The sequence below is a fragment of the Monodelphis domestica genome, chromosome 2 (genome assembly GCF_027887165.1).
Source record: "Monodelphis domestica isolate mMonDom1 chromosome 2, mMonDom1.pri, whole genome shotgun sequence".
NCBI lineage: Eukaryota > Metazoa > Chordata > Mammalia > Didelphimorphia > Didelphidae > Monodelphis > Monodelphis domestica.
In genome coordinates this window covers 61,255,366-61,399,544 of record NC_077228.1, presented here as the reverse complement: position 1 = coordinate 61,399,544, position 144,179 = coordinate 61,255,366, and the positions used below count along the sequence as shown (strand labels likewise).

Below are 144,179 nucleotides of genomic sequence, written 5' to 3'. Positions count from 1 at the left end.
CCATATTTTTATCTGGTTATTTTGTTCTTCCCCTTTTTTTCATCTCATTTGAGTCGAATCTCCCTGTCTTCCCTTTCAACTTTTTTTGTTCATTACAACATTTGAAGTCTCAACATTTTTGTTCCAGAAAGTCTATCTCTCCTTCATTCTCTTTATTGTCCACCATCCTTTTCTGTCTATTCTAGAATCCATTTTATATTCATGGTGCCTATACTCATTAAGTACAACTTTATTATCTAGATTCCATATGGAATCAAAATTTCCAATATATTAATTCTGGGCCTTCCCATATGAAGAGTCACTCCCTTATAGAGCTTTCCCCTACTTCTGTATTTTAAAATATGTATCACTCTCAGGAAAATTCCAATTCCTGTAGGGCAACATTAACAATCCTGATAGAGGACATGGCAGAATCCCCCAATGCCTACATTTTAAATTATGCAGCCTCCCATAATATCCACTAAAAAACTTCTTAAAAATTTTGTAGATCAGTGTTATGTCTGATAGTTTGTTATTATTGTTGTTAATAATTATTACTAGTTACCTCATTATTTTTTAAGCCCTTACCCTCTGTCTTGGAATCAATATTATGTATTGGTTCCAAGGCAGAATTGCTGTAAGAGCTAGGCAATGGGGGTTAAGTGACTTGCCCAGGGTCACACAGATGGGAAGTGTCTGAATCCAGATTTGAACCTAGGACCTCCCACCTCTAGGCCTGACTCTCAATCCACTGAGCAACCCAGCTGTCCCCACCTCATTCTTTTTTTTTTTAATGGAGTTCAAATAGATACAGTTTTGGGACTAACCACTCTTCTCTGATTCTTTTATATTTAATGCTGCACATTATTGCCCAGATGTACCAAAGGTATAATTTTTGCACTCGGATAAAAGAAACAATATGAAAGGCTCACTAAAAGCACATTTAGGTAAACTCTAGTTGCAGATGGAATGATAGATAATACGGATCTCATCTTGTTGCCATATGATTTTGATTTCTTTTTCTAAGTCTCTATATTTGGAAAGCTTTTCATTCCATGTAATTTTGGAGATAATGAAAATTTGGTACAACGACCTGTACTAAAAACATCTCCTTTAAATTTTTATGGATTATAATTATGTTTAAGTTGCTGTACAGAACAGATCTGACTGGGATACTGTTCTGCTGGGAATACAGTCGATTTTTCTTTGAACCCTCAAGGATATTTTAAAGTCTATATTTAGAATATGGAGATTTGTATTGCTAATTGTTAAATACAGTGAGCTTCTTGATGTAATCTCTTAAATGTCAGAATTCCTAATCACTCTGTGGTTTTAAAGACTAGGACTTTACATATATCTATGGAAACTGAAAGGATTCAATGCTTGCTTTGAAATTTGAGTGCATGAAGGATACACATTGCTAGAGGGACTTCTGAACATGGTTCCAATGATCTTCCCAACTCCAGTGTCCTTATTTTCAGCACCAACAGTCATTTTTTCAGCCAGTCAATTTTCTTTCATTTCTTTGTGCAGCCTTCATTATTGGTGAGCTTAGACACCATTAGAACATCCAGTGTATAATTTTTTAATAGAGATGACTTGATAATGAATCAAGTTCCATGTGCCCTGCTCTGTCAATGAAGAAATCTTTGTAACTTGAGCATTTGTTCAACACTATATTATTGACATATTTTTAGTTGAGTCCCTATGATAAGAGTTCATGTAACTCAACCTACGTCATGGACTTTATTTAAAGGTAAAATACTTTGTTGCATTTAATAATAAATCCAATAGGAGGGGTCTACTGTTATCCTTTAATATTATTTACTATTATCCTTTACTACTATTATTACTACTATACTATTATTTGGTTAAGGGATGTTGCTGTTCCAAAAGCATTTCTATAAGATTTGAACCTAATTATTATTTGCACTGACAATGTCTCCCAAACTCATCATCTTCCTTGATGAGAAAGTGCATAGTTGTCTTAGAATAAAGATACTAATGTTTCATTTGTATCAGACAAGTTTTAGTTAGAAAACTTTCCAAATCTATCATGCTTCACTTTACAAATAAAAGTGTGTTTTAAGACTTCTATTGCATGAATGTTGATTATTTTTTAATGAGTTCTTCACATTAATCTTTAATTTTAGGATGCCAGGAATTTACTTGACATATAAGCCCAAGTTGTCTTGTCAGGTTACCGTGGTATTTGAAATTATTGATTTCATCCACAGGCTCAATTTGGTCTCTATTCAAGGCCAAAGCCTTCAGTCTCTATTTCTCCTTTTTGTCCATTAAGATTTTTATATTTTTCAAAAAAGAAAGATTTCTGGGCTTTTTTGATTCAATCAAATTTTGGTATGAGCCTAGAAAGAACCCATAAGATGGAAAAGTTATTAAGTTTAATATTTTTCAGTGGCACTATATACATTAACTGATTATTACATAATGATTCCTACTGAATTAAAAGTTTCTCTGTTGAATCTCTTTGAAAACAAAATGTCCCTACCACTATCTTTCCTGATCCCTCTAACAGCTAGTGTCTTTCTAGCAAGTTATCTTATATTTAAATATTCATTCTGTACATGTTTTATACATATCAAATGTTTCTTCCAATAAAGCATGTGTTTTTTGAGAAAAGGAATTTTTGTTGATGTTTTGGAGTCCACTATGCCTGGAAAGTGATAGATATTTAATAAATATTTGATTGATTATTGCTTTCTCCTTAATTCAACAGTCATTTCCTTTTTTCTTCCCATTGTTACTCCAAATGTCAAATGCATTTTTCTTGAATATACTCATTTAAAATACACATTCCTTATTCTGGGGAAAAAACTCAACTTACCTTAAAGGAAAATGTACATACTTTTATTCATCTATGACAGGAAAATTAACTAAATACAAATTTGCAGAGAAATTCAGCTCTAATTCTCACACTAACATAGCACATTCATGTAGAGAAGACATAAACAGTAGGGAGATAGAAAAGGTTGGTATTCCTACTTGCACTCATTTTCCATCTGTTTTGGCAGCCTTTATTCATGGGAATGGATGATGTGTGTGGCCTTTCACTGGCCATGTTATTTTGTTTATCTTTTCTCTTTCTTCTGTGTCACAAGCCTATGAAACTTAGAACTGCTGAAATATTCATTGTTGAATTCTGGGAAAGACCTGTGGTATGTCAACATGTTTACATTGCTAGATGCAATAGGTCAAAGATAAAAAAACCCCCAACACCCTACATTCTTCAAATGATGTTCTGCAGAAACTTAGGATTCCATGAAGTAGTTGAAGGGATTTAAAAAAATCATGTTGAAAGGATGAATAAGCATATGTAGCAAACATAACTGCTTTGTTCTTTGTCTCAGCTGGGTACAATGTGTGTATAGAGTCAATGGAGAGAGAACCACTGGAGATGTGTTGAAATTGATGTTATGATTAAAAAGTTGACTCCTTCCTTTTGACAGTAAGAGTATATGATGCAACGATCACTTGTCTGACTTGCAGAGCACATCTAAAATAAGAAATGTTCCTTTGTATTAGGTTTTTCTTTTTCACCATAAATAATTTTCTCTGAATGCCTACTGGGGTTGATTGTGTTAAATTAGAAAATTCAAAGAGGCAATAAATCAATACTATTACTATCAAGGGCAGTTAGGTGGCATGCTAGATGGTGCAGTGCATGGGGTGCTTGGATTGGAGTCAGGAAGACCTGAGTTCAAATTTAACCTCAGACACTTACCAACTGTGTGATCTTGGACAAGTCTTTTATTCCTATTTGTCTCAGTTTCCTCATTGGTAAAGTGAACTGGAGAAGGAAATGGCAAACTGCTCCAGTATCTTTGCCTAACAGCCCCTAATGGGTTCACAGAGTCAGATATGATTGAAATGACTGAACAACAAATATCCAAGACTGCTGATAGAGAAAACACAGGATCATAAGATTTGAAAATTAAGTCATCAAGTGCACATCTTCATTTTACAAATGCAGAAATTAATGTCCTGAAATCAAGGGACTTGTCTAAGATCTGAGAACTAGTAAGTGGTAACACAGGTCACTTATTCTGAATTCAGAGATCTTCCCCCTAAAGAGTAGCTTTCTCTAGGTCTGGAATAAAATTGCTCTGAAAGAGTAAGATTTAAAGAAAATTCTTCCTTACATTACTGGGTACTCTTCAGGAAGTTTATGAAAAATAATTTAAAATATAATTGCAAGTATTCTACAAAGAGTTTCAGAATAACTTCTCTAGATGCAAGCAGTGTGTGTTTGTGTCTATGGGAAAAGGTTCTTTTTAACTCTTGAGAAATATTAGGGTATATAATCTAAATATAGAAGTTCTTTGAAGTCTAGGGATCTGTGATAATTCACAAGATGGGAATATTATTTCAGAGACCTAGAAACCTGGAATTCATGGAAAATTTGGACAATGGGCACACCAAATAACTCATTTAAGAAAACTTCTTTTCTTTGGAATAGACTCTACTGGGATCTCTATAATACCAGGTGACAGAAAGAATAAGGAAGGAAAAATTTCAATCAAGACCCATCTGTGACTTTTGCCCTCTCAATGTCCAACACATTTATCAAATCTCTCCAGTGCATCAGTAGGAATAGTGAGGAAAGAAGTAAATGGAAGAATCTGGGATATGAAGACCCAGAGGAATGATGACTTCTGGCCACACAGAAAGGATCCTCCATTTCTCAAGTCATCTCACCTTGACAAGTTATACTGACCAAAGCTGTGCAGATTAGTACCAAGGAAGGTTCAGAGCTGACAATTTTGGAAGGTCAGAAACAGAACTTCTCACTGTGCAGCTTTTAGAAAGGGTAAGGAGGTAAATTACTTCCAGTGATGGGTACATATGCTTCAAGTAGATTCCTGATGAAATTTTGGCCCAAATTATTAACATTATTTATAAGCACTTAGAAAGGGGAGAGGTAATCTCTATGCTCCAGCCGCAGTTCATAAAGAATAAATCAGAAGGGCAGCTAGGAGACTTGGTGGACCAAGTAACAGGTCTGAAGCCCTGGGTTCAAATGTGGCCTCAGATACTTCCTAACCATGTGACCCTGGGCAAGTCACTAATGATCAAACAGGAAGGTCTCCTGTAGTAGAACACAGGACTTTGTCTGGCCCTTATTTACCATTTTTATTCATTTGGGTAAAGACATAATGGTCATAGCTATTGTTTAGTCTGGAAGATATTTACTTTGTATCTAGCTCCTCAGACAAAAGTGTCAAAGTTTGGGATAATGAAACAAAAACTTGTGTTTGTGGCTTTTTTTTTAAACCATCAGGACCCAGTTTTGGGGGAGTGAAATGCAAATGGATCCAAAATTGTGTCTGTTGGAGATGACCAAGAAATTCATGTCTACGATTGTCCAACTTAATTGCAATCCAAATCGGGTAGGCTTCTGCTGGGAGGTGGTGTGTGTGTGTGTGTGTGTGTGTGTGTGTGTGTGTGTGTATGTGTGTGTGTAAGAATATGGAGAAGGATGGACCACACCATTCACCACCTTTGTACATGTTAACAGGTGGAGATATGGAACACTGCATTGTGCAAAAATGTTAATTTTTTGAATTTTTTGATAAGTACATACATACATACATACATGTACTTGTCATTTTCTTTGCCTGGAAGTGATTTTTCATTCTTTTAATAAAGAATGCTATATTGTCTGCACAAGTTAAAAATAAAACAGTGCAACAAATGCATGAAGTCATGAAAGTTAAAGGGTAAATATTGATGATTGACTATATATACTTATATATGCATTTATTGTCACCTCTTTTAGAATGTAAGCTCCTCATGGGAAGATGCTATTTTGTTTTTGTACCCTTGTCTCTTAACATAGTGTCAAGTGAGCAGTTAGTACTTGATTAATGTTCATTTAATTCATCAATGAAATTATAATAAAAAGTTATTTTCCCCTTAAAAAATAAAATAGTGCAAGTGAAGACCATCCAGAACTAGGTATTCTTAACCTGGTGTCTGAGAACTATTTTTTCAATTTTTAATAACAGTATTTCATTAAATTGGTTCCCTTTGCAGTCTTATGCATTTTACTTTTGCATTTTAAAACATGATTTTGAGAAGCAGTATATATGCTTTACTAAACTACCAAAGGAGTCCTTCATGCAAAAAGAGTTAGGGATCCCTGACTAAGGAACAATAGTATATTACAAACTCAGTCCCAGTGGACAATATGATATGACTGCCTCTAAAGCTAATGCCATCATCTACAGTAATAGAAGTCAGGTATTCAGGACTAGAGGGAGTGACAGTTGCGCTATAGTTTGTTCTGAACATACTACTTATGGAATATTTTGTTTTATTCTGGCCTCCTATTTTGGAAAGGATTTGACAGATTGGACAACATAGAAGTGACAAATTGATGGTCTTTAGGTTTGGAAACCATGACACATGAGAGTGAACTTGGAGGCATTAAGGCCTTTTTAGTCTGGACAAAAGATCTAACATAGGACATAATAATTACCTTCAAACATTTGAAGGTCTGTCATGTGGAAGAAAGAAAAACTTGTCCTGCTTGGTTTCATGGGGTTAAAATAAGCATAATAAGTAGAAGTTCCAGGGAGGCAAATTTCTGCCTCTTGAAATGATTAATGAAAAGATTTTTTAAAAAAAGTTTTGTAATAATTATAGATATCCTACTGTAGAATGGGCTGATGTTGATGCTAAGTTCTCCACCATTATTAAGCCACTCATGTGGGCCATAAGACCTCAGATGTGATTGATGAGATTATTTTCATACTGGTTGGCCTGGACAAGTGTTGAGGTTCTTTCCATCTCAGGGACTGATTCTACAGCTGCTGGGTAGAAGGGTCCATGGGAGGTCCCAGATAGAAAGGGGAAAGTTACTGCCAAGACCAGGTCTCAAGGAAGGAAAGTGAAACCCTCCGGAGAGAAGATCAGGAATTGTTCTTTCCCTGGAATATGATGATGGAGTTGGCCAGTTGTTTCTAGAGAGAGGAGCATTGTAATTAATATTACAGCATTTATATAGTACTTTACAAAGCACCACCTGGTCTCATTCCACCCTCAAAATAATAATTAACATTTATCTAATACTTTAAAGTTTGCAAAAATGCTTTAAATATGATTTTATTTAATATATATTAACTGAGAGCCTCTCTATGAGATAGAAAAGGTATATGTAAAATGAGAAAAAAGAAGAAAATGACATGCATAAGGTCATGTGATCAGTAATTGACAAAGCCAGGACATGAATTCTGATCATCTGGACTCTTCCCACTATACCAGGTGTCCTGCTTTTTACAGGGGGGCTTTATTCTAGGAAGGACATTATTCTAGGAAGGAGAGGAAAATGTGGCCTCTCATAAGAGGAGAGATTGATGATTAATATCCAATTAAAGGGTTGGGCATTTTTATGAGTATTTTCCTACAAGAGTGAGCCAGTCTGCTAGCTTGGTATAAAGTTCTAGGAACCATAGAAAGGGCTCAGTTCACTGTCACATTACATGCTGATGTTTTTCCTGATTATCTTAGAAGTATTGAATTCCCCATACACCCTCACTGTTCCTGAAATTCTCTAGCTTATTATCCTTGGGATTCAGAAGTATTGAGGGCAGGTCAGTTCCCACAAGGCTCTCTTCTTTTCATTTACTCATTTTCCAAGCCTTTATCAGTTCTTCAGGGGATGTCATTGCACAAAGTACATCTATGACTTTGGTGATCCTGACTGATACAAATCCAAGGAAGCTTTTGTTTGGGCTGAGATATTTTCCCTTCTGTATTTTTGTTTTAGGGAAATCACAACCTAACTAACTTGCAAGGTTGTTGGGACAAGGAGGTGGTTAATGTTCTGGGAAAACCTATTTTTATCTATGCCTGGAAATAACAGTGACCTTTGTAAGGACATCCTCAAACATTCAAGTTATCAGTGCATGCTTCATTAGGTTTATATTAGGTATAAATATATATATATATACAAAATATGAATATTACAAGCACATATAACTGTATTGGTATGTTTAATATTTATATTCTGTGCTACTGGGGTACATCTCCAGTTGAGCCTAATCATTTGCTTTCTCTCTCTAAGACCAGAGACAGACTCACATGGATAGGCTTTTTTTTTTCCCCTTTAATCTTAACTTTTAGTCTAAGGATGTCATAGCCTCATGCAAATTTAGGCCTGGGAAAGACCAATACACTAGACAAGGATTCTCAGAGAAGCATTAATTAGTCCTTATTCCATCCCATTCCACAGGATCTCCTTTCTAAAACTGAAAAATGTCTTACTTTAAAATTATTATGGAAGTGGAATTGCTTGTTGGCTCTGGGAAGGGGGAGGTAAGAGGGAAGGAAAAGAAAATGAATCATGTAAATGTGGGAAAATATTTTTTAAATAAAAATTAAAAAATCATAAAATAAAATAAAATTATTGGGGGGAATATCTTTTGTTTCTAAATCATTTTAATTTCACAATGCATCCTCTACCCAGAGCACTGTCCTTTAAAACAAAGATGAAAGGAAAAAGAAAATAGTAGTTCAGTTAAATTAATTAACATACCAATCAAATCCTGCAGTAAATCCCATGTCCTATATTTCTATTTCCCATCTGCAAAGAAAGGAAGTGCATGCTCCTGACTCCTCTTAACAGTGAAGCTTAGTCATTTTTAATCACATAGTGTTCAATTTCTATTTTTTGTTATTATTGTTTGTGTTTTTTTGAAAGTGAAAATTTTCAAATGATGGAGCATGGTGATAAATAACTTTTCCAATAAATATTAAGTGTCTCTGTTATGGTGCCAGGTCCTGGAGATGGACTAATAAAATCATAATCCCTAACTTCAAGGAGTTTACATCTATTGAGAGGAAAGAATGTCTGCTCAGATAAGTAAGTACAAAGTACTGTATATACGGTGGGGCAGAGAGAACATTTAACCACTGGCAGGACTGCCAATTGGATGTCTTGACTTGAATGTGAATTGAATTTAAGTGAGGCAGAGTTGTACAAAGTCATCAGTCTCACTCTCCTTTCCAGAATCATTGAAGTCCATTGCCAAGACAAAAGGCAAGATGATTGACAAGATCTTAACCATCAAGGGACTCTAAGAACCAGAGATGAGGAGGAGGAATATTCTAAGCATGGAAGACAGTCTTTGCATAGTCATGGAGGCAGGAGAGAGAATATCTTAAGTGAGAAGCAACAAGTCAATCATTTTTTTTTAGTAAAATGAAATTAGTTTAGAAAAATTAGTTAAAGCCAGCTGATAAAAAAATGACATTTCTTTAACAGGGTTCTGACCTGTTATTTAGTAATATCAATTTTACAACACAATAAGAATAATGGCAAATACTTTTCAGTTGTTTTTTTTAAAGCCACATCACAGCATAGTTTTGTGAAATTATCACTGTCTTTGGAACTGGAGATTATAAGACTTAGGTTTACATCTCAGCTACTCATTAACTATGCATCCTTGGGAAAATCAGTTTCCCTCTCCCAAACGTAATGTACAAACTTATACTAATGTACATATTGTATGCCATTTCCTAAAGTTTTCTTCGAGGGGAGGAATTGTTTCCTTTTTTGGTATCTCCAGAACCGAACACAGTGCTAGGCATAGTTAGAGTTTAACCAATACTTAAAAAAAAAAAATTCCCTAGAGACGGGAGGTCCTAGGTTCAAATCTGGCCTCAGACACTTCCCAGCTGTGGGACCCTGGGCAAGTCACTTGACCCCCATTGCCTAGCCCTTACCACTCTTCTGAGACGGAAGGTAAGGGTTTAAAATTTTTTTTCCCATGGTTACATGATTCTGGTTGTCTCCCTCCCCTCTCCTGGAGTTGACAAGCATTTTCACTGGGTTATACATACATATATATATATATATATATATATATACACACATATACATATATACTCAGAACCTATTTTCAAATTATTCATTTTTGTAATAGAGTCATCTTTTAAAATCAAAACCCCAAATCATATATCTATATGAACAAGTGATAAATCATATGTTTTATTCTGGAGTTCTATTCCCGTAGTTCTTTTGCTAAATGTTAACCAATACTTCTTGACTGATTGGGCTTTAGTTTCTGGAATCAGATTAGATCTCCAACATCCCTTGAAATTCTAACATTATACAACTTGTTTCTTTCCTTTTGTGCCAGCTTTTGCTAACTAAATTATGCTAAAAAGTAAGTGCTTGCTTGGAAAAATTTTCTAGATCAGAGATCCACAAATTATGGCTCAGAGGCCAAATACCCCCATCACCCCCACCTTTTTTTTTATTGACTGCAAGCTTGTTCTAAACACATCTTTCTTATCTTCTTTTCTTTTTTAATTGGTTCTTATATCTCTCCATCTCCTTTATTTTGTCTCTCTCTTCTTTTAATAACCTGGTCACTACACACTAAAAGTAACCACAAAATAAGGAAGCCTTCAGATGAATTGTCCTTTCAGGGTCATGGGTGACTGATACATTTCTGAAAGGAGTTAGACCTCCTGGTTTTCAGGAGAGTTGTCAAACAGTGGACTTGAAATTGTAAACCAAAAACAAATCCTCTATTTTCTAAATTCAGCTCAGATATCTGTATAGGAAAGCTGTTAATCCTGACAAAGCTATTTTATTTTATTTTATCATATTTTTTGAAATTTTTATTTAATAGTCAATTTAGAACATTATTCCTTGGTTACAAGAATCCCATTCTTTCCCTCACCTCCCCCACCCCTTCCCATAGTCAACGTGCAGTTCCACTGGGTTTTACATGTGTCCTTGATCAGAACCTATTTCCATGTTGTTGATGTTTGCACTAGGGTGATCATTTAGAGTCTATATCCCCAACCATATCCCCTTGACCCATATAATCAAGCAGTTGTTTTTCTTCGGTGTTTCTACTTCCACAGTTTTTCCTCTGAATGTGGATAGTGTTCTTTCTCATAGATCCCTATGGGTTGTTCAGGATCACTGCATTGCCATTAATGGAGAAGTCCATTACATTCAATTGTACCACAGTGTATCAGGCTCTGTGTATAATGTTCTCCTGGTTCTGCTCCTCTCACTCTGCATTAATTCTTGGAGGTCATTCCAGTTCCCTTGGAATTCCTCCAATTCATTGTTCTGTTGAGGACAAGTATTCTATCACCAACATATACCACAATTTGTTCATCCATTCTCCAATTGATGGGCATCCCCTCGTTTTCCAATTTTTGGCCACCACAAAGAGTGCAGCTATGAATATTCTTGTACAAGTCTTTTTCCTTATTATTTCTTTGGGGTACAAACACAGCAGTGCTATGGCTGGGTCAAAAGGTAGACAGTCTTTTATCACCCTTTGGGCATAGTTCCAAATTGCCCTCCAGAATGGTTGGATCAATTCACAACTCCACCAGCAATTCATTAATGACCCAACAACAAAGCTATTTTAGAAGAAATTTTAAATGACCTATTTGAAGAATGTCATTCTCCCACAAAATCATTATCATCTAGATGATAAAATATTGGACTTGGAACCAGAAAGACTTGTGGGTTCCAAATCCAGCCCTGACATTGCTTAGTCATATAACCACAGATGAGTAATTTAATTGCTCTAGATCTCAGTTTCCTTACGTGTAAAATGGGAAGAATCCTACTTCTAATCCCTCACTCACATAGTTGTTATGAGGTTTAACCAGGATAATATAGGTCACTATTTAAATGTCAGCTATTATTATAATTATCATCCAATTCAGCCCTTTATATTCTTGGTTTTAGCCTGTGGAAGAAAACAGGTTAAATTCCATTTGAAATCAAGAGAGGAATCTACTTGGTCTTCTCTTTGGAGAAATATTCTTTTCACTTTTTCCTTGACAGATGAATTTGTTAATCACTTACTATATGATATACATTGCCCTAAGTTCACAAATACAAAATCTGAGTCTATCCCTGCCCTCAAAGACCTTACATTCTATTAGAGAGAGAAAGCGTTCATGTGGGTGACAGCTGGCCAGTGAAGGGAATCATGGTTTGGAGAGTGGCTAGAGGAGAGACAATTAACAACCCTTTCCCAGAAGTAATGGTAATATTCATTTGATTACTATTCCCAAAGCAAGAGGTAGAAAGGAAGGAGTGGGCTTCTTGAGGACGTTTTAAATTGCTTCTTTTTTAAAACCCTTTCCTTAGCATAAATTATCCTTAGTATTGATTCCAAGACAGAAGAGCAGTAAAGACTAGGTGGCTGGAGTTAATTGATTTGCCCAGGGTCACACAGCTTTGGAATGGTTTCAAGACACTCCAGATGATTTGTCTAGTAAAGTGATTACTCCCCACCCCACCTGCTCAAAAGGTATAGAACACTCATTATCATTCTATATTTGACTAGCAGCAAACATATGAATGGCATTGTATCTTTCATGGGTTCTATATAGTATAGGCTCACAGTATGTTAGGACTGGAGGTACTCTGGGAATTTATCCACTTTAGTTTTTTTACTTTATAGAAGAGTAAACTAAGGTCAAGAGAGAGATGAAGTGGCTACCCAAAACCTATGGCTAATTAATGACAGAGTCCAATAGAACCCCATTTTCTGAATCTTTATCCAATGTTCTTACCATTCTGCATGTGTTAAAACTACAACCTCAGTAAGTGGCTAGTGAGCTTTGCCAGAGACAGCATCGTTTTCATGAAGTATTGCTTGCCATTAATAAATAAGTCCCCAGTACACTGTTCCAAAGCCATGTCCCCATACCAGTCAGTCATCTTGGAAATGTTTACCCACTGTTTGCCAAGAATGGCATCCAACAAGAAAGTAAATGAAAATCCATCAATAATATTATGGAAAAAATGATTCACAGAACAGAACCAGCTGGTGACGGATGATTGCTAGTGTCGTCTTCACATAGAAGACTGACAATAATAATATCAATTATAATCATAGTTAGCAATTATCAAGCACTTTAAGATTTGTAAAACACTTCACCAATATTTTCTCATTTTATCCTCACAACCCTAAGATTTAGGTGCTATTATTGTCCTCATTTTCTAGATGAGGAAACTGAGGCTGGTTAAAGTGATTTGCTCCAGGGTCACACACTTAATTAGTGTCTGAGGCTAGATTTAAACTCAGATTTTTCAAACTCCAGGTCTACTGCTTTGTCCAGTGGATCACACCTAGCTGTGATCACACCTAGCTAAGGATCACACCTTAGATAATCTACTTATGCCATATTGTCATGGTGCTCACACCAACTGAGTTAACAAGTCAAATACCAGGTTTAACAAATTATTTTCCTCTGGCTAACTGAACCACAAGTGTAAAATAATTTGTACAGGGAAGTCAGGAAGCCTGGGTTTGAATTCCAGGTCTACTGGTTTGTACTCAAAGAGGACAACATTACTAGTGATGTCTTGGCTTAAGTGTGAATTGGATTTAAGTAAGGCAGAGTTGCACCAGGTTGCCAGCCTTACTCTCTCTCCCAGAGTCCCTGAATTCCAGTGGCAAGACAAAAGTGAAGATGCTTTGTATTGTCTCAGGATGCAGTGGATGACCTTGGTCTCTTCAATATCTAACTAAGCTCTAAGTGCTTTAGAGCACCTGTGTCAGCTGCCTTCATGGCCATAGGAAAAAAACTGCTCTCATCTTCCCTTTTTGCTGGGGTAACTCTTCCCATTACCGGGGTAGAGAGCCCTTAGTTCACCAGGGTCTGTCAGTTACACTCAACCAGGTTTAGCCCATCTGCTGAGACGGTTTTACCATGCTGTGGCTGCGTGCATTCTACAGCTTCTTGGAGCCACAGGTAAAAGTTGAGTGACGGGGAGACACCAAAGGGTGAGCAGCCCTGTGTTAGCTGTGTGATTTGTGCCAAGCTACTTTATTTTCTGGGCCTCAGTTCCCTCCTATGTAAAATGAGAGAATTGGACCAGACCTTTTAAGTCCCTTCTATTTCTCGAACCTATGGTCCTATTTTAAATAACCATAAGGGGGGGGGGGATCCATAAGAAACTTCTCCAGCCATTGTTTATCAGACTATTTGTCCTAGCCAGGATTGTCTCTGGCCAACTTTGGATATGGTCCCATTTACTGGGCTTACTGTTCCTCATGACAAAGCCTCCATCTTATTTCTATGACTTTGCACTAGCTGTGTGCCATAACTGAAATGCATTCATTTCTCCTTCCATCTCTTAAAATCCTTTGGGTTATTTTTCAGAATTTAACTCTATCACTACCTTCTGGGTGAAGTCTTTTCTGATCCTTCCAGCTGTTTGAGTCCTTCCCCACAGTTATCTTGTACTATTCTCATATATTCTTATCTATGTGAGGCTGTCTTCCTGAGTTATTCTGTAAGCTTCTCAAGGGCAGCCACCGTTTTGTTTTCATATTTTCATCTCAAGTGACTTACAAAGTACCTGATATGTATCAGGCTCTGAATACCTTTGCTGATTAATTATGATGATGATAAATAATTGTTGAGCTAAAACATCAGTCATCTAGACTGGTAATGTCAAACTCAAATAGAAATGGACTACTCTGTAGTTAGGTAGTACAGTGGCTAGAGCACTGGGTTTGGAATCAGGAAGTCTCACCTTCTTGAGTTCAAATCCAGCCTTGGAAATTTATAGGGGCTGCTGGATAACTCAGTGGATTGAGAACCAGGTCTAGAGATGGGAGGTCCTGGGTTCAAATGTGACCTCAGACACTTCCTAGCTATTTGACCCTGAGTAAGTCACTTAACCCCCATTGCCTAGCTCTGACAGCAATTCTGCCTTGGAACCAATACACAGTATTGATTCCAAGATGGAAGGTAAGGATTAAAAAAAGAAATGGACTCCATTAAGCCACACATAAAGATCCCCAAAGGATACATATTGACTTTATAAAACCACATAGGCACATTGACTTAGAAAACACAAACTTCAAATATGTTTCACTGTATTTTTATTTTTGTTAAATACTTTAATTTGGTTTGGGCAGCACTTGGGAATGTTATGGGCTGCATGCAGACTATAGGTTACATTTTTGATGCCTCTGACCCAAACTGTCTTGGAAAGAGAAACACACATGGCAGTAATGTTGCCCCTAATTTAAGAACCTTTCCTGGAAGGAAATTCCAGCCCTCAAACTCTAACATTCTAAAATACAGCCAGAAAATTTGTCCTGATATGTCACCTTTAACTCCCTTGAAGTAGATTAGACATCTAGGAATGTAGGACCCAGACTTTGAAACACAAGAAGATGAGAACATCTTGGTTAAATGTCTTGGGGATAATTACACTTTCCCAACCTGTTAACTGGCTTCTATAATTTGCTTTCTTTCTCCAGTGGTCAGCAGCTTGGCAGTGCTGTCAAAACATGTTCCCATGAAGCTTCCAAAGGATAAACTGGAAGAGCCTGGATTTATAGGGAAAAGTCTTCAGATCTTGGACCTAATAACAAAGGCTTCTATAATTACAAAGGACCCTTTCATCCAGATGAGCTCTGAGTATTTTATAAAGAAATGAAGTATTTGATTCCAAGGTGCTAAATGTTATATTTTTCCATTATATACCTTTGGAGCCCACTGGGGTAACCAATGTGTCAAGACCAAGGCCATACAAGTCTTATCAGTTCTTGAGCCTCACACTGGTATAGCATCCTCCCTACCCTTTCCATATTAGTGCTCCAGCCAAAGTGGACCACTCTGCATTCCATGGAACCTGACCAAGATTTTCCTACCAACAGGCTTTTGGGTTTATTTCCTTCCCTTTGTCCTTTCCCCACAACTCCATCCACTAAAATCTTCACTGGTAACCAAAGTGACCTCATCCATATGCTTTTCTTTTATCTTCTCAGCCAAAAGTGATTCCTCTCTCTCTAAACTCTCAATGCATGTGCTCAGTCTACTTAATACTATATAGGTGTTTCAATATTCTTAGCATAGTTCTAAAACTGTTCAAAGACTTTTGGAAGCCCTTTTACAAATATTCTCATTTGATCCATTTTACAATTGAGAAAATGGAAGTGAGCAAAAGTTAAGTGACTTTCCCAGTGTCACATAGCAAATAAACACCTGAGAATGGATTTGACCTCAGGTCTTCTTGACTCCAAGCCCAATACTTTATCTACTGCATCACCACAGAAAGGGGGAAGAGAGACAGACACAGACAGAGACACAGAGACAGAGGGATCTGAAGAGAAGGGAAGGGAAGGGAGAAAAAAGAAGGGAAGGGAAGGGAGGAAAGAGAAGGGAAGGGAAGGGAGGAAAGAGAAGGGAAGGGAAGGGAGGAAAGAGAAGGAAAAGCAAGGGAAAGGAAGGGAAGGGAATGGAAGGGAAGGAAAGAGAAGGGAAAGAAGAAGGAGAGGAGAGGTGGGAGGAGAAGGGAAGAGAAGGGAAGGGAAGAGAAGGGAAGAGAAGAGGAGAGGAGAAGAGAGGAGAGGAGAGGAGAGGAGAGGAGAGGAAAGGAGAAGATAGGGTCATCAGGGTATGAATTTTTAAAAAATGGAGCCAAAAGAACAGAAAAAAGGGTAGACAAGCAGGGAATCTTTGAAAGCGATAAACTGATCTTATTATATACTTAAAAGAAAAACAAGCTGGGCATAAAGGAAGTCTAGCTCCACATGCAATCTTTTTTTTCCTGCTTTTACCATGTATGTGCAAACATGCATTCTATTTGCTATTTGTTAAAATAAAAAAAATTATAAATAACAGAAAAATGGATTTACAAATATTGGCTACATTAACAGTACAAAAATTAATCATTTCTATTTTATCATCTTAGTCACATCTATAACACTGGGCTAAGGAAGGCAACTCTGATGGTCTCGCTAGACCTCTGTGAAATGAAAGCTGTTTCAGAATTTTGGGTGGGACCTAATTAAGTATGACCTAAATAATTCAGTCATGCTAATAGTCATTCACCGGCTCTGGGCATCAGTTTAGGCTATTATGAAGAATATGGATTTCATTTATTTTACTGTTGCCCTATCTCTCTGGGGAAGGAACGAGATGCGGGTGGGGTTCCCCTTATTTGCAAAGCTATATATAGTAAAGACAGTGTGATTCCTCTGGTGTTTTCCCAATAAGGACTTACTCATTTTTTTCCTGAAAAAGTTGACTGGAAAAACATTGCTATCAATTCTGAAAATAGAAATAAAATAAAAAGGAGCTAACCTTATAAAAATACAGTATTTGTTTCCGGTTTACTTCATTTTCACAAATTCAGTTGGCAAACATTTTCTGAGACTTAATCCATGAAAGAAAAGTGCATTATGTTAGGCCTATAGATAGAAATACAGATGTAGCTCAGCCCCTGTCCTCAAAAAGCTTACTATCTAGTTAGAAGGTTAAAAGTCATACAAATAAATCTAAGACAAATTAGAACAGTAATAAGGAGAGGTTAAGAAGAACTTGCATGATTCAAAGAGCCTTCTCTTCTAGCAGGGAGCATTAGGACAAGTTTAGTCATGGAAAATGCAGCAAATGAGCTGGTCAGCAAAGAAGGAAAAAATGTGCCAATGAGTGATATATGTATGTACGTGCCTTCTATTATTATTATTATTATTGAAGAAAGTAGAGAATGACTAACAAAACTCAAACAAGGTTGCCAAGTCCATGCTCTCCTACATGGTAGAGGAAGTGAGAGCTGTACAGTCTTTAGAAGTATTATAGAGCATTCTTGCCATAGAAAATAGAAAAGGGGTTCACTGATCGGCACACAAGAGCTCCTGTGGGCTGCATATTCAGTTTTAAAACTGTAATATTATCTGTGTTTTATCATATTTTCATTTATTTTATTAAATATTTCCCAATCACACTTTAATCTAGTTCAGACCCACTTGAAAATGCTGCATGTTTTGACTTTTTCAAACCCTTACTTTTGACTTAGAATCAAAACTATATATTGGTCCTAGGCAGAAGTGCAGTGAGGGCTAGGTATAATGGGGTTAAAGTGTCTTGCCCAGGGTCATACAGCTAGGAAGTGTCTGAGGTTGGATTTGAACCCAGGACCTCCCATCTCTACATCTGGTTTTCAATCTACTGAGCCACCTAGGCTGCTCCCAGAATGCTGTGTATTTGACACCTCTTATAGAGGAGACAAGTAAAGTCCTCCAAGAAGTAGTAAGATTAGCCCCAAGGTCATAACTAGTTAGAGGGAGAGGTGGGACTAGAACTCAGATGTCTCCTAATTTAGTACTCCTAAATCACAAAGTCTCTGTTGCTGTTCAGCCATTTCAATCATGTCCAACTCCCTGTGATCTCATTTTGGGTTTTCTTAGCAGAAGTACTGGAGCATTTTTCCATTTTCTTCTCCAGCTAATTTTTTATAGATGAGGAAACTGAGGTAAATTGACTTGTCCAGGGTCACATAGTATCTGAGGCTAGATTTGAACTCAGATCTTCTTATCTCCAAGCCTACTGCTGCCTGGACCCAGCTGCTCCTCATAAGGTCTCTAGAAACCCCTATGGGATGTGTGTACTAATGCAGGTTCAAAGATTCTTGTACTATGATTCCAGGGAAATCAGATCTCAAGAGGAATGAGGCACACTCTCTACCTCCTTGTTGAGAGGACAAAGGGAACTCTTCTGATGGGAGGATAGAATGGTAAACTCTGTCAGTAAGTTCCACCCTTTCCCTTGGTCTTCCTCTCTGGGTTAGAGCTTTCCCTTGGGTTCTAAGACTGATGGTAGCCAGTGGAAGGAAGAGATTTGTCCTTTTCTTCACTGCTCTCCAAGGAACAGAAAAGAGTAACTTGCAGGAGAAACCCACATCCAGCAGCCTGTGCATGCTCAGGTGAACTTCAGAGGATGATTTCTAGGACCTCTGGTTTCTGGGGGGCCTTCTTTTCCCCTTTCCTTTATCTGAATCGGGTTGGACTGAGATGGGAATTTCTCTGAGTCACATATGGCTAAGGCTGCTCCACCCACCTACACTCTCAATGACTCTGGCTGTGATCCTGGCACCTGACCTCTTCCTTACTCTTTGGCTCATGCACCAACCCCAGCATCTCATGGATCTTCTCATGTGGTTCATTCCTGAGTCTACTACAAAGGTACTTAAAGCACATGGACATTGCTTAGGTGACAACTCCTTTTACCCATGACTTAATGCGCCAGACAGAGAAAGGTCACTGCCAGCATACATGAAGAGATATGGAAATAGAAAACATTCAAGTAGTCCATTTGGCTCATTAGCTTTTCATTAGATCATAAGCTCCTCAAGGGATTATATTTTTATTGATTATATTCCTAGCACTTAGCACAGTTCCTGGCACATAGTAGACACCTAATAAATGTCTCTCATATTAGATTGGATGCTTTGTGGAACTGTCATTTCCTCCTCTTGAACTGTGCAAGCAACTTGAAGCAATATTGTGGAGGACTGGCAAGGTCCAAAGTCTTCCAGTCTCTTATGATGTGGCTATAGTGATTCAGCTTCAACAAAATTCTCTCTGGAGGATCCTCTTCTCTAAGAAACATGCTATTAAGGAATCTTACTTTCTGAGGTCATTGTCCAACTCTTAAGAACTCCAGCTTCTGGGAACTCTAAACTCAGGATGACCCATGAGCTAACTTTCAAGATTTCCATTTCAAATATCCATTCTATTAGGTCACTCTTCTCTGACTTGTGCTCAGAAAAGGAAACAGAAAGGCAAAAAGAGCCAGGAATAGACAGATGAGAAACTCCTCCCTCAGGCTTACTTGGGCTATTTGCCATGTGCCTCTCTTGCATGTCGTTCTTTTGTGATAGATGGAGAAAGGAGAAAAGTCCCTTACTTCAGAGCATTTTGGTCCAAGAGAGATGTAGAGGTGGGTAGGAAAAGGATGAGATATTTAATTGTTTGCTTTTAGAGTCTACAAAAGAGTCAGATTCTCCAACCACAGTCCAACTCCCCTGGCTCAGTCTTTAATTATCTTGGATGTAGTACTAGCCACTGGGGATCAAAGAAGCACCCTGTGTCCCCCTCAATAAAGGCTAATTATTCCTGTCAAACTTGAGGGGAGGCAACCATCTGACAAAGGTTTATCTTCTGTAATTTTATCAAGTTAACTTTGAGGTACTCATAAAATTGAACAGGGGCTCACCTGATCAAACCCCCTCTTTATATTTGGGAGTTCAAGAATTCCCAAGAGATTGAGAGTTATGGAGTTTAATTTTTTGGGCACCAGTCTCCTTAACAAAGAAGATTTCCTCAGCAGCTGCTTTAAAAAAATAACTTAATTTTTACCAATTACATGTAATAACAAATTTCCACATAAGTTTTCCAAAGTTATATGATCTAAATTGCCGCCCTCCCTTTTTCCCTCCTCCATCCCATTCAATCTGGGATATACACGTATTATCACACAAACCATACTTCCATACCATTCATTTTTATAAGTGAATAATCTTAGAAAACCCAAACCCCAAAAGGTTGCCCAAATAAACAAGTGAAAAATCATATGCTTTCATCTGCATTCCTACTCCAACACTTCTTTCTCTGGAGGTAGATAGCATTCTCTGTCAAAAGTCCCTCAGAATTGTCCTGGATCATTGTACTGAACAGCTGTTTTTTTGGAGCAGGAAGAGAAGACCTAACACAGAAATCCTCCAGCTGAATAACTGAAGTCATAGCTAGATGTCTGGATTTTGCCAACTCTACTATTATCATGAGCTGCTTATTTGGTACAAGTCTGAGGTAAATAAAGAATATTTGTTCAGTAGTCTCCCAAAGCATCTTTACTTTCTGGGGAGGAGTCTAATGGGCTTTTAGAATGATTTATGGTTCTCTATTTGTTCATAGCTCCCACAAGTCCTTCGTATAATGTGTGTGTGTTATAAAATTTGTTCTGTATCCGGTACCCATATTGCCTATTGTAGGATATATTTTGAGTATACAAATTTTGGGAGGAATGGGCCATATCCAAAATTTCAGGATATTTCCCCAGTAGCAAAACTCCAGAATAGGGGCAAAGAGAGACAAGTAGAGATAATCAACTACCTGATATTTAAACCCAAGGTTCAAACCCAGGATGTGTAAGCCCAGAGAGCCTATGGAGTAGGGGAATGGTCCTGAAATTTTAAACAGCTTTAGGGATGAGAAAATGTCCCTGGGACACTTCACTAGAGACCTCCTGCTCAACCAATACTCCACCATAAAGTATTTTTTGAGACTGGCCATTCAATCCATTTGAAACAATTATCACGGCATTATCGTTTATTCCATAGAACACCATCTTCTCAATAAGAATTGTTTAATATTCCTTGTCAAATGCTTTGCTGAAATCCAGGTAAACTGTTAAAAAAAAAGTGAACATGAATGTTAAGTCCAACATGATTTGTTTGTAATTAAGCCATGACAGAGGTCCTTGGTTCTTTGTCCACACCACTTTTTCTTTCTAGATGGCCATTGACTATCTTTTTAGTGGTGTGAATTCTAGGATTTTCCCAAGAATCAAAATCAAACTTATATAATTTAAAAACTCTTCTCTCCTCCTTTTCCACAAACCTACATATGTGTTTAGTTACCTGGTAACTCTCTAATTCTTCCTGATTCCTTCAGGTATCACTGACAGTGATTCACTTATCTCATCCACCAGGTCTTTTTAGCATATAGCTCATCTGGGCCAAAAGATTTAACTTTGTCAAGGGCAGCTAAAGATTCTTTTGTAATCTCCTTATTCATCTTATATTCCTTACTAGTCATTTTTGTTCTGTCATGTCTGGTGCAAAGATCATTCTCCTTTTTTAGAGAAAACAGGAGCAAACCAAGGATGAAGCAGCCTTACCTTCTCTTCATCATCAATTTTTATTATATCATCCATCCCACCCCAAGAAGTACTCCAATCTCTTCTTTGATCTTCCACCTATCTCTAGTATAACTAGAAAAAAAAAACACCCCGCAAATCCCTCTTTTTGTTGTCCTTAGCTCCCCTGAATTTTAGTGTTCTTTCTCAGCCTTCTGGATTCCTGGAGAAGTGAGATATTTTCCTGGGTAGAGTCCCAATCTACATCTCTTTGTCTTCAGCTCAAAACTACTGTCTTGGTAATTGTCTACCCCACCAATCTGAGCAATGTGCATCTCCAACTCCTCCTACTCTTTATGGTCACAAGAAATCTGTGACTCCTCCTTCTATCAGCTAAGGACATTCAGCTCATACACATCTTGATTAAAAATTTATGTTCCCTTTCTGTCTCCTTTTCTGTTTGCTTTTAAGTATTTTTCCAATGAGCCATTTCCCTAGCTTGTCTATTCCACTTGGAAGCTAGCTTAACTAAAATACCTCCTTAATTTGTCAAAATTCTACAATCTGCCCTATTATTCCCTCCCCTCATCCCTCAAATCATTAGCCCATTGGGGTAAAATTAGAGGTCATTTGCTACATATAGAATTTACCATGTCCTCATGAAAGGAATTCAGTAATTGAAATATAAGTGAACATCTTTAAAAATAAACAAGCAAAAAGCTACCACCTAGCCTTGGAAAATATCCTTGTCTTCCATTAAGGGATTTCAAGATCTTTTTTCCCTTTGAAGGGGTTTATGAAGGGGACATAGTAGATGATTAGTTCAATTGTGAACATGATAAGTTTGAAGTGATAAAATACCCAAGTAGAGGTGCCCTGTATACAGTTAAGGACTGTATCTATGTGTATCATAGATTTACATGAGATAAGGTTATGGAATTTATTACTATAAGGGATCTGAGAAATCATCTAGAGTGAAATTGGACAATCTCTACAGATAACTCCTCTCTTAAAGATGATGAAACTGAAGACTCAGGGGTTAAATGACTTGCCCAAGTTCATAAAGGTAGAAGATGGAAGAGCTAAGATTAAAACTCAAGTCCTATAACAAAGTCAGCTCTCTTCTCACTACCCCATACTGCCTCTCTAGTCATCAATATAGGGGTGATAGTTGAGACTTTAAAACAAAATCAGGGCAGTTAGGAAACCATTGCTTATTTGCTTTCCCTCCTTATGGTAGGTTGCCTGCTATTTTGAGACAGATCATGATTTCTTTTGGATACTGTGTGATATTATAACTGAGCTGAGCTTGTACTGAAAGAAAAGAATGTGATTATAGGTCAAAGACCTGTCATTTCTCCCCCACCCCTTCTCTCTCTCTCTCTCTCTCTCTCTCTCTCTCTCTCTCTCTCTCTCTCTCTCTCTCTCTCTCTCTCTCTCTCTCCCTCTCCCTCTCCCTCTCTCTTATTTTATTGCCCTCTATTATTTTCCTCCTTTTCCTTTTCCATTCCTATCTGAATTGCATAAGAGTAAAGTGACCATCATAATTGGTTAAATATGTAGGGCAAAAATCTTTGATTAGATGATATTGGGGAAATATTAATTAGTGATGACTTGGGGAGGGGCAGACTGTACCAGAAGAAGGTTTATATGTGAGTTAGAGTACTAGAGAAGGAATTCTCAAATGTTTGGCCTCAGAACCCATTTATGCTCTTAAAAGTTATTGAAACTCATCATCTGGATCTTTTGTTTATATGGGTAATATCTGGCCATATTTACCATATTCAAAATTAATCAACTCAACTTAATATTATGAATATGTTTTGACCTCAAGGGTCTCTTAAAAAGGTTTGGGGGACCCCAAGACTACAGTTTGAGAACCACTATATTAGAAGATACAACCACCCCAAATCCTCAGAATCATCTGGATCTTGAGGAAAGATGCAGCTAGCTATCTCCTAGGGACCCAGATTACTAAAGGTTGGGGTTGAGGTGGGGGAGAGAATAAACATTTAAATAACACCTACTATGTTACAGGCACTGTGCTAAAAACTTTACAAATGAGAGTATGGGTTGAGAGAGTAAACACAGAGCTTTATATGGAAATTTATATTCATCTAATTGAATGATATGGGAATAAAGAGAAAAAGAGAAAAAGAATGTACTCTATATGGTTCAAACATAGAAAGCATTCTAAAAACGTCTTCTAGTTTCTTTCCAAAACATAACAATCATTTCCTATTCCTACCCTAGAAAGGTACTGAATCTGAGAACTTAGGAAAGTGGCCCCCCTCTTCCAAAAAAATCTCCACAAAGGTATATTTAAGATATGCACAAGCAAGAGACCCTCTATTATTCATTGATAGAAGAAGCCATATATCCCAGCTTTTCAGTCATAGACTTGGCATTCTGGCCCATTCACAAGATCCGCCCCCCCCCAACATCCTTTGTCAGATCATGCCAAATCATTTCCAGTTGGAAAGATATGGTCATTGATAGTATGGAATGGGGATTGGGGTAGAAAATGAATTTGAATGTTTTTAGTTCTTTGCGGTACCTTGGATGACAAGTGAGGAAATGATCCTGTTTTCTTCCTTTTTTCACTCTTTATCTCTCTCCATCTTATTTTTCTTTTATTGTTTCTTTTTAGTTGACTTAATAGCACCTCTACTTAGAACTAGCTTGCCAGGAAAGAACTTAACATTGAAAAGGAAGCAGAAGAGGAAGGAGACTTTGTTTCATCAATTAGTAAGGAGCCTCTTTTCCACATTAAAGTATCATATTGAAGAATGAGTGCTCTCTAGCGGTCAGAGCAGACCTCATCAGTTTCTGTTTCCTGTTACAATGATGATGCGCTGTGAACCCCAAGTAACTCAGTCACCCTCTCTGTTACTAGCTGATATTACAGCCTGGTGATATTCTGCTCTGCAAATGTCTATGAAATACTCAAAGACACATTAACAACCATAAGAAGTTGGTATGTAGAGGAAAAGCCTTTTGTAATCACATCTCATTTTATATAGGTCACTTTCCAGCTCCATGATTTCTGACTCTTCCCTTTACCCTGCCTGTCTCTCCAAACAAATTCTAAGACAGCAGAGGAAAGAGACCTAATAAAAATATAAAGTAATCAGTTAAATAGTGTAACACAATTCCAAGGAAAACCGATAAGGGAAGTAGCCCCTGTTCTAAGGCAGGAGACTATAGATGGCCCATAATGAGTAAGATGTAGCTTTTAAAGCAACAGTTACCCTCCCTCCTCACTCCCAACACAATCTTGCCTAACATGAAAAAAATAACAAGAGATTGTACTCTATTATAAACTGGCTCAAAGCGCCAGTTTCATGGGACTCTTCTAATTGGAGGAGATTGATTACTCCGTGTCCCACACTTATGTGAAGGAAGGATTTGATGAGAACTAAAGAGAAGAGTGCTCTTCCTTCTAGGTTTTTGGATTCAGATAGGAGACAGATAGACAGACAGAGACTGAGAAAGAGACAGAGACAAAGAGAGACAGAGACAGAGATTCAGACAGACAGACAGACAGGCAGAGAGGAACTTGCAATCTCTATCATGTCCTTTTTTTCCAGCTTACTATACTAAGGACTTCAGGGAATTTCCCCTTCAGTGAGATCTGGATGGAAAACTGAGGCTCATGGCAGTTACAAGATTTGTCTAATATCACACACGGTCAGTGACAGAACAGCGACTAGAATTCAGCTCTCCTGACTCCTAGGTCCAGTGGTTTTTCTAATATACCATGCTATCCAATGACTGGGGTGGAAAGGTCAGACAGTATAAGACACTGGTACAATGCTAGAAATTAAGCCAAAATCTGAAATTGTTTGACAATAGAATAATAACCTACCCTCCCTTTGCTCCTTTCTCCCTTTGATCACATTTTGATATCTTAACCTTCACTGATTCAAAACACCAAAAAAAGTCTCAGAAGTCTGAGCATGCAAAATATGTGAAATTACACCAGGAAAGTCAGAGCCACAGCTTACCCTCAAGTAATTCCATCCATCATTTGGTCTGTCAAAAATTTTTATTAAATGCCTACCTTGTGCCAGTTATTTTGTTAAGTGCTAGGAACACAAAGAAAACCAAAAGATAATTCCTGCTCTTACTGGACTCTGAGTCTAATGGGAAAGACAACAAGATAAACTAGGGATAATCAATAGATTCTCTCTAGCAGGCAATTTTTGAGCATATTCCTTACAACCTCCTAAATAACTGGATAGAGAACTTCCAGCAGGAGAGAGGCTGCCCCCAAATACCCCAGGATAGTTAGACCTGGACACCTGGACAGCACTCAATACCTATTAGATAATGTCATGGTGGTGGTGAGGCAGAAGAGTTCTAAACCTGTTCATAACAAACTTCTTGTTTGAGGGCCAATTGAGGAAGAGGAAGAATAGAGATAGTCTATGAAACAGATTTCTCGTGGCTCTTTTCCTTGGGAAAGTTGAAGAGAGGAAAGATCACAAAACAGACTAAAGGGAGTTTATAAGGCTTGAGGCTGAAAGGGACTTCAGATATCTTTAACTCCAATTCCAAATTCATTTAAAAGAGGAAGAAATTGAGTCCCACGGAATTCTATGCTCATTTACCTAGCAAGTGATCTGGGAGGCTTCAAGTCTCCACTTCAAGTTATTCCAAGTCCCACAAGAAGCAGAGTTAGAATTAGGAACCAGTTCCCCCTAATCCCAGGGTTGCTTCTATTGTACCCCAGTGATTCTCATGTAGGTTCACCTTCAGCAGAGTTGGTATCTGCCCTATTGAGTAATTGCACGGACCCAGAGCTTGGAAGACCTGGGTTCCCAGGTTGCCTTTGCCCTCAGCAAATTGCTTGACCTCTCTTAGGGAATTGTGGGTCTCTTCTCTGTGAAGTGAGGATATTTGCTTTGCAAACCTTGAAGCTCTTATTACAGTGCTCAATTTTCTGAAAGTTTAAACGGTAGCTATTATTATAATTGTTTAGCCAGCCTATTTTTCAACATTCCTCTGAGACTGGAATCTGCCAAGGAACTCCACATCCCCAGCTATTAGGGGCTGGATCATCTTAAGGAAGAACTAACATTGGGGGCCAAAGTAGGAACTGAGAAGCCATCTGCATCAGTTCTCAGTATTTCAAAATGCCCCTGCCTCGCTGAAGCAATGACTTTCATTCCAGAGGCAGCTTCCCTCTCTGCTCTAAGGAGGCAGAGGCTGGGTAAGGTCTGTGTCAGTGTCGCAGGTCACTCAACAGGGGAGACCAGCAGCTCTCTCCTTGTTGCCATGGAGACTGGGGGGGTGAGGAAGGGGGAGAGGAGGTCTCTTATACCTGGCTACAGCTACTAATGCCTTTTCAGCCAACCTGCCCTTTACTCCTAAGTCCTCATTACTGTGAGAACTTGAGCCAAATCTTTGCCCTTCCCCCAGCTATAAACAGCCTTTATACATATATTCTTGGCGGGAAGAGAGAGAGAGATAGACAGAAAGCAGACAGATGGAGAAAGAGTGGAAGGAGAAAAGGCGAGGAGAAAAAGAGAGAGGGAGAGGAAGGAGGAAAGAGAGGACAAGAGAAGGAGGGAGAGAGCCACAGAGAGACAAAAAAAATAGTCAGTGGGGTGGGGAGTAGAAATGGAGGGAGGGACGGAGGAAGGAGGGAAGGAGAGACAAAGACAGAGACCCAGAGAACATAGCCAGGCAGCAGGTTCTTATGTGAAGCATGTCATCAGCTGGGAAGATAGTGGAGTTTGCCCAGAGGCACACTGTGCTGAGCTGCTATAAAGAAAATTCTGAGGTGAATTAAACTTTAATTTGATTTTTATTTTGCTTCAGCAACCAATAAAGCAACAGCTATTTTCAAAGCATTGGCCCTGGTTGGAGGACCACTTCAAGTACACCTGTTTTATTAAGAGCAGCAACAGCAATAATGGCGAACCCAGTATTTCCACAGCCTTTCTTTCCCTTCCAAATCGCTCCTAGCATTTTGTTGATCTTATCCGTGGCTCAGCCTTCACAAAAAGCCCAGTGAAGTCTAGCTTGCTTGTATTTAAACACAACCAATTATCCTTTCAGTATCTAGATTCTCCTTCCCACAAGGCAACCACGAAAACCACAGTAAAGAAGAAACTGGCTTGGGGAGGCACAGAGGAAATGAGAGAACCTGATAATGACCCTTCACACCAATGGTGTGCCCAGCATTGGGCTTGCTTAACACAGTTCCTATGCTTGTCAGGGACTAAAAGTCCAGAGATAGAAAGATCCCAGAGGGAACAAGGGACAATTCAGAAGAAAAACAAAATAAAAAACAAAAACAGCTCACTATCCAAGTCAAACAAACAGCTTCTCAGGTTTTCAAGAAATTCTCTGGTTTGGTTTTTTTCCTACAATCTATTCTCTCTCCCTTCTAGTTTCTAATTTTTATCCCAAGTTTTCACAGTTCTGATTATATATTCAAGTCAAAGAAAACAAACCCTCAACAATATTGATTATTTAATTCAATAAACAATATATAGGTTTATATAAATGAATTTTGTAGTACAGAACTATCCAAACACACTGGGACTTATGTCCACAGTTTTGTGTATCCAGAGTGGCTCAAGGGAAAGAGTGTGGATTTGGAATCAAAGCACTTGTTACGAATTCTATTTCTTCCACTTTCTACTTTTGTGATCTCAAGGAAGTGATTTGACTTTTCTGACCTTTAATTTCCTCTTCTCTAAATTTGAGGGAAGCAGGGGAGCAGATAGTAGACACTAGGGGACCTCTGAGGTTCCTTCCAAATCTTAATCTATGTTTCTAAAGCCTTTCATGGCTTTTGATTTTGCAGAGGAAGATCTCTACATGTTGGATGGACTCTCTGTATCCAACGTTAGGGAGGACATGAAAAAAGAGTCATGCAGGATAATTACATTTGGATAGTTTGCTATCTTCATCATAGGTTGATAAGATTCCAGGTCTATCTGAGTATCAGTTCAATCACAGAGGCTGGTCTATCCATCTGTATTGATTTAAACATAAACTTAGGTCTTTTTCTTTAGAATGTAAACTTGTTGAGAGTAAGAATTGTTTCATCCTTTCTCCCTAGATCCCTAGCATATGGCACTATGCCAGGTACATAGTAGATGCTTAAGAAAAATACTTCTTGATTGAATAATTCTTCCTGGTTCTAATCTCTGGGGTTAAGCTAAACAGCTCTAATCCCTCCTACAGATAAATCCCTTCAAGTATTTTCTGGTTCTTGCTTTTCAGGAGAGGGATGAGGTATTTGAACTCTTCATAATCTGGATCTTCTTCCTTTTCTAGTCTTCTTAACACTTTACATACTATTATCCAACTATACTGGCCTACTTGTAGGATACTCCATCTTCTAGCAGTTCTCTATGACCATAATGCTTTTCCTCCTTACTTTCCCCCCCTCACTTAATTTCCTTCAAGATATCACAAATTCTACATTGTGAAGGAATCCTTTTCTGGTCCCCCCTTCTAAATGTTAGTGCCTTCCCCCCTCTTAGATTACCTTTTATCTATTACATCTATATCTTATTTATTGTTTATAGGTTGCTTTTACAATTAGAATATTCTCCCAATATCTCATAGTTATTTACATGTTATATGCACCATTAGGAATGAAGGTCCTTAGAAAAAAGGAATGGAGGTCCTTCGGGGCAAAGAGTGTTTTTGCTTTTATTTGTATCCCCAACATCTTATCCCAGTGCTTGGTACATAGTAAGTGCTTAATAAAGGCAATCGGGACACTAATTCAGGTTTTTCCATCTCCAGAGTAGCCCTCTGTTCTCTGCACTATGCTGCCTCTCATATAGTCAATTGCCTCAGACTTCACTGTCTGTATCATGTATGTCCTGTCTTCCTGTTCAGATCAAGTCCTTCTTGGGTTCAAAGATACCATGCTTCCTTTGATCTGTGTCTCCTAAAAAAATCTCTCAGAAAGATTGATGCTCAAAAAATTCTCAAGTTCTGATTTGTAACAATGTTGTCCCTGGTTATGTTGAAGAATTGTAATCTTGTACTTGACAACCCCAAAATGTGAAAATAAAGGTGCATAAATGTCCAGCATGGTTTTAAAGGGTTGTTTCCAATGGATCTTCTACTTATCTTAGTGCAAGTTGTTATGTCCAACTCTCATCAATGTAAAGAGATCATTCTACTTAAGAAAAGTCAAAGAAGCTTGGGAATGAAGGTTGCCAAACCTCTCCAGGAGATTCTTTTATGATATTCCAGGGATGTAGGACAGGACAGCATAAAATGCCCTTTCTTTGGGGTGATAAATATATGAATTCACTAGTGTGCTCTAAGAAATGATGAAAGGGATGGTTTTAGAGAAACCCAAGAAGACTTTTATGAAATAACATAGAGTGAAGGGAGTAGAACAATCTATCGGATAACTAAAATATTATAAAGACAATCAAAGATTTAGGAGCTCTCATTACTGTAGCAACTATGAGTCCAGAGGACTTGTGAGGAAACATGCTACCCACTCCTGATAGAGGGATGACAAACAATAGGCACCAAATTGATAATAAATTATATATACATGTATATATATATGTGTATTTAGAACATGATCAATGAAGGAATTTATTTTGCTTGACCATATATGTTTATAACAGGGATTTTGTTTCTTTTTCTTTCTCAGTTAGGGAAGTGAAGGGTAGGAATGAGAAAAGACAGAATTTTTCTGGTTAAGAAAATTAATTAAAAAAAGGGGAAGACTCAGAAATGGGAAATGGGATGCACTCATTTGGAAATGGAGCAACAAAGCCAGTGTGGCTATAATTCAGACTACATAAGAGGCAGTACTGGTAAGATGGGCTGCAGTCATTCTGTGAAGGGTTTTAAATGGGGATCAGGAGTTTATTATTTATGCTAGAGGCAATAGAGAGCCATTGAAGTTTCTCATGTGAGTGATTGACATGGTCAGATTTTAGAAATATTAGTTTGATTATGTGAAAGATAGATTGATTAGAAGGAGAGAGAGATAGAGGATAGGGAGACTAATTAGGAAGCTATTGTAATATTCCAGATTTAAGGTAACAAGGACTTCAACGAAGGTGGTTGTGATGTGAATAAAATGTAGGAACATAGAATTAGAGCTGGAAAGGACCTTAGAGGCCACTGAATCCAAACCCCTCGTTTTATAGGAAACTGAGGAGTAGAGAAAGTAAATGACTTGCCTAGGGTCACACAGCCAGAACATGACTGAAGAATTTGAACCCAGGTCTTTCTGACTCTAAGTCTGGCATTCTATTCAGTACATTATGCTTTCTGGAGACAATGGGGATGGCTGCCATTGATATTTGGAAGTATGACTGCAAATGCTACCACTTCTGAGTGTTTTTATTCCACATTCCACATTCTGAGTGTTTTTATTCCACATTCCACATTCCACATCCCAAATTCTATTTCCATAGCAAGAAAGAAGGGAACAAAAAAAGCAGACAAATCCCACACTCTGAACTGACACCACTCAGGAATGAAGGGAACCGATAAACCGTACACTTCCTTTTTTTGTCCTTATCACTCCACCTCATGATGAACAACAATTCAGTGAAATCAATTTGTGCAGAAAAATTTTCTGAATTAATCAGCAACATTCCAAACCTAGAGTGTCAGTCCAACGAAAGGAAATGGTATATTTCCTCTTCTCCATAGAATTACATAGCATCTGATTTCACTTTGTGTTTTCTTTTTATCACATTCGTGTCCTCTTTATTATTGCTTTCCTGGCACTATTTGCTTAACTCTGCTATAATTCTCTGAATTCCTACTTCTTCTTGTCCCCTCCTCCTCAATAATATTCCATCACTTTCACATACCCTAATTTGTTCAGACACCGTTCAACTGATGGACACTGGAAACACATTTTGCATAGTCTCTAAACAGAGTTTGACAATGTGCATGTGCGTGTGTGTGTGTGCGTGTGTGTGTGTGTGTGTGAATATTTGTGTGTCTGAGGCTTGAGAACAAGCAGCAGAGTTCTCATTAATCATTAGAGACTTACTACCACAGTTGAGAGAAAGATGCCAGACCCTGTCTGGATATGTCTGAATATAACCAGTCGCAGAGGACAAGGTTAGCCTTAGGCAAAACTGTACTCTGAATCCAACTGGTTTTTGATGTCTCCAGAGTTTCATTTTCAGCCCTGATTCTGATTATGCCTGGGCATTGTGTGTGTATGGAGTGGGGAGAGGGTGCTTTTAGTCTGTTTTGTCACCTCTTGGTTGTGACACCCTTGGCAGGGACTCAGGTCTCCCATTGCAATGGCCAGCCTTGGGAAAAAAAAAAAGAGTTAGTTCTGAAAATGGGACTCTCTCTTGAGATCAGTCCCCTGGGTCCCCCTGTCCCTACTTCTCACTATGCAGAATGGCAGCTGCCAAAGAAATGACAGCCTAGGGGATGTTGCAGTCTCTGTTAAAAATGAAGTTTAAAGAAGGAGGCTGGGGAGAGGGGTCACCACCTACTGAGGTAGCCATCTAAGGTCAACAAAAAAGCTTCAGTGAGCTTTGGGCCTCTCCAAGGGTATCATATCAAAGGGTAATTTGTTGATAGATGGATTTTATTGTTCTAGAGAATGATAAGAGTAATGGTAACGATGACAATAATTATGGGAATGCTTTGTTTCTAGCTCTACATGGGGGAAAGGAGGAAGAGGAGAGAGAGAAAGACAACTGAAAAGCAGAAAGATTTCCCAAGGGAGAAGAGCAAAATCTGGGAAGAAATTAGGGGAGCAGTGGAATGGGAAAGGAGAACTTTTCAATCACTCAAATGAGCCCATCTTCCTCAAAATATTCATGAGCAGTGATATGGGAGAGGAAGACATTTGGGACTGGCACTACCTCCTTGTAACAGAAAAAAAAAGTCAGTGAAGACACCCAATTTTTAAAGGAGTCATAGAATCATATGAACTGAAGTAATCACAGAATTACGGTAAGATTCTGACATTACTAACTGTCTGGGGACCAACTGTGGGGAAAGAGAGTTTTCAAGTAAGAGACTTGTGGATAAACACTTACAGTGCTGAATATCACGTAGAATAATTTGTTTTAGGTCATAAAAATTAGGAGGCAGAAATTGTCTCAAGTTAATGAGAAGTTTACTGATTTTCACATGCAATAGCATGTATCCTGAGTACATGTATGCAGATAATCTATCTGTGAGGCTACAATATTCCCCCAAATTGTCCCAGTTTTTAGCTTCTTGATCAAACAGCTTCAGCTTCTTCTCTTTACCAGTCATTGTTCCTCAGTAGACATAATATTGACGCAAGTCCTTTTTCTTATCGTGAGGACATTCAGTTGTCAAGACCAACCAGAGGTCTTCTGTACAAACAATTCCTGCAGTTTATCAGCAATTCTAGCGCCTCTTTTTCCTGTTTTGCAATCGTTTGGGTCAGCACAAATGACTTTCCCTTATCACAGTTATAGACACACACACAGAAATTTAACCCTTCAGCTGTGATCTTTCCCTTTGTGGTTAATGACTTCAATAAAGACCCAAATATCACACACAGCATTTGTGGCATTTGAAAAGCAGGGAGGGAGGGTTAGACACTGAACAGCAGAATCCACACCCAAAAGGGATTTTGTCAGCCCTGAACATTGGGCTGACCGCAATGAGCTAAATTTGAAAAGAGATAAAGTCGTCTTGCACTTGGGTTCAAAAATTACCTACACAAGTCAAAGTATGGTGGAAGATATGGCTAGACATTGGTATGATTGGGGAAAGATGTGGGTTTTAGTGGATTGCAAATTTAATATGAGCTACAGTTCAAGACAGCAACTGGAAAAAACTAATGTGATCTTTGGTTATATTAAGGGATACACAGTGTCTAGGATGAGAGAGTGATAGATCTACTGCCGTAAACACTCCGCCCCGATCAAACCCTGGGTTCAGTTCTGGATTTAGAAGCTTGTTGTTGCTTAGTCATTCTTTATAACCCTCATTTGACATTTTCCTGGCAGAGATATAAGAGGGGTTTGCTATTTCCTTCTCCAACTCATTTTTATAGATGAGAAAACTGAGGCAAACAGAGTGAAGTGACTTTTGGGGGTCACATAACTAGTATGTGTCTGAGACCAGACTTGGACTCAAGAAGATGAGTCTTTGTGACTCCAGGCCTGTCACTCTATCCATTGTACCACAGTGTTGATAAATTGTAGAGAATCCAGAGAAGGACGAGAAGCATCATGGAACAATAGGAATGATGAAGAAACTGAAGCAAACAAGGTGAAGGGACTTGTCCAGGGTCACATAGCTAGTGAGTGTGTGAAGCTAGATTTGAACACTGGTTTTTCTGACTCAAGGTCTCAAGCTCTAACCACTTTGCCAGAGAATGGACTAAAGCAGGAAGAGACTTGAGGGAGAAAGGGGATAATTAGGAGGCTATTTCAGTATAACAGATGAAATGTAATGAAGAAGAGTGGTGAGTGGAAAAAAGGAATGGAAAGAAGGGGAAGATATGGGAACCAACCAAAATAAGTCTCAGAATTTTGGAGCTGGTAGGGACTTAAGCCGCTACCTAGAATCTCACTACAATATATATGACACATTTCTCCCCTTATTCTCTGGATTGCTCTTAATGGAAGCCGAGTCCATCATCCTTTCACACCTTTTTGGATCTGTTACACCACTAGCAAGACACCTCCTTTTTTTATATACACTCAGCACATTCTGAATCACACTGTCTATGGTGGCTTGGCTCCAGCCTCACCCCATTGGTATATGACATATTCAGATTTACTAGTGTCTTTTTCATTGGATTTTTAAATCTTTTCTGATGTAACAGAATTTTCCATAGGACAAAAAATGTAAAATCCACTTTTCAGAGTGCTTGGCACTTACTAGGCACTTAATAAATGTTTATTGATTGGTAATCTGCAAGGGCAGACAGAGACAGGCTGGAGAAAATAACATTTTAGAGTCAACCAGTACCTTATTTAGGACAACATTAGACACAGCAGTTAAAAGAAAATGCTTTCTTATTGAACATTTGTTTAGACACCAGTTCTGACTCTGAACCGGTTCGTAACCACACTGCACGATCAGTTGATTTTGAAAATCTTGAGCCTAATATCTTTTATTGTGGGTCAGCTTTCAAAAATCACACCACCTTTAAAGTCTGCACACAAGTGGCAAAGATAAATTACCAGCCCAGAGAAAGGGTTGGGAAACAATCAAAACAATACAGACTTGAGGAATTTTAGAGATGTTCTTGAGGGAACATACACTTTCATTTCATGGACAAATCAAAAACTCAACTCCAAGGAAATTGATGCTCTGTTAGAAAGTTTTCTATGACTTGAGAAACAAAATAAATGGAGGAAATGTTACCAACATATGACATAAAGTGGAAAATTCAAATAAATGTCCACAATGTTGGAATGGTGTTTGACACCTCCTAAGGCAGGTTTAAAATGCCTTCAAATCTTGCTGTGAATCTGGGGCCAAGAAAATGATAACAAATTCTGGGATGTCTGATTTAGCTGAGGTAGGGGGGAAAAGGTCTGAACAAGATGCACGGGACTACGTGTAAATTCAAGATCTCAAATGTATAGGTTTATAGGATTTAGAACTGGAAAGGACTTAGTTTAACCCTCTCATTTCACAGAAGAGCAAAGTAAGGATAAAACTGAGTTATGGGACTTCCTCAAGTTCAGCTGGGGAGTAGGCAGTGGAGTGCGGATTTGAGCCAATGCCCTGTAGTCATAAATGTATTGCTCATTCTTCCCACAACCTTATGCTTCCTGTTGCAGGAGCTGAGTGATTTGCCCTAGAACAAGATAAGTGTCTGGAGGCTAGAAAGCCTCTAGAAATAATGTTCCGCGTACTCCTGAGCCACCCTCCCATCAAACTTTCTGATCCACTCATTTTGCAATTGGTTCTTTACTAAGTAAAGTACTTCAATGGGTCCATGATCTTACTGATTTACATCAATATTCCTCTTAATGATGCAGATTACAGACTGTTCATACTTGTTTTGTGTGATTGGAAAAAATGAGAAAAAAGGGGTTTTTGTAGCAGCAAAAAATTTCAGATCTTTAAAAGCATCTATATATATGTATATATATATATACACACATATATATATATATATATATATATATATATATATATATATTCCAGGATTCAAAGGGATTTCAAGTAGAAGGAATCTGGGTTCTGTTCACTTCACTTTACCTACCTTCACAGAAGTCTTTCCATGGATTTTTTTTTTTTTGGTGATCATCCTATTCATCTTATAGCACAATAGTATACCAAGGGAGGGGGTGAAAGAGATGGTGAGAACATGGATCTCCAAAATATCAGAAAACAGTTATTAAAAGTGTGTGTACATAAAAGAAAAGAAATAGGCTTGCATCACTGGTTCACAGAACATGGAAGGCTACTGCAATATTCCAAGCAAGAGGCAATGAGGGCAATGTGGCTTTGTGAATAGTAAGAAGGGAAGGCATACAAGAGATGTTGTAAAGGCAAAAATGACAAGATTTGGTAATGGATTGGATATGTGGCATTAGTTAGAGCAAGGAGTCGAGGATGAGATTGACATTGGGAGCCTGGGTGGCTGAAAGGATAGTGGTACTTTTGATATGGAAGAACTCTTTTTTAAAAAATCTTACCTTCTATCTTAGAATCAATAAGAAGTATTGGCAGAGGAGTGGCAAGGGCTAGACAATAGGGGGTTGTGACTTGCCCAGGATCATCAGATTTAAACCCAGGATTTCCTGTCTCCAAGCGTAGTCCTCTATCCACTAAGTCACATAGCTACCTCTGGAAGAACTCTTAATGTGGAAGTTTTGAAGACAAGCAGGTTAAGGAGTGTAAAAGATAATGAGTTCTGTTGTGGACATTTTAAGTTTCAAGATGTTCAAGTGACAGTTGTTCATGCAAAACTGTAGCTCAGGAGTAAGAATAGGACTAGATATATAGGTCTGAGAATCATCTACATAGAGATGATGACTGAACTTATGGGGGCTAATGAGAACATCAATTAAGAAAGCAAAGAATGAAAAGAGGTCCCGGGACAGAGCTTTGGAGGAGTGGTGGATACACAGAATTAGAAGCCTCACATCGTGGATAATGAACCAGCAAAGAAAAAGGAGATGGATGGCTAAGAATGGCAAATTTGTTTTGTCAATTGGGGGCTCTGCTCATTCCTGTTCTCCTACTACCTATTTGACTGCTCCTTCTCAGTCTCCTTTTCTGGTTTGTTTCCATGTTTTCATTACATCCCTTACTCTATTTCTCCTGCCTTGCTTCCTGTTGATTTTTGTATCATAGCTTGCTCACACCCATCATATGCCTCTTGGTTTTCCTTTGGGTCACGTTCCACTTCAATTCTTCATAGACAGTAGTAGCATTCCAGGGCTATATCAGATAGTTAATCTTTCCAATTATGTCAGAGGCAGATAGGTGGTACCAGTAGATAAAAGCACTGGACTTGGAGTCTGGAAGTTCCTTGTTCAAATCTAGCCTCCAACACTTACTATGTAATCCTGGGCAAATCACTTGACTTCTGTCTACCTCAGTTTCCCCATCAATAAAATGGAGATACTAATAGTACCTACTTCCCCAGGACTGTTGTAAGAATCAAATGAGATGGCATATATAAGACACTTTGCAAACCTTAAAGCAGTCTATAAATTCTATTACTGCTGGTTTACAAGCATTTGATAAGGAGTTCCAGAGACAATGATTAAATCCATAGGAATGACCTCAATAATAAAAATTTCAGGGAATGAAGGAGAGAATTTAAAACTCAAAAAAAATTTTAAACAAATGTTAAAATTTGCTTTTACATGTACTTGGAGAAAAATAAAATATTAATTAAAAAAAGAATTTCAGGGAATGGTTTTTGGTAGAAAAGATGGGTCTTCATCATACTCCATTATTTTGGCTACCCTTTTCTTACTTGCTTGTAGACGCTGTTAATTCTCACACTTCACATTGGTTCCCAATGGAATCAGATGATCATATATTAGGAGAAGGGCCTTAGAGACCATGGAGTCCAGTCATTCATTTTACAGATAAGGAAATTGAGGCACAAAGAGGTCAAGCTAATAAGAGGCCAGATTTGGACCCAGAACCTCCTGATGCTAGCTAGCCCAACACCTTGCCTAAGAGATAATGCTACCTCTATCATAGTCCCTACTTGAGCAAATGAGGTCTAGAGCAGGAGAGTAACTTACTTTACAAGGTTGTCACACATTGCCTGAGCCAGACCTGACTAAAGCTACTATCCAGGCTTTCAGTTCTAGCCCAGAGTATTAGCCATGGAGTGATCTTTCCATCTTTCCTGGGTAAAGAGGCCAGCTCCCCTCTCTTCTGACCTCCTTCTGCTGTCATGTCCTTTTGCTTCCTTTGAAATAAATTTAAAGTCACATAGTTAACCGGTACATGCAGTTCAAAAAGCAGAAATCCTTCTGATAGAGATGCATGAATATTGTGACACCTTGAAATGAAAGCCACTCTCACTGGAGCCTGGAAGAGAGATAGAGGAAATCTTGATGGCTTTGAAGATCTCCTTCAAGTAAAGTTCCTGTTTAAGAAAGGTCCCCAGGGTCTTTGTGCTTGTCATCTCTCGGACCTGGCTTCTCACTGGGCAGTTAGTGAAACCACCAAGACAGTGCAAGGGAAAAGGCTGGGGAGGTGTGCGGAGGGGAGGGAGACAGAAATAAATCTCTGCTCTAAGATCATATCAATCTGGCAGTCAGTGGAAGGCAGTCTAAGGGAGTCTGGTTAATCCTGGTCCCCTGGCTGCCAGTGCCTTCCCTCCCCAACTACTTTGTGTTTATTGACTTTGGATATATTTGTACGTATTCTTTTTATCTTTATGCTTATTATAGATACTTATTTTCCCCACTAGAATGAAAAGTCTTTGAAGATAGGAACTATTTTGTTTTTGCCTCTGAAATCTCACCACCAGCATAGTGCTAGGATATAGGAATAATTTAATAAAAACTTGTAGACAAATCCCAAAGATATTGTGGATTCAGTTCCAGGCCACTAAAATGGAGCAAATATCACAATAAAACTAGTGACAGGAACCTTTTGGTTTCCCAGTGCACATAACGGTTCTGTTTATACTATACTATAATCTACTAAGTATGCAATTATATTATGTCTAAAAAAACCTATGTACATCCCTTCACTTAAAAAGAATTTATTGCAAAAAATTCTAACTATCATCGGAGCCTTCGACAACTCAAAATTTATTTTTTGCTGGTGGAGGGTCTTGCCTTAATGTTGATGCCTGCTGACTGCTCAGGGTGGTTGTTGCTGAAGGCTGGGGTGGCTGTGGCAATTTGTTAAAATAAGCCTACAAGGAAGCTTGTCCCATCCATTGACTCCTCCTTTTACTTGAACACTTAAAAGCCATTATAGGATCATGAATTGGTCTAATTTCAATATTGCTGTGTCTCAGGGAATAGGGAGGCTAGAGGAGAGAGAGATGGGATGATGGCCAGTCAGTGGAGCAGTCAGAACACACACAACATTAATCAATTAATTTCCCCATTTTTATGGGCATGGTTCATGTCACCCCAAAACAATTACAATAGTAACAGCAAAGATCACTGGTCACAGATCACTATACTAGATAAAATTATAATGAAAGAGTTTGAAATATTCCAAGAATTACCAAAATGTGACCCAGTGACATGAAGTGAGCACTTACTGTTGGGAAAATGGCACAAACCTTCAATTTTTAAAACACACAACACCTGCCAAGACCAAGAAAACGAAGTTTGCCTGTATAACAATAATTTACCCTGGCCCCTCTGCTTGGAGGCCAGGTGTTTTATTTACATCTCCCCCGTTTTCTGGTACCATTAAGATGATTTGGGGATGGCTAGGTTCTCTGCCACTGACTCCAGCCCACATTGAAGGCATTGCCTCAATTTTAAGGTCCCGTCCTTGGGCACACAAACTTTATTTAACCAATTAATGGTCAGATTTGGTTTTTTCCACCAAAGGAATATTTATTTCAATGATGTAGCAAGAACAAACAAAATTGTAACACCCCCACACACACACACACACACCTGGAATGGGGCATAATTTTCCTCTTCACCACTTTAGTCTCTGGGGAGGAGAAATGGATTAGGTTCACGTAGTTCAATTCTACATAGCAAAGTCTTACCAAATTCCAATTCCAAAATTCCCTTTGGGATCAAGCACTAGGCACCCTGGTTTCTCAGGGCAGAACAACTGGCCTGGAATCCTGCTTCCATGGTCCCCAGGATTTTATTCTAAGTCTGGGGGTTCCAATCGGAGCCTAGAACTGAAATGGACAAAATGGACAAATGGAATAGATCAGAACAAAGTTTCCATTTCATTTCTTGGGACCAAGGATCCTAAAAGAGAAAAGGCTGCCTCCCTACCCAGACATTTCTGGTCTAGTGTGGTATTTTTAAAGATGTAGCCTGTTCCTTCTCCACAGCTAATGGAAAAGGCTACATGGTAGAAGAATGTAGAATTTCTTCTCTCAGAAGCAGGATGCTTCCACCTTAGGCAATTAGGCAAGCAAAATTCCCCTTGCACTTGTATTTATACTTTGATTGTTATTAGGAGGAGAGGATAATGGACCTCAACTATATAGGGTCCATCAGCCCAACAGCCTGTCAGCCTTCAAAAAGTGAGTTCTGGGATCTCTCCATTACTGTGCCTCATCCATAGAGGTGATTAGTAAATGTGTATTGATTATCTGGCTGTTCTTCTGAGGTCCAACAAATATGGAAGTGAGTTTAGTAATAATCTAAGCCAATATTGGGCTAATTTTTCACAACTGAACTTACTATATATTTTTGGTCAAAAAAAAAAGAAGAAGAAGAATAGGAGAACTCTGAGATTGGGTTGTTTAATAAGGTAAAAATCCTTCTGAAGAAGACCTCAGAAGGAGACTCTTGCCTCTTCTCTGCATTTTGTCCATTATAAGTTGTCTCTTTGGTGACTGAGCCATTCTATGTTCCCTGGAAGAATTCTGGATTTTTTCAGAACATGATTTAGCAATTTGATGTGGGGAAGGTCCCAACAGGCAGGCATCAGAGGTTGAGGAGAGCAGGGCAAGGATGAAACTGCCACTGGCTTTTAGAGCCCCCTGACCATTTAAAGCAGCAATGGATACTTGAGACCCTCACCATATTTGTGATGGCATTTCCCTGCACTAATCATTCCCTTTTAATCTCATCTTCCTAGGTGGTAAAGCAGAGAGAGTGTGGAACTTGAACTTAGGAAGACCAGAATTCAAATTTAGATTCAAATATTAACTACCTATTTGATTCTAGGCAAGTCACTAAGCCTCTTTCTGATCAGAAGTCTTTTAACCCCTTTTTTGGCTCCGTTTCCTAATTGATAATGGAGGGACAACAATAGCACCAATCTCAGAGGACATTATTATACTGCCATTTGGGGAATTTGGGGGTAGCAAGGCTCCAGGTATCTAGAATTTACATTTACATATGTAAAGGATTTGGTCAACATTAAAGCATTGCATAAATGCTAGCTATTATTATCAGTCCACCATTAAATATGTGGCCTTTTGTGTGTGTGTGTGTGTGGCAGTGACTGCAAATCCTCTGAGCAGTTGTAACAATTCCCTCCATCAACCAGGACCCTTCCACAGTCTCTCTTTCACCTCATCTCCTGCATAAGCAAAAAATTTCCTTGGTATCAGGAAGGAAAAGGGGAGGGCAGGTGGGATGCTCCAGTTTTGCCATTGGACTCCTAACTTCTATCCTATGACCTCATGTCTAGTGGATGAATGTCTTGTTGGCAGGAAGGCAGAAGATGTTTTCAGTCTTTTCTCAGGGCAACATGTTGAGGCAAAAAAACAAACAAACAAACAAACAAAACCCTGGGTGTGTTATTTGAAGATCTATGTTTAAATCTTGATTTAGACAATTTCAGTGTGATCTTGGACAAGTCACTCCAGAGGCAGGTTGGCATGGGGAATAAAGCACCCCATTTCTGCAAGAACCTTTGTCCAGCTCCTCCTTAATGGTAGGGTCTCCCTTCTGTTCATTATATCCCTTTTATCCTGCAAATACCTCTTTTGTATAGAACTGATCCTACCTTGCATTCTCCATTAGTCTGCAGATCTCCTTGATCTTTTCCCTTTCTTGTGCATCCCCAGAACTTAGCACAGTGCTTGGCACATAGGAGGTGCCTAATAAATGTTTTTAATTGACTGACTTCTATTACTTTCAATTTATATGTAGATTATATATATATATAACAGACATACACAAGAATGTATACATATTGTTTCCTTTGATGGAATGTAAGTTGCTTGAAGCTTTCCAAGGTTTATTTAACCTTTATCTTAGTATCCCAGTCATTAACCCATTACTTGACATAAGCACACTGGAAGTGCTTAATAAGTGATTGTTGACTGCCTGACTTGTACTACCTTGTGTGCATGTGTGTGCATATGTTGTTGTTCAGATGTTTCAGTTGTATCTGACATTTTCTGATGCCATTTGGAGGTTTTTCTTGGCAAAGATACTGGAATGGTTTCCATTTTCTTCTCCAGCTCATTTTACAGAGGAGGAATTAGAAGAAAATAGGGTTAAGTGACTTGCCCAAGGTCATATAATTGGTCAGTGTCTGAGGCCAGATTTGAACATAGAAAGATCAGTCTTTCTCATTCCAGGTCCAGATCTCTACTGCAATACCTAGCAGTCCATGTGTGTTTATATATATATAAATATATATTTTTATTATCATATTATTATACTATATCAATAGAATTTTATTATATAATTATATAATTTTATATATAATATGAATATTAGATAATTCTATATTTATTCTATAATTAATATTATTATATCTGTTTATAGATAAAATTATAATCAAACAATGCATAAATATATAATGCATAATATAAAATATATTATCGAGTATACAATATTATATCTGTGTATATGGATATATGGATATGAACACAACATATTTAATATATAATACTTATATGCAAACGTGTACATATTGCTTCCTTTGTTGGAATGTAAGTTATTTGAGAAACAGGGATTTTTTCACTTTTTATTTTTGTATCTTCTTTGCACAATTCTTGGCAATAGGTATTCTTTTTTAAAAATGCTTATTGATTTCCTGAATCCTGCCTTGTATAATAATTTATGGCAAGTCATTTATTCCCTCTCAGCCTCAATTTCCTCATCTGCAAAATGGGGGCGTTAATAGTACTTATCTCAGAATGGTGAGGTCAAATGAGGTAACCTATCTAAAGTGCTTTGCAAACCTTACTAAGCCACAGAAATGCCCGTTGTGATTCTCTGATCCCCTCAATTTATTTCTAAATGGTAATACTACCAATGATTGTCCTGCCCACCAGTACTTAGCATTTTGACTGATACATGGTAGGTTTTTAAATTTGCTAATTGACTTACTGAGCCACTTCATAGGATTGTTGTGTGAAAAGTACCCCAAGATGCTTCCCAGGTGAACTATTATTATTACTGACAGTAACAACAGGTATTTGTCCACTGCCCAAGTCAGTTATCTGTGTGAGCCTAGGCAAGTCACTTAACCTCTATCTCTAATCTTTTTCCCCCATTTGTTTTTTTTAATTTTTTATTGATATTTGTTGTTACATTGCCCAATTTCTTGCACTACCCCTCTCCCTTCATGAGAGCCACCCCATATAACAAAGACTGCTTTTTTAAAGGAAAAAAAAATCTCTAACAAAACTGGTAAGCAAAGGATTATGGAGTTTTGTTTTCTTATCCAATTTGTAACTTTTGTTTTATTGGATTATTTGATTCATTTGTATGTAAAGTTATAAGAATTAGGCTTATAGTTTTATTCCTATCTATAATATGGCTCCCCCATTTGTAAAATGGAGATAGGGCAGCTAGGAAGCACAGTGGATAGAGTGCACGATTTGGAATGAAGAAGACACCATCTTCCTGAGTTCAAGACCAGTTTCAGACACTTACTACCTGTGTAACTCTGTGAAGTAACAAATCACTTCACCCTGTTTGCCTCAGTTTCTCTTATGTAAAGTGAGCTGGAGAATGGCAAATAGTTCCAGTATCTTTGCCAAGAAAATTCCAAATTCCAAAAAAATAACAACAACAACTAAATGACAACAATGAAATGGGCATTTTGACAGTACCTACCAACCAGGGCTGTTGTAAGGATTAAATGGGATAATTGTAAAGCACTTTGCAAACCTCAAAGTGCTAAGAAAATGCTATTATCATTATCATGATCAATCTCTATGGACTAGACTCAGATCTCTCCTTTAAGTTCTCTTTTATGTTATTCATAATAGCCTTCCATCTCATCTACTCTATCTCCTTGCCAATACTACATAATGTTTCCTATCTTCCCCTTTCTATCTCCCTAAAAAAGGTTTTTCTATTATATTTTATGGCACAATCTAGGTACTTCATGGACCTTATTTGATGGTGAGATGATGGTGGTGTTTGGGACCATGGGCTGCCACAAGGTGAGACTATTGCAGAGTTTGATTAGTGTCTTTTAAGTAGGTTTTCCCAAATATTCCACAAAGGGCAAAAAATAAGCACAAGGTGATAGAAGATTTTGGCAGAACTCGTGTTTAATGAAGATTTACTACATTAAATAAAATACAATCAGAATTCACTGCTACTCTGACTAGGTAGCCTGCCACAGAAGAATCAGCACTCTCTTCTATACAGTGTCTTCAGCACACAGCCATATACCCTGAATACTGGTTCACAGCCACACTGATTTTAAACATGTCTTCCCATAAAATGGCAGGTACTTAAGAAGCTTAGCACTCTGGCATTCATTTGTTCATTTCCAAATACCTGAGCTCAGAGACTTAGAGGACTAGGTCATGAGAAGCCTGCATCTGCCCAATAGCCAGATGTGAGCTTTGGGTCTCTCCTTAGAAGCCATCTATCTCCTTTCTGCTTAAGCAACATCAACAGGCATTGTACTGCCCTCCTTACTCTTCCCGTCTTTTCTGAAGTTTAGTCTTGGTTTCTTCTTGCCGGCGTCTCCAGGCAGCGATGATGGCTTCGTCATCCATCTCTTTCTCATCCTCTTTGTCGGTGCTTCTCCGATATTGGAACCGTCGCCCTGATGCAAATCTTCCTTCTTCAGTATTTTCCATTCTTTCCCTCTCTCCTTCCTCATCAGACCTCATGAAACTCTGGGTAAACTTCCTCTTGGCTCCAAATTCAGAAAAGTCTGATTTGGATGATTCTTCAACATCTTCCCAATCAGGGGTTCTGGCCCAGCTCCGTCGGAGTGGCTCAGGGGACTCCTCTCCCTGGGAAGGTTCTGGGCTCCTTTGGAAGAAGTATGGCTCAGGACTTTCTTCTCTGGACCTTGAGGTCTCCCTGAATTTTGACCTGGAAAATTTGTACATTTCCTTGTTCTCTCTAGTGGAAGAAGAAGAGAATCGGGAGGTACTCCTCACTGAGCTGCCATCTGACTGATGATGTGATGAACTGTCCCGTTCTTCTGACCTGGACTTGGAAATCCTGTAACTAGAGGTTTCTGACTCCACTTCCCGGAGAGTACTTGACCGGGTGTACCTCTCCCCAGAGCTTCTAGACCAGTTCCTTTGGGGAGGAACCTCTTCTTCTGTCTTGAGGCCACTGAGCCACCTATTAATACTTCTGTCTACTTCTAAGTTGGCCACATTGGTACTTCCATGACGATTAGAGACAGCCAAGGAGGAGGAAGAGGAGATGGCTGTCTCAGGCTTATGAGACTCACTCTGGGAAGAATTTCTGAAGCTCCCTATAGCACTATCAGTGTCTTCTTCTCCTGCATCCTCCTCCTCTTCTTCCTTTGCCTTCTTTTTCTTGAACAGGTGACTGCGTTTGTGGTCTGAAGCAAGTTTCTCCATTTTGTATTCAGACATCTTCTCTCTTAGACCACTTTGCATCTCCTTTTCCTTCTGTTTAAGCTCTTTCAGGTTAATGTCATCGGCAAAGAGGCTATAGAAAGGCTTACTTGTTCCCTTTCCCCTAGCTCCTTCAGTCCTTGAGCTCACTGTACTACAAGACAACATGGACTGAGTGTCAGCACTGGGTCTGTCATGGGGACGAGTTAGCAAGGAGGTGCCTAAGGATTGGGCACTCTGTCCACTGAGGCAGGACATTTGATCGTCTCCCATGCCATTACTTGAGGGAGTGGGCTTCATGCTTGCAGTAGAGGGAGGTCGAGACAGCAATAACATCTCATTTTGTTTTTGAGCAAGGGTCTCAGTGACCACGTTGGCAATCCAGTTCTGGATGCTGGCCACAGAGATGGTGTCTCCAGGTCCCACCTGCAGGTTGGGCAAAGGTATGGTAGGCATGGGGCCTGAGACAGAGCTTGGAGTCTGAGAAAGGTGGGATCTACTGCTTTGCATGCTCAGCACAGAGCCTGAGTCCCCATCGGCCCTGGTGGAGGCCATAGAAGGCCAGAAAGCAGAGAGGGGAATACTTTTGCTGGTAGCTGTGCTCTCAGCATCCCAGCTATCCATGGACTGACTCTCCTCCAGGGTCTGCCTGGTCCTCTCTAGCAGCTCCAGTCTTCTTTGTTTCTTCTTGGCCAAAACCGAGTCCTCACCTTTACTGAGCTCCACCACCTCATCCTTGTTTTCATTGCCTATCTTTTTCTGGTGTTTTAATTTCCAAGCCTGGTAGGCTGTCAGGTTGACATCTGAGAGGTTCTTCTTCTCCCCTTCTGTGGTCTCTTCACCTTGTTCACTACTGCCATCTCCTGCTTCTGAATCCCTCTTGTGAAATCCAAACTGGATTCTCTTGATCTTCCACCGCTCTAGGGCAGTCAACTTATCCTTGTTCCTTTTGCAGAAGTTATAGAAGGAACTGGCATCTGAGGCCACACTTTCCTCATCATCTTCTCTCTCTCTCCTCCCTGACTCTGAATTTGACTCAGTTTCCTCCTGTTTGCTCCTACAGTGATATTTTTGAGATGCTTCTTTCTCAATCTCCAGCAGTCTTTGGTTCCACATGTCCCAGGTGCTCTCTGAGGACACAGAGTCAGAACGCCTCCTTTGTGTCTGCCTCTGGCTGCTGAGCTCCAACTGCTGTTTCAGGATTCGGATATCGCGGCTTATCGTACTCTCTGAGGTACTACATTCACTGAATGTACGTCTCCTGCCTCTCCCCAAGAGGGAGTCTCCATCCCCCTCCCCCCCTTCTTCCTCTGCCTCCTCCTTAGACCACTTGTGGGACCTTTCTGTTTGGTACTTCTCATTTCGACTTTGCCACTCCTGAATGACCCTCTCTAAATCCTCCTCCGACTCTTTCCCTCCTTCCTCATCCAAGAGTGATGGTGATTGTCTATTCCTAATCTGGGGGAGACCTTGCTTCTCCCTCCAATCCTCATACAACTTCTCCTCCTCTTCTTCATCAATGAGGGTGACAGGCTTGGAGACCCTGCCAGTGGTCCTCACCGAAGAACCACTCAGGGTGCTGGTGGTATCTTCCTCCTCCTCCACAATGATTGAGTGTACTCTGGCCCCAAGCACACTCCCTGTGTCTCCTTCCCCCATTGGTGCAGAATGACTGTCTATTTCATCCTCATAATCTCCTCCTTCCCTTCCATAATCCTGGTCGCGTTCCTCCATCAACTTCTCATTCAGCTCCCTCAGTTGTTTCAGGAAGCCATCATTGGGGTAGATGGCCCGTTTCTTCCTCACAGTCATCAGGGCTTCTAGGATGGTCATATGGTGGAAAATCATCAGGTAAGCAACCACTAACACAGCTGAGCGGCTGATACCCATTTCACTACTGACCAGGATTTTCCCTGAAAATAAAGCACAAATATTTAGTCTGACTGTGCAAATGGGAAAAGAAAGTGATTTCTCAGGGAGATAAGTGATTTTTGTCAGTCTCTCTCCTTTTGATGAATACTTTACATAGAGCAAAAATGACTAAATGAATAATGAAATAAAATGGATTACCCTTTTAATGCAAAATATCAATCAATGAAAGCTATTACTAGCTTACCATTTCTTGTTTTATAATTATTTTATTTTATTATTTTAATAAGTAATATATAAATAATAACACATTATTATTTATAATTTATATTGACATTCCAGGCTCAGTTAATGTGCCATCTCCCATGGGCAGGACCTGGTCCTGGTACTCCTTGTTGTTATTGACCTCTCCTCCTTCCTCAAAATATCTTACACGTATTTATTGATATAAATGTTTGTTCTCAATAGGATGTATACTCCCTGAGGGCAGAGATCATTTTTTATTTTGTCTTTTCTCCCCAGCAACCAGCCTATAGCACTTAATTCCTGATTATTGAATGGAATTGGATAGAAGGGAGTACTCAATAGAAATACTCAAATAGATCTGCCATCTCTTCAATTTGGAAGTTTCTTCTAATGAGTCAGATCAAACAGTTGACCTTTCCGTGCTATTTTTGTCTATGTTTCCCCTTGGGTTTGTCCCAAGTGGGGTATTGGACCCCCTCTTTTTGCTGAATTCAGTTGTCTGCGAATTGGCAAAGAACTTTGGTGCCATCTTCTCTTTTCCTTGAAGCAGTCTATGCATTCCATAACACTAATTTGGTTTTCTATGGAGCCAAGGTGATCTGCCTAAGCACCAGGAAAGCAGACATGCATAGAGAGAGTCTAGGCTTCCTCAGCCATTACCTTTAGGCTGAAATAAGTTCAAAAAGCAAAGAAGTTTATTCGTAAAAGCTAGAGTCTGTTTTAAGCCATTTCAGAGTTTCACATCCTATTCAATGTTCAGGTAAAAAAGCACTGAATTAGGGTGGTGGCCATGTGAGTGGAGAGAATGAAAGTGTATCCACAAGGCTTGGCTGGATTGCATAAGGGTGTGGGGTTGGGGTGGTGGGAAGGGGAGTGAAGAAGAGAGAAGAGTCAAGGATGACTCAGAGGTTTCAAATCTAGATGAGTGAGAGGATGGATGACAAAGCAGGAATGGACTGGAGTTGACATAGTTGGGAAGGTCACTTGGGGTCATGTTGAGTTTGAGGTGCCAGTGGGAGGAACAGGTGGAGATGTCTAACAGGCAGTTGGCAATGGAAGACTGAAATTCAGGGCAGAGATAGGGATTGAGTGGAGAGTCAGAAGTCATTCAGAAGAGGTAACCTATTGCAGTGTAACAAATGCGATTATGATGATTATTTTATTCCATTAAATTGTTAATTAAAATTAAAATTAAAATCCATTAAATGATGAACTTGTTGAGATCAGAGACTATCTTTTGCCCTTTTAAAACCTCAGTGCTTAGCATCATAGTGCCTGGCACACAGCAAATGCTTAATAAATGTTTGTTGACTGAGTAGTTACTTCAAAGTTTCCAGGATCTGTCATTTTCTCACTCTCTGTACTTCCTCCATCGGGTGTAGGTCATCACCTCTCCATAACAGTTTCTGAGAGAGGCTGTGGTAACAAACTCATCACTGCAGCCTGCCTAGTTATCACCCTCTCCAAACTTGGCCAAGACAATTCTTGGACAACAGACTTACAATTCTTTGACAGACTCCTACTTTGAGAGCTATTGGCATTGCCTTTGACAAGGAAGGGTCACCTCTTTGCTACGATGACAATAATAGTTATAACTGCATAATAACATCATTTCCTCTATGGGGCTGTTGTGAGGCAGATAGGCAGCACAGGGAATAAAGCATTAGATCTGGGATCAGGAAAGCTTGAGTTCAAATCCTACCTTAGACACTTAGTGGGTATGTGGCCATGGACGAGTAACTTTTTCTAGCCTGTTTCCTCATCTCTAAAACCAAGATATTAATAGGCCCCCCTCTCTCAGAGTTGTTGTGAGGATGAAATGAGATCTTTGTAAAGCACTTTGTGAACATTGAAGGTTAGCTGTTATTCCGATCATAAGAAGACTGGAGAGAAATGAATGAAGTTAACTCAGCTAATAAGAGTGACATTGGACAAATTACCTTCTCAACTCTGGGTCACAGTACCTCAAATGTAAATGAAGGGGCTGAACTTAAAAATACATTCTTAGATCCTTCAGGCAGTTGGGTGGCATAGTTCATAGAGCACTGGACCAGGAGCCAGGAAGCCCTGAGTTCAAATCCAAGTTTGGAAAATTACAAGCTGTGTGACCCAAGGCAAATCAATTGCCCTCTATTTATCTGTTTCCTTATCTGTAATGGAGATCATAATAGCACCTATCCATAGAACTGTTGTGAGAATAAAATGAAATAATATTTATAAAGCACTTAGCATAGTGCTGGGAATATAGAAGGTACTTAATAAATGTTTATTCCCTCATCCTTTCAAGCTGATATTCTAAAAGTTTGTAATTTTAAAATTAGTCATGCTTGGCAGTCCTATAACATCATTTGAACAAGGTACCATCTTACTGAATGGATCCTTTGATGCTGAGTTAGTGTACCTGCCAAAATGTGACCAGTGTACTTCCTCCCAAGGGAAGGATCAGCTTTGATTCCTGCTCAGGCAGGAATACTTGGTAATATAAGTAACAAGAGTATCTATATTACAATCCTCTAGAGGTTGGTCCAGTCATTCTAGAAAGCAATTTGGAATCCTGTAAAGACATTGATGAAAATGTTCCTAACTTCTGACCCAGAGATACCACTGCTAAGAAGAAACCTTAAGGTCAAAGTCAGAAAAGGTAGCATATACACTCAAATATTTATAGTGGCCTCTTTTATAGGAGTAAAATTTAGCCTGGAAGCAAAGAAGGTACTTATCAATCAGAGAAAGACTAAACAAATTGTGGTATGTGAAGGCAATGGAATATGTCCATTTCACAGGACTATTTCACAACTATGAAGAATTCTGAGAGCTGTGAAAAAATATAAGATCTGATACCACGTGAAGTAAGAAGACCCAAGAAAACAGTATATATACAATGAAAACACCAATGTCAACAGAAAGGGAAAAAACAACTGCATAAGTTATATAAATAAACTTAGTCTTGAAGAAAAGAGGAGAAAATTCATTTATCTCCCTTCTTTGCAGATATGGGAGACTATGGGTCTGGGAAACTTGGAAAGGAAGGAAAGAAATGAGGGAGGGAAGGAAAGGAAGGAGGGAAGGAAGGAAGGAAGGAAGGAAGGAAGGAAGGAAGGAAGGAAGGAAGGAAGGAAGGAAGGAAGGAAGGAAGGAAGGAAGGAAGGAAACAAGCTTTTATTAAGTGCCTACTCAATGGTGTTACATTAAGCAATTTACAGATATCTCACTTCATCTTCACAACAATCTTAGAAGGTAGTTGCTGAAAATTTCCCCATTTTATAGTTGAGGAAACTGAGGCAGACAGAGGTTAAATGACTTGCCCAGGTTGAATTTGAACTGAAGTCTTCCTGACACCAGACCCAACACTGCTGTATGTATGATCATATATGGTTGATATTCTTTTTAAGGATATATCTCTCTCTCTCTCTTCTATCTCTCTCCCTCCCTCTCTCTTTTCTCTCTCTCTCTTTTCTCTCTCTCTCCCTCCCTCTTTCTTCTCTCTCTCTCTCTCTCTCTCTGTATTTATCTCTCCCCTACTTTGTATCCTTTCTTTTTCTCCTTTGTTAAGAAGAATGACTTTCTGGGGAGGGGAAAGGTAGAAAGACACATCTGGAAAGAAAGAAGATGATATAAGAAAAAAATATATCAACATATTTTAAAAGCTATAACTCCCAATTTGAATCTTCATGTGCTTTAACATCTATGAATCATACAGGTTACAAACACATTTCTCTCCTCATTTTCCTTCCTTTGTTCCTTCCTCTTCCCTTATTCTTCTTATTTAATCCCTCACCTCTTACTCACTGCTGCTGTGAGGCCTTCACATAATTCATCCTTTGTCATCCATCTTGCTTTGCTACCAATACTGACCAAGCACTCCTAGAGCTATGGAAATGTCTCTTTCCATTACCTCCTGCCACTCTACTAGAGCTCTACTGTGGAGTTAGGCCATTGCTACCATGTACGAAGTGCAATGAGGAATAAAAAACAGAGTCAATTCCTTCTACCTCAAAGTCTTGTGACAGTCACACTCAATTCCACATTGGTCAAAGGCAATAAATAAAAGTTTTACTCCCGTAGAAAAGGGAAAGGGGAAAAGACCTTAAAAAGCCTTTTTCTTCCTATTAGAGGGTTCTACATCTTGTTCATTGTCCAGAGAAGCAATGTTTTTTCAGAAATCATTGCATTGACTGAAGCCACTCAGCCTTTGGTTTTTGCCTCATAAACACTGAATAAAACATATTGTAAAATGGCCCCCAAGTACTCTTCTGATTTCTCAGGAATTAAGTTCTTCCCAAAGGGTAAAAAAGTGTGGACAAATGGTGAAAGAACGGCTAGAAGTGGTATGAGTGAGCAAGTGAGAGATAGAAAGACAGATGGTATAAGTCTTGAGTCCTTAGTCTAATACAAAATATGGTGGATACCAAGAGGCTTAACAGTTCTCCCTTGCTGTGATTTCTTCCCTTTACAGATTTCTGGATGCCCAGACCAACTGAAGCCCAACCCTAAGCCCATCTCACCTCTGTAAGTTAGCAGAGCTTCATCAAGGAACTCTGCAGCCTTCCGAAAATGCTGGGAGATATCTACCTCAGGAAAATCATCCACCTCTACACCTAGGTATTGGATCTCCAGGCCATTGTAGAACTCTGGTCCAGTGTAAACACCTGTGCCATGAGCTGCATTAAGGATGTGAGTCACACCTAACCTCTTCAGCCGCCCCTTATTCACGGCCACACTCCTGAGGGAAAATAGGAAAAAAGGTATTTTTTGGCCAATACTAGAGTTAGGAAAAAGTCTAGCCCCCCACCCAGAAGAAGCATTTATCTTTGGGAATCACTGCTAGGGAGATGTCTTCCCTTCTTGGTATATGGAGGTAAATGTTCCAGAACTTTCTGGTTTCATTAAAAAACCTGGAGAATGATAATGTCTGTTGGAATTTAACCATGTGGGACTATTGAAAGAAGCTTGGAGAGAGTTACTGACTGAAGGAGTAGGAACGAGAGAGAGAGAGAGAGAGAGAGAGAGAGAGAGAGAGAGAGGAGAGGAAAAACAAAACATTGATGGAAAGAAATCTTTTAAATGGACAAAAAGAATGGGTTTTCACCCTTAGCTTATGTAGACTGTGAGGACAGGAGCTTGTAAAAACCCAAGAGTAGCAGTTGTTTAATATTGCATTCTATATGCATGACAAATGTTTCATTAAGAATCTGTTGATAATGACAGAAAAGGAAAGTAATGAATGTTGGAGGGGATGTGGCAAAATTGGGACATTAATGCATTGTTGGTGGAGTTGTGAACGGATCCAACCATTCTGGAAGACAATTTGGAACTATGCCCAAAGGGCACTAAAAGACTGTCTGCCCTTTGATCCAGCCATAGCACTGCTGGGTTTGTACCCCAAAGAGATAATAAGGAAAAAGACTTGTACAAAAATATTCATAGTTGCACTCTGTGGTGGCAAAAACCTCAAAAATGAGGGGATGCCCTTCGATTGAGGAATGGCTGAACAAATTGTGGTATCTGCTGGTGATGGAATACTATTGTGCTCAGAGGAATAATAAAGTGGAGGAATTCCATCAGGACTGGAAGGACCTCCAGGAATTGATGCAGAGTGAGAGGAGCAGAACCAGGAGAACATTGTACACAGAGACTGAGACAGTGTGGTACAATCAAATGTAATGGACTTCTCTACTAACAATGCAATGATCCAGGACAATTTTGAGGGACTTATGAGAAAGAACACTATTCACATCCAGAGAAAGAACTGTGGGAGTAGAAACGGAGAAGAAAAAATTTCCTTGATCACATGTGTCGATGGGGATATGATTGGGGTGTAGACTCTAAAAGATCACCCTGGTGCAAATATCAATAATATGGAAATAGGTCTTGATCAATGACACATGTAAAACCCAGTGGAATTGCTCATAGGCGACAGGAGGGGGGTGGGAGGAAGGGAAGGATAGAACATGAATCATGTAACCATGGAAAAATATTCTAAATCAATTAATTAAATAAAAAATTTCAAATTAAAATTCTCAAATAAAAAAAGAATCTGTTGATGAAATGGCTACATGTTTTTGTCTACAAGTCCAGCCCATCTACCTACAAAGAGGCTTATTCTCAGGTTGATTGAAGGTTGATGCATTTTTTACCTATAGCAACTCACAAAAGCCATCTACCATTTCTACTACTAATTGAGAAGGGTTGCTATCTCCCCAAATGGAGGGAGGACCCACCTCGGTGAAATTATAAATCCTTGAAGTATTATGTTTGTATATCATATTATGATACAAAGCTTTACATCCTATGAAGCACTTTTACATATATCAACAACCTAATGAGGTAGGTGACCAGGTTCTATATTATTTCATCCATAATTTCTAAAGAAACATTAACATGGATGAATGAATCTGATTAAGTCCACAGTATTCTTTGTCACTATGGTAGAGCTATGGAGAAATGGAATCCAGGTCATTTTTGATAGGTGGTAGGACAGAAGTTGGGAAAGGTCATCAGGAAAAGTCTAGAGTGTCATATACCATCCAGGGAAGATGGGATTAGAAGGACGCCATATCTAGGGGCTCAGGGGAGCAGAGAGGGCTCTGGGTACTTGGGAAAGAATAGAGTATGACAAATTTGGAAGAGAGATTATATATAAGGTCCCAAACACCTTTGAAACAGACTGAGAATGCCCAGGCTTACTCAAGAATGTAGAATGATACTTTGAGTAGCCCTGTGTGAAGCTGTCACCATACTACTCCAGCAAGAAGCTGTGTCGATGACAAGAGAAGGGGTGGTGGGCTTGAAGTGGGGATCCATTGTTGAACCAGACTCACTTTTCTGCAATAAAGACGTTAGGCCAGACCTCATCCACCTCATTCCAGGGGGACTCCTGGCGGTCCTGAACCAAAGCCCGTTGAAGGTCCATGACGCAAGGCGTGTTATACAGACTGGTGTCATCAATCTTCTCTTTGACCCTGTTGTATAGGTCCTCGACCAGTAGCTGCTCTGCAGACTCCAGCATCCCAGGGCATACAGTATCTGTTTTGATTTCCCTTGGCTTGAGTTCTACCAAAGTCAGAAAGCATTACCAAAAAGGTTAAAAACAAAAGTTTACTTCTCTACCTCTTCCCCAGCACCTTCCTCCCACTCTGGTGATGCCTCCATCCACATAGTTTTTCCCCCATCAATGGGTGAATTCCTCCATTTAAGAAAGCACCCAGGGAAGATGGGATTAGAAGGATGCTATACTTAGGGGCAGCTAGGTGGCTCATTGGACAAAGAGTCAAGTCTAGAGATAGGAAGTCCTCGATTCAAATTTGGATTCAGACACTTCTTAGCTGTGTGACCCTGGGCTAGCCAATGAACTGCCATTGTCTTAGCCCTTACTGCTCTTTTGCCTCAGAACCAAAACTTAGTAATGATTCTAAGATGGAAAGTAAGTGTTTTAAAAAAGAGAGAAGAAAACACCCATGACAACCTTGTTTACTTTAAACCCAGCTCAGCTCATCATTCTCTACCCTCTTCCTCTGCCTTTTCTTCTTTCCCACGATCCCCCCTTTCATCTTTTCAATTCTAATTGTTGGCATGTTTCAGTTCTAATTGCCCACATTTTATAGTTGAAGAAACTGAGACATCAAAATTAAATGATCCATTCAGAGTCACACAGCTAGTTGTCTCAGACTATATTTGAATCAGATCTCCCTGACTCTAAATCCAGGACTCTATCCACTGTGACACCTATCTTCCTCCTTTACTTCTTTTTGTTTAAAGCTTTGATTCTCCTTTAAAATTTAAATCATAGCAGTAACAATTCAATTCATGACTTCCTACTACACTCCAGGTAATGCTCTGTATGGTGGACATACTACGACAAAAACAAAACAATCTCTGCCCTTAAGGAGATTATATTCTCCTGGGGAGAAATAACATGTGCACAGCTAAGCATGCCCCAAATAAATAAAAGTTCCTTAGGGAGAGAGGAGAATGCTAATAAATGAGGGCATCAGGAAAGACTTCCTGCAGGAAGCGGCACCTGAGTAAACTGTACGAAGCTAGGGATTTTGCAAGGCAGAAGTGAAGGAAGAGAGCATTCTAGGCATGAGAGAAAATGTGTGGGTAAAAGCAGGAGATGGAATGTTATCTGTGGCATAAGAGTGGATCAAACCATTTGATTGGGAAAGGGAGTATGCTAGGAGAAATAAGACGACATCAGACTGAACAGGATCATAGGGTCAAAGTGTCTTAGATATAGATCCAGAAGGGATCTAAAAAGCTATTATCCAGGGATGATCCCCTCTACATTTTACAAATGAAGAAACAGAGCTGGGGCTTAAGTGGTTTTTTCCATGATCATGGAGCTGCTAAGCATTAGAGACAAGATTTGAAACAAGGTCTTTTGACTCTACCATATCATATTGGCTTCTGAGAATGGAGCCCTATTTTAATGGGGTTTAAATTCCAGGCATGGTGTTTTATCCACAATATACCAGGGTGCCATTGAAGATTTTAAGCAGGGGAACAATGTGGTCACTTTAGGAAAACCAATTTGATGGTTATGTGGAAAATGTATTCACATAGGGAGGGTTTAAAGTAGGGAGAGAAATTAGGAAGCTGTTATAATAAAGATGGGAGGTGATGAGAGCTTGAACTCAGGTGATGGCTGAGAAGAGACAGAATGGGATGGATATGTGAAATGTTGTGGATTATAGTAGTTAAGACTTGGCAATTGATGCCAAGTCAACTGATGGGGAGAGGGCAGAGAGAGAGAAAGGAAAGAGTCAAGGATGACCAGAAGGATATTAATGACCCTGACAGGAATAGGGGAATTTTTGTCAAGACATTTATTCCATAGAATGAGTTTAAAATACACAAAAATATTTTAGAAAGTTGAGTAGAGAGGAGGGCATTGAATTTGGGGTGTAGAGAAAGTTAGAAAGGGACTAAACAATTTTTCCATTTTGTTTAGGATTGGTTCTGTCAACAGCGACTACCCTTTGGGACTCAAAGGAATTAATGATTTCGTGAAAGTTCTACAATAGTGTATTAAGTTATCTGTTTTTTCTGCAGTCTCTCTAATATCTACTATTTCCATCTTTTGTCATCTTTGCCAATATACTGAATATAAACTGTTTTGATCTGCATTTTTCTTATTATTAGAGATTTGGAACACTTTAAGATAATTGTTTACAATTTGAAATTTCTTTTTTGAGTCTTATTTGTTTCTATCCTTTGATAACTTATCCATTGTGAAATAGCTCTTGGTCTTATATATTTGTGTTATTTCTCTATATAGTCTGACCAATAGATTCTTTTTTTTAACCCTTACTTTACATCTTAGGATTAAGACAGAAGAGGGTTAAGGGCTGAACAATGAGAGTTAAGTGACTTGCTCAGTGTCATACATCTAGGAAGTGTCTCAAGCCGGATTTTAACCTAGGAACTCTCATCTTTGGGCTTGACTCTCTGTCCATTGAACCACCTAGCTGTTCCCCTAACTTATATATATATATATATATATATATATAATATATATATATATATATATATTAAAACCTTTACCTTCTCTCTTGGAATCAATACTGTGTATTGGCTCCAAGGCAGAAGAGCGGAAAGGGCTAGGCAATGGGGGTCAAGTGACTTGCCCAGGGTCACACAGCTGGGAAGTGTCTGAGGCCAGATTTGAACCTAGGACCTCCCATCTCTAGGCCTGACTCTCAATCCACTGATCCACCCAACTGACCCCCTAATAGATTTTAACAGAGATATCTGACATTTTTTTAATAATGACAACTGTTCTTATCCTTGTTGTGTTGATTTTGTTCACACAAAAGCTCTTCAATTTCATGCAAGCAAAATTATCTATTTTATCATTTGGAATCATCTCTATCCATTGTTAAGAAGTCTCCCAATAGCCACATCTGTGAAAGATACCTGATCTAATTTTTTTCTGATTCTTTTATGAAGTAATCTTTTAATATTCGGGCTACATATTCATTTTAAATTTCTTGTGGTATATTGTATAAATAGTGGTCTAACTAATTTCTGCTAAATCGTTTTCCAGTTTTCCCAAGAGTTCTTTCCTAAGTAATTTAAGTTTGTCAAACACTGGAATGTTAACTTTGACTATATCTGATTTTTTCTTATTTATTCTGTTCTACTGGCTTAATTTTCTATTTTTAATCTGTATTAAGTAATTTTAATAATTTCCATTTTATAGAAGTGTCCTTGATTTCTATTTTTTCATGATTTCCCTTGGAATTTTTTATCTCATTCTTCCAAATGAATTTGTTAATATCTTGTGTGGTTATTTGCTAGAAATTCACAATTATGGAGGTAAGGGAAGAGATCACTAATCAAAACTAACATTTCCTAGTTAAGCATGTGATTCAGATCTCAGAATTTCCCAAGCATGTAGCTATTTTGCCAAGCTCTACAAACTCTTCCATTGGTAGTTTAATTGGAATAGGACAAATTCTGTTAATTTAGGGTATATTATCATGGGCATTGGCATGGTCCAACCATGGGCAATGACTCTCTCTCCAATTACTTAAATCATTTATTTCTTTGAATGAATGAAAAAAAAACATTTATTAAGCACTTGTTATAAGTCAGGTATAAAACCAAGTGTAACTTTATTTCCTTAAGTTTAGAGTATACTTTCATAGATTGAGCCCCAAATCTTTTATGCATTTTGCAATTATTTTGAATGGGACTTCCTTTTCTGCTATTTCCCTTTGGCTATTTAGCATTTTAATCAGTGTCTGTAATAAAGACATCAATGGCATTTTTATCAAATTTGCAGTTGACTAATAACTATGAAAGATAGTTAACAAACTGGAGGAAAGAATTAGAATCCAAAAAAGACTGGATGGATCTAATAAGATGAAATTAAACAGGGAAAAATATGAAGTCCTAACCTTTGGTTAAAAAAAAATCAACTCTTCATAGACTAAGTAGATGGAAGAATCATAGTTAGTTAGTATTTTGTCTGTAAAAGAGTTAAGTTTTCAGTAGACCTCAAGCTCAGAACACTTTGATATGGCAGTAAAAAAACAAAAACAAAAAAACTACAAAAAAGTAATTCAGTTTTTAAACGAGGCATAGTTTGTAGAAAGAAGGAGATGCAGTCCTATTGTACTCTTCCCTGATTAAACCACACACTGATTACTATGCCCAGTTCTAGTTTGGCAAGGATATTATCAAGCATTAGAAAGTCTGCAGGAAAGGAACCAAATGGTGAAGAGCTTTGGGTTCATACAATTTTAGAACTGAAACAAAGGGAGAAAATTTGCCCGAGGAAGAAAAAGACTCAGGCAGGATATGATAGCTGTTCTCAAATATTTGAAGGACTGTCACATGGAAAAGACTTGTTCTGTCTGATCTCTCAGGAAAAAAGGATAATAAATTTTTTGTACATAGTTATCTGCAGATTATCTCCCCCATTAGACCATGATCTCTTTGAAAGCAGGGACTCTTTTATTTGCATCCTAAGCATTTTGCACAGTGCCTGGCACATAGTAGGCACTCAGTAAATGCTAGTTGACTAACAAGCTGCAAAGAGGAAAATGTAGGTTCAGCAGCACCAAAGCTTCCTAATAATTAGTGCTATCCAAAAGTGAATTGGTTTGTTTTAAGACATGGCCCATTTTACATCTCCTATCTAGGTTCTGATTTTGTTACCTTCATTGATGATCTGCTTGGCAGCGACTGCTGATGATAGATGAATGGGATCCATGAAAATACTCTCTGTTTCAGCATCTGAGACCATGGAGTACCTGGGGGTGGAGGATATTCGTGTTAGCATCTCAAGGGCAGAAACAGTCACTTATTCATCTTTGTATCCCTAGCATAATGATTTGTACACAATATGTCCTTTAAAAAATATGGATTGAATTGAACAATTAAGAACCTTACTCAAAGGATATTAAAGTTTCGTATTAAAGGGTCCTATTATTGTAAGATTTGTGTAAATATCAATAGAAATCTGAGTGATCTCTTCATTTGCTAATGCTCTTGTTTTAGGCTTCTTTATTTTTTTAAATTTTACATTGCATGCACACACATACACAGACATATATAGGCATTAGTGTCTGTCCTAAATTTATCTAGTGTTGAGAGAATTGAAATTAAAATTTCAAACTGAAAGATCTAAACACATAAACTAAGTAAGTTGCAATCAAAGTGTAACCTACAACCAATTTTGACACCTAATTTCAAATGGGAGAGGTAATGTGTCCAAATGGAAATGGAGATGATCTTAGAGTCAGAAAAAAGATCTGGGACCAAAAACCACCCCAACCTATCGCAGCTGAGTAACCCTGAGCAAATGACATAAATTCTCAGCGCCCTTCTCTAAACTTATTAATTGCACAACAGCTGTTGAAGTTCAATGGTAGAGGAAGGTTCCTCAATAGGAATTTTTTTTCATTTTGAATTAATTTATTTAGTCAATTTAGAACATTATTCCTTGGTTACAATAATTACATTATTTCCCTCCCTCCCCTCCACCCACCCTTCCAAAAGCCGATGCACAATTTCATTGGGTATTACTTGTGTCCTTGATCAGACAATAGGACCAGATCTCAATAGGAATTTTTTACATCAATGAAGCCACAGGTTTGGATACCCCTCCTTTCCCAAATCTAAACAGCTGGATCAGACTTGTGTTTAGAAAGTTAGCATTTAATGAGTTAGCTTAGATGGAGAGGTAGCTTTAGAACGTTTTGCTCCTCACCTGTAGGTCCTGCAAAAAGCTGGGATTAACTTACTGACGTTACCCAGTTTCTAGCCTCAGTTATAAATTACAAACATACCAGGAATCATTTACCATTTGGGGAGAGACAAACCCAATAACAAAGCAATTGTTCTACAACAGGACGGGTTTATTAGATCTTGTAAAAAGGGCATTGGGGAAGGAAGAAAGGAAAGCTACCTTAGGTAAGAATAATGTGTAGGAGTACAAAAGCCCTTCAACTTTCAAATAGAATAAGAGTTCATGATAAAGTATCAGGAAAAGTGAGAAAGGAGAAAAAGAGAAGAATCCCAGGCTACCCACACTGTTCATACAAAGCAAGGGCACTCAATACAAAGGAGGCACTAAAAATTCAATGGAGATATAATAATATAAAAAAACTTGGAAGGGAGAACTGGAAGGACTTGATCCAAGAGAAGAGAAAATCAGGAAAGAATATACAACTATTTTCAGAACTGGGAAAGAAAAGAACCAACATAGAAAGGCTTAAATTCAAAATAAAAGGGCAAACAACATAGGAGACTTATGGAAGAGAAGACTGATAATGCTAGAAACTCTCACCAAGAGCAGAATATTGGTTGGGATGTCTTTTGCTAAACTGGCTTTCAATGCTGTCGTAATAGGTGCTGCCCCTTTTGTATGTGGACATCCTATTTACAAAGGTCCTTGAGAATTAGTCATTGACATATGTCTGTCCTGAACTGCCCCTACTTCTGCAAGGAGTCCAGGTAGGGGTGAATGAGTCAACCCTAGCCTAGGAAGAGAAAAAGCCTAAAGAGATTAGGGGGTCTGTAGCTGCACTGGCAAATTATAGAACATAGTAACATATGGGGCTTAACCCCAGTGTCTACTGGAATGCAAATCACATCAGTTGACACACTATCAAGCATAGTTTTCACAGTGCCTGAAGGTTGGCACAGTTTCTAACACAAAGTAGATACTTAATAAAGACTTGTTGACTTGACTTCACTTGGAGTATACCAGGGAAAGACAAAGAACTTGACTTACAGAGTTATTGTGAGGACCAAATAAGATAAAGTATATAAAGCTCTTTCTGGATTACTCTATTACAAAGATGAACAATAGGGAAATAGGTTTCGAGTGATAATATATGTAAAACCCAGTGGATTTGCTTGTCAGCTACAAGAGGGGAGGGAAGAGGGGAGGAAGACAACATAAATCATGTAACCTTGGAAAACTTATGTGTAGATTTGTTACTGGAATAAAATAAAGAAAAAAAATTTTAAAGTTCTTTCTAAACTTTGAAGCTTCTATGAATGTCACTTATGTTATTGTTGTTATTATTATTGTAGTGCTCTTCTTAGTTTGTCACTTGCAAAAAAAGGAAGTGGAAAAAAACCAAAAAGATGGGGAAGTCCACTTTGAAGAAAGCAGCCCCAAAATGATGAGGTTCAGTAGAAAAGAGTCAGCAAACTAAAGACAATGATATTTAAGAAGGTAGATTTCAGTAGGCATAGGAACATGTTTGACCAGTCCAGATGGGAAGGAAAAAGGAACCAAGGAAAGGCAAATACATCAAATAATGAATGATTTTGAATTATTTTTTCAATAATTCAAATTATTTCAAAAATATTTCCCTTTCTAGGTTCAATGCCCTCCCAGCTAGGTACTTGAGGGAGATTCAGATGCCAATAATCATATTTCACATCTCATCATTCATATACATTGCAAATGTACATTTGTAAATTGCAAAGTGTTCATTTCTTCACAATAACCAAGAAAGGTAATTTAGTAATACAGGTATGACCTCCATTTTATAGATAAACAAACTGAGGTTTGGAAAGTTTAAATGACTTGCCTGTCTACCTAGCACACGTGAGGTTTCTCAATTCATCTCCACGTACAAATAACTCAAAAGTCCTTCACCTAATTTAGTCCTATCCATCTCCTGGTTTCTTAGCTCATCTTCATATAGCAGCTACTCAAGGCTTCTCACCATCACAATTACCCTTTGGGATGGTTTCCAGTCTATCAGATGTCTTTCTGGAATGTGGCAACCAGAACTGAAAACAAAACTACAGCTAGGTGCCGGTCAGGGTTTGCTATAATGAAGTTATTACCTTTCTATTTCCTAGACACTGCAACCCATCATTCACATAGCAGGTGTTTATATTAATTTTCTTGCCTGGGATGATGTGTGTGAAGGACTCATATTTAGTTTATTATCTACTAAAATTCCCAAATCTTTATTGGAGAAAAACCAACATCCCCAATTTTGTGCCTATGAGTTGATTTTTTGTTTTTGAAGCAAGGAGAAGAGTTTACTTTTTCAAAAAGCCCTTATTTTCTGTCCTAGTAAGTAACAAGTCTAAGACATAAGAGCAAAAGTGAGGCAAATGGGGTTAAGTGACTTGCCCAGGGACACACAGCTAAAGTATCAGACTAAATTTGAATCCAAGTCCTCCCAACCCAGATTGGTGTTCTGTGTATTGAGCCACATAGCTGCCTCCTGTAGCTCACAATTAGAGAATTTCCTGAAGGTAATACAATGTTAATGATTTGTCAATATGTGTCTAAGGCAGACCTTGAACCCATTTGGGCCACTCGCACCTTGGATTTAATTTGGAATGTCTTATGTTCTTCATAGAATTCTTCTACTTCCTAATCCCCTGTAACAACTGCTGATACATAAACTGCAATTATTCTCATGGAGGTGCTTTTTTGCAAATGTTTGTAATGTATGTGCAACAAGAGATGACCAAATACTCCATGAAATAATGTTTTGTGTTGCCTTGAGGATATGATAAAATCATCCCAACCAACTCCCCTATTTGGATCTTACAAAGATAACCTGGGGCTCATCTTTGCTTTTATCTCAAATATCCTTGTGACTTCTGGTTTCATCTGTAGCAAGATGGAGATTGAGGCAACTTAGTCATTTTAGAAGCAGGAAAACTCTTTGGCCATTCAAAAAAGAGCTCATATTTAGAGTCCCAATAGTTATAGGTAGAGCTAATACATAGGTTTAAATAATTAATAGTATACAGTTTATAGGAAAGCTGGAAATTACATGGTTCTTAGCAATTTATGCCTACTTTTCTCCCACTTCATCATCCATACTTAGCATAGGAACTTGGGACTTTGGGGGTACTTTTCTTTATTTCATGAGTTCTGGGTTAAAAACTGGTTAATCTCCTACTCATAAGCCTTTGCATTTAGTTGGATTGATCCTAAGAAAACAGACTCAGTCTGTTGTCCCAATCATACTCAAAGACTTTGCAATGGAAGCTGCCAGAGCTAATGCTAAGAAGGTACTGCCTTTTCCCCCTCTCCATGCCACAATGAGGCATCTTTATTCACATAAAGGCACAAATGACTGATCACAACTTTGAAGATGGCTGCTCTTTAGACTTAGATTCATTTAAACAAGGTGAAGAATATTAAGTTAAAGAAATAAAGCTCTAAGAGTAGAATTTCAAGTGCTCTAGGGAGAGCAGAATTAGGGAAAGAACTAGGGGACCTTCCCAGAACTTGAAATCAGAGTGTTGGGTCCAGATCCCATTGTGAAGGGATTAATGGGGTAAGAATCAACAATGTCAGGCTACCACTTAATGTCTTCAGAAGGAGAAAACATACCCTTTTTGAGTACTTGGAAGGGGATTCTATATTCAGGGAGGTCAAAGAAACAGCCCAAAGGATGGGGAGTATGAAATATTAACAAGTGATTGTCTTATTTGAGGAATAAGAGCAACTGTGGACCTAGAAGGATGGATTTGGAGGAAAGAAGACCTGGGTTTGATTTCTGACACTAGTTGTAAGACCAGAGGTCATTTAAGTTCTTTTGTCTGTAAAATGAAGCGAATAATCTATGTAGCACTTTCCTCCCAGAGCTGTTATAAGGTCCAAATGATATAAGATAGGTAAAGTCCTTTGAAAAGTATAAAACACTAAAGAAATATCAGCTATGTACTCTAGGCAAGAGACTTCTCCTCTCTGAAGTTTCCCCACCTATAAAATAAAGAAATTAAATTCCATGACTTCTAAAGTCCCTTCAGGCCCCAAGCTCCATTTAATATTCTTGGGGTTTTCTCTCTTCAACTCAATTTGCATTTACAAAGGTCTACTATGGGTAGCATACCATGGTAGATATTCTGGAGGAGAGAAGAAATGTATAAAGTGGCTGTGGACTAAGCAGCCCAGAGGCAATGAAATGGATGCTGGATTAGAGGATATACACTTTACTTGGACAATGACATCAGGGTGGAATATATAGGAGAAGGGGTTGTAGCCAACACTTTAGAAGACTCACTTGGAATTGGCCATTGCAAACTGGAGAAACTGTGAGGAACCAAGAGAAGAAGACTGAGTAAGGATGTACTAATAGCACACTTGGAACAGGGAGGAAATTGTCCATGCAGATATGAGTGAATATCTATTAAATAAAGCAACCAAATCACTGAACCTTGTTTAAAGTAAATGATCAGAGCTATGGCATTGACACATTTGTCTGGTGAAAATTCATCTCAATTATTCATCTGGCCTCATTACCTTTCTATTTGTGAGAGGAAGTCTGTTGACATTGGCTAAGAGACTTAGGCATGTCTTCTACATCCTTTGTAAAGTCATCAAGCTGTTTGGGAAAAGGATTTCAATTCCTGGAAGTGGAGAGGATAGTTTTAGTTAAGCCTCTGAGAAGAAATTGATTGTGGGAAGATGGGAAGGAACAGAATCCTGGCCTTGATCTTGTGAACTTTGGAGATCTGGAGGATGTTGGACTTCTTATCTTCACATCAGAGTTCTAGTAGCTGAAGATGGTTTGTGTATTGGGTGCTCAGGACAGACTGGACACAGAATCAAGGGTCTGTGAAGTGCCCATAAAGGGGATGGAGGGAAAACATTCCATGGAATCCAGCAAAAGGACCTCCTGGAGCTATCAGTTATCCCTTTGTGACTCATGCTCTAAAATTGAGCCCACTTTCCTCTAGACTTTATTTCCTCATGTGAGAATATTATAGACTTTGGGGAGATTGTTTTGCACCAGTTGTTTTTACTCTCCACTAAAAGCTAATTATTTGGCTGACTCATGGGGGAGAAGCACATTGGAAGGGGATCATGAGCTCTAGTACAAGAAAACCCAAAGACCTAGAAACCTGCAGGAATGTCACAGTTATATTCTTGGGACACAACTTGGCAATGGGATTAAGAGTTGGGATAGTATGTTTTAGAGAGATTTGCTACACAGAAAACTATCCGGGAGTCAAAGTCAGCAGGGTTTTATAATTTTATATTTTAAAAGCATTCATAGTATTGGGGTGTACATTGTGAAGTGAGATAAACCTATTATCCTTCAACTGTGGTCTGATGACCCTTTACTTGAATCCTTTCCAACTAAAGATGAATGTAGAGAAGTTGGAGATGATTCAGAGTTCTGAAAGGCATAAAGATGATTAAAGAGTTGGGAAATAAGACCTCTGAAGCATGAGTAAGGGGAAAGGAATCATTCAGCCTGGACAAGAGAAGGCTAGTGGGAGATTTAATAAGTCTTCAAGTAGAGGAAAGGCTCTTAGACAGAGGGCAATGACCAGCTGGTTTTTAATCTCCAGTGAGGACAGAATAAGAGGAAATGGGTTTAAACTGCAGCTTGAAGGACTTATCTTAGATAAAAAGAAGAATTTCTTGACATTATAAGTCACTGAAAGAGATTGGTTGTAGGATCTCTTTCTCTGAACTCTTTAAAAAATATCATAGATTCTCGACTGTCTGAGATAACTCAGATGTCTCTACCTGAAGGCAAAGGAATGAGCTAAACGACCTCTCAAAAGACCATTACAAGCCCAATATTAACTACACTTAGTGCTTTATTAAGCACTTTAAAATTTACTAAGTAATTTATATGCAATGGTCTATTTGAACTTCATAATTACCCTGGGAAGTAGGTAAGTTCCACATTTTGGGTCATCATGAAAAGGGCATGGAAATAAGCGTTAATTGTTTTGTTTTGTTTTTCACACTCATCATGTAATTCGTAAACAGGTTAACAGTAGAGGCCATCTCAGAAAATAAAACAGATCATTTCAATTTCATGAAATTAAAAGGGTTTGCAGGAATAAAATCAATGCACTTAGGATAAGAAGAGCCTGGGGAAAGTCCTTTGCATTAAATACTTTTAAGGATCTGATAGCCCTGAGATATAAGCAAGAAGCACAAATGTACAAGACCAAGAACCAATTCTCAATGGATAAATTGTAAGAAGACATGAACAAATGCATCCCAAAAGAAGATTTGGAAATTACTAATAACCATATGAAAGAAGTGAAAATTAAAATAACTCAAATTTTTCCCTTACACTTAGTAGATTGGTAAAGTTGACAAAAGATAGGAAAAGTCAGCATTGGAGGGGTTGTGGAGAGACAGGCACGTACATTCAGTTGATAGAATATGAAATAATCCAACCATTCTGGAAAGCAATTTGAAATTATGTTAGGAAAGTGACTAAAGCAACCACATCCTTTCACGTAGAGCTTCTTCTGCTAAACATGAACCTTTAAGACAGTGGTTCTCAACCTTTCTAATGCCGTGACCCCACAATACAGTTCCTCATGTTGCGGTGACCCCAAACCAAAAAATTATTTTGGTGGCTACTTCAAAACTGTAATTTTGCTACAGTTATGATTCAGAATGTAAATACCTGATATGCATTATGTATTCTCATTGCTACAAAGTACGAGGTTGAGAACCGCTGATTTAAGAGGTCAAATGCAGAACAAAATGTACCGTGTGAAAATATTCATAGCAGCACTTTTGTTGATGCAAAGTAGCAGAACCAAAGTAGATGCTAATGAATCAGGGAATGACTAAACAATTTGTTTACCATAGGACGAGAAAACAAACTGTGAAGAATTCAGAGCAGCATGGTAAGATTTACATGAACTGATGCAAAATTAAGAAAGCAGAACCAGAAAAACAATATAAATAATGACTTAACAATGTAACTGGGAAAAACAAAAGATCCAAAACTGAATGCTATATTTTTATACTGATCTAGCTTGCCTCAAGCAAGGAGATGAGAAAATATAACACAATCTTCTTGGCTAAGGTGGGGGTCTATAGGTGTGGAACAGTCTTTATGGCTGCATACTCAGTTGAAATGTTTATTGATGTTGTTGAGAGATTTTTTTTGGTTCTCTTTTTGAAATTCCTTGTTATATTCCCTAGCTGTGTGACCCTGGGCAAGTCACTTAACTCCCATTGCCTACCTCTTACCACTCTTCTGCCTTAGAATCAATACGTAGTATTGATTCTAAGATAGAAGGTAAGGGTTATGAAAAATTATAAGGGATGGCATGCTGGTTAGAAGAAAGAAAAAAATTAAGATATAAAAACAAAAGATATTATTAAAATTATATTAATAACAGCATATTTAGTGTCAATATCATAAGACCAATTCCTGGAGTTGAGATCCAAGTGTCCAAAGCAATGGAAAACCCTAAAAAAGGGAAGGGAATAAACATTTATATAGCACCTACTATGTGCCAGGCACTATGTTAGGTGCTTTTACAAATATTACCTCTGACCCTCACAATAATTTTTTTCAGGTAGAAGATATTATTATCCCCATTTTACAGTTGAGATAACTGAGGCAAACAAAGGTTAAGTGACTATTTTCTCAGGGTAACCCAGCTAGTAAGTTTCTGGGGCCATATTTAACTAGATTCCTGATTCCAAGCTCAGCTCTCTAGCCACTGGACTAATAACTGTCTTTAGACATTGCTGGAGAATATCTAGGAAAAAAAAACAGCTTTTGAAAGGAGATCACATCTTTAGAACACACAGAAGAAGTAGCATTTTGATAGCCAAGTGGTACAATGCATAAAGTATAGTATTTGAAGTCAGGAAAACTAGAATTCAAATCCTACATCAGATACTTAGTAGCTTAACAGTTGACTCTGGACAAGTCACTTTACCTCTGTTTCAATTTTCTTGTCTATAAAATGGGAATAATAATAGTACCTGTCTCACAGGGTTGTTGAATGAATTAATATAGGCAAAGTGCCTTGCAAGCCATTATATGCTATATAAATTATATTATTGTTATTAGTTATTATTATATGGGTCTGTCAAACTAAAGTTTGTGCCTCGCTCTGCCTAGGTGAACTGAGAGAGGTGGAGATTATCTAATCGAGTGACTTAATGGCTTGTTTTAGAAAATTATTTACACTAAAACATCCTGACAGAGAGATCTCGAGACGAAATTGTGAAATGAGCAATGTATGTCTTCCTTGACTTCCTTTCTGTGGCCTGTCAGCCTTCTTTTTTGCTTTCCTCATCGGTATCTCCACCGCCACCTCCACTCTCTACTCCCAGGTTGGTCTAAAGTTCTGTTATTCCATGATGGATGCTCTAATTCTGGCTAATGGGCGCCCATTAGGAAGGTGTTATGATCCAGTGATTCGCAAGAAGATGCTTGGAGTTTAATATATCAGTCCTCTTGGGAGTATGTTTTTTAAGAAACCACTAGCTGGAAGAAAGGGATGCCCTGCTAACTAATGGTATCATTTCCTGCACTAGCAGGTGAAAGAGATGAGAGAGAAGAGATTTATAGTAGTCAATCCTTCATATTTCAAATAACTACTTCCAAATGAGTGTCTCTATGTACTGGGGACCCATGTAGTGTACTTATACTCTCAGCAGAGTGGTCAGAGCTAGCCTCAGAGGCAGGAGAACTTGGTTCCAATCCTGCCTCTGACCCAGCAGGTTACAAGCTCCCAGTGTCCAAGGAAACTTGAGGTTCACACCTATGCTTCCTTTGGCATAGGAAACTATCACCCCCTCCCCAACGAAAAGAACCTCCCTCCATCAAAACAGAGTGTCAACAACTTTGCACATCTTAGCCTCCTGAGCACCAGGAGGTAAAGAAACTTACCTAGCCATCATAGGTCACACATAAGACTTGAACTCAGCTGAAGCTTACTTTCTGACCACAAAAAATATGTATTGTACAGGTATACAACAGATGGACATATTTGAAGATCAGAGGGGAAATTTTAGATTCCCTCTCCAATCTGAAAGTTTCACCAAGAGGCAACAAGTTTTCTTAAACCCCTTACCTCCTGTCTTAGAATCAATACTGTGGATTGGTTCCAAGGCAGAAAAAGGTAAAGGCAAATGAATGGGGTTGTGACTTACCCAGGGTCACACCGCTGGGAAGTATCTGAGGGCCAAATATGAACCCAGGACCTCCAGACTCTAAGTCTGGCCTCAATATTCTGAGCTACCTCGCTGTGCCATCAGGCAGCAGGTTTTTAATTTGGTTTTCAAGGATAATTTATTAGCATCCATTGGTTCAAAGGGTCCTGATTAGACAAGTGACTGGAGTCTCCCCTCCCCTTTTGGCAGGTACCTAGATAATTCTCCAAGCCTGCATGAGGTGTAGACATGTGGAGACAGAACTAGGGCTGTTCCCAGATGCCAGTGCACCAGAAATCATGATTCCTCCCCTGGATCTGTCCATCTTGAGATGGCTTGAGTGTACTATTCCATGTCCCTCAGCCCCAACGAGTCACCTTTCCTGGGTACTGATTTTAAGAGATTAGTATGAAATCAGCTTTGGGGCATGGGGTTTAGAAGGGGAAGGCAAAGGTGGCTTACTCTTGGCTGCAGAAGTCCCCAAAGCCCTATGCATCACTCTATCCCAGGGGAAGCTCAGCCCTTGTCCTCTCCCTGGTACTGTTACTCAGCCCTCTCTTTCCTTTCTATTCTCTGGAACCTTATTTGGTTCTGGATCAGTGGGGAAAATGGGGCCCATAAGGATCTTCATGAATAGTTTAGTGGCTTCTGTATCTATGAATTCAACACTACTGTCTTGGATGATTTCTGAGACCCTAAATTGATCCATGATCCTATAATACTAGACCTCTCCCCCTTTATCACATTACTTCCATGGAGTATTCTCTGAAACCCAAGTTTCTCCCCAAGGTTCCATATTCCTGAATACTCTCTCCAAGGACGGCTACTCCTTCTCTCTCCTACTTTGGTACCTCAGCCCAGGAGAAGGAATTAGCCTACTCCTTAATCCCAGTGGACACCCTCAAATCTTTTGTCACCATCACCAACATGGGCTGGAGGGAACATTCAAGGAGGAGGGGTAGTTGCTGAGTGATGGTGACTGAATGAACATGGTAGCAAAGAAAAAAACAAACCATGATCTTGGGCAGATTTTGATGGGATGGAGGGAAAATTCTTTAAACCATTAATTAGAACTCTCCAAAAAATGAATAAGCTGCTCCAGGAAGTAGGGGATTCATCATTTCTGAAAGCCTTTAGGTAGAAACGGAAAGACCCCACTTGTAGATGCTGTAAAGGGAGAGAGTTCCTATAATGTGAGAGGGACCTCTGAGTTTCTTCCCAACTCTGAATTTGGGGATTCTTTGCATCTCAGCAGTTTATAGCTGGATGGGACCACAACCTCCAACTTCGCCCATTTTTTCCTCCTTATTTTACAGACACAAAATCTAAGTTTTTAGTACTTATACAACTGCCAGAGATCACACATTTCTCATTGAAGTCTTGTTTAGAGGAATTCAGATGTCCTAGTTCCCAGTTCTCTGCTCTCTCCTCCATACTAGACTTGTCTAATAGCATAGAATTTCAGGAGGGGACCACTAATGGAATCGTATTCATTCTGTAGGTGACTTCTGCCAATTTCCATGCTTTCAATCCAGTCTGCCTGCTGCTACCCCAGTATCCCATCTTCATTCAGACCTAAGGGTTATAGATAACTATTCTCTGGCCTCCTATTGAAGCAGAAGCTGAAGGAAAGGCTAGGACTCCCCTGACTTTATTTCCCCTCCTGTCTCTGGTCTTCTTGCACAGAAGGTTGTCAAGATGGGCTGTAAGTGTTGCTGAGGGCACACTGTATACTCACTGGCTGGGAGAAGGACTTCGGAGATACCGAGCCTGTACCGCCTTGACATCGGCTCCATCTTCTGTATCCGGAACAATTTGCTCCTCTTCTGGGTCGTTGCTGGTCGCCATGACAACCTGTTAAATTCTAGGGAGGTGAGGAAGACAGACCATTGGGGAGTTAGGAATGACAAACAAGGCAGCCGTAAGGACACTAGAAAGTGGAGTCAATCTCTATAGGGCTAAGAGTGAGATGGTCACACGAGGCAGTGAAGAAAGTCACATTCCACATCTCCTTAGGGTTTGGATCAGGGCTTCATGCTGTCCCCACATTTATATAGAACCCTTTTCTTTCAAGCAATCAAAGCAGCACTGATATCCCCACTTGACAGATGAGGAAACTGAGGCACTGACTTTTCCAAGGTCAGTCAATGATAGAGGGCTATTTTTCAAAATACCATGTTGTTTCAAGGGGAAAATGATCCCGTTAGAGACACGCAGGCTTTTCTGGATGGAGATACTTCCACCCCAACTCAATTTGAAAAAAGGGCAATGTGGTTCTTCCTCACTGAGAAGGAAGCTACATTTACTTTGAATAAAGCTGGGGAAGTCAACAACCAAGAAAGATCCCAAGGAAAGGAGACAAAACCTTTCTTGTTACCCCAGTGTTACCTCTACATTTCTAGAGATTCAGGGTCCCCACAGAGGCAGCCAAATCTAGGACAGGCTCACCAGAAACCAATTTTCTTGCACCTCAGGCAAACAACAGCTATATTTTGCCAAAGGAATCCATCCCTCCCCCACCTCCTATTAAAAGGATCTGAAATCTCCTACAGCTGGTCTCAGTCATCAAGAAGGTATGGTTGGGGCCTGACATGGGCGAAGCAGCCGCTGCCTCTGCCACTCCAACTTGTGGGTCTTGGGACTGGCCCAGGACAAAGAAAGGAGGAGAAAATGACACTCACCTGAACACTTGGTATTTTTGCTGACTGGAGGGCATTCACTCAGGTGCTGGGGGACCCCAGGAAGGAAGGCTGGAGCCAGTGAGCAGGACCCCTCTCTCCAGAGTGCCTTCTTCAAAAGGCAGGGCAACTGTCAACAGCAAATCCTTCCCAGCTCTCTAAATTTAGCAAGTGTCCTAGTGCTGGCTGGCTGGAATTCAGAGCGTCCCATGGAGCTGACCTTAACTCTTTCCTTGCTGGCTCCTCCTTTTGCCACTGACAAATTGATTTCTTTAGCAGGAGAGTTGGAAATAGCCAAATAGAGTTGGGGAAGCCAAAAGGGAAGACTTGTTGTTTCCTCCCGTGTCTTAGAAGCTTCTGGGCTCTTTTAGTTCTGCCCCAACTTGACCCCACAATATCCCCTCTTTCCTGGAGGGAAAATCCAGAGGAAAAAAGGAGAAAGTCTTCCAGAAGTCACTCAATCCTTGAAAGCCCTTGCCATTGACATCCAGGGATAAGAAGGTGAAAAACGAGTATGTCAAAGATGATGGAAAACCAGAGCTGGAGAGCCAGCTACTAAAGGCAGATCCTGCTTGTGCCCAGTGTTGCATCCTGTTACCAGAACTATTCTTAGGTGAGAGGGATGTGATTACCTTTTACCCTTCCCTTGGACTGTAAGAGAGATGATGGGAGACAGTCAGGTTTGCTAGCTGCTTCTAGAAGAAACTTCAAAAAACCAACAGTAGGAGTCAGAGGACAAGACCTCTAAATATCTGTCTCTTTCTTCCCTTTCCTCTAACTGAATCCTCTTTTGTCCTTGTTGACTATCTCTCTACCTATTTTTTCATTCCCAAGTCTCCTTTTATCCCCACTCTTCTCTCTCTGAGCTGTCCCACTAATCTCAAGCTATTTCCCTCCTAAGGTCCCTTTTTCAATCCTTTATCTTAAACCTCAACCACCCTCCTAACTTTTACCCTGCTTTATTCTTCCCTCCAATTTCTTATCCCTCTTATTCTTTCACTCAAAGTCAGGAAGACATATGTTCAAATCCTGCTTCAGACACTGAACTGTGTGACCTTGGACAAGTCACTTAACCTCTGTCTGCCTCATTTTCCTCATCTGTAAAATGGGAGTTGGGCAGCTGGATGGCACGGTAGATAGAGCAATAGACTTGGAGTCAGGAAGACCTGAGTTCAAATTTTACCTCAGACACTTACTAGTTGTGGGATCCCAACCAAGTTACTTAATCCTGTTTGTCTTAGTTCTTCACCTATAAAATGAACTGGAGAAGGAAAATGGCAAAGCACTCCAGTATCTGTGCCAAAAAATCCCAAATGGGGTCACAAAGAGTTGAATACGATTGAAATGACTCAACAACTACTACAAAAATGGGAGTGATAATAGTATCTACCTCACAGGGTTGTTGTGAGAAGAAAATGAGCTTAATCTTTGTAAAATACTTAACACAGGGCCTGGCACAAAGTAAGAGCACTAGAAATGTTAGCTATTATTATAATCATTTGTAAAAATGGCAGTAATAATAGCACTTTACAGAGCAGTTGAAAGGATCAAATGGCATAATATATAAAAACACTTTGCAAATCTATATACTGTACTGGCAGGCTATATTTAAAAACTATAGAAATTATATAGATTTTATAAACTACATGAAAACACTTCAAGAGTCTATAAAGTGCCATATAAAAGCTATTATTATTATTGTTATTATTATTATCATATGCCCTCTTCCAAGTTCACCTGGCTATAAAGTCCTAGATTTTAGAGTTTAGTGGTCATTTGGATCCAGCCTCCCCCCCATTTTACAGACAAGGAAACCAAGGCCTAGAAGGGAATCTATTTGCCAAAAGCCAAAAAATAATCCTTCAATAAGAATTGAAAATCTGTGCATCCATAATTGTAGTTTCACAATTTCGACAGGGACCCAACCAACCATGAACAGAATATAATCTTTGGACCCATCTTCCCTCTCCTTTCTGTCTGCTTTCCATCACACTTCTGCTCAGCTGTGTTTGGGGGCAACATTAGCTTCAATAGGAGATCTTTCAATTGTCTAAATAAATCCATCTCCAATTTTTTTTGGCTAATTGCCTCCAAAGTCTGTACTTATTATCTAATGGAAACAGCAGAAGCTTCACAGTGATATTCAAGTTCCTTGAGGCTGGGATATATATATATATATTTGCTGTTTTTACACACTCAATGCCTGGCATAGTTCCTCGCACATAGTAGGTGCTTAATAAAGGTTTGTTGAATAGAATGCCAGTTGGTGGAACAATATGTCATCTTAATGGAAAGAGCAATTGTAAACTGAGATAGAGCACCCCCATACATCCCTCTGGATTGAAAGAGGAGAGAGTGGAGGAAAGCTGTGAGGAGCACAGCTTCATACACACATGAGGGCATCTGGGGCACTCTCCCATTTGGGGATACCCAGCCTTCAGCTGGGGCAGCAAGGTGGCATAGTGGATAGAGTGCCAGTACTGGAAGAAGGAAGGTCTGAGTTTAAATCCATCCTCAGACACTTACTGTTTGATCAGTTTCCTTGTCTATAAAATGAGCTGGAGAAGGAAATGGCAAACCATTCCAATATTTTCACCAAGAAAATCCCTAATAGAGTTACAAAGAACCAGATACAACTGAGAATGACCCAAGGTCAACACCTTCCAGCTGGAAGTCATAGAATCATAGAATCTCAGGGTCAGAAAGAGTCTCACATTTTATCCAAGCAATTAGGTGGAATACTGGAGAAAGTGTTGGACTTTTAATAAGGAAGATGTGAGTTTGAATCTTGCCTCAAACACTGGTGTCTCTGGACAAGTTGCTTAAACTTTCTCAGCCTCCATTCCCTTATCTGTAAAATGGAAATAATATGGAGCAACTAGATGGCTTGGTGGATTGAGATCCAGCCTTGGAGACAGGAGGTCCTGGGTTCATATCTGGTCATAGACATTTCCTAGCTATTTGACCCTGGGCAAGTCAGTTCTCCCCAATTGCCTAGCCCTTATTGCTCTTCTGCTTTGGATCCAATACCAAGTATCAATTCGAAGACAGAAGGCATGGGTTTTAATTTTTTTTAATTTAATGGAGATAATACTAGCACCTAAGGGTAGTTATGAGGAGCAAAAAGATAAATATCTGTAAAGCTCTTTGCAAACCCTTAAAATCCTATCTAAAATGCCAGCTAGTGAGCTAGTTTAAATCCTATCTAAAGAGATATACCCTCTACAAAATTCCCACCAAATGGTCATTCATTCCCCATCTAAATTCTCCATTTTATTGGCTATTACCTCCCAGAACTTCCAACTTAAGGAGGATGCTCGGGCCAGCTAGATCTTCAGTCCTCTCCAGGCTACACTCCACAATTTATATTTTTTTCTATCACCCCACTCCCACTCCAATCCTGTTCTTGGTACCTTCAATCAGAACCAGTCCCATCCTTTCAACTTTTTTTTTTATGAGCTGTCTGTTCTCATCAGAATGTAAACTCCTTGAGGGCAAGGACTATCTTTCTTTCTTTCTGCTTGTATTTGAGTTCAGTAAGTGTTTAATAAATGCTTGTTGACTTGACGACTGAAATAGACATACCTTGGAAAACATTCCCAACAAATGATCATTTACTCTCCATTTGAAGATTTCAGGTAATGGGAATTCTGCCCCATCTCAAGGTAGCCCGTTCTGCTTTTAGAGAGTACTCCTCTCTTATATTTGAAATTCTAGAAGGCACTTTGAGCCCTCCCTGGGTAGTCGATGACTCTGGAATGACTGATTCCTCTAATTACTTAGAAGGGGGCAATGGGTAAACAAAATACAAGTCTAAGGATTTGGTACTGTCTACTGATACTTTGAAAATAATAGAAGATAATATTATGTATGCTCAGATAATCACAACAGTAACCATAATAATTATGGTTGCTTATTTACTTAAAAGTTTGCAAGTGCTTTACATACCTTATCTCATTTGATTCTGTCAACACCCCAATGAAGTAGATGCTATTATCATCCCTATTCATTCATTCAATAAACATTTATTAAGCACCTACTACATGCCAAGCACATGCCCATCTTACCCAAATGAAAAACAAGGCAGGCACAGATGGTTGTAACTTACTACCCACTACCAATATCTAGGACCTTATTCTTGCAAGGAATTCATTGCAGAGTGGGAGAAGAATACTTGTAGCATCCTCCTTCATTCCTGCCATGGGCTAGCTGAGTCAGCAGCCAACATCAAGCCAGCTAGTGTCAACACAGAAACAGATTAAAACAATTGCAGATAGTTCTGGAATTGAATAATAATTCAGCCAAGCAATGTAAGGGGAAGAGGAAAAAGTAGTAGTGATCTCTCCTTATTCTTAGAGTCAGAAAACCTAGACTATATATAACTATATATAATAATTATAACAAGTCATGTAAAATACATTTCCATATTAACCATGTTAAGAGAAAAAAAGAAACAAGAAAAATAAGTAAAGAAAAAACCCTCCAATCCACACTGAGTCAATCAATTCTTTTTCTAGAGGTGGATAGTTTTTTTCATTTCATTTCAGTCCTTTGGAATTGTTGTGAACTTTCTAAGCTTTAGAATGGGGATAGTATTACCTGCACTACTTACTTTACCTGTTGTGAAAACAGAATTTGGTAAACTTTAAAGTACAATGGGAATGTCCTGAGAATCAGTTGAGTCTTGGAAACAGTAGTGTTCCCTAGATCACCATCTTTAATTCTGGCCAATTGAAGGGAGCCACCACTGTGGAAGAGCAGTCTATTTTTTTCATTGGCAGTTGCTGACTCATCAGCACCAATGGGCAGATAGGGTCAAGAGCTTTCAAGTGGCAGTGCCCTTCCCTCCCGACCATCAGTATTGCTTCTAGTCCAGGCCCCAGAAGTCCTTATTTCACAAGGCAAACTCTTAAAGACAGGAGATGTTGTAACTGCTCCCGCAAGGTGCTACCTCTACAGATACACAAGATTCAGAAAAGAGACTTCTAGCCACCAAATTCCTTGGCACTGCCAAATGACTCATCATCAGAAACTGATATAATTTTGCCAGTAATGACATTAATAATAAATGGTCTCATGGCAAAGGTAGGACATTATGGCGATGGCATGATAATGACGGACCAAATGGTACGACAAAATAGTAAGGACAATGAAGAAGATACATTGCTGCCTCTTTTGCCTAATGACCATGGAACCTTTTCAGTGGACATAACTAAAACCTCCTATATTTGTTGTCTTTCTGTTAGTACTGTCTTACTTTTCTCTTTGTAAGTAAGCATTTAATAAATACTTTCCCAAAACTTCCGTAATACGATCTATAATGTTATTTCACCACCGCCGAGAATGGAGGGACTCTCCAGTCCAGTGAAGAAGGTGTTATTATCATCCTTATTGATTCATGCAATAAACATTTAGTAAGTACCTGCTATGTGCCAGGCACTGCGCTCAGCATATTCTCATTTTACACACTGAGGTCGATGTCATTATTATGTTGGCTTTTGGAGGATAGGGATGATTGGGGGAGTGTAACTACCTAATAAAGCTGTTATCTCATAAACCGCATGACCGCAGTGAATTGAGTGATTGTATCCTATGAGTATCCAGGGCTGGCTTATTTAAAAAAGGAAATTCCAGATATGGGTCTGGGTGGCCCATAGATTTTCCCCATCATTTCCCAATAATTTGGAGCCATATTTCATTTCCCTAGTCCAGACACAGAAGCACGCTGGTGTGGATTTTTCACTCTCCCTACTCAAAAACCTGCCCCTTCCCCACTCCCTTCCTTTTCCAAACCCTGGAAAAAATTGAACTCCGGCAAGCACTCAGCTGGTGATTTGAGTCGGATACCATCTCGTGGACAAATTCAATATTACATGCGTTGGTTAAGAAATAAAACACATTCTGCCTTCTTGGAGGTAGCCCGAGAGTCTCTGTGTGTCCAACTGGGCACATAGATGTGAATCGTTATATTTTTATATGATATATAATTATTTTTGAAGTCATTCATTAAAAACTCATATCTATAACTCTGTTGGTGAGGAATAGCCCCTCTGTTCTAAAGTGGAGGTAAGAATAATGGTCCTTTCCCTTTTCTCTTGTCACTGAAGAAGCACGTCTCCTCCCGCTTCTCTTTAGCTCCTAAATCCAGAAGGGGCTTCATGGAAGCGTTGGGCCTACAAATAAATGCCATGAATCTCCTTTTTGTCACTTGTATCCCCTCCTCTGGGCCAGCTCTGCTCCATTCCCTGCAGGTAGGCATTTTAATAAGGGAGGGAAGGGCAGTGATACGTTATACCATGCTCTGTAATTTTTAATGCTAGAGGGGAACGCCAATATTGTGGCCTGAGAAACTCTTCCGTGAATGTAATTCTCTTTTCATTGCTTGAGAACAATTTCCTGCTAGCAATGAAGAAATCCCACCCCTCTATAGATGAAGCAATCAATGACATTTGTATACCTATATGTACACCTGAAATTAGATAGCAGGAAGGAGGAAGCTGAGATCTACTCACCTGGAAGAAGGTGGGGTGGGTGGGTCAGGACAGCCTTATTATTGCCTTCAGAGCAGAGAAAGCTGAGTAAAGTTCAGTCTCACAGGAGAGCACACATATAGGTCCAGAGGACTGAGGAGGGCACAGTTAAGAGGGAAGTGAAGAGAAGGCAAGTGAATTCATCTAGCTAGTCAGGGTGGTGGCTAAAAGCTCTTTGACTGACTACTTGTCCTCACTTTGAAGCAGATTTGTGATAAAGTGAGAGACCAGCCATGGTGGGGAAGATGAGAACCCTGCTCTTCATTCTCTATGCTTGTGAGTAAATATCCTCATATTCTTTCCCAGGTCTAGGAGAAGAGGTGGGTGGCAAGTAGGGTGTTGACTTCCCTGACCTTTCAGTATAAAGGGAGATGGGGAGTTTGCTGTTTCTTCATAGGCTGGAAACTTCAAGACAAATGCATTAATAATAATGAAATGTTTCTCATTTGCCTTTTAGTAAACATGACTCTGAAGTCACTCATCTTCCCATAGTTAACAGGAGGACATTTTAATAACTGCTTTCCAAAGACCTAAAGAAAGACAGGAAGAGAAACCCCCTCTCTCTTTCTCTCTCTCTACTCCTCTCTCTCTCTCTCTCTCTCTCCTCTCTCTCTCTCTCTCTCTCTCTCCTCTCTCTCTCTTCCCTCTCTCTCTCTCTCGTCTCTCTCTCTCTGTCTCTCTCTCTCAATCTCTCTCTCTCTCTGTCTCTCTCTCTCTCCCTTCCTTCCTTCCTTCCTTCCTTCCTTCCTTCCTTCCTTCCTTCCTTCCTTCCTTCCTTCCTTCCTTCCTTCTTCCTCCCTTCTTCCTTCCTTCCTTCCTTCCTTCCTTCCTTCCTTCCTTCCTTCCTTCCTTCCTTCCTTCCTTCCTTCCTTCCTTTCTTCCTTTCCTTCCTTCTTCCTTCTTCTTCTCTTTCTTTCTTTCTTTCTTTCTCTTTCTTTTCTTTCTTTCTTTCTTCTTTCTTTCTTTCTTTCTTTCTTTCCTTTCTTTCTTTTCTTTTCTTTCTTTCCTTTTCTTTCTTTCTTTCTTTCTTTCTTTCTTTCTTTCTTTCTTTCTTTCTTTTCTTTCTTTCTTTCTTTCTTTCTTTCTTTTCTTTCTTTCTTTCTTTCTTTCTTCTTTCTTTCTTTCTTTCTTTCTTTCTTTCTTTCTTCTTTCTCTTCCTTCCCTTCCTTCCTTCCTTCCTTCCTTCCTTCTTTCTTTCTTCTCTTCCTTCTCTTCCTTTCTTTCTTCCTTCCTTTCTTTCCTTTCTTTCTTTCTTTCCTTCCTTCTTCTTCCTTCCTTCCTTCCTTCTTTCCTTCTTTCTTCCTTCCTTCCTTCCTTCCTTTCTTTCTTTCTTTCTTTCTTTCTTTCTTCCTTTCTTCCTTTCTTTCCTTCCTTCCATTCCTTTCTTTCTTTCTTTCTGTCTTTCTTTCTTTCTTCTTTCTTCTTCTTCTTTCCTTTCTTTCTTTCTTTCTTTCTTTCGTTTCTTTCTTTCTTTCTTTCTTTCTTTCTTCTTTCTTTCTTTCTTTCTTTCTTTCTTTCTTTCTTTCTTTCTTTCTTTCTTTCTTTCTTCTTCTTCCTTCCTTTCTTCCTTCCTTCCTTCCTTCCTTCCTTCCTTCCTTCCTTCCTTCCTTCCTTCCTTCCTTCCTTCCTTCCTTCCTTTCTTCCTTCCTTTCTTTTCCTTCCTTCCTTCCTTCCTTTCTTTCTCCCTTCCTTCCTTTCTTTCTTCCTTTCTTCCTTTCTTTTCTTCCTTTCTTCCTTTTACCACAATCCTGCGAGGTATGGGGTATTATTAATATCTCAATTTTGCATATGAGGAAATGGAGGCAAAAAAGGTTACATGATTTGCCTTGGTTCACAAAATTAATAAATCTTAGAGGCTAGAGTTGAATTCAGGTTTTCTTGACTCCGTGTCTGGCACTTTTACCCCCTGTCTACCTTCCTCTGTTGTTAATTTGTTCCAATGAACAAATTAATAATTGTGACCAAATTGAAGAGTTTGTGTTTTAGAGACTTGTTCTTCTATGAATCCAAGTGTAATCACCATGGGCTCCTCTAGTCTCAATCAGATTAAATCCTTTGAAGGAGTTGGGAGAATGGCTTTGCTTTTAAAAATAATTGTGTGTGTATGTATATGTATAAATTTCATTAAATGTTTCCCAATTATATATAAATATTTTAAATTCATTTTTTACATGTTGAGTTCCAGATTCTCTCTTTCCTTCCATAACCACTCCCTTCCTTGAGGAAGCAAGCAATTTGATATAAATCATGTTTTAAAAAGAAAACACAATGCTTCACTCTACATTCAGAGTTCATCAGTTCTCTCCCTGGATGTAGATAACATTTTTTTAATCATGGGTCCTTTGGAATTATCTTGAAACATTGACTGCATCAAAATAACTGTCTTCCACAGTTGATCACCCTTGCAATATTACTGTCATTATGTACAATGTTCTTCTGGTTCTGCTCACTTCACTTTGCATGAGTTCATATAAGTCTTCTGAAGTTTTTCTGAAACTATCCTGCTTATCATTTCTTATAGCATAATAATATTCCATTACAGTTGTCTACTATAACTTATCCAATCATTCCCCAATTGATGGGATCTCCCTCAATTTCCAATATTTTGCCACCACAAAAAGAGCTGCTATAAATACTTTTGTACAAAATAAGTCCTTCTCTCTTTCCTTTGATCTCTTTGAGACAGATCCTGTAGTGGTATTTCTGGGTCAAAGGGTATGCACAGTTTTATAACTCTTTGGGCTTAGTTCCAAGTTGTCCTCCAGAATGGTTGGACTAGTTCATAACTCTAGGAACAATGCAGTAGAGCCATAATTTTCCAATCCCCTCCAGCATTTGTCATTTCCCTTTTCTGTTATGTTAGCCAGTCTAATAGACACCTATCTCAGACATCTCACATGAGATGGCACCTCTGAGTTATTTTTGCGTTTCTCTCAAAAGTAGCAGTTTATAGGATTTCTCCCTATAATTATTAATAGCTTTGATTTCTTCTTCTGAAAACTGCCTGTTTTACATTCTTTGAGCATTTATTAACTGGGGAATGGCTTTTATTTTTTACATTTGGCTCAGATCCCTACATATTGAGAAATGAAGCCTTTATCAAAGAAACTTGCTGTGAGAATTTTTCTCCTCGTTTTCTGTTTTCCTCCTAATTTTGACTGCTTTAGTTTTATTTGTGCAAAAGCTTTGTAATTTAATGTAACCAAAATTATCCATTTTACAATATGTGAACCCTCTATCTATTATTTGGTTATTAACTCTTCCTTTGTCCATAGATCTGGCAGGTATATTTTCTCCATGCTCCCCTAATTTACTTATGATATTATCTCTTATGTCTACATTATTTATCCATTTTGATCTTATCTTGGTATAAAGTGAGAAATGTTAGTTAATGCTTAGTTTCAGCCTAATTTCTAACCAGTTTTCCCCAGCCATTTTCATCATATAGTGAGTTCTTACCCCAAAAGCTCTTTGGGTTTAGTAAACTAAAACAATAGATTACTATGATCATCTACTACTTACTGTGTATTGTGTACTTAAACTATTCCCCTAATCCACTAGTCTATTTCTTAGCCAGTACCAGATGAAATTTGGTATATCTAGGCCACCTTCCTTTACATTCTTTTTCATTGGTTTCACTGAAATTCTTGACCTTTTGTCCTTGCAGATGAATTTTGTTATTATTTTCCTAGCTCTATAAAATAATTCTTTGGTATTTTGAATGGTATGGCATTAAAAAGGTAAATTAACTTGGGTGTACTTACCATTTTTGATATATTGATTTGTCCTACTACCCAGGAATAATTAATATTTCTCCACATGTTTAGATCTGGTTTTATTCATGTATTTTGTAACCATGTTGGGTTTGTTTTTGTACAAATATGTCCTTGTATGTACAAATGTTCTTGGATTTATGTTGGCAGGTAGATTCCCATGTATTTTATGTTCCCTGAAGTTATTTTATTTATTTTTTTTTATTTTATTTAATTGATTAGTTTAGAGCAATTTTCCAGGATTACAAAAATCATGTTCTTTCCCTCCCTCCCCCCAAACCAACTCCCATATCTGACCCGCAATTCCATTGGGTTTTACATGTGTCTTTGGTCAAGACCTATTTCCATATTATTGATATTCGCACTAGGCTGATCTTTTAGAGTCTATATCCCCAATCATATCCCCATTGACACATGTGATCAAGCTGTTGCTTTTCTTCTGTGTCTCTACTCCCACAAATTTTCCTCTGAATATGGATAGTGTTCTTTCTCATAAGTCCTTCAGAAATGATCCAAGACAGACCTGAAGTTACTTTTAAATGGAATTTTTCTTTCAATTTCTTCCTGCTTGGGTTTTTTTTTTGGGGGGGGGGGTAATATATTGAAATACTGGTGATTAATGTGGGTTTATTTTATATTCTGCAACTTTGCTTAAGTTGTTTTAATTGTTTTTAGTTGATTCTAAGGTATTGATATTACTTTATTTTCTATGGTGCCTTTTAGCAAAATGTAACTTCTCCACTTATTTTTTTAAATTGGGTCTCTTTTTACTTTTACTTTGTCTGAGATCATGATTGTTACCCCTGCCTTTTTTTTTACATCAGTTGAAGCATAATAGATTCTTCTCTAGCCACTTATTTTAACTCTATGTGTGTCTGTCTGTTTCAAGTGTGTTTCTTGTAAACTACATATTGTTAGGTTCTAGTTTCTTATCCATCTGCTATCTTCTTTCATTTTATAGATGAGTTTATCCCGTTCACATTCATAGTTTATGACTACTAACCATGAATTTCCTTCCATCCTATTTTCTTCTGATTATCCTTTTCTCTCTTTTTAAACCACTCCTCTATAATTTGTTTTACTTCTAACCACTGCCTTCTTTTATCTGCTTTCCCTTTAACTATACTCCCCCTTATCCCCTTTCTTACTTCCCTGTAGTATATGATAGATTTCTAATACCATTTGAGTGTGTGTGTGTGTGTGTGTGTTTCATTCTTTGGATCACTTTAGATGTGAGATTCAAGCATTGCCTGACCCTCTCCCACCATTTTCCCCTTTACTATAAAAATTCTTCCTTGCATGCCTCTCTTATGTGAGATTTTTCCTGTTCTTCCTTTCTCCTTCTCCCAAAGAATCACTTTCTCACCTTTCCATTTTATATCATCCCAACATAATTGACTCACTTCTGTACCCTCATTTTATGTAGAATCCTTCTAATTGCCCTAATAATGATAAAGCTCTTAGAAGATATAGATATATATATATAATTTTACTATATAAAAAGATAAACAGTTTAAGCTTAATGAGTTCCTTATGATTTTTCTTTCATGTTTATCTTTTTATACTTTTTATACTTCTCTTGAATATTGTGTTTGAAAGTCAGTTTTTCTATTCAGCTCTAGTATTTTTATCAGGAATATTTGAAAATTCTCTATTTCATGAACTAGTCATTTCCCCTTGAATTATACTTAGTTTTACTGGGTAGGTTATTTTTAGTTGTAACCACAGATCTTTTGCCTTCTAGAATATCCTATTCCAAGTCCTCCACTCTTTAACATGGTAGCTGCAAAATCTTGTGTGATTCTGACTGTGGTAACACAGTATTTGAATGGTTTCTTTCTGGTTGTTTGAAGAATTTTCTCTTTGACATAGGAGGTCTGGAATTTGACTATAATATTCTTGGGAATTTACATTTGGGGATTTCTTTTAGGAAGTAATCAATCAGTGAATTCTTTTGACATCTATTTAACTCTGATTCAAGGATATCAGGATAACTTTCCTTGATAATTTCTTGAATTTTGAAATCTAGTATATTTCTTTGATCATGGCTTTTACATGGTCCAATGCTAATTAAGTTATCTCAATCTCTTTTCTAGATCAATTTTTCCCAATGAGATATTTCACATTTTCTTCTATTTTTTAATTCTTTTGATTTTATTTTGTTTCTTGATATCTTGAATTCTCATGGAGTTATTAGCTTACACTTGCCCAATTCTAATTTTTAAGAAACTATTTTCTTCAGTCACCTTTTATACTTCTTTTTCCTTTATAATTCTGTTTTTTAAGTTATTTTCTTCAGTAAATTTTTTGCCTTTTTTACTAAGCTGTTAACTGTCTTTTTATAATTTTCTTCCTTGCTTTCATTTCTTCATCTATTTTTTTCTCTATCACTGATTTTGAAAATCATTTCTTTGTTTCTTGAAAGAATTCTTGTTAGGCTTGTGTCGAAATCATATTTTTTTCTTTACTCTTTGCTTGTAACTGTTTTAATTTCATTGTCTTCTTCTCAGTTTGTGTCTTGATCTTTCCTATCATCAGAGTAGATTTTTATACTCAGGTTTTTGTTGTTATTATTGTTGTTTCTTTATTTTCCATACTATTTCTTGATTTTTAACTTTATATTAAAGTTGGGCTCTGTTCATGGTATGGCAGGGGGAAGAAGGAAGAATTGTCTCAAGATTTAGTTTTTTTTTTTTTTCCAAACTGCTTGCTGTCTTCTGAGCTAGTTCTGGAAGTTTGGAAGTTTCTGGAGCTTCCAAGGTGGTATGATCTGGGAAGAGGTGTGGTCATTGCTCTCTTATTCTTCACTTGGGTCCCTTATACTGAAAGGGATCCATTGAGACTGGGAATGATATTATTCCTCAGGGTCATTGATCCCTTTAACCAAGAAGAGATGATACTACTCAGGGTCCCCGTTTCCTTGGGGTCACAAGCAATACTATTCTCTAGAGTCCCTGAATTCTTGTGATGGAAAGCAATATCACCCCTCATGGTTCCCACTCTCTTTTGACCAAAAGTGCTCCTCTCTGCCCTTAAACTATGATCCAAAAGTGGGCATATGCAATGAAGTTGCCAAATAGCATCTGGTCCTACATCCAGTGCTAGAATAGGGATCCTCTGTAATATCTTTCTGACCTATTGCCAGATCCCTTCAACATCACTGTCTTAAGAGATCCTGAAGTTGCTGAGGCTATTGTCACCCCCTATTCCTAGTACTGGTGTTTTATCCACATGGGCTCTGGGTCCAATGACACAGATCTTGCTTTCTAATGTCCTAAGTCTTCTTGGATTGGAAGAACATCTCACCAACCTTTTGTTGCCTCTGTCACTCCAGAATTTGATTTGAGGCATTATTTTAAAGTTGTTTGGAGGGGAATGTTAGGAGAGTTGGCCTGAGTGCTTCTTCTATTCTGCCATGTTGGTCCTGCCCTAAATAATCTGCTTTACCTACATTCCATCCTGCTACAACATCTAAGTCTCCTTTTCCTTTGCAGTCTAAGGCATATAGTTTCCCTATTCACTCTCTTCTCTGAGCCCTAAATTCTTTCACTGGTAAAATGAATGGGTTGGACTAGATGAGCTCTAAGATCCCTTTCAGTTTTCATACCTATGATTCATTCATTCAATAAACCCATTCACTTATTCAATCAATCCTTGCCAACACCTAGTAGTATTGGGATACAACATGACAATTGGAAACCAGAGGACAGCTAAGGGGAAAAGTAAAATAACTCAGGTTGAGCCAACACCACACCCCTCCATAAATCTGGGGGGAAATGAAATTTAAGAATGAGTCAGGATTATAAGCAAATCTTGAACAAGATGGTGAGGATTCTTAAAAAGATGGAACCTCAGGGCTGGAGATGGAAGACAAATGACCATCCCCTTTTCCTGAGCCTGTCATTCCTTCTTGTAACTAGCTTGGAATTCCCTTTCATTCTGTACTCTCCCCAAATCCTCCTCACCTAACCATAACCTCAGGGATGATTAAAAGGAATTGAAATTACTTTAGCTTTTAAAAAACTATTATTTACATGCAACCAAAAGGCATGTGACCTGTGGGTGAACTTAGCCTGTGGAACCAGTTCTTAGGAGATTTTTCCTACCTCCTGAGGGTGAAAATCTTTCCCAATGAGGCCAGTCTTTAAAGCTGGGGCAGCCCAGTCTGGGTCCAAGGCAATAAATCCACCCCTATGCCCCCAACTCTAGTTTTTCCTCCTGAGGGAAAACATGTGGACTAGGGAATTGGGTCTGTCTGGGCACATCATTCCTCTCCCTCATAGAAGTAGTGAGCAAGATGGCACATTAAACTAGGCAGTTCCTGAAAGTGCCTGTGTTAGATATTGCAGAATCTTAGCTCAGTCTCAGGCAAGGCAATAAAGCCCTTTAATAGCTTTATAAACTATTATGGCTCTGAGGAGCCAACCTGGAAAAACAACTGGATCTGGGGCCAGAGAACCAAGTTCATATGGTGGCTTTGCCACTTGGAATGTAGGTCATCTTAGGGCAGTCCCAACCTCCTGGTACCAATTATTGGACTAATTATATATCCTTGAGTTGTAATGTTTAGTAATGGGCCAAAACCCAACAGAAAAGTCCACTAAATGCTATGGGAATTGAAAGGTGGAAAAAGCAACTATGGCTAGAGTCACTGGGGCAAGTCTAAGGTGTGTGTGTGGGGAGTGTTTGCAACTGGATTTGGCTCTTGAAACATGGAATTCTTCTGTGTGTCTTATATCATGAAATCTTTCCTCCATGTACAATGATCATCCGTTTCATTCGGCCCTGCCACGCTTGGTCCTAGTTCTTCTAAATTTAAGGTTGCTTTTTGCTAAGTATCTGGAAATCTGTTCTCTTCTTTCTCTGAAACAAAACCCAGGGAGCTTATTCTTCATGGAAAAGCTCCAGATTCATTGCCTAAACCAAGGTTCACAGTCCCCTTTTTGCAATATCTGTGTATCTCCTGGGGTTACAAGACTGGCCTAATGAAAAATTAAGAGGGAAGTTAAAATTAATTTCTTCTCTCTAGGCCTTTTGTTTTGTTCCACTCACTCCCTACATCCCTCGTGCCCAGTGACTAATACCTTTGGGTTGCCTTGGCTGTGTAGAATTATTAACTGTGGGGTCCCAGCTGAGCCTGTCTTTCTGGACAGTGACTCATCCTTTCTTAATCTGTCTCCATCTATCAAAACTTTAGACAGTGACTCATCTTTCCTAATCTATTAGAATTCAATCTAGCATAATCATAGGTATTCAATAAACAGATTTAGTGGCCCATTTCTGGAGCCTTGATGGGACAAAGAGTAAGATAATATATGACAAAATCATTTGTACTAGAATATGAGTGTGCAACAATAGCTTAATATGCTCATTCTGCTAGATATCATTTGCACTTTCCCCTTTCAATACTGATCAGAAGGAATATGGATCCAAGAATTGGGATTATCCTAGAAGTTTTCTGCTCCAGCTCATACATAAAGCATTAAACTCTTCTGCAATAGATCCAACAATTGGCTGTCCAGTCTCTGCTTAAAGATTTGTGTTAACTGAGACCAAACCATTCCTTTCTCAAAGCAGCCCATTCTGGTTTTAGACAGATTTAATTATTAAGAATTATAAAAATTTAATTACTAAAATTTTCTTATATTTAACTATAATCTGCTTTCCCATAGCTTCCAGCCAGTGTTCTATCCAATGAGTCAATTAACTGAGTGCATGTATTATATGCACATTTTTATCATCCCTCAGTTTCTTTATCTGTAAAATGAGCTACAGAAGGAAATGGAAAACCATTCTAGAATCTTTGCTACGAAAACCCCAAACGGGGCCACAAAAAAGTCAGACATGACTGAAATGACTGAACAACATATATGTGTGTGAACATATATATACATACACACATGTGAATATGCATGTGTGTGTGTGTATAAGATAGGGATAGGGACTAGACCCATAATTTCATTATTATAGGAACTCTCTAGGGAGGAATTTCTTTGCTAATGTAGGTGGGCAACTTCTTGGGATTTTATAGTCTTCAAGTGTTAGACACCTGAAAGGTTAAGTCATTTGCCTGGCATCACATAGCTAGTACACATCAGAGGCAATTCTTGAACCCAGGTGTTTATGGTTCCAAGTTCAATTCTCCATATACTATGCCAGGCTGCTTTTCTCTAAAAATATGCAGAGAATAAATATGAAGAAAATAAATACAAAGTCAATGTCATTTGAGAGGGGGGCCCCTAACATTTGGGAGAAGCAGGAAAGCTTTCATCTTGACAATCATACTTGAGCACCATCTTGAAAGAAGAGAGGACCCTATGAGATGGGGACAAGGAAGAAAAGGAATTCAGGCATGGAGACAGGAGACCAAAGGAGATAGTGAATGTCATATACATGAGGAATGGGGACCACATTGGCTGGACCCCAGAGTGTGGAATCAAAGTCACATGCAAAGAGCATGGGAAGATGGTTTGGAGAGAGGTTGACAGCTAAACAGAAGACTTTATGTTCGATACTAGGGGCAAGAGAGGAGTCATTGGCAGTTTTTGAGAAGAGGAGTAGCATGATGAGATATATGATGAAGGAAAATTAATTTGGGGGCAGTGAAGAGAATGGGTGGGCATGGGGAGAGACTTCAAATAGGGAGACCAAATAGGAGTCTGATGCAATCATATAGGTGAGGGAAGAAAAGGCAGTTTTCTGAGAAAAGTGATATATGTAGTAGAGGCATGGGGAGAGAGAGAGAACTTGCAAGAACCAAGGCTGGAGACCTAGCTCTAGCTGTCAATCAAGAGAAGGTTCCAACGGAATGTTCCCAGGAGTGGCAGTTGGGGGTTTTGCTGGCCACACTGAGAAGAGAAACTTGGCTTTTGGACTTTGTCTCTGTCTCTCTGACTCTGGGTAGTTGAAGCTGATAAGAAAAAGAAACTTGGCTTTTGAGTTGGTGGTCTATCTGAGAGTTGAGCTGGCCAGGAGAAACTGAGAGACTTTGAACTTGGTTTTTTTTTTTCTGGGGTTGAGCTGAGAGACCTTGATGATTTTGTGAGAAAGAAGAAAGAAGATTTAAAAGGCTGTTGTCCTCCATCTCCCTAACTGTCTAAGAGTCACAGTTTGTGACTGGACTACTTTCTCAATCCTTCATTTAGATTAGGGACTTCCTTATCCCTCTTACCCCAGTTTCCCATACAGTTATCCCAATAAACCCCTTGACTTGAAAAAGGAAAAGAAAAGAATATCTTTATAGTTTACTCAAGTGGGAGAGAAGGAGCCAAAGGCTTCAAGAAGAACTGGATGGAGAGCGTTGGTTAAGGGAGTGAATGAGGGAGGAAGGAGGTTAGGAAATAGATTGATCCATCAGCCATCATTAGGGATCAATAGGCAAAACCCTAGATCAGACCCTAGAGCATTCCCTTGTAGGCAGTTCCCCTGTGTGGCATCCCTCAGCATTTCTATCTCCATTATAAATAAGCAGCCTCAGGTTCCCTTAGCAGCTCTCTCTAGTCAAAGCCAGAGAACAGCAGTCATTATAGAAGAAACAGTTCCCCTCAGTTTACCTTCTCTATTTCAACAAGTAATAGTTTCCTTCAGCTTACCTCTTCCATTTCATATAATAATAATAAGTTAGTATTTATACAGCATGACATGGTTTTCAAAGTGCTACCTGTTGTTTTATCTTCATAGCACCACTTTCAATTAGCCTCATTTATAGATAGGGAAACTGAGGCTGAGGACCTTAAGTGACTTGTCCAGGATGACAAAGTCCATCAGTATCTGAGGCAGGATTTGAATTTAAGTTCAGCATTCTCTCCAGAAGCTGACTTCAGTGCACTTCTAAGTTTAATCTACCTTATTAATATTTTCTCCATTGTTCTCTTAAGTTTAGACAATAATGGATTAAACAGAAAATTAAAGATATCTATTCATTTTGTCCAGAAGATATTATAGAGGCAGCTAGGTGGCATAGTGGATCAAATGTTATTCCTGGAATATAAAATATTTGGGTTTAAATCTGACCCTGCTAACTGTGTGACCCTGGGCAAGTCACTTATCCTTTGTCTGCCTCAGCTTCCTCATCTGTAAAATGAGATAATAATAGCACCCACCTGCCTGATTTATGAGGATAAAATGAGAGAATACTTGTAAAGCATTTGGCAAACTAAAGCACTGTAGAAATACTCGGTATTATTATTATTATTATTATTAGCTTTTCCTACTAGTGAGTAATAAGTTCTCCCTACTAGAAGTTTTCAAACTAGTTAAACATATGGCTACAATCCAGGTTTTTGTGAATTTGTTCTGCACTGAGAGGGAGGTTCTATTAGCTAACCTCCAGGATGACTTCCAACTCTTTGGGTTCAATGATTCCCTGTTTCATAGTAAGAATGTGAGGCTAGAATTGGAATAATAGGTGAGGGCAAAAGGAGAGGAAAAGGAGATAGTTATGGGGGATGCAAGAAGTATTGTGTTACCCTTCAAATCATTCCATTTGGGCAACTTTCTGTCCCCTACTATGGTCAGGATGGTGGGTCAGCTTTGTTCCTATTTTATCTCCTGAAATAAAACAACTTAGGCTTTTCTTTGTTTGTGAAACTCTGTTATGTGGCCTCCATCTCCACTCCTATGAATCCCCCATTTCTCTCCTTGCAAAGCTGGACTTATAACCTACCTGGAGAGTGGAGCGCCATCAATTTTTCTCTTTAATTCAATCCCTTTCCCTCCCTTTCTTTTCCTTTCTAAATGCACAATGACCTTTGGTACCCTTACTGCAATGAGCCCCATAGACCTAACGATTCCTCCTCTGTTTCCTGGTTCCATAAATCATAATTATCCGGTATGGGTGTGACCCAGAGCAATATAATTTAGAGTTGAAACAGAGTTTACGAACCATCTTGTCTACTGTCCTCATTTTATAGATGAGAAGTAAAGTTAGTAGATATTGTAAATAAAAGTCAGTAGGTATTTATTAAATATCTACTATGTGCTGGGCACTGCAGTAAGCACAACAAGACACTGTAGGGTTAAGAAGAAAGTGAAGATTTGAATCCAGATCCCCTGACTGCAAAGCTGGTGCTCTCTCTACTACCCTGTCCTTTTTTCACATCTATGGAAGATAGGTGCCCACGGAAGATGAGTCTTCAGCTTGGAACTCTTGGGAGATGAATGGCAAAGATAAGACTGCACCTAACCTCTGGTCCTCTGTTTACTCATTTGTTTTTTGTTTGTTTTTTTACCATGGCGCCATGCTACTTGTCAGACAAGGAATCCATTGGTGATTTTGAAGCTGTCTCATTCTACACGTGACTCAATATATACCAAGGGAAGATGAATCACATAAAGGAAGAAGTAAAGAGTTTGGCAGACAGAGCATTGGACAGCCCAACTCCTCTCATATCTGCCAACTTCTTTAATTTCCTTCAAACACTCCCCAGGAAGGCCACTTACACAACTAGCCCATGGTTGTCTACAGGTCATTTTAGTGTCTGGGAAAGATTACTCAGGTCCTCCTCCTAAGAGTTCTCCCTCCTTCTCTCAGGTGCCTTCCATCTCCAGATAGGGAATAGATTCTTTCGTTCCATGAATGGAGCTCTAACTTCCCTTTAGGAGCCCTCCCTGGGATCAATCCTTGACTACTCTGGGGCTGTGGTCTCTTCTCAAATCAATCACTTCTGTCTCTCCCTTCATCTAAGGAAAAGCTCCAAAGCTTTCTCGGTGGGCTCTCATCCTGGGGTCATTCTTGACTACTCTGGGGCTGTGGTCTCTTTAGATCAGTCCTATCTGAGGTTACAAGCTGCCTCTATAGACTAAGGAAATAAGAGACTCCTTCCTAGGTTGTCTGCGTTGTCTCCAAGGAAAGATGAAGGCTCAAAACTAAGGAATTGGGGGTTTCCGAATTTTTCTTTTAGTCGGTGAATATGCATTTATTAAGAATTTAGTAGGGGGAAGGCAAAAACAGTCCCAGACCTCAGGAACTCACATTTTAATGGGGCAACATTCAGATGAATATGCACAATGTGTGTATGATATTAATGGGAGGTGATCGCAGAGGGAAAGCACTAGAATGAAGGGAGACAAGGAAGGGCTTCCCACGTAAGGTAGAATTTTAGCTGAGAACTGAAGGAAGCCAGGGGGCAGAGAGAAGAGAAAATATTCCAGGCATGTGGGATAGCCAGTCCTGAGACAGCGTCACATGTGAGCCCATTGCTGCTGGTTCATAGAATACATGGAGGTGTTGGAAGTGTAAGAAGACTGGAAAGGCAGAAAGGGGCCAGATTGTGAAGGGCTTTAAAAGCCAAATAGAATTCATGTTGGATCCTGAAAGTAATAGGGAACCAATTGAGTTTATTGAGTGAGGAAGTGACATAAGCAGCCACCCATTAGGGAAGAGGAAGAGCAATGTGTTTGAACTCTGGCTTTTCTACTTAGCTGTGTGGCATTGAACATTAAGCTTCCCTTGGCCTCAAGTTTCTCTTCTATAAAATGGAAGTGCCACACTAGTCCGGAGTTCCTTACCTAAGGTTGAGGAACCTTTAAAGAATCGATTTCAATATAATTGAAACCAACTATTTCAATATAATTATTTCCTTTGTGATCCTATATAATTCTATGTATTTAAAAACATTTTTCTGAGAAGGGCTTCACCACACTGCCAAAGAGGTACAGTACAAAGAAGAATCTCTGGACGAGGTGATCAATAAAGCTCTGCCAATTTTAAATCCTACGGCCCTAAGAAAGTATGAATAGTAGTAAATATCACTCATTTTACAGAGGATAAATCTAAGGCACTGAGTGAATGAATGAATGAATGAATGAATGAATGAATGAAACATTTATTAAGTCCTTACTATGTGCAAAGCACTGTGCTAAATGCTGGGAACAGAGACAAAAAGGTAAGACAGTCCTTGCTCTCAAAGAGTTCACTTTCTAATCAAGGAGGCAGTTAACAAAATTGGAAAAATAAACTTGATTCTCCTCCCTTTCTAACTTTCCCCTATGCACAGCAGGAAAGGAAAATAAATAAGTCTTCCAAAAATGCATTTTTACTACAAAAAGGAAAAGGAAACAAAATCAAAAGAAAGGAGGGCCAAGGAGCAAAGGTAGTTTTTATCTAATTATTGGTGTCCCAAAGGCAGCCAGTAGTGATGTTGTTCAAGGTCCAAACACGTCTTTGGGTTTGAATAGGAATCTCTTATCTCCCTGTGGATCAAACCAATTATTTTTTACCAGTTGTCTTTCTTATACCTGGTAATATGCTAGGCAGTCTGACACCCATAGTGAGAAATGGGGTGGGAAGTCAGGAGAGGAAAATAGGATTCTTACAGTGTTACTTCTCATCAGTTTCCATCACTGTGGCCCCAGGCAATAAGGAGTCTCCCTTGGCCCCAGCTCCTTCCAATGACATTCTGAATAGCAGGGAAATCTGCCAAATGATATAAAGCACAACAATCTTGGACAAGTCAAAAGACTTGGGTTTGGACCACTTACTATCTGTGTGATCTTGAACTAGACATTGTGGAGAAGTCAGTCAAGAGATTTGGGTTGTACCACTTATTCTACTTACTAGCTATGTGAAATTATGGAGAAGGAGCTCACCTTCCTCATATCTACCAGCATTTAGCTTCCCTGACCCTCAGGTTTCTCCTCTATAAAATGGAAGTGTTAGGCTAGGTTTGAAGTTCTTTGCCTGGTGTTGAAGAACTTTTTATTTTTTAATATATTTTATTTTTTAAAATAGTTTATTTATTTAGAATATTTTTCCACGGTTCCATGATTCATGTTCTCTCACTTCCTTCTCCCCTACCCTCTCCTGGAGCTGACAAGCAATTCCTCTGGGTTTTCCACATGTATTATTGCTCAAAACCCATTTCCATATTATTCGTATTTGTAATAGAGTGATCTTGAAGAATTTTTTAAAAGTATATATTTTGATAATTATTTAAATATATTTCCCTTGTAATGAGATAAATATACATATATATATTTGTTTTATGTATTTAAAAAATATTCTGACCAACTGCCACCAACAGAAAGGCACAGGAGTCTTGGAAATAACAACATCCTCTCAGGCTACTGCTTGTACTCCCAACCCAGCTCTCATAGCCACATAGAAAGCAGCTCCTGTGAAGAAGGAGCCAGCCATCTCCAACTAACTGCCACATATAGAGCAGCTACAGAAAAGAAAATTCTTATCCCCAAAGTCCTTGTCATCACCAAAATGTTCAATATCAAAAATTAATAAGATTTTATTAGTTAGATTATGAGCTCCTGAGAGCAAGGATTAGGGGGCAGCTAGGTGACTCAGCGGATTAAGAGTCAGAGCTAGACATGGGGTATCCTGAGTTCAAATGTGACCCCAAATACTTCCTGGCTGTGTAACCCTGGGTAAGTCATTTAACCTGTATTACCTAGCCATTACCATTCTTCTGCCTTGGAACCAATATATGGTATTGAGTCTTAGATGGAAGATAAGGGTTTTTTGAGGGAGATGGAGAGAGAGAGAGAGAGAGAGAGAGAGAGAGAGAGAGAGAGAGAGAGAGAGAGAGGGTTGTCTTAATTGTCTTTCTTTTCACCATAAAAGCACAGTGCTTTGCACATAGTAAGGGCTTAGTCAATGCTTTGTTCATTCATTCAGGGTCTCAGAGTCATCATCTGTAAATGAGTAGATACCTTACACACACTCCGAATTCTGGAATCCAGCCAAGCATGTCTTCTCTCTGACCTTCATTTACATCCTATGGCTTTAGGATCCCCTATGAGACAGAGGTTGGCACTAAAGGAAGAGTTTTCTCCTCATGGGGGAGGGGTCCCAGAAGGCTAGAATCTGATGAAGCAGGAAATTCCTTTGGAAGAGCAGTTGGTCTCTCAGTTTGGAGAAGCTGGAGAGAGAAGGTTGAATAAGACTTTCTCCTGAGGGTTACCCAACTTTTTCCTGCTTATGACTGGAAATCCTTTCCCCCAACATTTCCCAATTGAAAAAGACTATTAGAGAGGACCTGGGAAAGGCATTTTAAATCTCAGTCAGACTTTACCTCAGCTCCTGTTGCCCTGGGTCTGAACTGTGACCAAGGGGCCAAACCCAGGGTCAGTCAACTTTATTGTCTCTCAGGAGGCTCAGGCTGCCAAGGCCTGAGTTCTTCCCCAAACTCTAGGAGGGAGGAAAAGAGTTTTAGCTAGAGATAGGGATTCCTTTTCCCCACTATCTTTTCCCATTCTTTCCCTGCCAGTTATTCCTTTGTATTACCCTGATTGAGTTAATTAACATTAGAGTAGTTATCTTTTCTCCAAGCTGTGATCAAGTGTGAGTAAACAGATCAAGGGAAGAGACATCTTCCTAAGAAGAAATCCTTTGGTCATGAGTAGTGGAGGGGGGACAAGAGGGACAAGAGCAAATCTGGGAGAGCAGCCAGAGCTAAGAAGGGAAGGCAGAAGGGGTAAAAATCTTCAAACCCCCTCTCCTCTTTCTGAGCCAACCCTAAACATCAGCTGTCCTCTACTAGGTCCTGTTCCCTTTACCGATCCCCAAAACCTTTTCTCCATTACATCCTCTTAAATAGAGGAATGCCTTGTCAGATTACATACCTAGTCAGTAGCAAGCTATTGGCTTGATCCCCTATAGGCTGTACTCCATTTCATTATTAGGGGTTCAGGAGCTAATGTCCCAGTTCCATTTAACCACTAAAGCCACTGTTATTTCTGTATACATTGCAAGTGCTTCCTATTTGTCTTCTTTTGCTTCTTCACTTTTCTCCAACAATTATTTGTGCATGGATGTGTGATATGGAAATCACTTTAAAATACTGATATCTATTAAATTAAGGTCGCCAAGGAATTCAGCTATGTAATTCCTAAATGAAAACTCAAGTCAGCTGTCAACCTTTTTTATGGCGTTTTAATTACAAACAGGAGGAAGAAAAGTATTAGAGGGAGAGAGAGGGAAAAGGGAGAGAAGGAAATAGGGCTTAAATACCCATCTGCTTAGGTTGAGCCAAAGGCCCAAGGCCCTGGATAGCTGAGGCAAAGAAAAGAGATCAGTCCCTATCACTCACATGACCAAAATGGAGAAACAGTCTGTGGGCTCCTCCACTCCAAGCACCAGGCTCCAACAACCTTTCTCCCTCCACCCAGGAAGTCCCAAGCACTCCTGAGCTGTCCTCTACCTCACTTCCTGTCTCTCACATGTGCCAATGGTGGCTCTAGCTTGACCTAGGACCGCCCAGAGGTCTGTCCTTTTTGCACATGTCTGTTGAAGGCCATATTCTCAAATAATTAAATCTTGAGTTTTGCTGCAGCCCTTCCTAATCTTGTTACACTGAGTAGGGTGGAGATTGTAGTTTCCAAGACCTGATTCTGTTATTCCAAGTATCTCTATTGCTATTGATCAGGAAATAGCTAAATTCCACCTTCTAAAGAATGGTCTGAATAGGGTTGAGTAGCTTTGAAATTCACAGATTATATTTAACCCTTCCCTCAGGAGACTGGAGCTATGTCTGTGAAATGTCTTGAGCTCCCTGAAGAATGACACTCCTCAAAAGTACATATTAGAGTTACTTGGTATCTCCATAAGACTTTAGTCCTTTTGTATAAACTCCTTAAGAATGAGGGGTGGGTTGTTTTGTATCTTTTTAATGAAAAAGGATTTTCTTATGTGAAAGGAATAATATCAGTTTCTCCAGGGTTTATGCTAAGGTGATATGAGTGTGGGTACTTCGCATGGACCAATCTCACATTAATTAAATTATCCTTCTCTTGTGTCTTCTTTTCACTGTGCTATCTAGAAACCTTTCGTTATCTCTTAATGAATCTCCATTATTTAAAAGGATTAGTCCCAAATTCCCATTTCTACTACTGTTGGCACAATGGAGTCTAATGCTGATCCCTACAGTCCAGTATATTAGAAAGAACTCCAGTCTTGGAACTTGAAGGTTGTTGAGTCAAAGAACCAAAGGGGTCGAAAACTGGAAGAGACCTCATTGGCCATAACAACCTACACATGAAAGGAATTCCCCTTCCAATATGCCTGAGAAATAATTGTCTCACCTCTGTTTGAAGACCCCTGGGGAGTGGGAACCCACCTCCTTCCCAGGCAACTCAATTCACTTTTGGACAGTATAAATTTTGTCACTCAGCTGCATGGAATTAGCAAAGTTGCTTTTCAGTTCTGAGCCTCAGTTTCCTTCTCTGTAAAATGATGATCGGCTTGCCACTTAGAGACTATGCGACCCTGGTTAATTGACTTAATCTCTTTGATTCTCAGTTTCCTTACATATAAAATGAAGATAATAATAATCACTCAATTTATCTCACAGGGTAGCAAGTAAGTGGCATTGTGGAATATTAGGAATGGCATGAGCCCTGAAGGTTTTTTTTTTAATATTTTATCTTCATTTTCTTTTAATAACAAATTTCCACATAAGTTTTCCAAAGTTATAAAGTTGTCTCCCTCTCTTCTTCTCTCCCCTCACTCAGAGTTGACAAACAATTCAATCTAGGTTATACATATATTATCACTCAAAACATATTTCCAAATTATTCATTTTTGTAAGCAAATAATCTTATAAAACCCAAACCCCAAATCACATACCTAAATAACCAAGTAATAAATTATATGTTTTCACCTGCATTTATACTTTAACCCTTCTTACTGTAGGGTTGGATAGCATTCTTTCTCATAAGTCCCTCAGAATTGTCCTGAATCATTGAACTATTGTTAGTAGCAAAGTCTATCACATTTGATCATCCCTCAATATTGCAGTTACTATGTATAATGTTTTTCTGGTTCTTCTTATTTCACTCTGTATCAGTTCATGGAGGTCTTTCTGGTTCTTTCTAAAATCATCCTGTTCATCATTCCTTATAACACAATAATATTCCATCACCGTCATATACCACAATTTGTTCAGCCATTCCTCAATTGAGGGACATCCCTTTAGTTTCTAATTCTTTGCCACCACAAAAAAACACAGCCATAAATATTTTTTACAAGCAGGTCCCTCCCCCTCCTTGTTTTTGGGATACAGATCTAGTCGTGGTATTGCTGGCTCAAAGAGTATGCATTCCTTTATAGCCCTTTAGCCATAATTACTGGAGTATTTTAATGTGGGTCCAAATTCTGATTCAGACACTTAGTAGCTGTGTGATTGCAAGCAAGTCAGTTAACCCCTCTTGACGTATTTCCTCAACTAAAAAATGGAAATACTAATAATACTGATTCCAATGTAATGAATGCTCCTTAAATGCATTTCTGACCAAGTGATTCCTCTACTCAACCAACTTCAGTGGCCTCTAGAATGAAATATAAAGTCTTTGGTTTAGCTCTTATAGCCCCATGCAATCTGGCCCCAACCTACCTTCTGGCCTCATTGCACCTTTATTCTACATCCCTACTCTGCAATCTAGCCAAGAAAATCTTCTCTCTCACCTTAATACACATTAGTGCATTTCCAGATTCTATGAATTCACACTGGTCGTCTCCCCTCTTCATAGAGTCTCTTCTTTCAAGAGATAACTTTCTTGATTTCTCCAACGGTTTGTGCCTTCTTTTTCAAACCACCTTGTATTTAACTCCTTTGTAGTGTAAGGATAATTTTAGGGTTGTGACTTAAACTAAATTAATTTGGTCACTAGAGAATATCCCAAATAAAATATCTATGTCAGGTTGGAAATTTTATGGTAGTTTAATTAACATAGGGAGAAGGAATTAAGGAGAAGAGAGAGAGGGTATAGAATTTCTCCCACTGGCCTTTGCCAGGGGGAGTTCAAAGACCTCCACCACAAGGTCTTTGAAGAAGATTAGTGGCTTTCCTAAGAGGATAGTGTTTGGAAGGTAAAAGAGAAAAGAATCAGCCTAAACTTCAAGAGAGCTCAGTGAAGATGCTGAACCTGAACTAGGCTACCAAGCTTCTCCCAGTATTGTATCAAGGAAACTCACCACCAAACCCAGAAAATAGCTGCCGCCATGCTCAAGATGCCAAGTGTGCTCAGAATGCTGCCACCAGAGCCACCTCTCCATGAAAAGAGGCCCAAGAGAGGAAGTGACACAAAATATATAGATTGTTTTTAAATAACTTTCCTGCATCTCACATGTACCAATGGTAGCTTAAGCTTGACTTAGGACAGCCCAGGGGTCTGTCAGTTGTTTCTTATTTGTCATTTGCTAGCACACGTCTGTCATAGGCCATCCTCCTCAATACTTAATCCTTAAGTACGAGTGTATACATTCCTGTTTTGTTAGACTAAGCAGAGTGGAGTAAATCTAAAGTTCACAATCCCCCCTGATGATGATTGGGAGACTAGTCTCCCCAGTTGATCACTAAACATAATCATCCTACACCTCCAAATTTTCTAACTGCAGGTGCATACATAATTTCACCTTCTAAGAGAAAACTACAATAGTCAGATAGAAGAGGGAAATAGAAGAAAGACAGACAACAAAACCAATGTTTGCTGGGCACATTGACAAAAACCAAATGAGGGGAAGTCCCCTTTTGACATAAGAGTTTGACATTCAAATGACATTCAAAGACAATTTGACATTCAAATAAATGTTCAATCAAACTTCAGTTCAATCAACCACACCCAAAGTTCATTCTGTATCTTCTTGATGTAGTGTAGGTTTTCTGGCATCTTTCTGCAACAGTTCATTCTCTGGATTTAGGAGTTAGCAAGCTTCTTTCCTTGAAGATCTTTCTTGAACAAAAATTTAAATCTTGGATTTTTATTAAAATACAATCCCCCTTGAAGCGGGTGTTAAGAAACATACAGTTCAGCACAGGATGGAATGTTGAGTTATGGGAGTGTATAAGTCAATTATCAAAAGAAGAGAAAAACAACCAAAAACAAGGAAAAAAATGGAAGAAAGTTAAACTTTTGGGGAAAAGAAAAAAAAATTCAAAACCAGAATCAAAATATCAAAATCTATGTATATAACATGTTTAGTAAACAAGAATAAATTCATAATATGCCCTTGTATTAGGGTTCAATACATTTCTATCCCACAAGTCTGCAGGACAGAATGCAGTAATATTTCACTTACCCATTTGCAGCCAAGACTACAGGAAGTTGCCATACTGTGAGAAGAAAAAGAACTAGAATTTTATTTTGATAGGGAAGTGTCATTCCCTGGTCTGATTTTTTGTCATTCTCAGGGATATGGGGAGCCAGGATGATAGCCAAACTTCGGTACATGTCTGAGTATTTCACAAAGAGTGTAGATACAAGGAAGTCTTACAACTTAACATATGTCAAGTGCCACAACCTTGAGTCTCACACTAGTTCTTTTACCTGTCTGCTTTTTTTTTGGCACTATTTAGGTTAAGTCTGTGCTCCTTGTTTTTATCCAATTTCCTAGAATCAGACACAAACATTAATCACAGTCCCTTAACATTTTATCAATAAATGGCAGGTTCCCATAATTTAAAGCTTTTGGGTATGCATTGATATTATTACAAGTATATATATATGTGTATATATATATATATTTAAACTTATATTGCTGCAGAGAAAAAATAATATTAATTATATGTACCTTTAGCACAAGAAATTAAAAAAGGGGGGAAATCAAATATTCTAATCAAAAGAAAAGAAAATCAATAATACAAATAAGGGGGGGGGGAATCAGGAATTCAATGTGTTCTCGAAAAACAGCATCCACTTGTCAATGGATTATTATCTCCAATGCATGTGATAGGATACAGTCAATCAGTCTCAACAGAAGATTCTCTCTTTACATGTGAGCAATGAATCCAAGAGTCCTTCTCTCCAATCTTTATAGATGTTGAAGTAGTTAGCAATATTTGGAATTGCCCTTCCTGGGAAGGCTGAGTTGCTCCAGTACACTGGAAATTCTTAATATACACCTTGTCTCCTGGGTTCAGGTCATGCAGAGAAAAGTCCAATGGTCCAGCTTGTACTGCAGCTCCGGATTCATGAAGTTCATGCAGTTTGTGCTGTAATTCCTGTATGTAGGAAGCAATAGTACTATCTCCCCCTAATAGTGACATTCCTGTTTTGTTAGTCTAATCAGGGTGGAGTAAACTAAAGTTCACAGCAGGTGCATGTGGGTAATATATTGTTAAAATTTTATTGATACTATTATATGTACTTATTATCTCCCTCATTAAAATGTAACTGGTTACAAGTAGGAATGGTTTAATTTGTTTTTTATTCATATCCCTAGTATCTAACATAGTTCCTGGCATATAGTAGGTGCTTACTAAGGACTGATTGACTGATAAATTGATAGTGTGTATGCACTGGTTCACTCTCTCAGATCCATGTTACTACATTAATCCCTCAGGGTTCTAGAGTACCCTGAAATGTTTGTGAAGATATTTCTCCTCTACTGCCATAGACTAAAGTTCTCATCATGGATTTTCCCAATTGCTAGACTGCCGATGATTAGTGTCTCAGTCCCATTTAATCATTCAACATGGATTTGCTTTTATAAAGGAATATTTACTTCAAATATGTAGCAAGAGCAACTGTACAAATGTTTCCTACAGCACCTCCAGAGGTACACTCTCCTCTACCAGTGGAGGACAATAGAACAACAATGGAAGAGAAAACTGTGGTCCTTCTCAAAGCTTGAGAACAATAGTCAGACAATTGCTACATTGGAATTACTACATGGAAAAACCATGACATTTTAAAGTTGGAGCCATCTAGTTCAACCCACAACTGATACAATAGGCTCTCTAAAACATATCTTATCTCAGCCAGTTTCTGCTTAAAGATCATGAAATGATGAAGAACTATTCCCACTTGCTAAGGCAGATTATTCTACTTTGGACAGCTCTGTTAGAAAGTTTTTCCTAATACCAAATCAAATTTGCCTCTTTGTAACTTCTATCCATTGCTCCTGGTTCTGCCATCTGGGGTAAAATAGAAAGAGTCTAATTAATCCCTATTCTATAGTTAGCTCCCCAAATTTTTTAAGATAACTATCATTTCACCTTTGTAGACTCTAGAAGTCAAAAGTTTCTGGTTTCTTCCTCAAAATGCATGATCTTACCACTCTTCACCATTCTAGTTGCCCTTTTCTAAATCATTAATTCTTTGGGGGGGGGAACAAAATTCCACTTTATTTTTTTAATATTAAGTTTATTTATTTAATTAATTAATTTAGAATAAATTTTCCATAGTTACATGATTCATGTCCTTTCCTTCCTCTCCTCCCACCCCCCTCCCATAGCCAATGAGCAATTCCACTGGGTTTTACATGTGTCATTGTTAATCAGTAGTTTTTAACCTGGAACCAAGGCCCCAAAGGACTTATCAACAGATGTTAGGATTTCCATGAACTTGCATAGTAAAAAAAAATCATGTCTTTATTTTCACAAATCTCTGAATGAAATTTAGTATACCCTTCAACTATCTAAAAAAATAGACTCAGAAGGGATGCATTGGTTTCTCTAAACCACCAAGGGGGTCCATTCCACAAAAAAGTAAGACTTTTTGCTCTTCACATTCTCTAATTTATTAATACTCTTCTTTTTTTTAATTTTTAAACATTATTTTATTTGGTCGTTTTTATACATTATTCACTGGAAACAAAGATCATTTTCTTTTCCCTCCCCTCCCCTCCCCCGCCTTTCCCTCTCCCATAGCTGACACATGATTCCACTGGTTATCACATGTGTTCTTGACTCAAACCCATTTCCCTGTTGTTGGAATTTGCATTATAGTGTTCATTTAGAGTTATTAATACTCTTCTTAAACTCTGATGTCCAGAACAAAATTCTATATTCTAAATATGGTGTGACTAGAGCAGAGTACAATATTTCTGTTGTGGTTGTAGTTGTGATTGGAAGCTATACATCTCTTAAATTAACTTAGACTCAGTTGGCTTTTCTGGCTGCCATCATACTGTTGACTCATGTTGGTAATAGCTTGTCTTCATGGGTGCTTAAAGGTTGACAAAATACTATATATTTCTCATCTCATTTGAGCCTCACAACAACCTGGAGTAGTAGATGTTCTTCTTATCTCCATTTTAAAGAGACTGATAGAGGTTAAGCAACTTGCCCAGAGACATATAGCTATTAAGGTCTGAGGTGGGATTCAGATGCAGATCTTCCTGATTCCAAGTCCAGCATTCTTACCCACTGTGCCACCCAGTTGTGCTTGTATATCACTAAAATCCCCAGACCTTATTCAGGCCAACTATGATCTGACTGTATCTACTCCCTCTTGTACTTGTGATTATTTTTAATTTAAGTGTAGGATTTTACATTTATTTTTCTTAATTTCATCCACTTACATTTTTAGTCTATCAGATCTTTCTGAAACAAGACCCTAGATATTAGATAACACTCCCAGCTTTTTATCACCTGCAAATTTAACAAGCTGACAATCTATGATTTTATCTAAATCAATTATAGAAATGTTAGATAGCAAAGAGCCATTGGATACCACTTCCAAGTTAACATTGAATCATTAATGACTACTTTTTGAATCTAGCTATTCAACAAGTTGGCAGGTGGTTGGCTTGTGGCCGGAGAACTGGGTCTGGAGTCAGGAAGACCTGAATTCAAATCCAGCCTCAGATACTTATTGACTGTGTGACCTAAGCAAGTCACTTACCCTCTCTTTGACTTAAATCACTGGAGGAGGAAATGACAAATCACTCCAAGAAAAACCAATGAACAGTGTTGACATGCTATGGCACCCAGAATCACAAAGAATTAGACATGACTGAAAAACAACAATTCGACCAGTTCCAAACTATTTATATCTTCACTGTTATTGCCTCACCCACATCTCTTTATCTTTTACAATAAGGATACCTTGATATATTTCCAAATGCTTCGTTAAAATCTAAATAAACTACATCCCTAATAGTCTCTTAATATAATTTAGTTTCCTGTCAAAAATAGGAAGATTATTCTGTCATGGCTTGTTCTTAATGAAGTCATGCTCTCTCTTGGTTACTACCTTTTTTTTAGTATCTACTAACCATATCTTTGTTCATTTATTCTAGAATTTAATCAACACCAAAGTCAAGCTCATTGGCCTGCTTTGCAGACCTTATTTTCTTTCCTTTTCAAAAAATCTGGACATTTGTTCTTCTCTACTCCTGCAGTAACTCTCTCATTTTCCATAATCTTTTGAATATCACTGACTGGCTTTGCAATCACTTCCACCAGTCTTTTGAGACCCTGAGGATAAATATAGTTCATCTGAGCTAGGTGACTTGAACTCATCAAAAGCATCTACCATAGGTGCTCTTACTAGCTCCCCACTTATCTTGGGAATCAACTTTCTATTAGCCATCTCTGTTCTGTCCTTTCTAGTCCAAAGGTTATTTTCCTAGGCAGAAAACAGAAGCAAAATAACAATGGAGCAGCTCAGTCTCCTCCTTTTGTCAGATCTCACTATCCTATCCACTCTGAGCCTATAGCTCCTTTGATCCTCCTCTTTTCCCCATTATAACTTTTAAAAATATCGCTTTTCATTGTATTTACCTTTCCTGGCTAGTCTTTGGGTCACATTCCTATATTCATTCTCAGTTGCCTGCTCTTGTTCCTACCTTTTGTACTTATATCAATATGACTTATTTATATTTTTTCTTTTAAAATATATTTTATTGATATTGTTTGTTATTCTATCACCTATATTTCCCATTATATTGCTCCTGACCTCTCCTTCCAGAGAGCGATTCCTTTAAATAAAGTATGAAAAAAGGAAAAGGAGGAAATCTCCACAGAACTATTTCTTCAAACTATCCAAAAAGTATGATGCTGTTTTCAGTAACCAGAGCCATCATCTTCCCCCTTCCTCAAAGTTTCAAGCGAAAATACCTTCCCATTTCTCTTCTTTGGGGCCAAGCTTAGTCATTATAATTTCAGAACATTGAATATCAATTGTTTGCTGTTCTTTTCATTTCCATTGTTGTAGTCATTGTACGCACTGTTTTCTTGTCTCTGTTCATTTCAATTTGCATCATTTCATATATATCTTTTCATGTTCCTTAGCATTCCTTATGTTCAGAGTTTCTTATAGCACATCAATGTTCCATCATATTAACATACCACAGTTTGTTGAATCTCTTCCCCAGTCTGGGATCATTTACTGTTTCAAGTTTTTTTTGCTCCCACAAAAAGGTGTTATTATAAATATTTTGCTGCACTGAGAATCTTTTTTGTTGTCATTTACCTCCTTGCAGTATCCATCCAGCAATAAAATCACCGGATGGATCAATGGGGATGACTACTTTCCTAATATAATTCAACATTGTTTTCCAAAATGATTTATACCTATATATTTTTAAGTGATTGATATTTTTGTTTAACTCCACATTATCCTATGCTCTCAAATCCCTCGCATCTTTCTGTTGAAGCCAATTCTATTTTGCCACCAAATTTGCCACACTTTGCCAAAATCCAAATCTATATTATATCTACATTACTCCTTCTACCTGCCTCCTTTGTTACTAATTCATGTGCTGTGGAATGGAATTTGAGAAAATCATGGAAATAGCAGATTGAGTCCATACTGTTCTCTGGTCGTCCCCCATGCTTGAAATGCTCCACGCTCTTATCTCCAGCTCCTCGTTCCCCTATCTTCCTTCAAGAGTCAGTTCAAATTTCACCATCTACAGGAGGCCTTTCCTGGTTTTCTCAGCTGCTACTGCTTTCTGCCCTGAGATGACCCTTAGTCGTCTACATTATTTACATTTGTCTTCCCCTTTAGAAGGCAAATTCCTTGTAGGCAAGGTCTATTTTTACTTTTCATTCTATCTCCAGTGCTTAGCATGATGCCTGGCACATAGTAAAGGCTTAATAAATGCTTGTCCACTACTTGGTCCACACCTGTAGGCTCCCAACTCAGCATAGTAGGAAAGGGTTGCAAGGTCAAGCATGACCATTATAACCTGTATGTGCCTTCTAAAAATCTAAACATGTAGATGAGCTCCCTAGACATCCGCATCTATGTCTTCAGACAAATCATTTTTCCAAACTTGTTAGAATTATTCCTCTTTTGTCTTCAGAATTTCATTGCTGATGATTTCCCAAGCCTCCTGAATTAACTTCCCCTAAAGATTTTTAATCCATAGAGTAGTGCCTATGTTTCCTTTGAATCCTTTGAAATCTGTTCTCTCTAAATTTAAGGTCCATGAGGGACTATTCCTAGCTTTTCTTTCCTCTATTACAAACTAGGAGGGGTGATCACTTCTCCCCAAAGTTCCAAACAAGTCTTTCTTCCTCCCGCCCCCCTTTGTGGCATTCTGGGACAATGCTTTAATTTTCCCAAGTTAAATATAGCTCTGGCTATTGTCCTTTGCTCCTTATCTTTTCTGGCTCTTATGTGGCTTTTCTGTGCTCTTGATTCTGTTGAGGCTGCTGGTCTAGAGGTACTCAAAAGTGATTAATTCCACTTTCACAGAAACATGGGTTTTCTTTGAAAAGGCATATTTCCAGTTTTATATATTTGTCTCACCTCACTCTCTACTTCCATTTTAGTCTGGGGAACAGCTCATGCCATCTCTGTGGTAACACCCACCAAGGTCTTACGAGTGGCCCGAGGTTCATCTGCAACACTACCATGTTTTTATATGACAACAGTTCCTGGACGAGATGGATTCATCCAATGGGATAAGCCTCTAACAACTCCTCCAGTAAGAAGCCTACATCCTAAGTAGAAGGTTTGGGCAAGGTGGCACCTATATTTCTACTGAATTCTCCTTGGATACCTTGGTGATCAGCTCCATCCATTGATTGGCTGCCAAAGACTCTAAGCTAGGTCTAGAGGCAGCATTACACATAGGCAGAATACCTCGTTATCTGCATGCTGCTTTTAGTACTACTAGAGAAACCAATATTATCTTCCCATCCCCTTCTCCCCTTATCTCCATTGGCCTTTCTCTGGTGCTTGAGATGTTATCATTAGACTTTAGTGTCAAGGATTGCCTTCCTTCTACAAATATTCTTGAGAAAGAAAAACATTCAAACACCATCACATTTAAATAACCATTTATTGGATGCAGGGACAACATCATGGAGCCTGTAGACTAGAAAAGGGCAAATCTGGGAAATAAGCTGAGAAAGGGAGATGACAAGGGAGAGACTAATTTACACTTTTGCCCTAGTAATCCTGGCTGCATCCCTAGAGAGTATGTTCTCTCTCTCTCTCTCTCTCTCTCTCTCTCTCTCTCTCTCTCTCTCTCTCTCTCTCTCTCTCTCTCTCTCTCTCTCTCTCTCTATATATATATATATATATATATATATATATATATATATATATATATATATATATATATATATATACATATATCTTTTAGTACATAGGTCTTCAAGTTAAAATGAGAATCTCCTTTTAAAGAAAAAGTATAAAGGAGTGGCCTAGAGAGGAAGAGTAAAGCCTTCGGGGGGGGGGGGTGTCCATCCCCTTCTAGCCTTGTAGGCACATGCGAATAGTTCATGTAAGAACAAACTCATTCAACAACCATTTATTTACCACTTTTATTCATTCATTCAGATTAATTCCAGGCACCTGTATGCCTTGCCACCTGTACCTGGACAAATATAAATTATTATTATATAATTATTGTGTAGTTGAAACCTTAAAATGTTATTTAGATATTAACTATCATTATCATCATTGTGTGAGGTACTATGCTAGGTGTTATGGAGATAGAAGGATGAATAGGACAATTCTTCTGCTTTCTCCCAATATGTTCAATTTCCATTTTCCTTTAATGCCTAATTCAAATGCCAGCTTCTTCAGGAAACCTTCCCAGTTTGTGCCTTAAAAGTAACCTTTTCCTTCAGACCTTGAATCAAATTTTCTCAAGTTTTTTTTCAAATTCTCAAATTTCTCAATTTTTCAAATTTCAAATTCAAATTTGAATTCAAAGACCTTATTTAATATTTGAGAATTTGCTATCTGTTTCTGTATCTTACTTCCCCTACAGGTTTGGATGCTCTATGAAGGATTAAACAATGATTTATCTAAATTTTTCATTTCCCTAGCATCTGACAAGTAGAAGTGCTTAATAAATGTCTACTGAATGACCAAATGGCTGATTAAGAAGAATAAGATTAGGCAAATCATTTTAATTCAAAGCTTATTGTGAGTAGTGTAAAGGTACTAACAGAGTGCCCTAAGATAATGTTTTTGATTACTAGTGGTCCAGTGATTTGGCAAAAGTAAATAAATAAAGAAATGCTTTTTGGAGCAGAGGACTGGGCTTCAAATTCTAGTCTATTATTTACTAGCTTTGACCTTTGACAAATCTGGAACTCAGTTTCCTCATCTGTAAAATGAAAAGCTTGCAATCATTGATGCCTAAGGTTCCCTCTAGCTTCACATGTTGTGGGACTCTACTCTTCCAAGCTTCAAGGTTCTAGGACCTAGAAGAGGTAAGAATCAATGCTGGCCACTGTTGGAGGGGAGATGCCTCTCCTAGCTTAGCACTGAGGCATTCCTGGTGGGGCAAGGGTATAGTGACATTTCTTGCTCCTTACAGGATTCAGTAGTTATATGGTCCTTCTCCTCAAAAGAGTACACCTTTGGAACCCGCTACACAAATCGAGTCAATATGACTGGCAATTATTTGAAAGATGAAGCTTCTATCACCATTGACCAGCTGACCATGGATGACAATGGGACCTATGAATGCCAAATGATGCTCAATGGAGATTTGGATGGTAACCGGCAATCAAGGATGGATGTCCTTGTTCTGGGTAAGAAGCAGCAACTACTCCCATCATTCCCTTGTTCCCTCTCACAGGATTAGGTTAAGTAATCAGTCCACTAAGAAGAGGAATCATATTATATATAAACACATTAATTAATATATTATTTATTAATTTATTTATTATATATGACTTATTACATATAATAAATTAATTAAATAATTAGTGTATATATACATATATATATATATATAAACATTAATTAGAAGTCTACTATGTGTACACTGTGCTGATATAAAAGAAGTCACCATGCTCTGGGGAATTGGTGGGGAGATGTTTTTGTCCTTCCCAGTCCAGCATAATAGAAAGGGTGTTGGGTTTGGACTCAGTAGATCTGAGTTCACACATCAATTTTGCTGTTTAATATCTGTTTGACCTTGGGCTACTTGAGGCATTTATATGGAACAATAGATTGGCCATTGGAACTGTAATCAGGGAAATCTGAGTTTAAATGTAGCCTCAGACTCTTACTCTGTAACCCTGGGTAAGTTACTTAACCCTCTTTGCCTCTTTTTTCAGCTGTAAAAATGAGGATGATAATAGCATGCACCTCTAAGGGTTGTTATGAGGATTAAACTAGATAATATTTGTAAAGTTTTTAGCACATACCTGTTACATTGTTATTGACTAGTCTTTTCTGTTATATATAACTCTCCATGACCCTATTTGAAGTTTTCTTGGCAAAGATATTAGAATGTTTCACCATTTTCTTTTCTAGCTAAATTTACAGATGAGAAAACTGAGGCAGAGTTAAATGATTTGTCCAGGATCGCATAGCTAGGAAGTGTCTGAGGCCAGATTTGAACTCAGGAAGACATCTTCCTGACTCCAGGTCTAGTGATCTATCCACTGTGCCACCTAACTACCTGCCTGATACTTAGTAAGCCCTTAATAAAGATTTATTTCTCCTCCTCCTCCTTCTTCTCTCTTTCTCTGCCTCTCAGTCTCTCTCAGTCTCTGTCTCTGTCTCTGTCTGACTGTCCCTCTCTTTCTCTGTCTCAGTCTCTCTCTACCCCCCTCTCTCTCTGTCTGCCTCTCTCTCTGTCTCTGCCTCTGTCTGTCTCTGTCTCACTCTCTGCCTTCCTCCCTCCCTGCTATCTTCCTTCCTTCCTCCCTCCTCTTTTTCTTTCTTTCTTTCTTTCTTTCTTTCTTTCTTTCTTTCTTTCTTTCTTTCTTTCTTTCTTTCTTTCTTTCTTTCTTTCTTTCTTTCTTTCTTTCTTTCTTTCTTTCTTTCTTTCTTTCTTTCTCTTTCTTTCTTTCTTTCTTTCTTTCTTTCTCTCTTTCTCTATTCCTTCCTTCCTTCCTTCCTTCCTTTCTCCCTCCCTCCCTCCCTTCCTTCCTTCCTTCCTTCCTTCCTTCCTTCCTTCCTTCCTTCCTTCCTTCCTTCCTTCCTTCCTTCCTTCCTTCCTTTTATCTCTCATCCTCTCTAAGACTATTTCTCATCTAGAAAATGAGAGGGTTGAATTCAATGCTTTCTGAGTTTTCTTCCAGCTCTACACCTAAAAGTCTAGCTCAATCCATGACACTTTTGCCCATCCAAGAAAGCATGAGCATCACTAGAAGTTGTACAAGGCATTAGGAAGTAAGTGATGTGAATTATTAAGGTGGGTAGGGTCATGCTAAACCAGTGCTTCTGGAGCAGGGTTTAATATAAGATCCTTGTCACTGGGAGTAGAGTCAAGAAGGCAGAGAAGCATGTGCTTTGCTCCATCTGGGGATCTTCTCCAAATCTTATCAATCATTGGATCACCAAATCATAGATTTTGAGTTAGAAGGACCTAAAGGGTCTAATCAAACTTCTTCATTTTTTAGATTAAGGAAATCGAAACCAGTGCAGGTTAAGTGACATTCTCCTGGTTACATTCACACGGTAGAACTTGGATTTGAGCCCTGCTACTCTGAAGGAAGGCAGAACTAATAGTGAGGAAGTCCGTTCTGAAGCTACCCAGTGAATTCTTATTAACACCAAAGGGAACTCTAGAGTTGGAACCATCTGGAACCAGCCCAGGGTCCAGAGAGGACTTACTAGATAACTAGACCTGGAAGGGTCCTTAGAGATAATCTAGTTCTACCCATAATGTGACTTGCCTAAGGTAACACAGCTAGTAAGCATTCAAGCTAGAATTCCATTACAGTTCTCTTCATTTCCAGTCTAATGCCCCCACCTCTTTTTAAAATCATACTCTGCTACCTCCATCCATGGGAGTAGTTATGGGCTTCCCCTCCTTCTTGAAATTCCTCCCTCCTCTTACTTCTAAACCACTATACTTTCCTGCTCCTCCTACTTTTCAGATTACTCCTTCTTTGTCTTTGCTGGTTCCTTTTCCCTCCTCTCATTCCTTAAATTTTGTTTTTCCCCAAAGTTTAGTCTTATTCTCTGAGCTTTCTTCTCTTCATCCTCCCTCAGAGATCTCACTCACTCTTATCATTCTAATTATTACCTCTTAGTGCCTGATGCCCAAGGTCTATATATCTGGCCACACTCCTAAATTCCTAGTCCATATTTTTAATTTCCTGCTGGAATTTCTACTTGAATATACTACTATCAGATCAAACTCACCATGGCAAAAAACTTACTTTACTATTTTCTCTCCATAAAATCATATTGTTGGGAGCAGTTGGGGAGCTCAGTAGATTGAGAGCTATGTTCAAATCTGGTCTCAGATACTTCCTGGCTGTGTGACCCTGAGCAAGTCACTTAACCCCCGTTGCCTAACCCTTACTGCTATTCTGCTTTGGAACCAATACTTAGTATTAATTCTAAGATGGAAGGTAAAGGTTTAGAAAAACAAAATAAAACAAAATTGTATCCTCTTCTTCACTTGAAGAGATAATGAGACTTTAAAGGAAGAGAACTCTACTCCCATTCAGGAGGTGTATAGTTCGCTCCTGTCTATGACATTTGTTAGTCATGTAATCCCCAGCAAGTTACTTCAACTCTGAGCCTTAGTTCCCTTATCTGTGAAATGGGCATACTAACATGTGCTACTTTATAGGACTTTATGAGGAAAGCATTTTGAAAACTATTAAGTATCTTATAAATCATGAGTACTGTTTTCTCCTACTAATCCCCTCAGCCATTCAGGTTCAAAATGTTGCAATAATCTCTATCTTCCATTCTCCCATATCTTTCTGATCCCCAAGTCCTATAATATCTTCCTTTACAATGCCTCTTCATCTATCATTATCAATCTAATTCAAGCCCCAGTTGCCTCATGTTCAAGCTATTAATATAACCTCATAACTGGTCTTCCTAATCCAAATCTCTAAAACTGGTCATCTTGTCATTTCTGTCTCTACCACATTTCTCCCATGTGTCCCCTCTTATCCACTCACACAGCTGCCAGCCCTGCCCAGGCTTTCATTGCTTCCTAATTTGGACTGTTATAATTGCATCCTACATGGTATTCCTACTTCAAGTCCCTTCCCACTGAAATCCATCCTTCATTTAGCCACCATGTTGAATTTCCAAAAGCACAGGTCTAACTTTATCACTGCCCTGCTCAGTAAACTCCAGTGGCTCCCTAAAGCCTTTAGGAACAAGTATAAAATAATGTTTTTAGTTTTTTAAAAATAAAACCCTTACATTCTATTTTAGAATCAGTATTGTATATTAGTTCCAAGGCAGAAGAGCTGTAAGGGCTAGGCACTGGGAGTTAAGTGACTTGCCCAGGGTCACACAGCTTGGAAGTATCCATAATCAGATTTGAATCTGAGATCTCTCCCTGCCTCTCCATCCACTCAACTACCTAGCTGCTCTCCTGTCCCTAGGGCTAACTTATCCTTTCAGTTTCATTACATTTTACTCCCTTTGCCATATTCTTTAATCCAGGCAAGCTAATTTCTTTGTTCTCTTACACAAGGCATTCCATCTCCCTTTGCATTGGCCATCCATCACTCTTCTTTGTCTTCTAAAATCTCTCTCTCCCATCAAGATGCAGCTTCATCACAAAGCCTTTTCTGGTCCTCCCAACAGCTAGTGCCCTCCAAACTATCTTACACTGAAATACTCATTTGTATGTATTCTATTAATATTTATTCTCTGTATACCTATATATATATATATATACATATATACACATATACAGTAATATGTGTGTGTATTTGCTGCCTCTCCTGTTAGAATGTCATTTCCTTCAGAGCTGTGATTGTTTTATTCTTTGAAATTGTATCCCCCGAGCCAGCACAGCGTAAACATTTAATAAATACTTGTAGATTGATTAATAGGGGCTCCCAGGCCACTGTTTGAAAGAACACCAAGATGGAACAATTCTGTCTGAGGCTTCTGAGCGCCACAATAACAAATGTGAAGCACTGAGTGAACATTACTGAGCAAACAGTGTCCCCTGGATGCCGAAGCGAACCTGGAGAACAAACAAGACACTAAGAAAATTTGAAATAGTGCTATACAAGAATTGGTTGAAGAAACTATGGATGATTAGCCTGGAGGAGTGAAGACTTCAGGGAAATATTATAGGTGGATTGAAATAGTTGGGAGGGATTCATTTTGTTCTGCCTGGCCTCCGAGAGGAGAATTGGGAGCAATGCATAGGAGTTTCAGCCTTAAAAATTTAGGCTTGAGGAAAATAAATTCTGATAATTAGAGCCAGAGCTGTAACTAGAAATTCTAGATCCCACAGCAAATTGCACAAATTCAGGCAAGGTGGAGAAAGAAATTAGGATAGCTCTGCTGGACTAGGAACCAGAGAGGCATAGTTTGGGGATGAGCTCACCCAAAATGGGGGTAGGTGTTGGGATTCTCATTCACTATACACAGACATGCCTCTTCATTGTGCCAAAAAATGGTTTTTGATTGCTTGACTTACATGGGATAATTGACAATCCCTCCTAGTTGGGTTTAGAGTTTTAGGTGCAGTCAACATCCCTAGACCAAGTCCCAACCCAAATGGCAGACAAAAATGGAAAGGTTAAAGGGGGCAAGCAGGGGGACATAATGGGAGAGAGGAGGAGTACTGGGTACAAATGTGACAGTGGCCTTTTGCCTTGGTGAGTTAGCAAAGGCAGTCATTGAGGGATTGGGGGTAAAATTTGAAAAGATCCAGATGAAAGGGGATGTTGAAAAAAGAACTTTAAAAGGCAATAGATGCTGTATAGTTATTACAGCCCATTTCTGAGAGGTCATCCAGGCTTATAGCCACCCTTAAATGAAAGAAGACAATGAGATATAGTGGAAAGTATGCTAGTTCCAGGTTCAAATCCTGCCTCTGACACTGTTTTCATGATCTCAAGCAAGTCACTTAACCAGCTTCAGCCTGAGTTATCTCATCTGTAAAATGAGGGGATTGTTCTAGATGACCTTTGAAGCCCCTCCAGCTTTAGGTCTATTATCTAACAATTGTGCCAAGACAGTCCCTGTCATCCCTAGCATCATCACTTTTTAGAGAAACAACAATCCCTTAGTGAATAAATATGGTAGTTGTTATTGTTTTGTACAAATAAACAAACTGAGTCTCAGAGAAGTGAATTGTTTAAGGTTGCACAGACATCAAGGAGCTCTACTAGAACTCAAATCATTGAACCGGGGGTCCTAGAATCATAGGTCTAGTTCTCGAAGTGTCTATGGGGGCTGTCTAGATTAATTGTTCCCATTTTACAGAAAAGAAAACAATAAAATTCAATGAGTTGCCTGAAGTCACACAGGTAGCATCAGAAATGGAATTTCTGCCCCTTTCCTCTGATTATAGAGCTTATGTCCTTTTGACTCTACAGAACTTGAGTTTGAATCCTGGCTCTGTCATTTTCTAATAGTGTGATATTAATCAGGCTCTGAACCTCAGTTTTCCTATTTATAAAATGAAGAGATTGGATTAGATCATTGCCAAAGTCATTTCCAGCCCTAAATTCCATGATGAGGGCGCCATTTTTAATCCAAAATTTTTAAGTGCACAGATTCTTGATATTAGAAGATTCTTTTCCCAGAGACAGGTAGGCACTTGTTTTGTAATAAATGAGGTTAAGTGAGATTATAGGTTTAAGAGATGTAAAAAGCCTTAAAAGTCATCTAGTTCAATTCCCTCATTTTTGCAGTTAGAAAAACCAAGACCCAGAGAAGGTGGTAACTTGTCCAGGGTGACAGAGATCATTGGTGGCAGGGATGGTTCTCTGACTCTTGATTCAAGACACCCCCCAACTGCCAAAGTCTCCAATCCAGAGTAACCCACGAGAGAAATGATCTCCAAAATTTTGCATTGGGTGCACCAATGATTGTCTGTATAGTAGCTATCTCTGTGGTATCTCAGCCACTAGTTCCCTCCTCTCAGATTCCCTTCCATCTACTATGTAGATAGTTTGACTGTGTCTAGGGATCTTCATGTTGTCTCTCCCATTAGTTTGTGAGCTCCCTGAGGGCAGGGATTATCGTTGACCTTGCTTTGTAGTGCTTGGCACAATGCTTGGCACATTGGTAGGTGCTTTGTTGACTGAATGAGTGTGTGCTTAGCTGTAGGGATCCTTTGTAGGGTAGGGGATGGGGTGGAAGCGCACACAATACCTAAGACCATCTGATCTCTTCATGGACTCATAGACTGTGACATTCTCTGTCTTTTCCTTCTTCACAGTGGCACCCTCTAAACCAGACTGTGGCATTGAAGGGGAAACTGTGTATGGAAATGACATCAAGCTAACATGCCAATCCAAAGAGGGGTCCCCAGTCCCCCAGTACAGCTGGAAGAGATTTGACACGGAGAACAAGGAACGGCCACTCTCACCACCAGGTATCTCTGATGTCTCATCACACACCGGAGGGCTCACTTACTTTGTCCCAAAGTTGTTTGCATGTTGCTTCTCCCGTTAGATTGTGAGTTTTTGAGCATCGGGACCATTTATTCCCTTTCTTTGTAAACCCAGCATCCAGCACATTGCCCAGCACATAGGAAGCATTTAATAAATGTATGTGTACTGGACTGGAAACCAAGAGGTTATTAGACTAGATAGAGGAATGTCTTAACAAGATTTAAAGTTTCCAGCAAAGTATTTGACAAAATCTCTCATGTTATCTTTATTAAATGAGATGGAGGGAGGCGAAGTTATTGAGAACAGGGGACCTTTGATTGTTTTTGTCTTTGTCTCCCTACAGTTTATCATAGTGCCTAGCATATAGCAAGAGTTTAATGAATATTTATTGATTGATTGAGAGATGTGGGCTGGGTAAAGTTAATAGAATCAAATAGAACCAAATTAGTAATAATAAATTATTATAATTTAATTATATTAATCAGGTATAAATATAATCATATTATTATATAGTATAATAGTATATAGCAATGTAATATATATAAATATATTTATATCCAACATAATATATGATATTATAACATATTAATATAGTTATATAATGTAATCTTACAATATATAAATATATTTATATAATATGTTATAATATGTTAATATAGTTATATAATATAATAATATAACATATTTATATAATATGTAATGTTATAATATAGTAATAAATAGTAATATAATATAATAATACAATATAAAATGTGTTTATATATGTTATAATATATTAATATATCATATAATAAAATAATATTAAATATGTTTGTATCATATATAATGTTATAATATATTCGTATATAGTCATAACATAATAATACAGTATATAAATGTGTGTATAATCTATAATTTGAGAATATACTAATATATAATCATAATATAATAATGCAATATATAAAATGCACATATAATATGTAACATTATAATATATTAATATATAGTCATATAATATAATAATAAAATATATTTATATAATATAATGTGATTTATATTAATTTATAGTCATATAATATGATACAACATGTAAATATGTTTATATCTCATATAATGTTATAATATATCAATATAGTAATATAATAATACATTATAGAAATATATTTGTATCTAATATTCTAATGCTATAAATTTATAAACAATATTTAATATTGATTATATAATATAAAATGAAAATATTAAAAGTTAATAGAACTAAACTCATTGGACAGAAGGCATGAAGCTACTAAGTAATGGGGGGAAAGGAAGGAAGAGTGATAGAAGAATAAGCTTGGTCTACTTGACAGTTAAGTTAAGGCCAGAACAGGTAGATGGAGATTTAAGAAAAGCGGTGGCTCTGCACAACAATGTCATTTGTCTTGTTGTCCACAAGGTGGCCACACTGCAGCAGTAATAGCTTATTTCTTAGCTCTTCACTGAACTAGTAGTCTAAAGCTCATAGACAACTGAGACCAACCCCTTTGTTTTACAGATGAAGAATTGAGGTCTAGGGAGCATCACTAATTTGCCCAAGGTCTTGAACACAAATCTAATTTTCCCAGGGCCAGTGCCTAGTCTAATGCAGGGGAGAGTTTCATAATATTATAAGCTCTCAAAGAGGGAAGGGACCTCAGAGATCATCTTGTCCAGTGGCCCCTTCCATTTACAGAAGAGAAAACTGACCTATGGTCATGTTGCACATTAGAACATAGATTTCTTGATTCCCAGGCCAGTGCTCTTCCTGTTATACCTTCTGTTGTCTCCTCTGTGTTTTTGGAAATCATTCAATGGGAATGGTGTGCATCTCTTGAGATTCCTCCTCCTCTTCCTTTTTAGTCTTGTCTTGTAATCGCTACTATTTAGGGACCCCCCCCCTTGATCAATGGTTATACCCAACTATTCTGCCATTTTTAGTCTCAGTTGCCTGGGATACAGGGATCAAATGACTTGCCCAGAGTCACACAGCCAGCATACATCAAAGGTGAAATTTGAACTCAAGTCATATTGATTCCAAAGTTGGCTCTCTATCCAGTAAATCGCAATGTCTTTCAATAATTGTCCCTTTTCTATAGCACCACTTTAATTCTGTCTCTGAGCCCTGCCTTCATGGGTTTGTTTGCTAATTCCCATCTCTTCATTCCTTAAGTCCCTGGCAATAGTAATGTCCATTCTTTTTCAAATTAAAATTTATATTTCAATTAATTAGCATTTATTTTCTCTTTCTCCCATTCCAGCCCCAGAAAAACAAAACAAAATAAAACCTTGTACCAAATATGTATAAAGCAGAAAAGATTCCTAAATTGACATAGCAATGTATACTTCATTATAGACATGTAATCTATCACCTCTCTGTCAGGAGGTGGACAGCATTCTTCTGGTATTATGGTTGGTCATTGCATTCATCAGTTTTCAAGTCTTTCAAAGTTGTTTACATCTTTACAAGATGTCATTATATAAATTGTTCTTCTGATACTGCTCAAGTCACTCTACATCAGTTCATATAAATCTCCCCAGGTTTCTCGGAAATCATCATCTTCATTGCTTCATTGTTTCTTATGGCATAATAGTATCCTACTATATGTATGTATTTATATATGTACACATGTGTACTTATGTGTGTACATCCATAATTGATTCTATATATATGCCATTGGTTGTGCATGTGTGTATATTATGTGCACACACACAAACATACACACACAACATACATCGTGTGTTTAGCCATCCCCCAATCCCAATATCATTCCATCCTTCTGGGAACTATCACTTACCCCTCTCTAGCTGTGGGGCATCAGATTCAGCACCACAGAGGGATATTGCTATCTTGGTGAAATTGGACTACAAGCCTCATGCTATCCAATTGTGCTTAGAGAAACTGGGTTAAGCAGACAGAGGCAGACTACCCCAAAGATACTAAGCCATGTTCCCTGGTGTCCAAGGGAGAGCAGAGACAAGGGAGTGCTGGAGCTCGCTCAAGAGAAGCCATTGTTTAATTTTCAGTGTGACCATTTATACTTTAGAACTTGGCAATTGGATACAAATCAGGGCTTCAGTTGTTGTCTTATTGATTATCTAGACTCTAAAAAGTGTTCATAAAGAAGATTAAACCTAAAAGAGTGCTTATATATTTTTCCGTCTTGTTAAATGTTTACTTGAACTCAAGAGTGTTGTAATTGAAGGTTTAGGAAATGAAGTGATCAAGTTCTGATGACTAGAGGTTAATAATAATAATAATAATAATAACAATATACATTTACACAGTATTTTAATGTTCACAGAGATTTATATCCATTATCTCCTTGGAGCCTCACAACACCTCTAAGGCTAGTGTGTAGGAAAGACAGTATTAAATTCTCTGCTAGTGAATTGTCCATAGAATATCCCTTGTTGTGAATGTTCTGGCAAATCCTGGTACCAGAGTACTGGCATGGCCTCCTCCTACATTCTCAGTTCATTCAAATTGGGTAAAGAAGTTCTTATTTGGATTATAGCCACTAGATGGCAGCAGGACCTCTAGCAAGGTATGGCCAGCTGCTCAGAAACTATCCTGCAAGTTGGAGAATGTTACTCCAGTTTGACCACAACACAAAGTTGGGGGAGACAGACAGACAGACAGACAGACAGACAGACAGACAGACAGACAGAGACAGATAGACAGACAGACAGACGGATAGATAGTAGATAGGCGGATAGATAGACAGATAGATAGACAGACAGACAGATGGACAGATGGATGGATGGAGAGAGGGAGGAAGGGAGCAAAGAAGGGATGGATGGATGGATGGATGGATAGATGGATAGATAGAAATAGAGATATGTATATAGATATAAATATATCTGTAGAATACTGTGAACATTAAAGTACAGCAGTATAATAAATATATGTGGGCAGTTAGGTGGCACAGATGGACAGAGAATTAGATCTGGAGTCAGGAAACCTGAGTTCAAATCCATCCTCAGACACTTACTAGCTGTGTGACCCTAAGGAAAGTCATTTAACCCTTTTTGCCTCAGTTTCCTCTTGTGTACAATTAGCTAGATAAAGAAGTGGCAAATCATTCCAGCATCTTTACCAAGAAAACTTCCAAAAGGGGTCTCAGTAGGACACAATTAAATTGTCTGAACAACTCATACAAAAAAATATACATATCTATAACTTTGGATGTATATCCATATGGATGGAGATAGATAGATAGATAGATGCATGGATGGATGGATAGATAGATAGAGAGGCAGAGATCTAGAGACAAACATAGAGAGACAGACAGACAGGTCTTTCTAGGAGTTATATCTCTGAATTATGACACTTTGTTTCTGTGCATTAGTTCAAGCAGGAAGTTCCCCCAATACCCTCTCCCCTAGTCTTATTATAGGAAAGAATTCAATAGACTTTAAAGCAAGAAATAACCTAAAAAAAATATCAGGCATAGATACAGGGAAGAATATTTGACAGAGTCCTTCAAATGTATTTAGATAAGGCAATGATAGATTCAATGACATGACATGATGCTCATAAAGATAGCTTTAGAGTCAGGAAAACCCTAGATTCCCACCTCTGACATATCCTAATTGTGTGACTCTGGACAAGTAATTCATTCTCTCAATATACCAACAACTTTTCCAGACTCAGAGTTGCAGAATAGTTTCGATATCTGTATTAGTAGGAAGAACTCCCCTAACTGTAATCCTTTATTCCAATGAAATAACAGCTCTGGACCAAGAAAAGAGAATAAAGGTAATATATTCCCTTTGCTACAAAGGAGGTAACAAAAGACAAGAGAACTTAAGTCAATTTTTTGAGATCACATAGATAATAATGGCACATTCATACAGTGATTTCAGGTTTATAAAACACTCTCATCAAGGCTTGTGAATCTTTGCCTATCTACAAAGTTAGTACAAGGTGTTGTAGAACATAGATTAGCTCCAGACTCAGAAATGGGTTCAAATTCTGTCTCTGGTACTAAACAGCTATATGATCTAGGACAAGTCAATTTCATCTCTTTAAGCCTCATTTTCCTCATCTACAAAATAATGAAATTGAATATCAATGATCTCCAAAATCCCTTACTGTTCTAAAACAACAACAAATACTGTATAGTTTCGGGTAGGGTAAATATTACTACCTCCATTTTATAGATTAGTATATTGAGGTTCTCCACAGGCATACAGAATTAGGACATTAATGAAGATTTGAGGGGTCCACTTCTGGTTGGTTTTCCTCTCTAGCAAATAGTCTAGTAAATGGAAGAGAACCAACAAAGTGCTTGATGTCAGCACCATGGCCAGGGGTTATGGCAAAGGAAGGAACAGGTTGTTCTTAGACTTGGGGAGCAGCTACTTTTAGGGGTGGGTGATGGTTTTAGGGGGAGCTTAGCCTGACAATAAGCCTGTTCATGTCTCTGAGGCCACTCTCTCTAGGGTAATAGGGGGCAAGACCAAGTTCTAATTGGCACTAGAGCTTTGGGAAATTGTATTTCCAAAGATAAAAGTCAGAAAATAAAAGCCTTTTTCATATTAAAGACATGGTCCCTGCATTATTGGGGAACTGGAGATTTTCCCAGTGTGAGAATGTTTTTGTGTCTCCCCTGATACATTGAACTGTGGGAACACAGCTAGGGAAGTCTTATGATGTGTCTGTATTTTCTCTTCCTTTGCAGGATTGAATGTTATCATTGTTTAGTTGCCTCCCTACTGACTAGGGGGTCAATCTCCCAGTTCAGAAAAGCCCATGATGCTGAGTTCTTTCTGACATAGCCTGGGTTGCATTTTTTAGATGACAACTAAGATACTTCCCCCATTGATTTTGGAGTGTGTTTAAGTGTTCCAGATACAATGCCTTTGAGTAGAAATGTAGAGCTCTGAATTTTAGTCCCACCTAAATCATCTCCATTAGACTTCTGTATGACTTCAGCCAGGGGACATTAGACAAGTAATAATAACCGCTGATATTGGAAGGGTGTTTTATATTCACAATAACCCTGTGAAATAGAGTGTACATATTATTATTACAGTTTTATAGATGAAGAAATAAGTACCAAGAGGTTGGACTTATTCAAAGCTTCATAGCTAGTAAGTAGTGGAACACAGACTAGAATCCAGGATTTGGGTACTAATCCAGGGATCTACTTTCATCACTCTGTTTCTCAAAATATGTGCATGTTTATACAAAGGTAATGGGGAGGGGAGAAGGAAAACTTTCAACTGGCAATAGTCTTGGCTGCATAATCTATCTACTGATTCTTTTAATATTTACCTTATGCCACTCAATAGACATTAAGTATAATTATCCATTCAGAAGGGGCATGGGCTTATAAAAGGGAGGGAGGTGGTTGTCAGGAGCAAAACACTTTTGAGGAAGAAAATGGTAGAAGAGGGAGATTAGGGAATAAATGGGGGAATAAGATGGAAGGAAATACATGGTAATCATATCTGTACATATTTTTAAAAGAAGTTTATCACATAAATGCCTCATTTCTCAAAAATATAGAGAACCAAGCCAATTTTATAAGAATACAAGCCATTCCTCAATTGATAAATGGTCAAGGGATATATATGAAAAAATTCTTTAAATCACTATTGAGTAAAGAAATATAAATTAAAACAACTCTGATGTACCACCTTACACCTATCAGATTGACTAATATGACAGAAAAGAAAAATGACAAATATTGGAGGGGATGTGAGAAAATTGGGAACCAAAGCCCTATTGATAGAGTTGTAAACTGAAGTATTTTGGAGAGCAACTTAGAAATATACCCAAAAGGCTATAAAACTGTGTATATTCTTTGACCCAGCAATACCACTAGTATTATATCCCAAATAGATTTTTTAGAAAAGGAAAAGAGTCTATGTAGACAAAAATATTTATAGAAACTCAATTTGTGGTGTCAAAGAATTAGAAATCTATGAGATGCCCATTAATTGCTGAATAACTGAACAAATTGTGGCATACGATTGTGATGAAATCCTATTGTGCTATAAGAAATGACAAGCAGGGTGCTTCCAGAAAACTTGGAAAGACTTACCTGAACTGATGCAAAGTGAAGTAAGCAGAACCAGGAGAACACTGTACACCATAATAGTAATACTGTATGATGATCATTTATGAATAGTTTAATTATTCTCAGCAATATAATGATCCAAGATAGCTCTGAAGGGCTTAGGATGAAAAATGCGATCTACCTCCATAGAAAGGGTGATGGAGTCTAAATGCAGATTGAAGCATATTTTTTAACTTTATTTTTCTTGGGGGGGGGTTGGTCTGTTTTATTTCACATGATTAATATGGAAATGCTTTGCATATCTCCACATGCATAGCCTATATCAAATAGCTTGCCTTCTCAATGAGTGGGAAGGGAAAAGAGGGAGGGAGAGAATTTGGTACTTAAAATTTTGAAAAAGAAAAGTTAAAATTTGTTTTTTAAAATAATAGGAAAAATAAAATATTTTCCAAAAAGATCCATTAAGTGCCACTCATTTCAGAGTGAAATGTTCTTCATCCTAGACTGAATAACCTCATTTCTCACCTTGAACTTTTCTTCTTTCTCAGCCACAGGAACGACCCTGCTTTTGAAAAACATTTCTGCAGATACTACTGGCTTTTACATCTGCACTTCTACCAATGAAGTTGGGACTCAGTTCTGTAATATCACCGTTGCTATCAGGCCTCGTAAGAGCTCATCCAGGGAGGGAGGGAGAAAGGGAATGAAGAGTGGCAAGGGCCAGAAGAGGAAATAAGGATATCAATCGGGGCAGGAGATGTCATAAAGACAGATTAGAAAGGCTAGGTTATGCTCATTCCCTACTCTAATAATAATAATAAACCCCAGAACTTATAGAAAGCTTTAACGTTTACAAAGTCTTTACAAATATTATCTCATTTTATTCTTTCAACCACCCAGGAAGGTAATAACTATTGTTATCCTCATTTTATAGATGAGAAAACTAAGGTTAAATATCTTGCCTGAGGACACAGCTACTAAACTTCTAAAGTTGGATATCATCAGGTTTTCCTGACTCCAACCTCAGTACTCTAGCCACCTGAGCAACCTAGCTTCCTCTTTCTTCTCATATTTCCAATCTAGTTCATTGTGGAAATGGAAGCTTTGAATGAGATAGTACTACTGAAACTGGAAAAAAGAAGTTTAGCCTGACCCTGAAGACCCTCCCTGGGGTAACAGATTGTAGTGAAAACTGCCCAGAGCCACCTTTTAGATTTAGGTCTTACTGTAGGGTCTAGAATCCCCCGGTCTGGGATAGTCCCAAATAATATATAGCATAGTAGAAAAAAAAGTATTAGATTTGGACTCAAGGGACCTGGGTTTGAATCCTGGTTCTATTACTTAAAATTCTATAACCCTGGGAAAATCAGTAGCCTCTCTGGGTCTCAGTTTGCTCTTTTGTAAAATAATAAGGCTAAATTCAGTGATCCCTGAGGTCCCTTTCAGTTTTAAGTCTATCCTAGGATTCCAGTTCCTAGGATTCTTTGGTCTTAGAATGATTTGAGCTTGGGCTAATATTTTACAACCAGTTCAGATTTCATACCCACCTAATCTGGTTATATTACATTGGGGCTAATGTCCTAGTTGGACTCTCCAGTATAACTAGTAGATGGCCAACCTTTACCCTTGATAGGTCATAATCCTAGTAGCCATATGGTCCAGTTCCTTGAGCATTATCCTGAGTCATGCAGCAGCTACTCTTAAGAATTACAATGAAGGGAGGACAGCTAGGTGGCACAGTGGATAGAGCACCAGGTCTGGAATCAGGAAAACCTGGATTCAAATCTGGCCTCAGATAATTGCCTAGTCCTTGCGATCCTAAGACAGAAGGTAAGGGTTTTTAAAAATGGCAGTGAGAATCATGAACCTCCAGGAGAATGGTGGGGGTCATTCCCAGTAGATTCTATACCAGACTGAATGGCTAAGATGTGGCAAAGCTGTCCATGAATAGTGCTTTTATAGGGGTAAAAATGGTCAAGGTTTGAAGTTTGGGGAGGCATTCCTCAGGTGACCCATCTGGTTTGCTCCTTCACAGCCTCAATGAATATCGCCCTGTATGCTGGGATTGCAGGAGGTGTGGTTGCTGCCCTCATCATCATTGGCATCATTGCATATTGTTGCTGCTGTAAGGGCAACAAGGAGAAAGACAGAGAGAGGCCGTGAGTAATACTGTTTCTCCTTGAGTTTGTGGAGGGGAAGATGAGCCAAGGTTACCTGTAGATCCATGCAGAATGGCAGAAAGAGCATCGGATCTGGAATCCAGAATACCTAGCTATTTTTTGGCCATTTCCAAGTCCTGCTTCATCTCCTACATTTTTCTAGTTTCTCTTTGTTATGTGTTATGTCCTTTTATTAGAATATAAACTCCTCCAAGGCAGGGGCTGTCCTGTTTGCTTGTCAAGTCAATGATCATGTATTAAGCACCAACTATGTTCCAGGCACCAGGCTAAGGGTGGGAATACTCCAAAAGGTAAATGTGGTGTGGGCTGGCCTGCAGCCCTCCCACGAAAGGAAAGATAGAAGGTTGGCCTTGGGGGAAGGATTGGAGCCAAGGATATGGGTGAGAAGCAGGCAGACACGCAATATTTAAAAATCGAGCTCCACAGAATAAGCTCAGCTACTTAGCTTTCACTAGGACATGAACCAGTTAAGTAGCTTCAAACTAACATACAGGAGTAAGCAATGAACATGGAGATTAGCTGAAAGAAAAGCCATGATCCCTTACAGCCTGGGCTGCAGGTACGGATCAGTCCGGCCTGAGGAAAGGAGGTTAAGAAAGAAATCACCGGTTCCTTAGATCTGGTACTCTAAGCACGAACCACTTGAGGATAAGAGATTGAGGAGGAAAGGTCTTTCAGGAAGAGAGAGAGAGATAGAGAGGGAGGAAGTTAAAGTTGAGCTTGGCCAGAGGCCAAGCTCCAGGAAAGACAGAGACAGGTGAGGGATGATAACGTAAAGAGAGCTGGCTCTCTGTGGACGCTCCTATTTATTATTGTTGAGATGCAAATGTACACAATACATATGGATGAATACATAGTGGATTGCTATTGGTTAATTGTAAATTACGACAAGGTATAGGTGTGGTTTGATAGATATATATATAGATATATAGATATATAGATATATATATGTATGTATGTATCAGTCAGGTGAGCACAAAGAAACCTGATTTCACGCCTAAACCTGGTGGACACTGGGATCAAGGGTCAAAGGCTTTACTTGCCATGTGCAGGACTGAGCATGCGCTCTCCTAAGACAATCTTTACATTTTAACTATTTCCCTTGACCATAGATAGGTGTGGACTGTTACAGTAAAAAATAAAAACCCAGTCATAGTTCTCAAGTTCACAGTCTAAAGGGGAAGATAATGTGCAAGCAACTATGTACAAACATGCCACAGACAGAATAAATTGGAAATCATCACCACAGGGAAAGCACTTGAATTAAGCTGGAATAAGAAAAACTTCCTGTAGTAGGTGGGATTTTAGTTTTGCCTTGAAGCCAGAGAACACAGGACATGGAGATGTCTTTCAATAAAGTATTTGCATCCATCCCCAGAGCTTAGCACAGTGCCTGGCCTCTGCTTTTTTTTTTTTTACTCATTCTGCTTATACTTTGTGTGACTTTAAGCAAATAATGAATTATCTCTGGGTCTTAGTTATTTTATCTGGAAAATGAGGGGGTTGAGTTAAACTAGCCTAACTAATCATTAGATGATCTCTTCCAGTTCTAAATCCTGGTTGGAAAACAATTGATCCAAATCCATAATTTTTCCCCATATGTTCCAGTCCCCTTCCTGCAAGAGGCTGTTTACCTCTTGGAAAAGGGTCTATAAAATATGAAAAAAGATTTGTAAAGTATCTTACCTCAACACTACTTTTCTTGCTTCTCTGAGAGTATCTCTGCTTTGATATAGATTACCACTGCCTTGGCAAATAAATGTTTGTTGAATGAATGAATGGTTGGATGGATCTCCAGCTATGGGATAGTCTTTTCTGGATATGGAAATAAACAAAGCTTTCTAGGTCTGTCTACTAATCTGGTCTAGAAAATTCTTCTTGAAAAGTCTCCAATTTCAGTACCAGAGTTGCTAAACTGAGTCCTCACTTCTGCCCAATAATCCTTCTTTTTGTTGTTATTGTTGAGTCTTTTTGTGTCCAACTTTTTGCTGGATCATTTGGGTTTTTCTTGGTAAAGACACTGACATAGTTTGGCATTTCCTTCTTCAACTCATTTATGAGGAACTGAAGTCAACTGGGTTAAATGACTTGCCCATGGTCACATAGCCAGTCAGTGTCTGAGGCCAGATTTGAACTCAGGAATATGAATACTCCTGACTTCAGACCTAGCATTCTATCCATTATTCCACCTAGTTTTCTAAATAATCCTTCTATTTGATGCTTATTGTTTTCTAGAGTCACTGTTCTAAATTCTTTCTTTTGAACTTCAAGCCCTAAATTATACCCTAGCTCCCCTGCCCTCCATGATACAGCCAAATCTGATTTGCCCATTGTTTCCCAATCAGACACTGTGCTTTCCTACCTCTATCTACAACTTTGCTCATGCTGTTCCTTGGTCAGGAATATTTTCCCCTTTGCCTATTGAATTTCTGTCCATTCTTGAAAGCTTAACTACAAATACCCTTCCCTGATTTCCTGCTTCTTCCATTTTCCTCTTCTTTCTCCACTCCCTATTAGTGGATCTCATGCAGAATTCTGCTTCTTTAATTCATTTATTGTGCCGTGTGTGTGTGTGTGTGTGTGTGTGTGTGTGTGCGCGCGCGCGCGCGCATACGCCCAAATGTAGTATGGAGGCAAACGCTGAAAATGGAGTGTGGGGAGCCAAGTTCAAATGCTTGCTACTTATGTGACTTTGGCAAGTCATTTAACTTTCCTGGGTCTCAGTTTTCACATATGTCAAGTGACAGGTTTAGTCTAGAGGACTGCCGAGATCTTTTCCAGCTATAAATCTGTTAGTCTGTGGTCTGTTGCAATAGACTATAAGCTACTTGAAGGCAGAGACTGAGTCTTATCTAAACTCAGTCTCCCTTCCTTCAATACTCTACCCTTCTTTCTCTGTACAGAGTGGGTATTAGATGTTTGCTACGCAGAAAGTAAGGATATGGAGTGCCATCCATTACCAATTTTTTTTCTCCCCCCATAAGATCTCATGTATTCCCCTTTTCCTCCAATCACAAATACCACATTATTTTTCAAGATCTCATCATCTCTTACCTGATCTATTGCTATAGTCTCCTAATTTGATCTCTCTGATTAACTATATTTACTCTAATCCACTCTCCAAACAGCCCCCAAAGAGATTTTCTAAGGCACAGATCTGACTATGTCATCCCCATACTCAATGAATTTTAATGGCTTCCTACTGCCTCTAAAACCAATTAGAAACTTTTTCTGGCATTTAAAGTTCATCACGACCTTTCCCCTTCCTATCTTGTCAGGCTTTGAAAAGATTACTTGCCTCCATGTATTCTATGGTCCAACCCTATTGGCTTACTTGCTGTTTTCTACCCACAACTCTTCATTGTCTATCTTTGCACCTTTTCATTGCCTGTCCTCTATTTCCGGAATGCTTTTCCTCCTCAGTCCCACACTTTGGAGTCCCTAGTTTCCTCTAAAACTTAGCTCAAGTACCACCTTCCTTGCCAACCCTGAGTTGCTAGTACCCTCCCACCAAAACTATCTTGTATTCATTCTGTATAATTATGTATTTGTTGTTTCTCCCATTAAAATATAAGCTATTTGAAGACAAGAATCGTTTCTTATTCCCAAGCTCAGGACAATTCCTGGCACACAGTAAACATTCAATAAGTTTTTGTTGATTTAATGGAAGACCCTCTTCCAATATAATGCTTGAATTTACCCTCTCCCTCTTTCATATTCCCACTTTATAGATCAGATTATTCCAGAGAAATGGGAGGTTACTCGATCCCAGGCCCTTTAAAATTATTATTGATATTTTTTGTTTTTATTTCACCTATATCTCTCCTTCCCCTCCCAGAGAGAATAAAAAGAGAGAATAAAAAGAGAGGGGAAATGGCAAAATTACCCAAGGCATCAAAAATGTCTGATATTTCCTGTAGTGTTCCAAAACCATATTCCCTTTCTTCTACAAAGAAGAGAAAAGGCTACTTTCTCTCATCTCTTTTGGGTAGCCAAAATTAATCATTGTAATTTTACAGAATTCAGTTTCAATTGTTTTTTGGTGGTTGTTTACATTTGCATTGTTGTAGTTATTGCTTTCTTGGTTCTTTGCTTTTCACCGCTTCATAGGAGTTTTTTCCATGCTTCTCTGAATTCTTCATATTTACTAACAGCACAATAAAATTCATTTTCATTTGTGTGCCACAATGTGAGTAACCACTCCCCAGTTGATGGACGTCTACTTCATTCCCAGTTATTTGCTACCATAGGAAATTATCCAAAAATATATATTGTTTACATAAATATTTAAATGTAAAATTTAAATATAATTATATAAAAGACATATTTGTGTATAAATTAAATATTTTATTATTTTATTTATATTTATTATATGTAATTATGTGTTCTATGTAATTACATAAATGACATTCAATTATATAAAACTATGGGACCCTATTTATCACTGTTCTCCATGGCTTATATGCCCAGCAGCAGAATCTCTGGGTCAAAGATCATTGTCCCAGCTCCTCTTAAGACTCAGGTACCTAACCAGGCAGTCTATTACTGAGGGATGACAGTGGTAATGAGATTTGAATCCAATAATTTGAAATTTGATATCAAGAATAATTCTTTCTTCCCACCCTGACTTTCAGGAATCGAGAGGACTATCAAGAACCTTCAGAGAAGAGAGAAATGCGAAGAAGGAATGATGATGAGGAAGAAGGCAGGAATCAGGACAGGTGGAGTTCTGGGGAGGGTTCCCCTACGCCCAGTACCCGGTGACCAGAGCTGCCTAATATTCCAAATGGAAGAGGGGAGGAAGAAGGGGGAGAAAGACCAGAAAGATCCCACTTTGAATAGTCTCCCTTAGTACTCCCAGAGCAGAGTTTCCCATCACATTGTCAGCTCTGTTTATACAATGCTTCCTCTCCTTCACTCACGGTCAAGCCTTGCTGAGAAAATGCTTAGCTTGGGTATGGTCAGCCTGAACTTCTTGGCTAACTCCTGTGACCTTGTGTGTATTCCATAAGAAGAGCCCAGAAGGGGAAGTGTTCATGGAAGTCAGATTTTCTTCCACACGCAGGTCTCCTCAAGTTCACATACATCTGAGTTCACATACATTGGCATCTCCCTGCAACCACATTTCTGGTCTTTCATGTAACTGGAAGCCCTTTTCCCTTGAACTCATTAGAAATGATCTACTTTTTTAAAACCCCACAAAACAATCCTGGGACTTGAGTGCAGCCAGTCCTGGGTGTATGCGTCATCCATCCTCAGTGCTGCCTCTCAAGCCTTGGGGAACAGAATTGATTATCCATTTGTGCAAGTTGGCTAAACATTTCAACTGCATGGGCTCTCATTAGCTGATATCTGCAGAATGAAATAGCTGCAACGGGTGATCTCGAAGGTCTCTTCAGCTATGACATTCTATGGTTCTACTCTACTCTCTCAATCCCACTTTGAGGAAAATGATTGAGTCCTAAGAATAAATCATATTTAACTCCATTCCTGCTCTTTTGTTGGTATTACATTTCCCTCACACCCATCATATCCTCCTCTTCCCTCTTCCCATCTCTAAGGTATCTCTAGCATTTCTTAGGTTGTAAGCTCTTAGAGAGCAGGGGTTACACAACTATACAAAATTTAGAGCAGCCAGGATTTGGTGCTGAAAGACAGGCATTTTGATGCTAATTACCAGTGACAGTGAGGCATTTCTGCATTTCTCTATATACTAAAAAGCAGTTTTGTGATTTATAAACTTTAAAAATGAATAAAACAAAATATAATCAAAATAAGAATAAATAAACTTTGTTAAACCTCTTGGTTTTTTTTTATAAAATTCTTCAAAAGAACAATAAACTTAATATTCCATTTTGTGGAAATTCTTATCTTTTAAAAAATTTAAGTGTTTGCTGATTTTTTTAATTAAAAAAAAAAACTCTTACCTTGTATCTTAGAATCCATACATTGTATTGGTTGCAAAACAGAAGGATGGTAAAGGCTAGGCAGTGGGGGTAAAGTGACTTGCCCAGGGTAACACAACTAAGACCTATCTAAGGTCAGATATGAACTTGGGACTTCCTATCCCTCCCTGGGCTTCTCAATCCACTAAGTCACCTAGCTGCCCCCTGGTGTTCCCTGAATATTAAACAGATTCTTTCAAAGTAGTCATCCTGGGGTTTTATAATTCTCATCCTCCTCATTTCCATTTCCTGACTTTTATCCTCTAAGTAGCTTATTTATGCAAAATTGTTTGCATGTTATCCATACTCCTTTAGACTGTGAGCTCTGTGAGAGAAGGAACTGTATTTTGCTTTTTTTGTTTCTCCCTAATGCTTAGCTCAGAGTCTGGCACATAGTAGGCATTTAATAAATATTAATTGACTGACTGTCTTGGGAAGAAACCCATTCTTAGGTCCAGATCACACTGAACTTTGTCAAAAATGAGCAAATTATTTGGCTAATATTTCTCCACTATTAGACATCAAATCCCTGAGAGGAGGAAGGGAACAAACATTTATAGGTCCCTACTTCTATGTGTTAAATATTGTGCTAAGCACTTTATAAGTATCCATTAGGATAGGTAGGTTGAAGTACTTGTGTATTGCAGATCTCTTCTTGGTTCTCCCTAGACTCTCTCTCTCTCTCTCTCTACACAAAGATCATTCACTCCCATGGTTTGAATGGCCACTTCTTTGTGAACCTCTTTATCCAATCCTGACCTCTAGTCTAAGATCCAGACTTGGTTTCCAGCTGTCTACCAGGCATATTCCCTTGGATGATCCCACTGACACCTCAAATTTAAAAGCATTCAAAGTGGGCTCATTATCACTTCAGCTTAAACATGTCTCCCTTTTAATTTCACTATTTCTGCCTGTTGCTTGACCATCCATCTGGCCTCCCATATTTGTTACCTTGGAATTTTTTGTAAAAAGCTATTTTTAATCCTTTTATTCATCAGATCCAATCAACAGGTCCTTAACCTCTGCCATATTTGTCCATTCTTCTCTATTCCCACTGTGACTCTCCTCATTCAGACTATAAGAAAACCACCTTCCTCACACTACTTCCCATAATCATTCTATTCCTCCTTCAATGTGTCCGTCATCCTTCATGTTATTACCAGAACTATTTTTCTTCTATAAAGATCTGGCAGTCATTCCCCTACTCAAAGCTCCCTACTGCCTCCCTAATCAAACATATTCCTTTGGCTGACATTTAAGACCATCCTGTTGTGGGAAAAGTGAACAAAATTACCTTCCTTGCATAGTCCCTGAAAGTTTCACATTTCTTATAGTATTCTCAGCCATACTCTGTGTTTCAGCCCACCTGGACAACCCTCTGTTCTCTTAAGCATTTGTGTTCTCTTTACTTTTGCTCAGGCAAAATGCCCTCATTTATTTCCTCTCATCATTGAGTTCCTTATTGTTCAGTCATTCTTTGTGACCCCCACTTGGAGTTTTCTTGGGTGGCTTGTTATTTCTTTCTCTAGCTTATTTTACAGAAGAGGAAACTGAGGCATATAGTGACTTGCCCAAGGTCACAGAACTACTAAGTATCTGAGACAGGATTTGAACTCAAGAAGATGAGTTTTTATGCTTCCAAACCTGATACTCTATCCACCGTGCCACCTAGCTGAACCCCTACCCAGCCTCTAAAAACCAACTCAACCAACTTCTGAAAGCCTTTCCTGATCCCCCAAAAAGTTTTCCACTTGGTCCCTGTGGAGTGCTTTTTGTAACACTTTAATGTAACATGTAGCACTGTGTATTACAGTGATTTATACAGCACAGGTGTTTTCTTTCTTTACAAAAATGGTAAACTCCTTCAGGGCAGAGACTGGATCTTGTCCAAACTTTGTATTTCTCCTAGTGCTTGGCAAAATGCTCTGGTCCCCAAGGAGGAGCTTAACAAATTTCATTTGATTTATAATAATGAATATATAATAATATTAATAATTATATATAATTAATAATAAATAACAACTATATAATAATAAATTAATAAAAATAATAATTCCTATTTTAAAATGCCTGAAGATTTACAAAGCCCTTTATCCTGTGAGGTAGGAATAGAATTAGCATTATTAACCCCGTTTTATAGATGGGGAAATAGTCTCAAAGAGTTTGCTTGTGGTGACAAGATTGTTCAAGTCAGGATTTGAACCCTTTTCTTCTGACTCCAGATTTAGTAATCTTTCCTCTATACCTCACTGCCTTTTTTCAGTTGTTCCCTCTTGTCTTTGAAACAAATTTTTAATTAATTTTTATGTTTCTTAAATTAAAACACCCAACTAACTCCTTTGTTCCCTTCCTCCCTTCCCCTCATTTGTAAAGGCATCATTTGACAAGATATAGATATAGATATAGATATAGATATAGATATAAAACTATGCCTTACTTATTTCTATTTATTGGTTCTTTCTCTGGAGGTAGACATATACAAGTCATTCTTCAACCAATATTTTTGTTGCCATCTATAATGTTCTCTTGGTTCTGCTCATTTCACTCTTCATAATTCCATGTTTTTCCAAAATTAACCTATTCATCATTTCTTACAGCACAGTAGTATTCCATCATAATCACATGCCACAATTTGTTGAATCATTTCCCAATTGATGGATATCCCTCCAATTTCCAGTTCTTTGCCACCCCAAAGAGAATTACTATAAATATATTAGAACCTATAGGTTCTTTTTCCTTTTCCTCAATCACCTTAGGAAATAAACCTAAGAGTGGTATTGCTGAGTCAAAAGGTATACACAATTTTATCACTCTTTGAGTATAATTCCAGATTACTCTCCAAAATGATTGGATCAGTTCACAGTTCCATTAACAGTATATTAATGTCCCCATTTTCTACATCCTCCAACATTTAGGAAAGCAATAAGTTGGGGGAAAGTTTTATAGACAGTTTCTTGGATAGACATCTCATATCTAAAATCTATAGAGAACTTTGTCAAACAGATAAGAATACAAGCCATTCCCCAATTGGTAAATGGCGAAAAGATATGAACAATTTTCAGTGGGAAAAATCAAAGCTATAGATAACTACATGAAAAAATATACTAAATCATTATTGATTAGAGAAATGCAAATCAAAACGACTCTGAGATATCATCTCGCACCTATCAGATTAGCTAAAATAATAAAAGGGAAAATAACCACAAAAACTTCAAGCTCTGTATGTGTCGATCATGCCAGTGCTTCAATTAATAAACATCTATTAAGCACCTACGATGTACCAGACACTGTGCTAAGCACTGGACTCTCAAACTCATACAGACAGGCTTATGTACGAATTCTCCTATTTAATTTATTTTAGACCAGAAAATAGATGTAGTACAGATGGCTGCAAGCTCTCTCATGGTCAAAACAACTTAGCAATTTCTTTCCCCTCAGTTAGCAGGAAGGCGGGCCCTATTGGAGAGGTTATTTCAGGCTGGTAGTTGAAAGGTTTCTCCTCTTTCAGCTTTTGGATTTGAAGTTTTAAGCACCTATCTTAAAAAATGAGGCAAGAACAGAAATGCGAAAATTGAGACTTTTTAAAGTCAATTTTTTACAAGAGGTTTGCTTCTGGCAATTTACTGTCATTTATCAATAATAAAACTTCTGAAAGCCTAGCTCAGCAGCCCAGAGTCCTCTGGGTGGAACAGGTGATAAGATGCTGTCCCTAGGAGATCTGGACCTCATTTTAAGGTGTACACGATCCACTCCCTGGACATGATCATGCTCCCAGCTTTGGTACTCACCCTCATGAACTCTACCCCTCTGAATGGCAGGCTGTGGGGAGGAACAAAGAGCTCCTTCCAAAGCCTCCAGACCAGCTAATGCATCATTTCTTACCAGCTGCGTTTCTTGCTCTGGACTTCAACACCATGTCTGCCATATGTCTCCAAGGTATTTTCCTCCCTCCTTTTTCCAGCTTTCTTTTTAGTGTTGTCTTCCCCTATTAAAGTGTAAGCTCCTTGAGGACAGAAACTGTCTTTTTCTTATTTGTTTCCTAAGCCCTTAGCACAGGGTACTAAGTAAACACTTAATGTTTATTTATTTGTTTGTTTATTTAAGCCTTTATTTTCCCTCTTAAATTCTACCAAACCTTTAAGGAACAATTAATCCCAATACTATATGTACTATTAAACATATACTATTTAAACCCCAATACTATACTAGGAAATCCCTATACTATATACTACCTTCTCTCTTAGAACCAATACTGTGTATTGGTTCCAAGGCATTAGGATGTTAAGGGCTTAGAAAATGGGGGTTAAGACACTTAAGAATCACACAACTAGGAAATGTCTGAGGTCAGATTTGAAACCAGGTCCTTCTGACTCTCAATTCACAGAGCCACCTATCTGCCCCCAAAATTTAATGTTTACTGACTACCTAACAAAGCACTTCCCTTGAAACAAATCTATGGGGTTGGTAGCTTAAGTGTGATGATCCCCATTCTATAGAGAAGAAAATGAGGCACAGATTAAGCTATCGAATATCAGATCAGGGTTTTCCATCTCCACCTCCATTGGTCTTGATCCCAAAGTATTCAACACAATGTTCTAGGCTAGCATGAATTTTGTTTGCCAGCTTTTAAATAGGCTTGTTTCCAAGGGAAGATTTCTCTTAAATTCCCTGCACCAGCTATCCCTAAGATACCATTTTTGTCAAACAAAATCTTCCACTAAAGCCATCTTTCATATTCCATGGTGTTGGTGTTGGGTACCTTGCGTTTGAGAGCTTGGCCAACAGAGATTAGAGACAGGCAGGTCAAAAAGGAAAAATTCCAAAAACTGGTACAAATTGTTCATCTGTCCTCTGAGGCTCAGTCCTGGGGCAACTAGGTGACTCAGTGGATAGCATGCTAGACTGAGGAGTTGAGAAGACCCAGCACTAAGAAGCTGTGTAATTCTGGGCAACTTGCTTCTCTCTATTTCAATTCATCATCTGTAAAGAGATTAATGATACCACAAGGCTGCTGGGAGGCTCAAATGAGAAAGTAAAGTTTGTTTTGGAAGCCTTAAAGCTCTCTAGGAATGGTGGTGGTTACTACTACCAGCTTTGCCAAGGTTATAGGATGACTTCATCAAGAAGGCTGCAAGGGGATGGCATCCTTCTACTGCTGAGTCAGAGAGGAGCTGAGACTGATGCAGATGATTCCACACTGATGAAACCACAAGTCATTGTTGGACCACATTAAGTACATCCTTTCCTTTTCAAACTTTTCTCCCATGAGTCAAGTTTAGAGAACTTCATCCTAGAGATACAGGGGGTCTGCGCTGGGCCCTTGCTTGCCTCTGTCATTTATTAGATCCAGGACTCTAGGCAAGCCAATGAATCTTGATGTGCCTTTGATTTCTTTATAAAATGGAAATGATGGTGATTCTTGCTGCTTAGAGACTTGTAATTCTTAGAGCACTATGAATAGGAACAAATTATTCAGGGATGTGCTGGAGCCAGCTCATGCAGGCTCAGGAGAGATTGTTGTTATGTTTTCAGTGTCAGAATTTATATTTAAGAATAATTAGCAAATGCTACAAATCAGGACTTTATTTGGCGTTAATTGGACTTAAGAAAGCAATGAAGAAAATGTTAATAATGAAGAATGAACAAAGTATATTGCATGCACATTCCTGCTCCCTAAAAACTGATTGTTAAACATTTAACAGTATACTCCTGTTGTTTTATTCAGAAGTGATCCAACTTTGATTTTAAGTGATGAGCAGTAAGTAGACAGAAATGAACACTCATCTATTCAGAAAGACTAAATCAGGCAGCTAGCATTTATTAAAGATCTGTGTGTCAGGCATTGTGCTAAATGTTGAGTATAAAAGAAAGGTGATAGACCATTCTTGCTTTTAAGGAGTTCAGAGGTGGGGGCTGGAGGAAGGGCAAAGAGATTGACATAACAATTAATACCTTGAAATCCACTTAGGAAATGGGAGAGTTTTCAGCTTCTAAACCTTGATGAGCAAATTGTCTTCCTGCCACAAGGTCAATGGTGACAGTAGAAAGAAACCTTGGGGGGCCATCTATATTTACAAGGATGTTGGCATTAATTCCATTGTATTCTTATAGTGAAATATATCTAAGCAATAACGTGACGTGAGTGGGTCACAGTATATTTTCTGCTTTCAACTAATAAAAATATACATTTACATATAATTTAAACATATATTTAAATGTGATAAGGACACTGGAGTGGGAGCCAGAATTCTTCCTCCATTCCCTCTTTAAGCTGTTTCTTCCTCTGACAAACCACGGGCAAGCCTTTTAAGCTCTTTAGTCCTCAACTGATTCATTGTAATATGATGGGGTTTGACAAAACAATTAATACCTTGAGAGCCATTTCAGATTATTAGCTGCCTACACAAATTGTTGCATGTAGTATTATTTCCATTGGGTTTTTTTTTATCAGAACCATTTTTAAAAGCTCATTTAAATAAAAATACTAACACTCATTTGAAAGGGTTCAAGAGCAGGATTTAAAGTAGTTTTTAAAAAAACCCAGAAGAATGGTTTTCCTCCCTTCCAACTCTTGATCCATCATTTGTTAGGCAACATCATTGTTGTTTAGTTGCTTCAGTCATGCCTGACTCTTTGTAACCCTATTTGGAGTTTTCTTGGAAAAAGATACTGGAGTGATTTGTCAATTTTTTCCTCTAGTTTATTTTATTATAGATGAGGAAGCTGAGATAAACAGGGTTAAGTCACTTGACCACTGTCCCATAGCTAGTAAGTGTCTGATACCAAATTTGAACCGGGATTGGCACTCTCTGTTCATTATGCCACCTAGTTACCTGTAAGGTCAACATTGCTCACTCATAAGAGATTGAACTAGCTCGAAAGGCAGAGGACATCTCAGAATAGAAGAAGTAGTGGATTAAAAATCAGGATTGGTACCAGAAAGATGAGTTCAAATGACACTTCTGTTACATACCACCTGTGTGTCTCTAGACAAATCATTCTCTGTGTTCTGGGCAACTCTCTCATTTCTAAGACTTGAAATTTCCAAGAAAGTACCAATATGTAGGAGTTTCTCTCCTGGAGGGCTCTCGAATCCCTATCCCAGAAATAGAAAGAACCATAAAACTAGCATAGCCTCCTTCTCTTTACTTTCCCCTCTACTCCAATTATTGGGCTAAGTGAGAGCTTCTCAGAAGATGCAGATTGGGGACCTTTGTACCCAGGATGCCCTGCCCCTCAAATACCTAGGTTTCCTTATGGCAGAGGGGTGTCATAAGGAAGGAGAATGCTTCTGAAGTTATCCATTTAACGGGCATGTTAATTCTCTAGCTAGTCCCAGTCTAAATTTTTAGGATAGATACAAGATATGTTTTTCCCATGTCATAAACTGGAACTCTACAATCCAGATCCTCTATTGTGTTCTCCCTGTAGTTTCTATAGTTCTGCTAATGAGCCCTCTTCCATAGAAAAATCTTTCTTGATCTCTTAATTGTTAATGCTTACCTCATTAAATTATTGGTTTGTTTTATTTAGAATTTAACAAACTCTACATAAAAGGAACATTTCCATGGAAAAGAAGATTATACATGAAACTGTGAATCATCATAGGGAGGAGGATGCTTTTCTTCTAAAGAATATAATAATTTTGACAAATGATTTTCAAAACTTCCTGCTTGTCTTCCTTCTTTTCTCTTCTCATTTTTTTTGGTAGGGTAACCTTAATCCTACTCCTCTTTATATAATTGAAGAAAAGTGAAAACCTTTGTAACAAGTATGCACAATTGAGCAAAATAAATTCTCACACTGACCATCTTCAAAAACATTTCTTGAATCCATCATCTCTCTTGTCAAGAGGTGGATAACATATTTCATCCTTGGTCTGCTGGAACTGTGGTTGGTAATTGAATTGATCAGAATTCCTATGTTTTTCAAAGTTATTTGTCTTTTAATGTAATTATTGTATAAATGGTTCCCTTGGTTCTACTCACTTTATTTTGTATCAATTCATACAAGTCTTCTCAAGTTTTTTTCTGAAACTACCTCTTTAGTCATTTGTTAAAGCGCAACAGTATTCCATTGAATTCATATATCATAATTTGTTGCCATTGCCCAAATGATAGGTACCTCTTTTAGTCTCTGATTCCTCACCACTAAAAAAAGAGCTACTAGTATTTTTTAATTCAGGTCATTTCCCACTTTGGTCATTTTGGGGATATGTCTAGTAGTGGTATCACAAGTCAAAGAGTATTCACAGTTTAATATCAGTTTGGACAGTTTCAAGTTGCTTCCCAGAATAGTTGAACCAATTCATAGCTACAACAATGTATCTATCCCATAGCCCTTCCAATTTTTCTATTTTCCCTTATTGTGATCTTTGTTGATCTGATGGATAAGAAATAAAACCTCAGAGCTCTTTTAATTGACATTTCTTTGTTATTAGCATTTTAAAAATAGTTTTTGAGAGTTTATATTTTTGTTCTTTTAAATGGTCTTTCCATATCTTTTGACCATTGAACAATTGGGGAATGGTACCTGTATTTATACATTTGAACCAGTTTCTTTTGTTTTTGTAAATAAGACTTTTATCTGAGAAATTTGGGGCAAATTTATTTCTCAATTAATTCGTCCTTTGTCATTTTATTTACATTGGTTTTGTTTGTGCAACAGTTTTTAAAGATTTGTCATAATGAAAACTGCCCATTTTACCTTTTGTAATCCTCTCTATCCCTTGTTTGGTCACAGACTCTTTTACTTTACATACTTCTGATAACTATTTCTTTCCTAATTCCTCTAATTTTGTTTATAGTGTTACCTAATCTCTCTACTAAGTCATGTATCTTTTTCGAGCTTCACTTGGTATGTGGTATGAAATGTTGGTCAAAATCTAATTTCTGCCAGACCACTTTCATGTTTGCCCAGCTATTTTGTTGAATAGTAAATCATTATCCCAAGTAACCATGTTACTATGTTCATGTGCTTTTATATGTGTTGTGCTTAATCCATTCTACTATTCTACATTCTATTATTACCATTCTATTTTTTAATCAGTAAGTAGTTTTGATCATTACTATTCCACAGTATAATTTGAGATCTAGTACTGCTAGCTTCCCTTCTTTTCCACTTTCTTCATTAGTTCCCTTGAGAGTCTTTTTATTCCTCAAGACAAATTTTGTTTTCCTAGTTCTAAAAAATGATTCTTCTGTATTTTAATTAACATGATGCTGAATTAATAAATTAATTTAAGTAGTGTTGTTGATTTTATTATAGTCTTGAGCTATCCATGAACAACAAACATTTCTCTTTGCTTCTATAAATATTTAACTGGTTATACATTACATTCACCCCACCTGCACCCATCCACCTAGTAGAGATCAAACTACTTGAAGGAAGGGACTCCTTCATTTTCGTCTGTGTATCCCCAACGACTAGCATGGGATCTTGCACATAATAGGATCTTTTTTTTTTTAACTCATCTTCTGACTTAGAACCAATACTAAAGTCTTGGTTCCAAGGCAGGAGAATAGTGAGGTCTAGGTAATTACTTCCCAGGAAGTAATCTGAGGCCAGAATTGAACACAAGATCTCCCATCTCTAGACTTGGCTCTCTGTCCACTGAGCCACCTAGCTGCCTTGCACAATAGGATCTTAAATGTTCCCTGGCTTTGAATAGAGGTTGTTTGATATATTCTATCCTATGAGTTGCTCTCTCTCAATGATGGCGCCTCTGATGGCATGTGGACTCAAGTGTTTTGGGAAAGCTAGTACTCCTTTTGTTCTCAGGTAAGAATGAAGCATTGGAGAAAAAATTCCAGAGTGAATCCAAGGAAAAGTCTGTGTCCTTCCCCCGTCTCTACAATCACCCCCTGAATGCAAAAGACAATTCTGCTAAGAAATTACTCCAGGTATCTCTTTGCTAGAAGGCCTCCTCTTCACACCTCCCTGGTATGAAGAAATCATCTGGCTAAGTAGCTAAGGCAGTTTCCAAAGGGAAGTTAGAGCTGCAGAGTGAAGGGGTGGGAGGAGGAGAAAAGGAGAGGTAGAAAATGATAATACTGGGTTAGTCTAATTAACATTCAAGGCAAATGCCACAGGCTTCAGCGCTAGCTTGGCATCTAAATGTTGGTCCATGTGACAGACAGCCTAGAATGATTCCTAATGCAAAGGATCTCAGTGCACACATATGGCTTTTTTTTTTTCTGGTGAGAGGTCTCTGCCAGGATAAGAATACAAATTTTAGCTCTTGTTTGGTTTGTCCATAAGAAGGTGTGCAAGTCAGGAGAGAGGAAGTGTTCAGATTTGAATCTTTTTTTCTTATAAATTTATAAACTGTGATAAGTCCCACATAAATGCTACCAAAATACAAAAACAAATTAAGCTAAAATGAACCACTGAGAACACATGATAAATATTAGCTCTATTTCCTTAGCCTCCAAAGAGAGGGGGACAAGGGAAGAGTGGGATCTATGCTTACATTAGTCAGGTAAGATAATATATGTAAACCACTGGGCAAATGTTAAAGTTCTTTATAAATGTCAGTAATTATAATATTTATTATTAATCTTGAGAAACTTCAAACTACCTGATTGCAACATTTCTTGATCTTGAACTTTTTTCTCCCTCCAGTCTCAGGTTGGAAAGTTAGAAGAAATGGAACAAATAGGGTGGGAGGGAGAAGAAGACAAGGTGGGAAATCCACTCAAAAAAAAATCTGGACTGGATGACTACAGAATCTTCTAACTTCCCCAGCTCTAGACTAGTGCTCTCCCAATCCCAGCATAAAGCTGAACTCATCTACTTCAAATACTTCTTTCATCTTATTATTTCAGTTCTACAAAAGACCTGTGACTTCACCAATGTGGGCACTCCTTTCATCAGCTCATATCAAAACTTTCTGCAGGCTGTAGTTCACTGTCCTAAGTCACGATAGCCAGAAATATTCACCATCTGAAGGTCAACCTTCTTGTCATATATCTTTCCTGAATTTAGCTAAAGTGGTTACTCACGACCTTTGTGGCTTGTGCTCTGTTGGCATAACCATTTAGGACCATGACACTAGTGGGGGTTTCCTCTGGAAGATTATACCTGTTTATTTATCTCAGTGCCTAGTCCTTAGTGAATAATACTTAGCTTGCTGAAATGAATAATTTTGTGTGTCACTTCCCTACTCAAAAACCTTCATCAGCTCCCTAGCACCAATGGAAAAAAGCCTAGCATTTAACATCCTCCACACCATGACCCTCTAACTACTTCCCCACTAACTTCCCACTACTCTCTTGTGCAAATAGTTCTTGCTTCTATTTTATTATTATTTTTTAATCACAGATATAGAGTTGGAAGAGAATTTAGACATCATCTAACTCAGTCTTGTCATTTTACAGATAAGGAAAATGAAATGTAGGGAGTTTAGTGGTTTGCCTTTTAGAGGTAAAATAGGTTTTGAACTCGGCTCTCAGGACATCAAAGTTCATTGTTTACTTCTGATTCATGGGAATTCTTGGCTTTACTCATGTTTTGCCCCCTTTTTTACAGAAGTCCTACTCTTTCTTCAAGGTCCTGCTCTCATGCCTTTTCCATTAGCCTTTCTAACCACTCCTGATGTCACTGATCATATTTTCCCTTCTATACTTCCTCTTCTGTATTCTTGAATTTGATTAGTTTTACCAGCAATGTAGCAGATCACATATACCATTTTATAAATATTCGTACATAAAGTGTATGTACATAAATGGATGTGTGTGTAAGTTCCTCAAGGAAAGGGGCCATATAGTAAGTGAACCTTTTTACAATATTAACAGAGTATTGCTTAGTGTTTGTTTGTTTTTTTGTCGTTCTATATGATGGAGAATCATTTCAATCAAACGGATACAGCATTCACAGTGTAATCTGTCTTTCTGATTCCTTGAAGTCACTCTGTAATGGGAGGTTGACTCTTTAATTAAACTTCCCTCTCTCCCAATTCTGTTGGAGATCTCATCTGGACCCAATTCTCCTTCTTCCTGACCCAGAGCCCACTCAACCTTCCGCATCTGCTTATTTCCCATGACAAACCACTGAACTTCAATTCCCAGTCCTGCTGGAGAGAATCCAGAATCCCATCTGATCTGTAGGTCATTCCACCCAACTTCCCAAAGGTCATGGGCTTCCCCGAGGGGCTACACCCCATGAATCTTCAGGAATTCTTTAACTTTCTAAGTAGGAGCTCCTTGAGAACAATGACTAATTTCATTTTCTGTTTGTGTCCCCAGAACTTTACATGGTGTTTGGCACATAGGAAGCATTTAATAAATGCTTTCCATTTATTTCCTTTCATTCAAATATCAATCAATTAAGACCTAGCTTGGTCATCTCGAAAAGAAATCATCTTTCATTTGCCATATCTACAGAAAGGCATAAAGTATGTCAATGTCTGAGAACCAGAACAAACCACTTCCTCTCCCACCCTCTAGGACAGGTCAAAAAGCAGAGTTTAAGAAGCCAGACAGCTCTGAAGTCATAACCCCATAATTCTGGGTCCCTCTTCTAAGTCAAAGGAGGCTGGTCCTGAATGCTAGTCTGAATGCTGGAACTCAGCAGGGTGGGGGAATGTATAGTGACCATGGCAGGAATTCCGGCCCCAGGCACTCTAAACAGTTATTCTGGGCCCTTTGATGGTCTGTCATTATTTTATTGTTCTAGACATTTCCTTTTGCTTCTTGGAATAAAGCAATCAAGATGAGAATTTGGAAGGGTTGAAAGACAAATCTCCCAACATCCAGATTCCCAGACCTCCCAGGCTTCCCTTCGCAGCCCAGAATTATTTTCCTCACTCCTGGATCCAAATCTCAGCCTTACTGCCACCTGCCATCTTTTCTGTACTATGGAGAACCTCCAAACCTCTTTAACTCAGGTTTGCCCTCTATACTTTAAACTGTAGGCAGGACAGATTGATTGTTGGAGTGAGAAAAGATGCAAATCAAAATGAGAAACAGAGAGAAAGAAGAGAGAGAGAGAGAGAGAGAGAGAGAGAGAGAGAGAGAGAGAGAGAGAGAGAGAGAGAGAAACTCATTCATTCATTTGGTTTTGTTCAATTCTTCATGAACAT

The 144,179-nt window shown here is 38.5% G+C and overlaps 2 protein-coding genes across 2 annotated transcripts; one reads left to right on the top strand and one right to left on the bottom strand.

The window, feature by feature from the left end:
* Positions 1 to 44,227: 44,227 nt before the first annotated feature.
* On the bottom strand, positions 44,228 to 72,711 carry STYXL2 (serine/threonine/tyrosine interacting like 2). The gene is made up of 6 exons (XM_007480705.3): positions 72,209 to 72,711; positions 71,266 to 71,391; positions 59,309 to 59,403; positions 54,463 to 54,694; positions 52,147 to 52,364; positions 44,228 to 47,439 (listed from the first exon to the last, which is right to left on the bottom strand). Exons 2-6 carry the CDS (start codon positions 71,373 to 71,375, stop codon positions 44,618 to 44,620), a joined length of 3,477 nt encoding a protein of 1,158 aa, XP_007480767.1. The 5' UTR covers positions 71,376 to 71,391; positions 72,209 to 72,711; the 3' UTR covers positions 44,228 to 44,617.
* A 6,158-nt stretch (positions 72,712 to 78,869) lies between these two features.
* On the top strand, positions 78,870 to 130,922 carry GPA33 (glycoprotein A33). The gene is made up of 7 exons (XM_007480704.2): positions 78,870 to 79,011; positions 106,964 to 107,118; positions 108,970 to 109,186; positions 115,777 to 115,932; positions 123,522 to 123,641; positions 125,009 to 125,132; positions 129,788 to 130,922. Exons 1-7 carry the CDS (start codon positions 78,969 to 78,971, stop codon positions 129,915 to 129,917), a joined length of 945 nt encoding a protein of 314 aa, XP_007480766.1. The 5' UTR covers positions 78,870 to 78,968; the 3' UTR covers positions 129,918 to 130,922.
* Positions 130,923 to 144,179: the final 13,257 nt, after the last annotated feature.

Excerpts from the sequence above, each read along its gene's own strand:
- STYXL2 (XM_007480705.3), bottom strand. The coding sequence starts at position 71,375 with ATGGCGACCAGCAACGACCCAGAAGAGGAGCAAATTGTTCCGGATACA. Across the intron at positions 59,404-71,265 it reads CGAAGTCCTTCTCCCAGCCA|GTACTCCATGGTCTCAGATG; the intron begins GTGAGTATACAG and ends CTCCACCCCCAG. Across the intron at positions 54,695-59,308 it reads CAAGCAGATCATCAATGAAG|AACTCAAGCCAAGGGAAATC; the intron begins GTAACAAAATCA and ends TGACTTTGGTAG.
- GPA33 (XM_007480704.2), top strand. The coding sequence starts at position 78,969 with ATGGTGGGGAAGATGAGAACCCTGCTCTTCATTCTCTATGCTT. Across the intron at positions 107,119-108,969 it reads AGCCTCTAACAACTCCTCCA|GATTCAGTAGTTATATGGTC; the intron begins GTAAGAAGCCTA and ends TGCTCCTTACAG. Across the intron at positions 125,133-129,787 it reads GAGAAAGACAGAGAGAGGCC|GAATCGAGAGGACTATCAAG; the intron begins GTGAGTAATACT and ends CCTGACTTTCAG.